Source organism: Xenopus laevis, chromosome 8L (assembly GCF_017654675.1).
Source record: "Xenopus laevis strain J_2021 chromosome 8L, Xenopus_laevis_v10.1, whole genome shotgun sequence".
NCBI lineage: Eukaryota > Metazoa > Chordata > Amphibia > Anura > Pipidae > Xenopus > Xenopus laevis.
Genome location: NC_054385.1, coordinates 109,761,667 through 109,905,845, shown reverse-complemented (window position 1 = coordinate 109,905,845; position 144,179 = coordinate 109,761,667). Strand labels below are relative to the sequence as shown.

Here is a 144,179-nt window from a genome sequence, read left to right as displayed (position 1 = left end):
CTGCCTAATCTTCTCCCAGCAGGTACCGTGCAAGCATTCCAACTGGACCCAGCAGTGCAGACTATATATATAAAAAAAAATACAAAGAATGATTAATTAATTAATTAATTAATTAATTAATTAAGAAAATATAAAAAATATAAAAAATAATTGAAAAAGCTAGATCATGGGCCCCTTTGTCTCAAAGTGTGCCCATGATTCAATTCTAAACGCTTGGGAGTGGGAGTAACCTAGAAGGGAGGCCTGTGGAAAACTGATAACAGGTCCCATACCGGAAGTCGTTTTTGGTTGTCGCTGATAACAGGTCATTAGTTAGCCTTGTTAGGGCAGAGACACACGATCAGATTCGGGGAGATTTAGTCACCTGGAGATAAATTGCCTCTTCTTCGGCGCGACTAATCTCCCCAAAGTGCCTCCCACCGGCTAGAATGTAAATGGCCAGCGGGATGGCACTCAGAGAGCTTAGTTTTCTGAAGTAGCCTGAAGTTTCCTCATGAGGCAACTTTGGCCGAGCGAAAACAAAGCGAAAAGATTGCCATCCCGCTGGAAGCTTTATCGAAAGCAATGCTAGAGTGGACTGAGCTGGGGGGGTTAGCCTAGGAGGAGGGTGTAGCTTGTTTGTTATATGCCTGGAAGGTAGAGCTGCCTGGAAGGTGACTTTCATTTACTTTTCCTCAATATACGTGCATGGAGCATTCCAGAGGGAGGGCCACAATCAGGGGGTCACAGGGGGGACAGCTGTAGCGGGCCCGCAGAATTTTGTGTCTAGATTAGCAGGGACCCCTGCTTTCAGCGTGACAATTAAGCATCTACTCCCATTTTCATTTGAAGCAACGTAGGGGGTTCTTCACAGTCAGGACAGTGAGGTTGTGGAATGCACTGCCGGGTGATGTTGTGATGGCTGATTCAGTTAATGCTTTTAAAAGTCTCTTGGACAAGCATAATAGAGGGGTGTGTGTATGGATGCTGGATTTCATTTGGAGGGGTTGAACTAGATGGACCTTTTTCCAACCCAATCTAACGATGTAAAAGTGTAAAAATATGACCTGGCAATACACAATATAAAAGGAGGGTTAATGGAAAGATTATTGTGGAAATAATTGGAATATTGTATATGTCAGGATAACTGTTGATATTACAGTGAACACAGACAGTGAAAATGAAACCCTTGTAGGTGCTGGGAGTATGATTTGTGCTGTGTGAAGCTGCCAGTATGCTGATAAACACTTAAGGAATAGATACAGTGGCATATCACTTGCAGGGTATAGAGTCATATCTTGCCTTCATACAGTGTGCTCTGACATAAATATGTATGAATCATCTACAAATAGGTTTACACAGGCGGCTGAGGATATAAACCAGGCAGAAAATAAATGCACCCAGCCAGCACAGGCCAATTTCTTTATCTGTGTCCAGTCTAAAATATATAGCCAATTCTCAGAAAGCTGATAGAGTATGTATTGGGTAATTTAGTACCTTGTGTTGTACAAAATAGAGAGAGAGAGCAATACCCTAAAATAATGCAAAACAAAAGGGTTCATTAACCAAGTGCAAAAAATTGGTGCAAACCACCATGTTTTTTGCACACTTGCAGTCTGCCCTGCACTTTGTTGAATGACCACGCTAAATGGATTCAAAATGGAGTATTGCCTGAGATGGGCAACACTGTATTCATGTGGAGTGAGCAAGAGGAGTCCTGCAGGCCAAGGATTTGCACCTCTTAGTCCTCCCGTACTTGTAGCGAGGGCATCTTATGGATAAACACAAGAAGCCCAAAAAGTGCTGAGTATCCAGAATGCTTTGACCTGGGGTAATGTCGAGCATTGAGGCTAACTTAAAGACAATTTTGTCCTGTCTGTTCTGGTAAGGGATGTAAATTGTTAAATTCAAAAGCCAGTGGCGTAACTACCGGGGGCCCGATTGGGCCAGGACCCGCACCCCCTCAGGGCCCCCCGGCAGCTTGCGCACCACTGACTTCTTTAGTGTTTTTGGGTGTAAGGAGGGGGCGGGGAGCCCGACTGCACGTCCCGAGCCCCCTTCTAGTTACGTTAGTGTTAAAAGCATTGGTAGCACTTATAGAAAATAAATGAAATTCAATGACTCAGAACTAAAAACATATTTAACAAATAAATAAGAACATTATTCGGACAACATGAGTATATACTAGCCTGGTTATCATCAAGTACAAGGTAGTATGTTATTACTACAAGAACATGCCAAATTAGTCAACAATAAAAAAACTGTTTATTTAAATATGATACAATTGAAGTGGCATTATTCTTGAACCTTCTTGAAGCGGTACCTCTATTTTTTTTTACCCGTTAGCCACATTTAAATATGAAAATGCTGGAGAGCAAAAAGTTCCTAAGGGTACACAATATGGGGTGTGATTGTCTATTTGGTAGTCCCTAAGGGCACTGGCATCCTACAGAAGGCTCTATTTGGCAGTACATGTTTTTTATGCAATCAAAACTTGCTTCCAAGCCAGGAATTCAAAAATAAGCACCTGCTTTGAGGCCACTGGGAGCAACATGTGGCTCACAAGCCACTGGTTGGTGATCATTGATCTACAGCAATGTAAGAAAGTCATTGCTAGGATCAGCTATGAGATCACTTTGCTGAACAGTGTCGGACTGGGGGGTCCACTAGGTCTGCAGCCTCAGCGGCCCCCCACACCAGCCCCCAAGCCAAACTCCTCTATGCCTTCGATACCTCCCGCCCTTCCCTGTGCGCATACAAGCACGTACGTTTTTCCAGTGCTGCAGGGCAACCAGAAAGAAGAGGGAGTGCAGAAGTGGGTCAACCCTGTTTCTGAACATAAATGCATTTACTCAAATACTACCAAGGGGTGACATGATAACTATGTATAAATATATAAGGGGATCATATAATAATCTCTCTAATGCTTTATTTACCAGTAGGTCTTTCCAGCTGACCGGAGGTCACCCCTTCCGATTAGAAGAAAGGGATTTTACAGTGAGAGCTGTGAAGATGTGGAATTCTCTCCCTGAATCAGTTGTACAGGCTGATACATTAGATAGCTTTAAGAAGGGGTTGGATGGCTTTTTAGCAAGTGAGGGAATACCGGGTTATGGGAAATAGCTCATAGTACAAGTTGATCCAGGGACTAGTCAAATTGGACAGGCTTCAGATGGGGGTTTTTGCCTTCCTCTGGATCAACTGGCAGTTAGGCAGGTTAAAATTGACTTCAAAGGTTGAACTTGATGAACGTGTGTCTTTTTTCAGCCTAACTTACTATGTTACTATGTTACCATAAACACAAAGCCGGTGAATGCTATTAAATTCCTGTAGCTACAGATCTCAAATTCTCAAGATGGGCCTACAACACCAAGGCCATAACCCAAATCTATCCATGGTTTCATTTCCTCAGAAGACTTAAAGGAATAGTTCAGTGTGAAAAGAAAAACTGTGTAAATAGATAGGCTGTGCAAAATAAAAAATGTATCTAATATAGTTAGTTAGCCAAAAATGTAATGTATAAAGGCTGGAGTGAACAGATGTCTAATAAAACAGCCAGAATCCAACTTCCTGCTTTTCAGCTCTATAACTCTGAGTTAGTCAGCGACTTGAAGGGGGGCCACATGGGACATTTCTGTTCAGTGAGTTTGTAATTGATCCTCAGCATTCAGCTCAGATTCAAAAGCAACAGATATGACCCATGTAGCCCCCCCTCAAGTCTCTGATTGGTTACTGCCTGGTAGCCAGGGTAACCAGTCAGTGTAAACCAAGAGAGCTGAAAAGAAGGAAGTAGTGTTCTGACTGACTTGTTATACATCAAATCACTTCAGCCTTTATACATTACATTTTTGCCTAACTAACTATATTAGAAACATTTTTTATTTTGCACAGCCTATCTATTTACCCAGTTTTTATTTTTACACTGAACAATTCCTTTAAAGGTTGTAGAGTCCATAAGATGGAATTAACAACCTTTTCCAGGAACACATCTGAAAGCATTTTATCCAGCAACATACTAGTAAGGCATGGCAGTATTACACAACTAGAAAAACATACGCTTTCAAGAATCTGGAATCCAGTTATCCAGATAGCTATGAATTATGGAAAGACCATCTCCCGTAGACTTAATTTTATCCAAATATTCAAAACTTTAAAAATGATTTCAGTTTTCTCTGTAATAATAAAGCAGTACCTTGTACTTCATCATAACCAAGATATACTGTAATTAATCCTTATTGGAAGCAATTATTGAATTTATTTAATGTTTAAATGATTTTCTAGTAGACTTCAGGTCGGAAGTTCCAAATTACAGAAAGATCATGTCCCTTGCATTCTGAATACTAGTCCCATACTTGTACTTGTTACCAATAAACTTCAATCAGTGCCTGATCTGAACACTACCAGATGCAAGGAAAGAATTAAAATCATAACAAGCCACCCAAGTCACCCAAGCCATGAACTATCCATCTCACACAAGCCCAATGATTCTCTCAGGTGCAGAAGTCCTGGAAGCATAAAAGCAAGAGACTATTTACTAGCTTCTTCCCAAGAACAGTTAGACAAATTGTCAATGAGAACAGTTGGAGTCAAAATGAAAAAATGTAGGATCTCTCTTACAGTACATGGTGAACTTCTATGCTGCACAAAGAATGCCTATGTATTTTAGAACAAATTGCAATTCACAATTACTTGACAACTTGACTTGATTCCTTTCACATAGTGCCCTGGCTGGTATTATCTTAGGACCAGTGACCATTATTCCATCATATTGCCTATTACACCTCCATGCTGAGAGAGTACTTTCATTTATGGTACTTCTTATTATCCCTACTGTCCTAATCCCAATTTTCTCCAATCCCACCATTTAATTCCCCCTCTTTCTCTCTCTCTCTCTCTCTGTAATTTTTTATTTCAGCAACTGTTGTCCATATGTGTCCTCCACATCTGAGCCTGTTTTTGCTTCAATGAAGGTTAAACTAATTTCTATAACTTATTTGGGCCAAAATATAGTAGCTGTTTTGCACAACCCAATCAAGATGGTAAACACCATATAGGGGAACGTTAAATGTGCTGCCCAGTGGGATTTACTGTTATATGCCAATAGCCTTGAATCAATTTACGCAACTGTTATTTCAAACCCTACTGACCCTAGCTGTTGCTGAATAATTTTCAAGACCTTTAACAAACAAGGGAAAGTTGTGCTCACCACTAATTTCTAAAACCATTAGGTGGGGGTGCAATGAGGCTGTGACCACAAAATACATATAGACAAATACAAGACACACACAGCTCCATGTTGTAGCTCCCACCCTTCCCAGCTATAGTCAGGTGATCCCACTGGTGTCTAATAAAAGGGCAGCCAAGTTTGGGAGTTTTACTTTGAAAGCAGCAAGTAAGTTGTAGGTAAAACTTAGTCCCTTAGACCATTGAACTCACAACCTCTGCATTTTTTTTTTGAATTTGGCCCCAAACTGTGGAGCAATGATGGCTCTCCCTGGCGTCACATCTCAGGTGGGAACCATGGGCACCACCATCTTGGATGTGATGAAGAGAATGGGAGGGCCGCTGGAGCCTCCTAACAGTAATAGAGAAGCACAGAGGGAGAGAAGAGATATATTCTACTTAGAAATATGTTGACTATGTTTTTTTTAATCTTTTTGTACATTGTGATATACTTAGACAACTTTGAATGATATAGTTTTAGTACTGATTACTGGTGCGTGATACAAATCAGAGGGGGTATTTATACCCCTAATTCAAGCATGTATTTGAGTATATCATTAAGCATCTTGACTGAAGCATTGTACTTGTGCCTGACAGCTTCAGAACAGTATTTAGACAATAAAGAGGTTTTTTTCCTCTCTCTTTAGTCTTCATTTTGCCTCTAGCACAGATTACAGTTTTAGGAAAAGAAGAAAGAAAAAAAAATCAAGAGATGCATAATCCCACAAAAGGAAATGCTATTTATTTAGACAAATGAGAGCTACCATTTTTTGGACATTTATGCCTACTTTATGGCTGTCTTCCAAATCTCAGGATTTCTTCAATGGTTTTAAAACACTTAGGCTATGGTACATTGTCTCTATCACAAGTGCCCCTTCATGTAGCAGTGGATTTTCCCATCTGCAGAAAAATGACACAGCCACTGCAGATCAGATACATGTGAAGTTATTGGGCTGGTAGGTAAATGAGTATGCAGGTAGGTGTGCAGGTTTAGAAGTAAGCTATTTTGTGGGTTGCAAGCTATTTTTATATGAGTGCATTGGATACAATGGCACTGCTTTGTGGGAAAAACCATAACCAATTGAATCTGAAATTGCATTCTTCAATTGTCCTCATAAATTACTATTTTTATGTGGTCTCTTGCGGATTTATAAAGAAAATCATTTTATTAAAAATACTGAGGTTTTAGTAACATGCAGTAAAATTTAAAAAAAAAAAAAGCACACTGTGCAGAGCTGTGAACTTTCCCCCATGTTTGTTCGGGCGACATGCTGAAAAATTTTCCAGGTTGTGACATCAGCGGATGTGACGTGATGTGTATATGCAGAATCTCTCCTGAAGCAGTAATCATCAAAAATTGAGAGAATGCTTCAGAGTGACGGGAGACTGGGGTACAGAGCTAAAAATCTGGTAACTCCTGGGAAAATCGGTGGAGTTGACAGCTCTGCCCTGTAACATTGAAACATCAGAAATTAAAAGACTGTCCATAATTTTTGCTTAAAAATTCACATATGGAGCCTTAATGTTTGGCATGTTTGGCAATTTCTTTATATGTGTGAATTAAAATGTAGGGGATTGATAAATAGCTTTCCCATTTAGTGTGCAATCCCCTAAAGTTTGGACACTGAAGGGCCCCTTAGCTATACAGGAGCTAGGCTCTACAGTTTGGCCACAAGGTGGCAGCATGCTATAGTATAGCATGTGCTCAGGGGTCCATTTTACCAGTCCCCTTATCTGAGCATGCAGGAAGGGTTTTCAGTAGAACCTAAACTGGTCAAGTCTGGAAAGGATAGGCATCTCACTTACTATAGATCACTATAGGAGTGATAGATAGTCAGGGCTATTTAGCTGAGCAGCACAGGCTCCACCAAGGAATGGAATTCGGTTTCCAGGTAATCATTGCCCAGAAATAGGGACACAGATTTATTTATTAAAGGTCGAATTTTAGACTTTTTTTATAACTCTAATGAACTCATAACTTAAATGGTATCTTATTAAAAAAAAAACTCTAATGGAGAAAACTTGATCCTGCGAGTTTGAGTTGCAAAATCCAAAAGCTCGAATTAATCGAGTTTTTATGTGGGAAAAAATTCGAATTGCTTAAATATCTGCGTTTTCAGACAAAACCCTCTGAAAAAAACTCAAACATCATGGAAGGCTATTAATATCTTCAAATGGTTCAAGGAACCTCTGCCATTGACTCCTACATGGCCTTTGAGGAAAACACAACTCAAACTTTTATAAATAACCCCCTAAGTGTCTTATCTGGCAGATATTTGGTAAAGCTCATAGCTCTGGAGAAATGTGCCACTCCGATTTACTATAGCCTTACACAAATATTCTGCATATTACCCCAATTCATAGGTTTCAACATCCGTCCTCAGCCCCAACGACTGTGCAATATCTAGGTGTTTCTTGACAACACAAATGGGAAAATCACTGTAGTCATGCTTTAGCATTCTGTGTCAATTTATAGAGGGACACATTACATCTCAAATATAATCAAGATGCATAGCAATCACTGACTACTGAGTTTCCCTTCTTTCTGGTAAGAGTGACAGGGTATAGTCTGGAAATAAACCTGCTTGTGTGTTGACGGGGGTCTCTAAAGGGCTGAGTAAGGAGAGTGAAACATTAACAGAAATGCTAGCGAGCAGATCTTCCAGGTTCAGAAGGACAGGTCACATTTCTGGCTAAATCCTTTCCGCAAGCTCGGCATTGCCTACATGCTGACTGCTCTTCCATGTCAGTAAAATACAGACAAGGGAAATATAAGCAACGGTGACCAGATTTTGTCTACCTGGCTCTTCAAAATAGAAAGTGATCTGAAGCCACAGATGCATGATAGAATACGCCAACTCCGCGGAGACGCATCAACGTGCACTAAACAAAAAGTCTATTAATTAGAAGCTTTACAAAGCAGAATGCATAGTTATAGTTTAGTGATGTACGGTTCCGTCTCTAACAAAGAGAGTTTTTCTCATCCAAAGCACTTTATACTTTTGTTTACATCTCAGGAGAACAGTCAGTGTTTAGTGGTTTTCAAGCCTGACCTATTTAAACAGCATTTTTGTGCATTTTACTCAAAACAAATATTTCCAATATTTTGACATCTTCTTACTTTGTAAAGGCTTTTATGCACAAAAAAAAATAGAAAACGCTAAATGCGCAGCAAACATTGGTGTCTTTTCTTACTCCTTCCCCTCAAAACAGATGAAACAGAATCAGCGTATACAGCTGATCCACATAGAAGCACATTCTTTCTTATGGAAACTAATGCCATATTCATAAATCTATGCCAGTCAGCACATGGCAAGTCCAACAGTGACGACTCACAATGGGAATCGATCAAGAGCTGTCTAATAGAAATAACCAAACCTTGAGATAGTTAAACACCTTTATTCATATTAAGGAGACAGACCAAGGCAGCAAGCTGGATATGGAATAATAACTGCCAGGAACAGAATGGACCGTAACCTACAGATCCAGGATTATTATTATTATTTAGGATTGTGGTTTGGTTTTAAAATTTACAGAAGTATAAAGGGCAATGCTTTTCCATATAACTCAGTGTCAGTGTTAGGATCAGCTGGGGTTTGAGCGTCTGTAGGCCAAGCCTTATTTAAATCTTTCCTTGACCTCACTTCCTTGCCTGAGCATTGGCTGATGATAGTGTGAACACTTGTCCCTTTTTGTTGTTCCAGTCCTGATCCTGCTCCAGTCCATGTCACCTAATATTGTGCCTTCACCTTCTCCATCCAGGTTTTCTCCAATTCTGTCTCTTTGCCTGCTCCATCCTGCTCATACCTCTCCTTGTCACAATAGCTAGACCTTGCCTTAAGGATTCACCACTCATGAAATCCCTTACAATCCACGTTCCTCTACCCTGCCCTAATGAAAACACTCAACTGCAAAATGAGATTATTATACCATGAACCCTTAAGCCATGTGTAGTGGGGGTATTGGAAAAAAAACCACATTATTTCTATCTATCCATCACTCCTTTACCTATCATGCATCTTGAAGATTGTCAACATGCAAAGCTTCAGCAGTCACTGGACCACAACTCCCAACAATGCCCCAAAAGTTAAAGGCCATTATACTTATTATATTGATAATAGGTTGAGTGCAGAGGACCTCTTGTACTTGTATGAATTTTGTGGTCACAGCCTCATTGGAACCCCACTTCATGGTTTAAAAATTAGTGGTGAGCACAATTTTCCTTTTTATTGTACTGTTGTCATCTCATCGTACTTCATCTGTTATCCCAAAAGATCCTCGGCCGGCACTGGTTGAGGAGCATCACCAAGACTAATTGTTTCTGCCTGCAGTTTGGACTGTGCTGGGTCTTATTAAGTTTGAATCCTCTAAAGGCAGTTCTGTGTCAAATGCAGTCTAGTCTTCTATATAAAATGAATTTATTATACCAGGTCAATACACTGTTGGAGAAGGTGTAAACAGAATTTTTTAGAAAATGTACATAATGTTAAAAAGAGATAATGTTTGACTTGATGGAAGGTGGTTAGAAAAGAAGAAAGGCAAGGAGAGGAAAAAGAAGAAAGTAAGAAAGGAGCATTGAAGGGAATCCTCAAAATAAGGACATCCAATTTGTTGTCAGAAGGCAGATTTCTAAAAACGCAGAGATGCCAAGCAACTTGTAAGGATAAGTAAACCCTAGTAGGGGGTTTCGTGTATAATGATTACTACTTCTCAAACTCTGATTTCAGGACACAGAGCTCATGCTGGTATCTGCTGCTGTGAACGCCTGCATAACAAATTTGGATCTGCCATTTTATATCATTATTTTGATGAAATGCCCGTGTTCTTTCTGCAGCCTTTATGGAAATCAAATGTATAGTCATCACATTGCGGTTTGCCTTCCGGGGTGTAATGAGAAAGGGATTGTTGCAGAGTGTACAGCAAACTAAAATGTTGTTGAAGATCAAGCAACTCCAGAATAAAATGGTGCCTGTAAAAAAGATGCAGGTTAAGTAACTCCTACTGTATGTGTGGGGCAATGAGCTCTGCAAAACACGTTGGGATTGTCTGAAATGTTGGTACAGTAAAACATGAAATGGCTCCAACAAACTATACTGGGGTAAAATGTGTACTTTGCTGTAAATTGCACAAACAATGTAAATTTCTAAAAATTTGGGCATAACATGAGGGTGCCTTTTGCATTGTTTTACACCCCAATTATGTCGTAATACGTTGCTGCAAAATGGTAATGGAGCCCTGACCTAACCATTCTCAAAGTACCGGTATGTGATCTTGTTTGTTCTATATTATACCGCTTATAACGCTTCTTAACTCATAATCACTTTCACAATAGTGATGGGTGAATTTATTCGCCAGGCTTGGATTCGCAGTGAATGTTTTTGGGAAACCGTGGCGATAATTTGGCACGACAAAAAAAAATTCACGTCAATGTTATTTGGAAGCACATTAAATGACAAAAGAGTCGCCTGTATAAAAATTTACGCTAGTGGCAAAATTGTTACGCGTCCAAATTATTTTGACGCCTATTGATTTCATTGCGTTTCGCCAATTCTTCAGAGTTTCTTCAGAGTTTCGCAACTTTTTATGGAGTTTCGCAAATTTTTCGGCGAAATGAAACGGGCCAGATTCACTCGTCACTAGTTCACAATATAGAGAAAAAAGAGCAGGCACTTCTTAAGACCAATCTTCCAGGCAGACTTGTCAAATAATGAGTAGTTTACTATGGTACACAAGTATACAGCCTTATGCATTTCGTATCATTCAGACACTTAGGGGCAGATTTATCAAGGGTCGAAGTGAATTCGAGGGAGTTTTCGAAGTAAAAAAATTTGAAATTCTAAGCAATTTTTTGGATACTTCGACCATCGAATAGGATTCTACGACTTCGAATTTACTTTCGACTTCGATTCGAAGTAAAAATCGTTCGACTATTCGACCATTCGATAATCGAAGCACTGTCTCTTTAAAAAAACTTCGACTTCAATATTTCGCCAACTTAAACCTGCCAAAGTGCTATGTTAGCCTATGGGGACCTGCCAGAGCATATTTCTAAGTTTTTGGGTTTTGGGGGAAAATCGTACGATTCGAAGTATGATCGGAGTACGATCGTACGATCATAATACTATCGTACGATAAATAAAATCCTCCGACTTCGAATGTCGGAGGATTCTATTCGATGGTCGAATTTCAAAGTATTTTCCACTTCGAAATTCGACCCTTGATATATCTGCCCCTTAATCATAGGCTATGATTAAGTGTCTGAATGATACGAAACGCGCAAGGCTGCCTGCTCCTTCTTCTCTACACGGTTATCTGCTCCCTCAGCTGAAGGTTCAGGGCGGTGCACCTGGACCTCTTCTCACAGTTGGTGAGTTTAACCTTTTTGAGACCTGAGAACTTTCAATGTACTGTAACTGCTATCAACCAGTCTTCATTTAACTATTTCAGAATAGTCTTATGCTAATGGAAATGAGGTCCATACTTGGCACGAATTAGCATAATGCAAATATTTTTTCAATACGGAATTGTTACACTTGCAGATCAAGGCCAATAAACTCAGATTCCTTTGTGAGATGCAATTGCTGCATTGCACTTTTCTGCAAATTACCCATAAATTCAAGGATAAACTGCCATGTTACCAGTCAAATGTACCTAAACTATCAGTAGTGCTTTTAACAGGTCTATCCTCTAGTTCTTCCAATATACCCTGAGGTGTCAAATAAATACAGTCAAAGGCATATGTTTTCCCCTTAAGCCAAAGTGTACTTGTCAGTGTTGTTCTACACAAGTCACAGCATGGCGTCAGAAGCTGATGTGAAGTTCTTGACTGATGCAAAATATTGGGCTCATTACGATATCGTAGGTAGCAGAGCCACATTGCAAATTCAGTTTTGCAGGCTTCAAAAAAAATGCCAGGGGATACGACGAGTTCCATGCTGAACCACGGCGCCAGCTGTTCGTAGACTGCAAGCAAATGAACCATACCTCATTAATGCATCTGATTTATCTGGGACCACCATTCACTTCAATATGAAAATCCCATGTAACTCTCTGGCAGCTGCTTCAGTATTTCTTGTTTCATCATTCCACGCTGTCCGGTGCCGCCAAGAACATGCAAATCGTTTATGGGAACCCTAGGTTATAATCATTTACATTCAATAATGTAAAATAAACACAATATTTTATAGCAATATCTCCACTCAACCCACTTCACAAGCTTAGAGCAAGTATAATGGTGTCTAAATCAACAGCTATTTAATACTCTGCTACAAGGCTGCCATTAGAAATCACGGGGCCCCATACAACAAAATTATTAGGACCCCGCCCCCCAAGCCCCACCCCAGATCCCGCCCACTCCACACTACAGTTAAAAGACCACACAGACATCAGCGCTAAAAAAAGTAACCACACCCCACATACACAAGTTATAAAAGGCTGGGTACCTGGTACTTACTAGGACAGTACCTCCACCTAGTGGTGGTTCCACTATAATAATACACACACAGTATTTGGTAAACTAAATAAATGTTTATCTAAAAATAAAAGGGCAGTTAATACAAACAGCACTCCAACAGGTGGCAATAGGAACTCACTAATTAACTCACTGACGTGATTTGTCTGACTAAATACCAGGATAAAGCTGGCCACAGACGCAAAGATCCGATCGTAGGAATCAATGTACGATCGGACTTTCCCATCTCCCGACCTGCCACTAACCATTCAGATCAAAGTCTTACCATTCTGACCAAATAAAGTAGTTAAAGAACAGATCAGCTGATGTTCTGCCCCTGACAGCAACCGTACGAAAGTTATGTCTGACCAAAGCTAGTGAGTCTCCCACTGAAAATCGTACGATCAGCAATACACGCAGAGATATTATCGGCAGCCGACAGAAATTTTCTAACCTGTCCGATCGACCAAACGACCGATCTCCGCCGGACGAAAAATGTCGAGACTCTCGACACACGTTCCGAAAATCGTATGAATCCTCGATTCGTATGATGAGATCTTTGCATCTATGGCCAGCTTAAGTCTTTTAAAGTAATGGATGGCTACTCACAGTCCAAGTTATGCATATCTGTAGAAGAGCACTCCTGTCACTTTAAATATCAGTACTCACTCCAAATCCTCTTTGGATGCTTTACAGTTTCTCTTCAGTGCGTCTACCAGCCCCTTTGGATCCTCAGATGGAAATCTCCTGCTGGTTGTTCCTCCAGTCTGGATTCCTCCCAAACTCTCTGTCCCCCCATACCTCCCAACTCTCCCATTTTTAGAGGGACAGTCCCTCTTTTGACAGCTCAACCCGCAGTCCCTCATTTTTACTGGAAAGTCCCGTTTTTCTCTGCCAGAAAAAGAAACAAAGTTTCTAATTTGTAGCTTTGGGCAGAGAGCCCAGAACAGCCACAGCAGAAGATAAGATACTTTTGTAACAATTTCTAGATAAGCAAATAAGTAATTGTAACAATATAAGATAACAGGTCGCTTGGGAAAAGTTAGACTCACAGCTCAAAAGACCAGTAACATAAAATTTTTCTTTTTAAAAATTTGTTTTCACTTAACGAAAAAAGACCACCAAGGCAGTTTTAACTTTGTTTTTACTTAACGAAAAAAGACCACCAAGGCAGTTTTAACTTTAAATGCGCAAAGTCTTTATTAAGAAATTACTTACCGATCCTCTGCTTCAGAAATGGTGGCAGGGCAACGATCCATCGTGCGGCGCTTGATTTCTCCTCCCTGCCTTCTATAGATGATAGCCAGGGAGGAGAAATCGAGTGCACATGATGGATTGTCACCGTGTCACCGTTTCTGAAGAGGTGCGCAAGCGGAGAATCGGTAAGTAATTTCTTAATAAAGACTTTAAAGTTAAAACTGCCTCGTGGTTTTTTTTCAAGTTACTGGTCGTTTAAAGGGCAATTCACCTTCATTAGCAAAACTGTAATAACTGGAAAAAAACACAGAAATGTGTTCAAACTTTCATAACCTGCGAAATTTGGTTTTGGGGTGTGGCCACAAAAACGGGTGTGGTCAAAAAAATTCAACACGCTAAGTGCGGCAACTATTTTGTCCCTCTTTTTATTTCCAAAATGTTGGGAGGTATGTCCAAATGTCGCTTTTGGTGTAGCCTCTTAGCTCTCTGGGCCCACCGACAGCTCTCTGGTTTCTCTCTCTGTCCACCTCGAGGTTCTCTCTGCCAGACTACTCTCTGCCAGGTTCTGCTACTTCCTTTTCCTGCTGGCCCCTTCCCGGCTGTGTAACTTCCTGTACAGATCACTGTACAGCCAGTTGCTAGGTAACAGCTTACAGTACAAAGGCTTTGTGGCAGTGCCCTTACAGGGAAATACTGCAGAGGGATTTTCACTACTTCACTACACACCCTGCCAATATACATTAAGCAGAGATGTTTAATAGCTTTAGAGTTTTTTGTAAATGCTATTGAAAGAGCTGTTTACGATCCTCTCCACTCCTGGTCCTAACTACCCAATTCATATAGTTAGTCATCTCCATCCAAGGCTCCTATTCTTCTTACATTGCCCTGTATGTTCTCTGTTTTCAATAGCCATTACAGTACACTAAAAGTTGAAAGAGAGGAGAGCACTCAGACGCAGATTAACCGCTTGTGATTATTTATTATTCATGCTGCTTTACACGACATGTTTCGGGCAGGTGTTGCCCTTTCTCAAGACACTTGAGAAAGGGCAACACCTGCCCGAAACATGTCGTGTAAAGCAGCATGAATAATAAATAATCACAAGCGGTTAATCTGCGTCTGAGTGCTCTCCTCTCTTTCAACTTTTAGTGGATATCCTGGGATGATTGGTACATCTCTGTGAGAGGATTGATGCATACAACTAAGAAAGAAGTAAGGCAGAGCGCAAATTTATACAGTTTCTACTCTGAAAGCCATTACAGTACCTTTGTAAAAAATGTGTAAAATTAAAATTTGTAAATTATATGTATTGGCAAGCTGCTACAAACTACATTTCTGGTGGGCACCAACACAGAGACGTATGAAACTTATATAACTGCCATCTTTAATTAGTATACTAGTATTCATGCGTCTGTATTCTAAGGGATAAGTTGCCACGAGGGACCCATTATAAGATGAAAATGTTAATATTAGTTTAGCTGGGATGTGATTATTCATCTGCTCCTTGACATTCACATCGCTCCTGGTATTTAACTGGTCAATGAAAATATTATAGAGGAATGGAATCATTAGTCTAATAGTGCCTGACTGCAGCATCAGAATGAAACCAATAACAATACGTTTGTTGACATTATATTTTATTGATAAAAGTGTTTGTGAGTAGCAAAATGGAAGCTGAGAGTCAGACTTGGACTGACAATCCTTGGATTGTGGCAAATGCCAGAGAGGCTTCTGTAAGATGTTATAGACAGTCACTATTTAGTGGGCGGGTGGGGGGTTGTTTGGGCCTCTGTGTACTTGAATTCCAGCCCAGGTCCACTGAAAGTAATATTGCTATTAATATTGCTATTCAAGTGGCTCATTGGTAATCAAGCTCTACTGTCTTCTCCAAGACCTGCTGTGTGGTCTACAATCAAGAGGTACATTTGTGAAAAATTATGGGCTTCTTTTATACCAACTTCCACTTACAACTCTTAGACTGTGGCCATAGGTGAATGGCCCTTGTGTGCACATCGTTAATGAAAGCTCTGCTTGGCTTCTATTTTATACAATAATTTAGTACTTGTTAAAGGGGTGGTTCACCTTTAAGTTAATTTTTAGTGTGTTATGGAATGGGCAATTCTAAGCAACTTTTCAGTTGGACATTATTTATTTTCGATAATATTTTTAAATGATTTACCTTTTTCTTCTGACTCTTTACAGCTTTCAAATAGGGCTCACTGACCCCATATAAAAAAAAAAAAAAATGCTTTTTATTACTCATCTTTCTATTCAGGCCTCTCCTATTCATAGTCCAGTGTCTTATTCAAATCAATGCATGGTTGCTAGGGTAATTTGGACCCTAGCAATCATATTTTGCTGAAATTGCAAACTGGTGAGCTGCTGAATAAAAATCAAAATGACTCAATGACTAATGACAAATAAAAAATGAAAACAAATTTCAAATTGTCTCAGCCAAACAACAAAACTGTTGTATTTAATGCACTAGCATCTGGCCTAGTAACTACCTGCTGCAAACTGGTTCCTTTGGACTAGTGGTGGGTATAGAGCAAAGGCCAAATCTTCACAGCTTTATGGCCAGTAAAGGACTATGTATTGGCCATCCTGAACCATCACCTCTTCTATATAATAAGCTGTGATACTGTACTATGAGTTGGCCTGTGCTCTTTCTTTCTTTCTTTCTTTCTTTCTTTTCTCTTTCTCTATCTATCTATCTATCTATCTATCTATCTATCTATCTATCTATCTATCTTGTATCTATCTATCATCTATCATCATATATTATCTATCTATCTATCATCTATCTATCTATCTAACATCTCTCTCTTTCTATCTATCTATCTATCTATCATCTATCTATCTATCATCTATCTATCTATCTATCTATCTATCATCTATCATCATATATTATCTATCTATCATCTAGCTATCTCTCTATCTATCTATCTATCTATCTATCTTGTATCTATCTATCATTTATCATCATATATTATCTATCTATTATCTCTCTCTATCTATCTATCTATCTATCTATCTAACATCTCTCTCTTTCTATCTATCTATCATCTATCATCATATATTATCTATCTATCATCTATCTATCTATCTATCTATCTATCTATCATCATCATCATATATTATCTATCTATCTATCTATCTATCTATCTATCTATCTATCTATCATCTATCTATCTTCTATCTATCTTCTATCTATCTATCTATCTATCTATCATCTATCTATCATCTATCTATCTATCATCATCATATATTATCTATCTATCTATCTATCTATCTATCTATCTATCTATCTATCTATCTATCTATCTATCTATCTATCTATCTATCTATCTATCATCATATATTATCTATCATCTATCTATCTATCTATCTATCTATCTATCTATCTATCTATCTATCTATTTAGCTATATATCTATCATCTCTTTCTCTATCTATATCTATCTATCTATCTATCTATCTGTCTGTCTGTCTGTCTGTCTAACTATCTATCTATCTCTCATCTATCTATTTCTCTACCTCTCTCTCTCTCTCTCTCTCTCTCTCTCTCTCTCTCTCTCTCTCTCTCTCTCTCTATTTATCTATCTATTGTCTGTCTCTCTTTATCTATTCTTTCTTTCTTTCTTTCTTTCTATCTATCTATCTATCCATCTATCTCTCTATCTATCTATCTATCTATCTATCTATTTTGTATCTATCTATCATCTATCTATCTATCTATCTATCTATCTATCTATCTATCTATCTATCTATCTTGTATCTATCTATCATCATATATTATCTATCTATCTATCTATTTATCTATCTATCTAATCTATCTATTATCTCTCTCTCTATCTATCTAACATCTATCTCTTTCTCTATCTATCTCTTTCTCTATCTATCTATCTATCTATCTATCTATCTATCTATCTATCTATCTATCTATCTATCTATCTATCATCTATCTATCTATCATCATATATTATCTATCTATCTATCTATCTATCTATCTATCTATCTGTTTATCTATTTATCTATCATCTCGTTCTCTATCTATCTATCTATCTATCTATCTATCTATCTGTCTGTCTGTCTGTCTGTCTGTCTGTCTGTCTGTCTGTCTGTCTAACTATCTATCTATCATCTATCTCTTTCTTATCTATCTATTGCCTGTCTCTCTTTATCTATCTACAAGATGTCTTTCCATCTGTCTGGAGTGGAATTTATTATTTTACCACACACATATAGTATATAAAAAATTTTAATTATTTTATTTTCAATCACTATGCATTCCTAACAGGAACAACAGCGACTAAAAAATAAAATTGTTTGCACAAGAGAAGGTGCCCAAACCCTTGAATGAATATTACATTATATATCTGTAGATTGGTAGATAAACAACAGAGGAACGACAGGAGCTTCACATTAAAAGATTCACATCTTTATCCTGCAAAATGAAATGCAAATTAACATTTGCAAGGAACATTCTGTGATCGTGTATTGCTGCTAATTACGAGAGCCAGCCTGACGGTGCAAGCAGAATGAGCACATTTTAGCAACCTAATGTGAAGTCTTCCACTTCCCCTCAGCATCGCTTGCCAAAGTGCCATAGGGAATATTCTTAGAATGTCGTTGATTGAGTTGGAAAACAAGACATAGCAGGTGTGTGTGCAGCATGAGGAAGTCACTTAGACAAGTTGAATGGATCAGAAAGGTAATTTAGAAGCCAGGCACATTGGCTTCATTTAAGGCTCCTTTCTGAGGTTACAGTATTGTTCTGTGACTTAAAGCTGGAGATTAAAACCTTCAGAATACAATAAATAAACCACAGACAGACAGGGCAGAAGGAGCTTTCAACATGTTTTGCTTTATTAAGTTTCATCAAGAGCAAGATGGGGTAGAACTTTAATGAAAGCTAAAAGTTGCTTTCCCATTGTATTGGTTATACTTACACATTATTTCTATTTCTTTTGTTTAGTCACACCACTTTTTTTTGTAGTTCTCCTCCATTTATACAGATATGGCTGCCTGACTAACAACTTATTCTTATTCTGTAGGTCAGATCCAATAGCCCATAGCCAATAATCAACAGTTAGCTTAGTTGCAGGTAAGATAGTCTGAAAGCCTGGTTGTCTGACCTAATACATAAAATTTTTCATTTATGCAGCAAAGAGGTGCTGCAGCAGTCTATGTAACCCCTGGCAAGAGCTTCTGGACTGCTTTGCACCCAATTCACAAGATTATACAAGGTGGTTGAAGCACACACAATTTCTACTACTCAGGTATGATACTAAAAGCAAATATCTCATTTCTTAAAGGAAAACTATACCCCCAAACAATGTACGGTAGGTCTTTATAAAACTATATTGCATAAATCAGATGATCCTGCTACAAGTTTAATAGCAAGTTATACAAAACAGAAATTAGAAAATGTGTAAAGAAGCCTTCCAGTGTCAAGTGTACATCTAGCAATGATAAGTATGATCTACATTGTGATGCAAATGGGGTTGAAATATAATTAGCATCTATGCAGGCCTATCAGGAAAGGAGCACAATGAGCGGAAGAGGCCTGAAGTGTCTGCATGTTTAAGTTACAGATACCTTTAAAGCAGAGAGGCAGGCTGGGTAGAAGGCAGGAACAGGAAGTAAGAGAAATGAGCATGAGGGAGAAAGCAGCGGAAGGAATGAGAACTGTACAATGAATACATTTGGATCTCCACTGCAGGGTGGATGTCTAATCTTTGCATTAAGCACCCACTGAATGATGCAGACATTAAAACTGGCGACGAGGATGGGATACCGTCTCGCTGAACATGGTTCCTGAGGCCCACCATCTATTTTCATAGCAGAGTAGTCACTTTGCAGGGTTATATTTCCTTTTCTTCGTCGTCGTTCTGCCCCCACAGCATCTCAATGTACATCAGGCACACACAAGCCAGCTCAGATCAAATACATACAACCAAATTCAGAAGAGAATCCACCACCAATCCAGAAAAAGAAAGTTTGGCTGTTGTCTGGGGATGTGAGCACTTCCATCTGTTTCTTTATAAAACACTATGCGGATCAAAGACGCCATGCTCAACATAACAAAACCTCATCAACATACAACCCCACTCCGTAACAGGTCACTGCACGAAAAGGAAACATGGTCACAGCCATACATGATGGACACAGTATAACTCGTAATGCTTCACACTTTAAGGTGGTTCCCTTACCATTGGGCATATCGCAGACAAACAATGGAACATCAGAGTGTACTCCGCTACCCCAAGAAACTGAGCAATTGCCTAGAGGAAAAGGCACACCTCCAGGGAGATGGTGGGAATGAGAACTGTACAATGAATAAAATTGGATCTCCCCTGCAGGCTGGATGTGTAATCTTTGCATTAAGCAAACACTGAATGATGCAGACACAACACTGCCCAGTGGATATCTTGGTGATTTTCAGCCATATTTCTATCAAGGAGGTTGGCGCACATTTGGTTAAATTAGCTGCCGTCTCGAGGGGCCAAATAATCATCTTAAATATGGACCTGTATGACCAGCTTTAAAGCAACAATACATGGTCACATGAAGGTAAAATGGGGGAACATTGCATATAAAAACTTTTATTACTCAAACCAGCCACTGAATTAATTTAACTTTACTGTTCAGACTTTGCCTCAAGGCGTGCTCTCTGCATAGTAATGATGCTTGAACTGTCACATCTAGCATCTCCTATAACATCTTACTGTTCCAGCAGGCAAAAATAAGAGCAAAGAGTATCCTTTATACTCCAAGAAACCTGTCAGCTGATTTCTCATTGGCTCCAAGTTGTCACCTAATTAGAATTGTTTCTAACTTGGTTTCCTTATGCACTAGAAAATGCTAAAAAGTTTATTGAAGATATTGATGTCAGGATCCTCTCTTTCAGTTCTGCTGCTGTCTTCACTGTAAATAATCCTTTCCACTATGGGAATGAGGAATTGAGATATTAAAGGAGAACTAACCCCCACCCTAAAGAGAAAACACCCATCAACTACCCTCTACATTATTGCAAAAGGTGTACCTGAATGTCACTCTGATTTATCCATTCAGAGTACTGCAGCAGAGCTCATGGGTACCATCTTACACATTTTTTAGCAAAGGGACCACCGACACTGAGCAATTTAATGCATGTGCAGTTGGAGCCAGTCTAGTATTTGCGCCAACTGCTCATGAGCTGCAAAGCTCCATAAATTGCTGAAGGGAAACCAAAGAAAACCGCACGTGTAAAAAATGCACGTGTAAAAAATGCTGCGCACATAAAAATTGCCAAGCAATTGAAATCATTTTGACGCCTATTGACTTATATGCGTTTCGCAAATTTTGTGACATTTCGCAAACTGATGTTTCATCGAAGTGGAATGGAAGAGATTCGCCCATCACTAGTCTCCAGTTCTGTTGCATTGGCCCTATGTATGAGATGGAGTTGCAGCATTTCAGAACTTCTGACTGATTCAAAAATGCATCCATAATGGATCACATGGAATAAAAGGATAAGGATAAACGTCACTTCTGCCAGTAGGATAAGATTTTTGCATGTTAGCATTCTATAAAAAGTCAAGTAGCATTTGTAGTGAGTTAGAAATGAAGGAGAAAGCCCAAGGCAAATGTGAACGAGGCCAAGGTCATATTGTAGGGCAGTGTTGTTATAATTGTAAACCAGGCAGTTCCAAAACATTTCTGATGACGTTTTTGATGGCTGTGCTTGCAATAAATGGTCTGATGAATAAGCAATTTATTAACTGGCTGTCACAGGTGAAAGTCTTTCTAGGATGATTTCAGGATGATGGATTGATTTAAAAATCATTGACTGTGCAAGGAAAACATGTACAATACATATATGTTGAACCTGTTTGTTTTTTTGACCTAATATGTCACGTCGGTTTTATCTGCCTCGTCTCTCGATGCCTGAGGCTATACTATCACATGAGACTTTTAAAGGCACACAGTTGCCTTGTTACCAGCCCAGAAGGAGAGAATAGATGACAATGTGCTGTGTCTGTGTCTCTTATTGCCCTTGCTAGAAAACACTAAATGTTCACTGAAGAAGAAGACAGACCTTCAGTAAAAGGCTTTGATGTGCCTTATGAGGGATTCTGCCATGTCCCATTGCCTTCCGCAGATCACCCTCTAAATGTCCTTCCGATATATTTATAACTGTATAAATATACATCTGATCAGCAGAATAACTGGTGGAACATACACTGCCGTTTTCAGTTATATTTACTGACATAATTACCCAAATGTTTGATTAAAATGATAAGGCATACTCAGCCAGCCCTGTGTGCTCATGCAGCAATACAATCCTGTACTCAGGCCGGCAATAGTGTCTTTATATGCAATATCTGGTTAAAAGGTTCTTATATCTCTTTGCAGTCCTTTACATTTCCTTTAGGAATATATGTCATGATAATATTGATATACTCCAAAAAGCTGCTGCACACTGATAAAGTGAATCAACACAACTTTAGTTGTGCAATTTTATTGGCTCATGCAAAGTAGACAAGGCAACGTTTTGGACCTTGCAGGGCCCTTTATAATATTGCCTAAAAGCCTTGAGTCAACATTATATCACTTTAATAGGTATAAGGCACAGGGATACTGTGCTGCCTAGCAGGGCTGCCATCGGGGGGCACAGGGGGTAAAGCTGTACCAGGCCCGGGCCTAAAGTTCTTGCACCATCAAAGACATGAAGCAGCGCCCGAAGCTGCAATGAAGACCTGAAGACGCTCTGAAAAGACACAAAGCCAGGCCGAAGACCAGAAGCCTTTGCTGATGACCCGTAGCCGCATCGAAGACCCGAAGCCACTCCAAAAAGACCCAAAGCCACACTGAAAAGACTCAAAGCCACGAAAAGACCAAAACCACAAAAAGACCCGAAGTTGAAGTCCTGAAGCCACAGAAAAAACCCCAAAGCTGCAAAAGGAGCAGAAGGAAAGTGAAGATGCTGAAGAAGAAGTGAACTCATCCTTTTTTTCATTCTGCAAAACTGAGTTCACAAAAGGCTCAGAATATAGAAAATTTGGGTAAGAAGAAAGGTAGAACATATTGTGGAAAGAGAATGAAAGATAGGATGGACAGAAGAGAAGATTCAGGGGAAAGAAAGAGAATTGAAGTAGTAGATCAGACAAAAATAGAAAATGGATAATTAGAAGAAAATTGTTTATAGATATGATTAAATTTTTCTGCTCATAATTTATGTAGGCAGGAAACCGTAGATCAGTGGTCCCCAACCAGTGACTCATGTTACTTACTAACCCTCTTGGATGTTGCTCCCAATGGCCTCAAAGCAAGTGATTATTTTTAATTCCAGGCTTGGAGGCAAGTTTTAGTTACATAAAAACCAGATGTACTGCCAAACAGAGTCTCCTGTAGGCTGCCAGTCCACACAGGGGCTACCAAATATCCAATCACAGCCCTTATTTGGCACCCCATGGTATTTTTGCATGCTTGTGTTGCTCCCTAACTTTTTTTTACCTTTGAATGTTGCTCACAGATAAAAAAAAATTGGGGACCCGTACCTTAGCTGAAGCAGGGAAACAGACATTGTGAATTAGGGCTTCAAAAATGAGCAGGTTGCTCCAATTGTGATGTGCCATGAGAAATGTTCCCTCTTAGCTTTGCGCTTGTGCAGGTGCACAAAGATTATTTTGTGAGAACACATAATTTTACATTCATTCTAACCTGAGCACACAACTTTAAAATGTGGACACAAAAGTAATTTTTTTGGAACACATAGCCAAGAAAGAATTAGAGGGAACATTGACTATGAGTTGTGAGATTGCGAGAGCAACTTTGTGTTCCACTGAGGAGAATGTAGTGCGGGGTAGTTCCAAAGATGACACATGCCAGGACTAAAGAGGGAAGGAGCCTGTGATAGTGGTACGAGGTGGGCAGACACTTGTAGTGTGAGTAATACTTATGTTGGACTATGGTGATGATTCTGCCACGAACATTCTGTGTAACCACTGGAGCCCAGGTTCTACTCATATAATTATCTGCAAGCCCCCAGCTCAGGAGAAGAGTCGAATGCAGCAATGTAAAGTAGGGATGCACTGAATACAGGATTCGGTTTGGGATTCGGCCTTTTTCAGCAGGATTCGGATTTGATCGAATCCTTCTGCCCGGCTGAACCAAATCCAAAGCCTAATTTGCATATGCAAATTAGGCGGGTAAGGAAATAACGTGACTTTTTGTCAGAAAACAAGGAAGTACAAAATGTTTTCCCCTTCCCACCCCCACTTTACATTTGTAAATTAGGATTCAGTTTGGTATTCGGCCGAATCTTTCAAGAAGGATTTGGAGGTTCGTCCAAATCCAAAATCGTGGATTCGGTGCATCCCTAGTGTAAAGCAGTGGCCCTGTGTCTATAGCACTACATAAATAAACTATACTACTTAATAGCATTTCAGCCATTCCACTACTTTGCAAAATGTGCAATTGCATATTCTGTAAAAGGAAAAGCTGGATAATCTCTTCCCAGTGTTTTGTTATTATATTTCTTACTAATAAATGACATAGTACATTATTATAGCAAAGCTCTGCATAGTGAATCTCACAATGAGCCGAACATCTGTGCCCATTTCGGTGCCTGTCTGTGTATTTGCAAAAAAAAGTCATAAGAATCCCTTTAGTTTGTTTTTCTGTTTTGCTTAATATTAGGGGAGACCAGGCTTTTTGGCCTGACCTGAATCCCACTCATTATCTGCAAGAAGCCATCTAGTTTCATATTTACTGTAGTACTAAAATGATTATTGGAGCAGATACATTCATTTTCATTTGCTGGGGATGAGTTCAGCTGAAAGCTTGTTCTTTTTATCTCGCAGATCTTACCGTGATTGATTTGTTTGCTTTCACCCGGTATATAAAGCTAAATTGAATGAAGAAATCCCCATTTTATGGCTTCTCTAGCAAATGCACTTATTTTTAACCACTCACTTTTTACATTAGCTTATGATCATGCAATATGGTTCATTCCCCAAGAAAAATGCTTAGTACTTAATGCAGGAATAAAAAGAAATGGTCATGCTGCATTTGTCATTTGCTGTTAAAAATGCTCTTGTTCCAATGGTTTTTAAGCTTATTTGTGCCTATTCTGAAAGCTCCACATAAAAGCCTTTTCATAAAGTCTGGTGACCCGCGGGTATAAAGAGGCACTATTTACAAGTGTATTTAAAAGAGGTCAGAGCATTATGCTCTGTCCAGCTGAAGGCAAGATTATTATACTTATTAAAAGCAAACAGATTGTTTTATATTTAATTTTGAAATCTGGCATGGAGCTAGACATATTGTTAGTTTCCCAGGTGCCCCCAGTAATGTGACTTGTGCTCTGATAAATTGCAGTCACTCTTTACTGCTGTACTGCAAGTTGGAGTGATATCATCCCCCCCAGCGTCCCAACAACAGAACAATGGGAAGGTAACCAGATAGCAGCTCCCTAACACAAGATAACAGATGCCTGGTAGATCTAAGAACAGCACTTAATAGTAAAATCCAGGTCCCACTGAGAAACATTCAGTTACATTGAGTAGGAGAAACAACAGCCTGCCAGAAAGCAGTTCCATCCTAAAGTGCTGGCTCTTTCTGAAAGCACATGACCAGGCAAAATGACCTGAGATGACACCTACACACCAATATTACAACTAAAGAAAATACACTTGCTGGTTCATGAATAACATTTTATATTGTAGAGTGAATTATTTGCAGTCAAACTGTAATTTAGAAATAATAACGACAGTATCCTTTTAAGGAGGTAAAAGGTAAGCAGCACACAGAGGCCCTTAAAATTTCTCAAGGAGGGCACTTTAAGTTACAGCCCTGGTGGGCCCGGAGTGCCCCAGCCTGATCCTGCAATGGTGTGGAGAGTGGAATTTTTAACTTGTAAATTCTCTGAACATTTATGCATTGAATTGGTTGTTCAGGAGATGCTGGTGTGAGGTAACAGGGTAATATGATCCATTAGATCTATGGCAGAGACCAAATAAGCAGCGGTAGAAACAAACCTCCTAAATTTGCTCCTAACTTGTAAAGAATCTAATGATGTTGAACAGACTTGTTCATCTGTGACCCACAATCCACCTGCTCCCTGATCCAACAGCTTTATATGTGACCTGACCCACTACCTTAGAAGCGATGGCATCATAAAACGAAACATACCATCATCTGAGGGCAGGGTTGAGGTAGATGGAGAAGCCTATTTTGTAAACTGTGCTCTACTGACCCACATCACTACCTGCATCTTCATTAGCCCACCCGCAATCTGCCCAATGGCAGCATTGTGAGAGGCCACAAACTGTGTTACGTGTATTAATCAAAACCAAGAACAATAAAAAAGGTACACGGCTTTCTTTATTACAGACATGCAATGATAACATTTTGGTAAAATTCATCATGCTTAATACCCACAATGCAACATTCCTTTCCAGAATTTCAGTGGGAAATGATCATCATTTAGGAAACTGAGACTAAATGGATGCACTTTTATAGGAAGGGGAGGCAGGCTGAACATGGAGCTACACTTACATCAGCATTTGAATCAACCTAAAAGGGAGCCCAGAATTTAACACAAGCGTTGGGAAGATCCTGCATGCGTCTCTGTTAGTTCTTATGCACATATAATCTAGATGACAAATAAACCAGCTAGTTGACCGGTTATCTTAATTTATCCACAGAGACTAGCATTACCTGACAGATGCCTGATACATGGCATTTTTAGAGGCACTGTTCTGCACCCATAGCCTTGTTCCTAAATACTCTACAGTCTACCAGTGTAACGTTATGGAAAGGGTTGCAAATACCTACAGTGATTTAATAGGCCCCTAATATTTTCATGTACATAAGGATGGCAATTTACTAATATATTATTACAGGTTTGGCATCCGTTATCCATAAACCCATTATTCAGAAAGCTCTGAATTACAGAAAGGCGGTCTCCCATAGACTCCATTATAATCAAATAATCCAAAAATTATTTCCTTTTTCTCTGTAATGATAAAACAGTACTTTGTACTTGATCCCAACTAAGATGTATAATTAATCCTTATTGGAAGCAGAACCAGCCTATTGGGTTTATTTGAAGTTGACATGGTTTTCTAGTAGACGTAAGGTATGAAGATCCAAATTACAAAAACTCCAGATCCCGAGAATTCTGGATAGCAGGTCCTATACCTGTACCTTCTTTTTAACCTACTCGGTGTGCTTCAGGTGTTGTTACAATATAAAATGTTCACTTGAATAGGCTCAATAGTCTTGAATGTGACATTGCAATTGATCCATCATGGGGGAAACCCTATACTAAAACCCTATGACAGCACTGCCATGCACCCAAGATTTCTACAAGGTGCACCAAATTCTTTACCCGATGCAGAGAGAGCCAAATTCCATGGACAATGCTTTTTGCATGATTCATAAGGTTTAAAATTGGGGCTTGAGTACTTGCAACCCAACAAACTTCCATTCAATATAATGGTTTGTCCCAACTCCAGCAAGCAAACCGTCTTAGCCATTAAAAACTTGCAAAAAAAATGTAAAAAAAAAATATAGGGGCCCTACAGTACAGTGTGATTAATCAGTGATACAGCAACTGCCGCCAAAGCAAAGTCTTGGAGAAACAAGAGGTCATCTTCCCTTCTCTAGAACAAAGTGAATCATAACTCAATGCTGCAAAGGTGGGAGCTCATCTCTATCAAGGGGAGAGTCGAATGAGTTCTTGAACAGTTTCTATTCCAGCTATAAAGCATTATATTTCCTGCTCTCTTTTTATTTCATTCAAAACTCTTCCTAATCATCAGAAGTTCTCCCCGCTTACACATGATATATTGGCACTTTCGAAACCATTGACACAACATTAACGTATCCTAGCAATTATAAAACGGCGATTTGCGAATGTACAATATTACAATATTTATGCACTTGAAAATGTTTTATTAACCTTTTTTATGAGAAGTTCACACAGCACTGAAATCGACATAAATGCTCTCGTTTTCCCTGAAACTGTGAAATAGAGCGTTTTCGGCCTAAATGAACGTGCCTGTTATGTTAATTAACAGAGGAAGCCGATATTAGCATAAACATTAAGATAATTGATTATAATCCATCCGGTTATACGTTAATTATTTTAGTTTGTGAAGAGAAACATAAATGAATTATTGTAGAACAAGAGATGGCAGGTGTTTTGCGGAAGACAAACAACTGATTTCATTTGGCCAATTAACTGCATGATATAGGGAGAGGCCAAGCGCAGTCCAGATGTTTGGTAACAATTGGAGCGGCAAAAACAAAGCAAAGTCTCTCGTGCCACCATTTCTGGAGAAGTTCCTAAGCCTTTAGATTTCTTATTTAGTAATAAAATTGGCATCAATCACCATTTTTATTGCCCAGGTGGCAAACTTAGTCTTTGGTAAGATGGATCACTTTTTATTCTACAGGCTACAAGGTAAGTGTAAGGTAAGTGTAAGGTAAGTGTAAGGTAAGTGTAAAGATTCTTACAGTACCGGATGTTTTTGTCAGATGCATGTCATTGTGAGTAGGTGCATCACTTGATATGCGTGCATGCACCAGCACCAATAACATTGTGCTCAATATTGTGATGTTGCCTTCTGACACCTGTGAAACCTTTTGTGGAACCCATTTATTGCTGACTTCCATTTCCCCATTTCTCTAAACACTTTTGCCTGCCTTGACCCAGACCTGTTGACCTTAATCTTATTTGAGCCCTTGGCACTTTGTTATTGGCTTCCCAGCTACTCTCCACTGCTGTGTTTTCTGTTTCCTTCCTCAGGTAAGCTTCCAGAAAGTGCGGCAATCGAGGGTCTTCATTCTTCACATCTGCTGACTCGGCTTCACAGTAAGATGATTGACAGAACTTATAAAATAGTAGGGTCCTCAGATCTCATCATACTTAGGACGACCATAGACGTGCAGATTACCTGCAATATCAGACGAATGAACGGACGTTCCCATCTTCCGATCTGCCACTAACCTTAAATTAAATTAAATTAAATTAAAGGAACAGTAACGTCAAAAAATAAAAGTGTTTTAAAGTATTGGAAATATAATGCAGTGTTGCCCTGCACTGGTAAAACTGATGTGTTCACTTCAGAAACACTACTATTGTTTATATAAATAAGCTGCTGTGTAGCCATGGGGGCAGCTATTCAAAGGAGAAAAGGCTCAGGTTACACAGCAGACAACAAATAATCTCTGTCTGTCTAATGGTGTTATCTGTTATCCATTAGCTAACCTGTGCCATATAGCCGTTTTTCAATTTCCACCATTGCTCCACAGCAGCATGTTTATATGAACTATAGTAGTGTTTCTGAAGCAAACTGATCAGCTTCCCCAGTGCAGGGCAACACTACATGATACTTTCATTACTTTAAAGCACTCTCATTTTTTTGGTGTTACTGTTCCTTTAAGTAATAAAAGAACAGATCAGACGATGTTCTGCCCTGACAGCAAGTTTATGTCCGACAGTCTCCCACTGAAAATCGCCATATCTGCAATACACGCAGAGATATTATCGGCAGCCGACCTGTCCCATCAACTGAACGACTGATTGTCATGGCACGAAAAATGTCGGGACACTTCACACACGGTCCAAGTCTATGGCCAGCTTTAGTCCCATGCAATGTTTGATAGAAACCCTAATTGAGTGCCTAGCTTAATCCCCAACCAGTGGCTCTCGAGCAATATGTTTTTCACCAACTCCTTGGATGTTGATCCCTGTGACCTCAAAGCAGGTTCTTATTTTCCAATTCCTCGCTTGGAGACAAGTTTTAGTTGCATTAAAACAAGGTGTATTGCCAAGCAGAACCTACTGTAGTCTGTCAATACACATAGGGGCTACCAAATAGCCAATTGCAGCCATTTTTCTGCCACCCCCTTAGACATATGTCTATGGAGATTCTCATTCATCCAGGTCATAATATACAGTATCTAGTAGAGTTAAGCCTAAAGAGACTGAATTTTCTTGAAAATGTTTCACCACTCATCCGAATGGCTTCTTCAGTTCTTCAAGTTTCCAGATTACACATCCCGTACCTATATCTAGCTTCACCATACCCAGAAAGAAACTTTATAACAACTCTAATCAGCATATCCAATTTAAGAACATTTTAAGAAAAAGAATTTTAAAACCTCCCGGTATTACATAGAAATACTGTATTTTCTATTATTGAATAGTGACAATGGGTTGCCTTTCCCACAGTGCACAATTACTGCTAACCAGAACATCTGAATGGTAAGCTGGCAATTGAACATTTTTAACCAGCTTGCTGTAGAGTTGGATCTTTGCCTGATTATATCTAAAAGTGATTGGCCAAATTAGGAAACTGGATTGTCCGGCCATTAAGAGGCAGAGTCCATGCACAGATATATGTGGTCATTGGAAGCTGGGATTTGCACAAGGAAGATACAATATCATAAAGAACCCCAATCAGATATCAGTCGGTGAGCTGATAGATTTAAGCCTATTCATGGGCAAACAGAACAGAATAAACAATGGCAATACTACACAGCCCCTAAGAGCTTATCATTCTAAATGTTCTACATTCCCAGCTGATAACATTTATGCAAACCTTTACAAAAGCCCAATGTACATTGAATGAATGATTTGTGTTTTTGATTTACATCTTAGCCATAAAAAAGCTGTTGTGTAGTTTGGCTACGCAGGTATGGGAGGTATTTTCCACAATACCCAGGACCTATAACCATAGTTTGGACATTCATATCTTAAATCTACTTAAAAATCATTTGAACTTTAAATAATTTTGTTATTTAATTGTTTTGCCTACAATTTGGATTAATTATATTTTAGTTTGGATTCAGCACAATGTACTGTTTTATTATTACAGAGAAAAAGGAAACTGTTAGTTACTGTTTGCTTATAATACAGTCTATGGGGCAAATTCACTAAGATTCGTAGTTGCACCAGGTGTAACTTCGCCGCACTTGGCCATACTTCGCCAGGCGTAGTTTCGCCAGCGCTCCGCAAATTCACTAAAATCCGAAGTTGCGCACAGGGGTAGCGTAAGGTTGCAAAGTTGCGCTAGCGTTGATTCGCTAAGCGAAGCGAAGTTACACTAGCGATGGTTAATTTGCATACGGCGCCAAATTCAAATTTGAATGGAGGAATATGTAGCAGCACTACAAATGCCTGGGAAACCTTCAAAACATCAAATAAAATGTTTATTTTGCCCTACACATGTGCCCACTGTATAGTTAAGTTGCCATGAGTCAGGAAATGTAGGGGGGAAGGAGGGGAGCCCCAAAAAAATGTTTTGATCTTTTTCAGCCTATCACCGATAATATAGAAAAAACATCAGCGTTTTTTGGGACTTAGAAAAAATTTGAACTTTTTTTGAAGCAATCCCTATCTACTCTATTGCACTTCGCCTGGTCTGAGGTGGCGAAGGAAGTCTGGCGTAAAAGGTAGCGTTCAGTACAATGCGCGCGTTAGTGAATTTGCGTAGTTACGTCCGTAGCGAAAATTCGCCAGGCGTAAGGGTGTGAAGTAACACTAGCGAATTTACGCCAGCGTTCGTTAGTGAATTTGAGAAGTAACGAAAATGCCCAACGCTAGCGAATTGACGCTAGCGTTAGGCGCTTCGGCGCTTAGTGAATTTGCCCCTATGGGAGATGGCCTTCCTGTAATTCATATAGTCAAATACAAGAGTCCTCTGCACTCAACCCATTATCAATATATTTAAGACAGCGACATTTTGTGCATACTGCTACTGAAAAATGCCTTACCCTTTAAACAAAACAGGGATTGTTTGTCCATATATTGCAATATATTTAAGCTGGCCAACTACGTCAAAGTCATCCCATATCTGGCCAGTCCTATGCTCAATTTTATCTGATTCATTAAGAATTCTATTGCTTCATTATACATTTTACAAAGGGACTTGGTTTTACCTGCAACTTAACTTGCTGCTTTCAAAGTAAACCTCCCAAACTTGGCTGCCCTTTTATTAGACACCAGTGGGATCACCTGACTATAGCTGGGAAGGGTGGGAACTACAACATGGAGCTGGTCACTGCTCCTATATAACTATAACAAACAAGGGAAAGTTGTGCTCACCACTAAGTCCCTTTGTAAAATGTATAATGAAGCAATAGAATTCTTAATGAATCAGATAAAATTGAGCGTAGGACTGGCCAGATATGGGATGACTTTGACGTAGTTGGCCAGCTTAAATATATTGCAATATATGGACAGACAATCCCTGTGTTGTTTAAAGGGTAAGGCATTTTTTAGTAGCAGTATGCACAAAATGTCGCTGTCTTAAATATATTGATAATGGGTTGAGTGCAGAGGACTCTTGTATTTGTCTATATGTATTTTGTGGTCACACCCTCGTTGCACCCCCGCCTAATGGTTTTAAAAAAATAGTGGTGAGCACAACTTTCCCTTGTTTCTTCCTGTAATTCATAGCTTACTGGATAACAGGTTTTCAGATAACGGATCCAATACCTGTACATGTAATGTAGTTTATCCCAAAAAAGTAAAAATGAAATTAAAGTAATTTGAAATATAAATTAGTTTAATTAGGTTTAATTCCCATATCTGCTTCAGAGAGCCTTGTTTCTGTTTTTTACACCCCAGGGGGAAGGAGGTTTCCCCAGGGATCTTTTGATTTTGGTTTTGTCATGGGAAAAACCATAAGGTTGTTTATTTTTAGACCTGTTTCAGGGAGTGGAGAGAGCCTGGAGCAGGAGGCCCCAGAATAAAGTCTATGCCCTATGGAAATCAACCCCTTAAAAAAGGCGAATGGACGTAACTACGCAAATTCACTAAGATAAGTACAATGAACGTTACCTCTTGCTCCAGACTTGCCTTCGCCACCTCAGACCAGGCAAAGTGCAATAGAGTAGATAGGACTTTCTCAAAAAAAAATTGACATTTTTTCTAAGTCCCAAAAAACGCTGGCGACTTTTCAGTTTTTCAGGGTGATAGGCTGCAAAGGATCCTAAATTTTTTTTAGGGTATCCGGCTTCCCCCCTACATTTCCTAACATATGGCACATAAACTATACAGCGGGCTCATGTGTAGGGCAATATAACAACTTTATTCTATTTTATTATGGTTCCCTGGGCTTGTGTAGTGTAATGTATTTGCTGCAACATATACCGCCATTGAAATGTAACTTCCCGCCGTATGCAAATTAGCCATCGCTAGCGCAACTTCGTTTTGCTTGCTGAATTAATGCTAGCGAAACGTAACCATCGTTCGGCGCCCTGGACGCAACTTTGCATTTTAGTGAATTAGCGTTGTCCCGGTGAATTTTCGCCTGGCGAAGTGTGGCGATGTGAGCGAAGCCGTCACTGGCGAATTTCTGGAGGTTAGTGAATTGTTTCAATGATTGCAAACAAAAAAAAAATAGATACATTTCCCTCAATAAATAAAATGCTGCAAATTTCAACATGGGTTGAAAAATATCCCCCTTTTTGTGCAGCATAATATTAATACTATAGGAATCATGGGTAGGAGCTCAGTTCTTTATCCCTTGTAGTCAATTAATTGAGAACAGAGCATAATGACAGAAAATGTCTCAGCATGCCTTTCCATCAATCTTTGTCATAAAAAGCAGGGAAACATAATTAATCCTATTAGCTGGAGAAATTACTGCTGGATACAAAATACATATTTTCTCTTATGACAAGTGCTCAGAAGGACTCGCATTCAGCTGAAGTATTTGGAACAGGGCTTGAAAGCAAAGGTCAGCAAACAATGATTTGCTTTAGAACAGCACAACTCCACTCTTAATATTGCTTGATCTGCAAAATTATTAACAGTACTTGAAATGTACAGGAGGTACTGGAACAGTGAATAGTTTGTTGGAGACAAGGCACAGGATGAAAGAGCAGAGATATGAAAGGGCAAAGGCAACAGGATCAGGACAAATAAGGTCAATTCATTTAGAGGTATGGAACCGGATACCCAGAATGTTTGGGACCTGGGGTTTTCCAGATAATGGAAAAATTCGAGGTTTTTTTTCCACTAAAAATTTGGATTCTATAGCTAAAAAAACTACAATTTTTTACTTTTTGGCATTTGGACTTTAATAAATAACCACCTTAAAGTATGTAGATCCAAATTAAAGTCCGAATGCCAAAATGTCGAACAATTCTAGTTTTTTAACTATAGAATCCAAATTTTTAGTGGAAGAAAACTCAAATTTTTCGACATTTATTAAACCCCGAGGATGGAAAAAGTTCAAATCTGAAAATCTGGCATCTCCGACCTACCGAGGTTGTATATAATGGGAGAGGTCCCTATCCTATTTGGAAGTTTCTGTGGTCTGCGCTGGAATTAGCTCGAAAATCAAACTATTTCGGGCTTTTCGGGCAAAAATCTGAAAAATTCAGAATTCAAATTCTGGGGGTGGCATTGCGAATGCCGCCTCAGGCGGCGTTGATGCCATAAACGCGCCTGCAGATAAATTAGGACTTTGATAAATAAGGCTTTAGGAAAAAAATGTAAACAAAAAAGAAATCCAATATGCTGGTTTTGCGTCCAATAAAATGAATTAATTATATCTTAGTTTGGATCACGTACAGGTATGGGATCCGTCATCCGAAAACCCATTATCCAGAAAGCTCCGTATTACAGGAAGGCCGTCTCCCATAAACTCTATTTTATCCATATAATCCACATTTTTTAAAAATGATTTCCTTTTTCTCTGTAATAATAAAACAGAACCTTGTACTTGATCCTAAATAAGATATAATTAATCCTTATTGAAGGTGAAAACAGCCAATTGGGGTTATTTAATGTTTACATCATTTTTTTCTAGTAGTCTTAAGGCATGAAGATCCAAGTTACAGAAATATTCCTTATCTGGAAAAACCCCAGATCCAGAGCATTCTGGATATCAAGTCCTATACCTGTACATGGTACTGCTTTATTTTTATAGAGAAAAAGGATAAAATGGAATCTATTAGAGACGACCTTCCTGTAATTTGGAGCTTTTGGATAATGAATCCTGCCTACATCAGATGGGAAAGAAGTGCTCACCACTAAACACAATAGGGGTCATTTATGATGATCCAGGAGTCTTGTGCTAGAGCAATAAGAAATACTAATCGCACCCCTTAGTGTCTTACACAGAGCACTTGTATCCAGGGTCTTGCAAAAGTGCTTCTACAGGTATGGGATCCATTATCCAGAAAGCCGTTATGCAGAAAGCTCCAAACCACGGAATGGCCATTTCCCAAAGACCAGCCTTTTGGGTTTATTTAATGTTTATATGATTTTCTAGTAGACTTAGCGGCAGATTTATCAAGGGTCGAGTTTCGAAGTGTAAAATACTTCGAAATTCGACCATCGAATTAAAATACTTCGAATTTGAATGTCAAAGTTGAAGTATTTTTTACCGAATTTGGCCATCGAACAATCAAAGTAAAATCATTCAATCGAACGATTTTACTTCGATGCGTAAAGACTTAGAAAATGCTCTAGAAGGTCCCCATAGGCTAACATAGAACGTTGGCAGGTATTGAAGTCGAAGTTTTTTTTATAGAGACAGTACTTCAATTATCGAATGGTCGAATAGATTTTTACTTCGAATCAAAGTCGAAGTAAATTCGAAGTCGTAGTATCCTATTCGATGGTCGAAGTATCCAAAAAATTACTTCGAAAATTCCCTCGAATTCACTTCGACCCTTGATAAATCTGCCCCTTAAAGGGATCCTGTTATCGGAAAACATGTTTTTTTCAAAACGCATCAGTTAATAGTGCTACTCCAGCAGAATTCTGCACTGAAATCCATTTCTCAAAAGAGCAAACAGATTTTTTTATATTCAATTTTGAAATCTGACATGGGGCTAGACATTTTGTCAATTTCCCAGCTGCCCCAGGTCATGTGACTTGTGCCTGCACTTTAGGAGAGAAATGCTTTCTGGCAGGCTGCTGTTTTTCCTTCTCAATGTAACTGAATGTGTCTCAGTGAGACATGGGATTTTACTATTGAGTGTTATTCTTAGATTTACCAGGCAGCTGTTATCTTGTGTTAGGGAGCTGCTATCTGGTTACCTTCCCATTGTTCTTTTGTTTGGCTGCTGGGGGAGAAAAGGGAGGGGGGGGTGATATCACTCCAACTTGCAGTACAGCAGTAAAGAGTGACTGAAGTTTATCAGAGCACAAGTCACATGACTTGGGGCAGCTGGGAAATTGACAATATGTCTAGCCCCATGTCAGATTTCAAAATTGAATATAAAAAAATCTGTTTCCTCTTTTGAGAAATGGATTTCAGTGCAGAATTCTGCTGGAGCAGCAGTATTAACTGATTCATTTTGAAAAAAAAATTTTTCCCTTGACAGTATCCCTTTAAGGTATGGAGATCTAAATTATGGAAAGATCCCTTATCTGGAAAACCCCAGCATTTTGGATAGCAGGTCCCATACTGTAATAGCAATTTTACATTTCAACACAAAAACCTAGGCAGATGGAAACCCTAAAATATTGCTGCACCAGTGATATGTACTGTTCTATTCTATTTATATTTGACAGAGATACCTGTGTGTGTCAGTGAGTTGGTGCATACAGGGAACTATTGCTACCAGAAGGCATTTCACTTTCAAAGAGAGCAAGTTTTCTATATATATCAGTTGCACAAATGTACAAAGAGAATAAGATACTGTATATTGTTTCATATTAAAATTCCTGCTGACGACGGGATCTGTTGCACTGCAAGCTTGATAGAAGGACTGAAGCTTGTCTGGGGAAAGAATTATCTCTAACCGGTGCATGGTGTTGCATGGAAACATAACGAATGATTGCCCAACTTCACTAAAAGACTCACTTACTATCCTATAGCAAATCCAATCTGATGTACCTTCTGTACATTTGGCAGCACAAGGGCGCTGGCATTAAAGATATGGTTCTGGAGATGCCTTGAATTGACAGTTAAGTGAATGTGAGTGGCAGCTGCAAATCTTTCTAGAGGTATGGGACCTGCTATCCAGAATTCTCCAGACCTGGGATACAGGTATAAGATCCATGGGTATAGAACCCGTTATTCAGAAATCTCTGGATTATGGAATGACCGTCTCCCATAGACTCTATTTTTTATCCAAATTGTTAAAAATGATTTCCTATTTCTCTGTAATAATAAAACACTAGCTTGTACTTGATCCCAACTAAGATATAATTAATCCTTACTGGAAGCAAAATCAGCCTATTGGGTTTAATTCATGTTTAAAAGATTTTCTAGTGGGGAAATTTAATGCCGAGTTGAGGCCAATAAGATCTTTGAACACGGCATTGCCAAAATTCACAATAATATCCCTCTCTACCTAGAGGTATGGGCACCTTGGGAGCTACTAATCTTAGAAGATTCAACCTTGATAGTCCTTCCTATATAAGCAGTAGACCTAGATTGTCTTTTACTTTTCTTCTCCACCATAACTCCAATCTTGAATGGACACCATTAAGGTCAAACACATAATGATGATTCTACTGTATGTTGTTTTTCTTTATTTTTTATTCTTTTGTTTTTTTTCTATATACATAAAGCAACTGTAATGAACCAATGCTTGGTTTTATCTGCTGCCTGTAATACACATTGTAAGACTAATACAAATTTAAGTTACAAAAAAAAAAGATTTTCTAATAATTCCAAATTTTTTAAAAATGATTTCCTTTTTCTCTGTAATAATAAAACAGTAGCTTGTACTTGATCCAAACTAAGATATAATTAATACTTATTGGAAGCAAAACCAGCCTATTGGGTTTATTTAACAATTGCATGATTTTCTAGTAGACTTAAAGGGGAAGGAAACCTCGTCGGCGCTAACCCCCCTCCCCCCTCCCGTGTATTGCCCCCCTCCCTCCTCCCCCCTGGCCTACCCCTCCCGCTGGGCAAATGCCCCTAACTTGTTACTTACCCTTCTGCGCAGGTCCAGTCCAGGGAGTTCACAGCCGACATCTTCTTCCACGCGATCTTCTTCCTCCTTTGACCGGCGCATGCGCAGTAGGAGCATTTCGCCGGTACGATCTACTGCGCATGTGCGTGACTTTTGGCGCATGCGCAGTAGATCCGTACCGGCGAGATGCTCCTACTGCGCATGCGCCAAAACGCCGGTCAAAGGAGGAAGAAGATCGCGTGGAAGAAGATGTCGTCTGTGAACTCCCTGGACTGGACCTGCGCAGAAGGGTAAGTAACAAGTTAGGGGCATTTGCCCAGCGGGAGGGGTAGGCCAGGGGGGAGGAGGGAGGGGGGGCAAGACACGGGAGGGGGGTTAGCGCCGACGAGGTTTCCTTCCCCTTTAAAGGGGTTGTTCACTTTCAAACAACTAGTTGTTTTCAGATAGATCACCAGAAATAACAACTTTTTACAATTGCTTTCTACTTTCTATGTGTCACCGTTTTTCTAATATTGAAGTGTAAATTGGCATTTTTCACCTTCTAAAGCAACAGGAAGGGAGGGGTCGCCAACCCTGTAAACTGTTTTAAATTGATACATTTAGTTGATACATTTCTTATCGTTGTTCCTGTTGAACAGAATCCCTGAGTTTCATTCCAGGCAGCTGTTAGAATTGATACAATAGTTGCTAATACTCCAGAGAAGCTCCTAAAAAATTTATTAACTAGGGGGGTTATTTATCAAAGTCCGAATTTATCTCAATATTTTCTGAAAAAAAAAACGCTGCACAGGGTTTTTGGACTTATTTATTAATACAATTTCGCAAAAAATTTTGTTTGCTGGAAAAAAACGGAAAAACGTTGGGTTATTGCCAAAAACCCAGCGCACATCAAAAAATCATTGCGACTTTTCCTATTGACTTATATGAAACCTCGACAGGACTGAGATGCAGGATTTTCAGATTAGGACTTTTCCATCCTCAGGGTTTAATATATTCAGAAAAATTCATGATTTTTTTTAAAAGTCTGATTTTATAAAAACAAGATCACAAATTTTTCGTGATTTTTGCATTCGGAGTTTAGTAAATAACCCCCTAAATTTTGCAAAACAGTAACAGCTCAGAGTCTGCACCTGAATCACTGAGCTGCCAGACTCAAACACAAGAGACAGGAATATTCACCTTTAAACTTAGTTTTTGGAAAAACTGTAAAAAATAAATAATGGAAAGTAATTGAAAAAAGTCTTTAATAATCTAAAAACAACTGAACTGAAAAAAGTGTTTGGAAGGTGAACAACCCCTTTAAGGGATGAAGATCCAAATCACAGGAAGATCTGTTATTCAGAAACCCCCAGGTCCCCAGCATTCTGAAAAAAAGGTCCCATACCTGTATTAGATCTTTTCGTATTTTGGATCTTCATACCAAGTCTACTAAAACGTCTTGTAAACATTAAATATACCCAATAGGCTGGTTTTGCTTCCAATAAGGATTAATAATCTCTTAGTATAGATTAAGTACAAGCTACTGTTTTATTATCACAGAGAAAATGCAATTTATTTTAAAAATGTTAATTATTTAATGAAGTCTATGGGAGACAGCCTTCCTGTAATTCGGAGCTTTCTGGATAATGGATCCCATACTTGTACCCCTATACCATAGGCACAAAGATGCACAACTGACAGCAGGGAGCACAAATGTGCCCTGTGGGTAAAGCATGTTCTTTGCACTTTGCACCTAAAAAATGGGATTCCTTGTAAATGTGAATTATAGTAGCAGGGATCACAGATGCATTGTGGCTGATTAGATTGTAAATTACCCTTATTTTCTAAGCAACTTTTTCATTCGTTTCCATTATTTATTTTGTGTGATTCTTTATTATTCTATTAGACGGCTTTCTTCTGGCTCTTTGCAGAAGGCAGGATTCCGCAGAGGACAGGGGCGTTCTGATCAAATATTCAACATAACATCATTAAACAGCAAAGCAATTAAGTTACGAGGGACTTAAAACACTTTTCTATTTATTAAAAATTCGTCAAAAAAATAATAGGTACAATGACTAGCGATGGGCGAATTTATTCATCAGGCGTGAATTTGGCGAATAAATTCGTCAAAAACGGACGTCGGCGAATTTGTCACAGTTTCACAAATTTCACTGGAAATTCGCACATTTTTCGGGCAAGGCGAAATGCCCCGAATTGGCCCATCACTAACAATGACAAATTGACTTTAATTAATCTTAAAATTACCTTGAATATCTAAAATGTCATTTTTGAATCTGAATATTATACATTCCATATATAACCATTATATATAAACCATTGGCTGTTTGAAATTTATTTAGAATATTTTGCATTAAAAACTTTTTGAATTGGAGCTTATAGGGGTTCTTTAGCTTTGAATTCACCTTAAGTATGATGTAGAGAGTGAATTGGTTTTCATTTTTTATTATTTGTGGAGTTATTTAGCTTTTTATTCGGCAGCTCTCCAGTTTGCAGTTTCAGCAACCCTGGTTGTTAGGTTCTACATTACCTTAGCAACCATGTATTGATTTGAACAAGAGACTGGTATATGAATAGGAGAGGGCCTGAATAGAATGATGAAAAATAGCAATAATAACAAATAAAATGTGTTGCCTTACAAAGTATTTATTTTTAGATGGGATCAGAAATCCCCATTTGAAAGCTGGAACGAGTCAGAAGAAGGCAAATAATTGAAAAAATATATTTAAAAAAAATGAAGGCCATTCTATAACATACTAAAAATTAAATTAAAGGCAAACCACTCCTTTAATGCAGTCAATAGCCAATAACAGCAGTCTCTGACATGTAATATAAATAAGGGAATTTAAATAAAGGTTAGGGTCCCATATGAAGTAACTGAATTCTTACTGCCTCCAGTAATTATATTCGGAATTATCATATATCCTACTGGACATATAGGGGAGTAAAAAGACAACTGGTATATGTAGGTATAGTACTGGGGGAATACCTCTTCTCTCTTCACTTCTCCACTAGTAATAATGTGGGGCAATGGTACATAGAGTAGGACTTTATATCATGTACCTGTGATTCACTGTAATCTCAATTATACTTAGCTCTGTGATTGCCAAACCTCTTTACTTAATTTTTCAGGATTCAGTGCCGAGACACTGGTGAATTGTGGTGCCGCTATTCAAAAAGGGATCTCATTCTCAGCCTCAAAACTATAGGCCAGTAAGTCTGATGTCAGTGGTAGGAAAGCTTTTCAAATGGTTAATAAATGATACGATACTGGACTTTATAGCAAATAACAATACTATGAGTTTGTGCCATCATAGTTTTATGCGTAATGGATCTTGCCAGACTAACTTAATTTCTTTTTATGAGAGGGTGAGCAGGGACTTTGATTCTGGGATGGCAGTGGATGTGATTTACTTAGACTTGGCTAAAGCATTTGATACAGTTCCACGCAGAAGGTTACTGGTTAAATTAAGGAATGTTGGCCTGGAACATAGTATTTGTACCTGGATAGAGAACTGGCTAAAAGATAGACTACAAAGAGTGGTGGTAAATGGAACATTTTCTAATTGGACCAGTGTTGTTAGTGGAGTACCGCAGGGTTCTGTACTAGGTCCCTTGCTTTTCAACTTGTTTATTAATGACCTGGAGGTGGGCATTGAAAGTACTGTTTCTATTTTTGCTGAGGATACTAAATTGTGCAGAATGATAAGTTCTATGAAGGATGCTGCCACTTGCAGAGTGATTTGTGAAGTTGGAAAACTGGGCAGCAAATTGGAAAATGAGGTTCAATGTTGATAAATGCAAGGTTATGCACTTTGGCAAAAATAATATAAATGCAAGTTATACACTAAATGGCAGTGTGTTGGGAGTTTCCTTAAATGAGAAGGATCTTGGGGGCAAATTCACCAACCGGAGAAGTGGCTAACACTAGTGAAAATTCGCCAGCGTTTCTTCATTTTGCCACTTCGTCAATTTACTAAAAGTGTCCCTGGCGAAAATTTAATTAAAAGTAGGGAGGGGTGTGTGTATGGATGCTGGGTTTTCATTTGGAGGGGTTGAACTTGATGGACTTTGTCTTTTTTCAACCCAATTTAACTATGTAACTATCCTAATTATATATTGTGGGTTTCTTTACCCCAGCTGTCATCATCATCATCATCACTCTCCAAACAACAAACAAATGCTCTGCTTGTTACTGTTATGTCTGATGGATGTTTAGTGGGTTTCTAGCATGTACCTCACCTGACCTGATCAGAATCTGTCTAATGTTGAGAAACATTAGTCACCTGGAGTCCTTATCTTAACTATTATCTTTAGTGCCTCTAATTCCCTATGCTATTTAGCACTTTATCCTTATCAGGCAGCATCTTGCAACCAGTAACCTGCAGCAGAACATTTCAATTAGATTGCTGCTAGGCAGCTCATTTACCCGCACAGGATAACCGGAAAAGAAAGATCTCATTATCATCGTTATATCAAGATGAACAAACAGTGGAGAGTGTCAGCAGGCAACCTGTATTTTGTTATTTTCATTTGTTTAGCAATGACCTTCAAGAGGCTTTGCTCCAATGAGAAGCAGAACTTAGGTCCATCACACAGCAACATATTCTCAGCCCCTGGAGAACATCCCACATTGACCTTAAAGTGCACAAAATCACACTCTGCTGACTCTCATTAACTTGAATGGAAACCATCAGTGGAGTGGAAACAAGTGAAGGGTTCCATTAGCTGTAGGGCTATGCCACTCAAGGTATCAAGAAAGGTTATATATAATGCAGGACTGGCTGCAAGACTGGCGTGTTTATTAGCAAAACATATTTCTGCCAAAATTGGTGTGTGAGGGTGAACACCATTACAGTTGAGAGGTTGTATGACCTGATAACCGGATGATCCCTCTACCTCCGCTCTGGCCACGGACATGCTTGATAGTGGGGATGACCATTAGACCTGGGCAAATATCATCCATCCTACCACATAATAATGCTTTAATACAAGAAAGTATATATTATACGATATATATATAATCATATGTAATATATACATATACAGTATATTTAATTTACAGGTATGGGACCTGTTATCCAGAATGCTCGGGACCTGAGGTTTCTGGATAACAGATCTTTCCGTAATTTGGAACTTCATACCTTAAGTCTACTAGAAAATCATGTAAAAATTTAATAAATCAAATAGGCTGGTTTTGCTTCCAATAAGGATTACTTATATCTTAGTTGGGATCAAGTACAAGGTACTGTTTTATTATTACAGAGAGAAAAAAAAATTTAAAAAATTTTTTGATTAATTGGATAAAATGAAGTCTATGGCAGATGGCCTTTCCGTAATTCGGAGCTTTCTGGATAACAGTTTTCAGGATAACAGATCCCATACCTCTATATATGGCATCCCATATTATATTAACATTTATATAGAGACCTACAATACAAAGTGGTCAGGTTTTGGGCAGTGCCTGATACAGGCTGTCTGTGGGGACCCTGTTTGGGTTCCTGGCTAAAGTGTGAATTGGTTCCCTCCATCCCACCCCTGATGATAACGCTATTTTTTCCTTACTTGGTTGATCTGCATCTGGAGGGATGTTACTTCCAGTTTCATGTAGGGATGCACTGAATCCAGGATTCGGTTCGGGATTCGGCCAGGATTCAGCCTTTTTCAGCAGGATTCGGATTCGGGTGAATCCTTCTGCCCAGCCAAACCCTAATCCTAATTTGCATATGCAAATTAGGGGCAGGAGGTAAATCTTGTGACATTTTGTCACAAAACAAGGAAGTAAAAAATATTTTCCTCTTCCCACCCCTAATTTGCATATGCAAATTAGGATTGGGATTTGGTTCAGTATTGGGTCAAATCTTTTGCGAAGGATTCGGGGTTCGGCCGAATCCAAAATAGTGGATTCAGTGCATCCCTAGTTTCATGGGTCTTTGGGTTGAAGGTAAGTTAACTCATTGCATGTTGGGTCAGGTAGCAGGTCTGGTTGGGGGACATAGGGGGGTTCGGTCCTAACCGGACCCTCGCAGGTCTCTGTTATGCAGTGCTTTACAGATATTGTGTCAGGCTGGGCTACAGGTGGATGGCTGGATTGTAGGGGCCTAGGTGCTTGGTAACATGATGTCTCCATAAATTTTGTTACAACAGCGCCACCTGCTGGTCAGTTTCCAACCAGTCTGACCACCAAGTAGTCAAGGAAGTTGTCAGGAGAAAGAAAGAGGCTGCTCTGATTTTCTCATGCTTAGGAATAGAAAAATTGAAACCTTTCTCAAATCTTTCCTAAGCAGAAGAACATCAGAGCAGCCTCTTTCTTTCTCCTGACAACTTCCTTGACTACTTGGTGGTCAGACTGGTTGGAAACTGACCAGCAGGTGGTGCCGTTGTAACGAAATTCATTCATATTAACATTACATATTTCCCTTAATATCTTGGGGAAAAAAAAGAAAATAAATATTGAATGTAAATAGCAAAAGTTCTTAGAATAGCACTCTCATCAATTTTACATTTACTTATTTTAAAGGTTTACTTATCCTTTAAGGAACTAAAACAGATGACAAAGAATGAAAGAATATAACCTGAGTATAAGTCCATATAACAAGCCAGACGTAAGGAGGGAGTCTGTATAACAAGCCAGAGGTCGAAGGCAGGCTGCAAGATGAGGCAAGTCCGAGTTAACAGGCAAGAGGTCTTTTGCAGGCAGCAGACCTGTGGAACAGACCAGGGGTCAAAACCAGGAGATCAGAACAAGGGCTGGGTCGCAGAAATAAGGGAATAACAGGACCTTGGGACAGGCAGGAACAAGAAGGCAAATCTGTAGCAGGAAACAAGAAAATCAGGAACTTGGACACAAAGGGGGATAGAACACAGACAAGAGTTAATGATCCAGCAATAGCTGGGATGCAGGCACTGTCTTATATAGGGTCTTGGTGATGAGTTTGTAAGCACCTGGATTTAATAAGATTATAGGTGGAGACTGAGGAAACAACAGAGAGAGGGTATGGCCATAGACATAACAATTATGACCTTTCTTGGAAAAGATCTTTCCAAGAAAGATTGTTTGTTTCAATACACACGTGTAGAGCTAAATCATCAGATATACAGATAGAAACAATAGAATTCTACCTGTATCTGAGGATTCACCACTAACAATGGCCGATGTTTGGGTGCCTTCAAAGGTGCCCGATTGATATCCAAGTCTTCTGCCGATATTGGTCGGCTCTTTTCCCCACCATACATGCACCGAATATCATACGAAAATGAGTTTTGTACGATATTATCTGTGCGTCTATGGCCACGTTAAAAAGCCTGTGGTGGCTCAACAGGAAACTGCACGGTGTGATTACCCAGCAGTAACCCAAGAGTCCTGACATATTGTCCATAACTCCCTACCCCACAATCAAATTTCCTTATCACATTCACACAACACACTTGGGTCAATTTCAGTTGATCTACGTATGAATGATAGGGTCTATGGAGAAGAAGTGCAAAAAGAGGGCAATCATGAATAAATGCTGCCTGTATTATAATGGCTGTAAAATCCGTGATGTGCACAAATCATGAAAGCTTCATATTTTCCATTAAGCTGCCAGCTGCTTTGTTGTAAATATGCCTGTTGTTGCAGAGTTTCTTGTGAACGCTCTTCACGTCCTGAGGGACCTTCTCAGCCTGTCTCTGTTTGCTCCTGAGTCTCTGACGGCTCCATTCCACTCCTTCACCAGTTACAGTACCTCTCTGTTAGCTGCTTAGGGCATATTGCCTGGAGAGCTGTAAGGGTGGCCCCTGGAGAGCTGTAAGGGTGGCCCACCCCAGCGGTTGAGTTGCAAGCACCCAGTAACTGATAATTATAAACTAATGTAATGTATAAAGGGCATTGTTGATTTTTTTTAGTCTTGTCTTCACAATAGAATTGAATTTTGTAACATCTTTGTTTCTTGCCGAGTCATTTAGCATAGCTAGACTTTCGCTGTGAACTGATAATGATCTGACGGTTATGAATGACACACGGTTAATGATCAAAATCTGACTGCAACTTGAAAAATTGCTCATTGAGATCACTTTTCTCATTTAGAGACTTGCAAAGCAGTGATTAAATACCCCCCTCACCATTCCTGCTCTTCACAGAGACACAATTGATTTCCCCTTGACACGATCGCCTTTCAGTAAGTTAAACTCATTCCACATACTTGCAATTTCCTAAGAGGAAATATAATAAAGTGCATATTATATCGGCGCAGCCTTACTACTTACAGTTTTGAAGATCCCCATTTTTTCAGGCAATTCTGTAATGTCAGTTGAACTGACACATGATTTACCGTATATACTCGGCTTATACTCGAGTCAGCTGGCAGTAGCTGAGATTGCAGTCACTTTTAATCATTCCTATACCAACACTTGGGGAGAGACTGCAATATCACACAGTGCCCTCTGTTGGTTATATGAAAGAATAACAGTGCGCCCTCTGTTGGTTAAATGAAAGAATAACAGTGACTGCAATATCACACAGCACCCTCTGTTGGTTATATGAAAGAATAACAGTGCGCCCTCTGTTGGTTATATGAAAGAATAACAGTGACTGCAATATCACACAGCACCCTCTGTTGGTTATACGAAAGATTAACAGTGATGGCAATATCACACAGCACCCTCTGCACATGGTAGTGGGACAGTGGGACAATGCACACAGTAATCCGTTTGGCAATTCTCTGTCACCGTCAACTTTGCAAAGAAGTCCGGTTGATCGCTTGGGGGGTCGCTTTGGCGGAATGTGCGCTGCTGGGAGACAGGGCTGTAGTTGTGTCTAGGCTTATACTCGAGTCAATAAATTTTCCCAGTTTTCGTAGGTAAAATTAGGTACCTCGGCTTATACTCGAGTATATACGGTAGTTGTTTTTGTGTTGAGTTGATCTTTTTTTTTGTAGCAAATGTATGTAATTCCAATGAATGGCATTATTATTTCTTTAATCTTCTATTATACAGATATGGGACGTGTTATCCAGAATGCTGGGGACCAGGGGTTTTCCAGATAATGGATCTTTCTGTAATTTGGATCTTCATATCTTAAATCTACTAGAAAATAGTTTAAACATTAAAACCATATGACCATTAGACCTGGGCAAATATCATCCATCCTGCCACATAATAATGCTTTACTACAAGAAATTATATATTATATGATATATATATAATCATATGTAATATATACATATACAGTATATTTAATATACAGGTATGGGGCCTGTTATCCAAAATGCTCGGGACCTGAGGTTTCTGGATAACAGATCTTTCTGTAATTTGGATCTTCATACCTTAAGTCTACTAGAAAATAGTTTAAACAGTAAATAAACCTATAAGGCTGGGTTTTGCTTACAATAAGGATTAATTATCTCTTAGTTTGGATCACATACAAGCTACTGTTTTATTATTACAGAGAAAAAGGAAATATGTTTTTAAAATGTGGATTATTTGGATAAAATGAGGTCTATGGGAGACAGTCTTTCTGTAATTCCGAGCTTTTAACAGGTTTCCGGATAATGGATCCCATACCTGTAATATAAATCAGGGGAGGTCTGTGACCTGTCTGACTGGTAATGCCTCTATATCACTGATTCCCAAACTGTGGTACCCCAGTGGCAGGGGGAAGGGCTCAGTCTGAGGGCCAGTTAGGGTGAGATCTGTTGAAAATGCTTATTTTCTCTCCTAGATGAAGTCAAGCTTGGAGGTCAATTAAGGTAAGATTTGGGGTGAGAAAATTATGTCCTGTCCTATATACTGTATTCTTGGAACTATGGTGGAATCCCATTATCCAGAAAGCTCCAAATTACAGGAAGGCCATCTCACATAGACTTTATTTTATCCAAATAATTCAATTTTTTAAAAATGATTTCCTTTTTCTCAGTAATAATAAAACAGTACCTTATACTTGATCCAACTAAAATATAATAAATCCTTATTGGAGGACAAACAGACCTACTGGATGTATTTCATGTTCAAATGAATTTTTAGTAGACTTAGGGGCATATTTATCAAGGGTCAAAGTGAATTCGAGGGAATTTTCGAAGTAAGAAAATTCGAAATTCAAAGTAGTTTTTTGGGTACTTCGAGCATCGAATAGGATACTAAGACTTCAATTCGAAGTAAAATACTTCGAATATTCGGCCATTCGATAATCGAAGTACTGTCTCTTTAAAAAAACTTTGCCAAATTAAACCTGCCAAAGTGCTATGTTAGCCTATGGGGACCTTCTAGGGCAGTTTCTAAGTTTTTTGAAGTTGAAAAAAAAATCATTCGATCGATGGATGAAATCATTAGAATCGTTAGAATCAGGTCATGAGTATTCTGGATAACAGGTCCCATACCTGTACTGAATAGTGATAGTGTGTTGTTATGAGCTAAAGCAAGGATCCCCAACCTTTTTTCCCTGGGAGCCACTTTCAAATGTAAACCAACTCAAAGCCTGGAGTTCAAAAATAAGCTCCTGTTTTGAGGTCACTGAGAGGAACATCCAAAGGTGTTGGTGAGCAAACATGCTGCTCATGAGCCACTGGTGGGGATCACTGAGCTAAGGGGAGAACTAAATAAAGTTCTGACCTCCAAGGGGGACTTGAGCTGAAATGGGCCAAAAAACACTGCTCTATATTAAAGGAGGACGCAGACAATTCATAGGCTTCTATCAAAACACTGGTAAAATGTATATTTTTCAAATCAGTACCCTTAAAGGTAGGATATTGTGATCAACTTTGGTCTATGTTTCAAGTGGGTCATAAATCAAAGGACCACTATACTTTATATCCTCAGTACTCTACTATGCACTGAAATGTACGGCACTGTAACCAACTTCAGCCTACAGTATGTTTCAAATGGGTCATAGATCAAAGAAGCACTGTACATTATAGCCTTGATACTCTACTTTTCCTATCATCAAGGGATGTGGAGGCACAAACTATATAACTTTGCAACATACACAATTAACATTGTTGGCATTGCACCTTTGTGTTCCATTAACCACTATTCTTAAATTTAGCCAAAGGCATGAAAACAATAAACAAATATTATTGTAAAATTACAGACTGATTAAAAAATTCACACTGAAAAAAACTCTGGCAAGTTGGGCTTAAAACAAAATGCCTTTTGTACCTAATTACACAGTGTCCATCAATTGGCTTGTGGATTAAAAGTGGCGACAATGACAAAGAACTCTTTTCTCTGGCCAAACCTGCAAGATCCAAATTTTAAGGATTATAAAAAAAAAAAAGCTTCTTCATAATAATTAGTTTCTCTTATCTGCTATAATACATTTCAGCAGTGCTTTCATCATTTAGATTTTAATCCATGTCCCTGTCTGCAAAGAGTAAAATATAAACCTTTATCTTTGTTTTAATTATGTGCCTTAATTGCACTGATAAAAGAGTGAATCTGGTGAAGATTCGGTGGCAAAAGAAAGAGAACAGTCTTTGTTACAGTCATTATTTCTATAGCAAATTAGTACGTAGGAGAAAATAAGACTATAGGAGAGTATATCTTGCTTGTGGCTGTAGGTTCACTTGTGGAAGAAATGGTAACTCAGCATCAAAAAAACTCACCCAGTTGAATTTCTAACAATAGGACCCTGGTAGCTCACAATAGATTTGATTGCCATTGTGTTTGGCATTAATACCACTAGCATCATAGTGGACACCGAAAGAAAGATGCAACTCAATCAGAGCTTTCTTTGGAGTCCAAAAACTCCAACAGGTATGGACTGATCCTCAATAAATTGTCAAGATTCAATATTTTCAAAAATGGGTCCTGGCACCTTGGTGCCAGGCCTCATTGCTTCCAGTATGCAGCCCTAAGCTTTTGTCACCAAAATATACTAAAATTAATTTAATTTACTGGTGCCTGTAGCCCACAATGTCTGGTTAGATCTGGTTAGATCTGGTTTGACCCCTTGCCCATCTACTGGCTTTTGATCTTTGGCTTTTTGATCTTTGTCAGCTACCCTGAGCTTTAGTATATAGTGGCCTTTGGTCACAATTTATCTGTGATCTACTGTCTCGCTAGTCTGGTCTTCTAAAAATGGGTGGATTCCCTACAAGTGTCATTTCAGATAGTACGGCACTGGTGAACACCATCACCTGTGCATGCTCTCCCACCTCACTGAGGCGAGTTTTGAATGATGGTTGGTAAGTTTATCCAGCAAAATCAAATTAATATGCAGCAAAGAGGTTCTCCAGATCTCAGTTGTAATTAGTCCAATGATATCAGTAGATAAAAAAGGAGGAATATTATCCCTACCCTAGTAACACAGTAAGTCAGATAGAAAAAAGGCATACGCCAATCAAGTTCAACCCTTAAGTTTATGCCTAACTGCTAGTTGATCCAGAGGAAGGCAAAAAAAAAAAAAACACATGATGACTCTCCAATTTTCCTCAGAGGGGGAAAGAATTCCTTCCTGACTCCAAGATGGCAATCGGACTAGTCCCTGGATCAACTTGTACTATGAGCTATCTCCTATAACCCTGTATTTCCTCACTTGCTAAACACCATCCAACCCCTTCTTAAATCTATCTAATGTATCAGCCTGTACCACTGATTCAGGGAGAGGATTCCAGATCTTCACAGCTCTCACTGTAAAAAACCCCTTCCCAATATTTAGGTGGAACCTCTTTTCTTCTAATCGGAATGGGTGACCTTGTGTCAGCTGGAAAGACCTACTAGTAAATAAAGCATTAGAGAGATTATTATATGATCCCCTTATATATTTATACATAGTTATCATATCAACCCTTAAGTAAACAATGCCAAGTTGCCCAATCTTTCTTCATAAATGTTTCCTTACTAATTTTAAAACCAGAGATGGTACAGTCATCATCAGGGGGAGTAAATGCAGCAGTTTTTTTCCCCATAATCTCCTTTTGAAGCCCCATCACTAGCTGCCTTGTCCCTTAACTAGTAAATGTACTTTCCCTGGGGGCTGGAAGCATGCCTTTGAGAAAAGAAGAGTAAACCCTTAAGCAACAGTGATTAATATCAGTATATGTTCCGTAACATAATTTGTATAAACAGGAAATTAAATTTGCAAACTGGGACAAACTATAGAGGCTTTTGTAAAAGGAACTATCTGCCTACCTGCACGCTGGACCCACTGCAGTCTGTATGCATTCAGGTAAGGCAAATTAAATGGAGAGGTAATACAAAACCACTTAAAGTCCTTCGACAACATATTACTGTTTAATGATTGCAAGATGGGATAATTGCTTATTTGAGAATTCAGTAGCACTTCCAGCTGCACTAAAATGTGCAATAACTGAAAAACACGTGTATAGATTGAAATGAGTTTCTATAATGTGCGGCGTATAGGTATTATAGGTATGAGCTGGACAAATGTAATGACTGCTGAAAAGAACGTTCATACAGAAGAACAAATGAATACAAGAACAAATAAACGGATGATAGACATTAAGCAGAATTAGTATATTTTAATTCAGTGACACACCATGGCTACATAATAAAATGAAGGACATATAAGCCCACCAGTCGGAGAAATGCCTATGACTGATTTTTACTGTAGATATGACAATGAGGGTTTAAACAAAGAACTGGCTATGTATTGCAATTGTATCAGCAAAGATACCATATGCTATTTTTTAAGGAAGAATAGTTAGGTTCAAAGGAAAGCAAACTAATGTTTCCCCCTTTTCAACACAAGTATGCAGTGAGCAGAGGCAGTTAAAGGACAAGGAAAGTTAAACTAAAGAAGTAGCTAGAAATGGTGTACGTTATATTTTAGGCTTCTGTACCAGCCAGTGTCGGACTGGTCCACCGGGATACCAGGAAAACTCCGGGTGGGCCCAGGTGTCAGTGGCCTCTTGCTTCTAACCATTTGGCCTATTTCATGCTCGTTCTCTATTTCTTTATGAGAACAAGAAGGCTTAATAATGGAAGAATAGAGTATAATATGTAAAGAAAAGAGACTAGGAGAATAAAGAGGTTGAGTGAGGAGAGGAGGTATAATAGTTTGGAAAGTGGGCCCTCAGCCTAAGGTTTTCTGGTGGGCCCCTGGCATCCCAGTCTGTGCCTCCAAAGATGCCCCAGTAGCTCCCCATGTTCTTTTCTGCTGATTCACTGCACATGCTCTGTGCTGCTGTCACTTACTGAGCTTAGGGACCCACTCACAATATACAGTACACATAGAACAGAAATGTCACAATATAAGGCTGATTAGTAATTAATACAGATAATTACTACATGGCAGCACAGAAACCAGTGCAACTAGCATCAGAATTTAATAATCAGCCCTGTGGCATCAGTTTATATTACAATCCAACCTCATTTTCAGTTTGATAATTTGCAATGACCCCTAAGCTTAGCTTCTCAACAGCTGCTCAGAGCCAACTGAGCATGTGCGTGTCACAGACACTTTCCAAGATGGTGACCCCCTGTGACAAGTCTGAAGTCCTGGATCATTGCTGCTATTGACAAGCTGAAACTTTAGGCTGGTGCAATAAGTTCACTATATAAAATATGTCATTTTTAGCCATATTAATTTTTAGGGTTTAGGTACCCTTTAAGGGAAGATATGATCATAATGTACAGTATAAACCTACAAAGAACTTACAGAAAATCCTCTATGACCCCCTATTCACCAGTAGATAATTCTTCTACCAAAAAGTACAGGGAATAAAAATCCACTTCCCGTGTGCGCTCAAATCCTACAGCCTTTTATTGTTATTAATAATATTATGTAGGCTCAATTCCTGCTGCGCTCACCCTTTTACTAGGTGGGTCCGGGTGAAAATGCCCCGAACCTATCGCATAATACAAGACAGTCAATAGTATACAGGTCACTTACCGCTCCTGGTCTCTGGCTCGGGTGCACTGCCCCGAACCCGCAGCTTTGGAAAGGCTTTCTCAACCGATACATTATCCTTATGCAGGGTGTGGGGGCCCAGGGGAAGCAGCTTTAGTGGGTCTTGCACATCCCAGTCCAACATTGGAAGAGTTCGAAAATGAATTGCAAGTGCAACCACAGTTGTTTGATTTCCTGTACAGGATCTGTTATCTGAAAACCTATCATCCAGAAAGTTCCAAATGATCCCATTCTATGCCATCTTCCATAGACTCAATTTTAATCAAATCATTTGAAATTTTAAACAATATGAGGCTTCAAACTTTTTATCTGTAATAATAAAACAGTACCTTGCGTTTGATCCCAACTATCTATACTGATGAGAAACCAATCCTGTTGGGTTTATTTAATGTTTAAATTATTCGTTTTTAGTAGACCTAAGGTATGGAGATCCAGATTACAGAAAACTGTCCTGAGCATTCTAGATAACTGATCCCTTTACTTTGCTTCGGGTTTTGGCGACCTTACATATGAACATATATAATGTAATAGGTCCACAACTGAAAAGTATTATTTTCTGATATTTATACAAATACAGAAACCTGCAAAATGTTACATTTATTCTACAGCAAAGACTCCAGTTTCTGAATTTAACTTTTCTAATAAGAAAACACCCTCATATAAGTCTGTAGTGTGCATTAAAATAAAAATGTAGCTCATTTTGGCATTTTCTGTGCCTTCCAACTGTGTTCTCAACAGGCAGAATCAGATGAGAAATCTTTGCTTGATTCTGCACAACTAAACTGCTACATCACAGAAGAATGTTGTGTGTCCCCAGATAGGTCCTAGATGGATGTCTTCTTTGATGTGCACTTTGTATACTGCCGATGGAAATACCCGCCTTACTTTTATTTCACTGATACCAGTATTTGTCCTACAAAGGTCAAGAAGATGTACACTTTAAAATACATTTCTGTTGGCTAAACCTATAGACCCAACTGCTGGTCATTTAAATGAGCCCCCTTATCTCAAAGTCTTCATCGTTTCAAGAAATGGTGACACATACCTCCCAACCGTCCCGTTTTCTGCGGGACAGTCCCGATTTTGACAGCTCAGCCCACAGTCCCGGGTTTCTTACTGCAATGTCCCGACTTTCTCTTTGATCTCCTGCACTGATGCCAGAAAAAGATACAAAGTTTCTGAAACTTAATTAAAATAAGAAGTTTTTTGGCAGACAGCCCAGAACACTCAGCAGCTGCACTTGGATAGTTATGTAACAATTTAAGATCCAATTGTAACTATTTAAGATAAGCAGGTACCTTGGGAGAACTGAGACTAGCACCTTAAAGGGCAATTCACTTTCATTAGAAAAACTGTTATGACACATAAAACATTGCACTAAAACTCCCAGAAATGTGTTAAAAACCTTCATAACCTGCCAAAATTTGTAAAATGGACTTGGTAATTAGGGGGTGGTCAAATAAATTTCACCATGCTGCACAGCTTTTTGTCCCTCTTTCCATTTTTTTGGAATGTTGGGAGGTATGGTGACATATAGGATAAATGAAAAAAAATTGTAGACAATAATGAGTAATGGTGCTAGTTTTACATTGGGATACAAATTTATATTATCTTAAAAATGGTCCCTTTATTGGACCTCCCTATAGATCTGCCACAGTCTCGTTCTGTGTTTCAAATGAGGGTAGATGTGTCCTAATGGTGTCTCCCAGAAGCACAGTAGGATGGGAATAGCCAATCACAGCCCTGCAGTCACACAAGCAAAGACGGGCTTCAGTTCCATATCAGGTCAGCCTAGCTGCTGATTGGTTCCTATCTTACACTGCAGTGTGCTGAGTGGGGCTCATCTGCACAGCCTGGGAAAGGAGGAAGAAGGAAATGGAAACAGATGGGTGGGACTAGAAGGGATTTTGCAGAAATTTTCAATAAATCAACCCGAAACACTACTTTTTCCAGCTATTTCCTTCTCCATTTAAAGGGGAAGTAAAGTCTAAAATAGATAAGGCTAGAAATGCTGTATTTTGAATACAAAACATAAACATGAACTTACTGCACCAGAAGACTAATCAAACAAATGATTTATGCTTTCAAAGTTGGCCCAGGGGGGTCACCATCTTGTAACTTTGTTAAACATCTTTGCAAGACCAAGACTGTGCACATACTCAGTGTGGTCTGTGCATGTGCACAGGATCGTCATAAATTATCAAAACAGCACAAGTCAAATAATATCTGGCAGAAGCCGATACAGCAAGACTGATTAATAAGCAGAATAGACAGACTGCACTGGGTCCTGTGTTGTCATGTAATCTAATGTGGATTTTATAGTTTTTCTATTGTTTAATACAAATTTTCTCCAACTCTGCAGAACCAGTGGCTGCAGCAAAATAATCCTCCAAATAGAATCCCAGTTTATCTGTTTAAATCCAGCTCCATGATCTTTGTCCCTGCAGCTGGAGTTGGAAACAGTAAAGGGGATGTAAAGGCAAAAATAAAATCCAATACAAATCTCTACACAGTCGCTGACTGCTCTACAGGGAAACAAACAAAGCTGCTTGAGTTCTGCATGGCTGGGAAGTAAGGTGGGGGCTCCCCCTGCTGTTCATAAGTATGATTGTTTCCCTGCTCAGCAGTTAGGGACCATCTGACAATTCCTATCCACAGCAGTAAATGAAGGGAGAATTTCACTGCATACAGTCAGGTTTCTTATAAAAACGGTACACATTTTTTAATTAAAGTATATTGGAGATAGGTTTCTTTTTCATTAAAGAAAGTAAAAATGGGATTTTATTTTTTTGCCTTTACATGCCTTTAATGCATTGCCACTTTCTTGTTTTTCACACAACAGGTCTCCTTTAACATTTCAATAAGCTAGTTGTTTTAAGGGGCTTTCAAAATGTACATTTCACATCCAATTTCAGCATATAATTTTTTACTTGGAAGAGAATAAGTGTCTATGCAAAATTTCACTATACATATCCCCACAATTACTGCATGGAATCAGTTGGTGGTTTGAAAAGTAACCCTAACCATCACCCCATTACTGTTTGACAGTAAGGCTCATTTACAAGCACATGGGCAGGGTGCAAAGTACAATTTTGATTGCAGAATGGCATTTATTTTCCACCAGAATGCAATGTTAATTGTGTTCATCAGGGGGAGTTCACTTGGTTAACGTCTTCTCTCAATTATTTAGCCAGAAGTATGTTGCACCTATTGATGCAGCCCCTTGTGGGAATCCTGGAGCAACCACCACCATCCAAATTTCCCAAGTGACAACCTATGCAATTTACGCAATTGGTGAAAAAAATGGTGCACACTGGTAAAACAAAGAAGTGCAAGGAGCACCTTAGGACACAAGTACGTTTAATGAATGGTGTTGATTTGCACAACATCCATAGCCAACTGTGCATGAAACAAACTGCAGTTGTTCCTACCGGTTTGGTCAGTTCACCAAAATACGTCTTACCGTAACTTTTTGCCCGGAAAACTGAAAGGAGATATCATCTATTTATACCACTTCAACAACAATAAATAGGTCCAGGAGCTGATGATCCAAAATAACAATGGATAGAGAAGTTAAATAACAAAAATACATAACATATATAAGAGAATATATTACATATTTTGTATGGGACCTGTTATATCAGAATGCTCAGTAACTGGGGTTTTCTTGAATCTCCATACCTTAAGGCTACTAAAAAAATATTTAAAGATTAATTAAACCCACTAGGATTGTTCTGACACCCAAAAGGATTAATGATATCTTAGTTGGGATCAAGTACAAGTTACTGTTTTATTATCACAGAGAAAAAGGAAATACTTTTTAAAAATTAGAATTATTTGATTAAAATGGAATCTATGGGAAATGGCCTTCCCATAATTCTGAGCTTTCTGGATAATTGATCCTAAACCTGTACAGACTTAGCAGGACAGAATAAAAAAAAATAAAGACTTCAGAGTCCAGACAAGTATCCTCAGAAAGACTAACAAGAATAATAAAGGATTCTAAATATTCTCCAATGAATGAAAGCAATTCAAGTCAAGCACATATTTATTGGCAGCACATTTGCCTATTTGATGTTCGTTTTGCATTATTAAATTTTAGTGCAAATCTAAATGACTCTTATGTCTGTAACGCCGGGGCTCACTACAAGGATAAATAAGAGACTTGAAAGGGATAAATGAGGGGAAGCAACTAGTTATGGGAGATAATTAGTGCACGGTTTTTGCATTCCATAGAAGTACGGCTCATCTGTTAGTGTGACCTCAGAAGGTGATTTCATTATAATTCTTGGTAAAAATGTCACTGGCATAAATAAATGAGAGTAAAAACAAATGCAACATGGTTTAATGGTGGAGTCAATGTCATACATTGATTACCATCAATCTGAGTTTATTTATGTATAATACACAAGAGCCATGAATATCCTGTAAATTATAAACAGCTTACCGAGGACCTGGAAGATGGATGCTTGCAGAATCTGAGTCGAGGGGTAAGTATAAAATATGGCGCATTTCCCGGGGGGGGGGCAGTTAGCCTGGGGGGAGTCAGGAGGGAGGTCTACCTGGGGTGGGTTTTTTTTATAAATGGGTTGAATTCTCCTTTAATGATGTCATCGGTTATAATCAAAGCTTAGTGATGTCATTTCTGTCACATGACTCACTGAAAATTGTGTATTATAAAAAATAAAGTACCCCCTGTTGCAAAACACAAGGATATTAGAAGTCAACTTGACCTTCTGCCTCGTGTTTTTATATGGTCATGGAACTCCTCGGTAACTTATAATATCCTTATATTTTACAAGAGGGGGTACTTTATTCACTATAAATGGCCTTCTAGATGGTCTCTGCAGGCTGATGCCACAAAATGGCATGTGGTAGTAGACTAAAGGTGGCAGCTCCTTCAGTGTGATTCTGCAGCTCATCTGCCTATGTATGGGGCACCCCAATGGGCCTACCAGACCGGTATCTGTGCAAAAATCAGATATTGATTGGACAGATTTAAAAATCTTGTTGGACTGAGGATGCTTGATGAGGTGGGGTGATTTCCCCATGGTGGGAGTATTGGAGAAAGATCTTCTTGTTTGGCAAAGTGGATCTTACTTAAATGTATGGCCAGCTTTAGGGTAATGGCCAACAGGGACATATCATCCATAATATAGAGTAAATGCATGACTGCGGACAACAAAAAGAGATGTCACCCACAATCGTGCATTTTTATCATGGGCCATTACCCTTGGAGGAGACACAAAATTATCATCTGGACAAGTTCAAGCACACAATTCATACACATGGTGATCTGACGTTAATAAGCTGTTTACAAAAACTAGAAAGGCTTTCAGAACAACAAAACGACAAATACAGTAGGACATCAAGCATGTCGTGGTTAATTATAGGGTTGTCCTTTTTTTTATAAATGTTAAGTACTTGTCTACTATTGTTTAAGGTGTATGATTGATATGTAACTACTGCACTTTTATCAGAACCCTATTATTATATCAGTCAAGAGTCGGCAATTTCAAGTTTTACATTCAGCCCCCGGTTGAAGGATGGAGCAGTGGAAGACTTTCAAGTTTGACACCATCATTTCCAGAAAATCGATTTTCATTGTTTGAGAGATTGCTTTATAACCCTTGTTTAGTTTTCCTGCCAAACTCTTTTTTTCTATATATGATAAGTACGTATAGGGAGGCCATTCCGGAGTTGGAACAGAATGAACACAAACTCTTATATGACGAGTGTTCACAGTAGGGGGAAAATAAGTGCTGTCTATACTTGCTATAGTAATAATTTATATTTTGCTTTAGGTATATTCAGTTCTTTAGAGGATGGAATTATAAACATAGCCAAAATGAAATGCATAGATATACAGTATACTGAGATATCTTTTTATTTTAACGATAGACCTGTATTTTCATGATGGGTGAATCGCCTAGAAACAAGCCTAGCTGGCTTGCGGTTTTAGAAGTAAATCAGGGAAACTATCAGGTAAAAAGCGGGTCCAACATTTTTGGAAAGGGCAGTTGAACATAAACTGTCTCTCTAAAACTATGTCTTAAATCCAGTTTAGTGATGAGCAAATAAATTCGCCAGGCATGGATTTACGGCGAATGTCTTCGCAAAACTGCATCGAAAATTCGCCGGCGAAAAATCCGCTGTGACTATAAAATTGCCACGTGTCAAAATTGCTGCGTTAATAAAAATTGTCACTTGTCAAAATTATTAGGACACCCATTGACTTTAATGCATTTGGACAAAATAGTCGCCTGTATAAAAATTTTAGCTCGTGTCAAAAATTTTGCAGGTCAAACTCATTTTGACGCCCATTGACTTCAATGCGCTATGCAAATTCGGCAAAGCGAAATGGGACAAATTCGCCCATCACTAATCCTGTTGTCTTCTCAGTGATTCTAGAATCTATGGAACAAATAATGGGCTACAGCGTTCCTTTAATGCCTAGGAGGTAGAAAGCAAAATACAAAATGCAGAAGCAACCTGCCATATTTTTTTTAGCATAGCCAAACCCAAGGCTGTTTCAATAGTCAAAATCCTTTGTTTTTTGGGAATATCATCTGTAGCAGGAGTCCCTATCCTTTTTATCCGTGAGCCACATTCAATTGTAGAGTTGGTGAGCAACACAAGCATGAAAAATGTTACTGTGGGTGCCAAATAAGGGCTGTGATTGGCAGTTTGGTAGCCCTTGTGTTGACTGGCAGCCTACAGGAGGCTCTGTGTCAGGTTGAGCTACAGGTGAGTGTAAAACAGGTAGGAGTCTATGTGCTGTGTAACACAGATAATACAACACCTGATGGTAGACAAAAGTCATGTTGAACGATGAAGATCAGGTGGGAACATGGGCAGGAACAGGGAATCAGGTAGGGACTCAGGAACAACGCAGGAATCAGAAGAACACAGGAACAGAATATCGCTAGATCTAGCTATGAGACTTCAATGATCAAGCAACTAGTGGTTGAAGGAAGTAGGCTTATAAAGTCCCGTAATTGCCGATTGAAGCCACAAGGACTTAATGAGGAAGGAGGAGGTGAGTGTGAACATTGGATGCCAAATAAAAATACCTATTAACATTGTGAAGCTGAATCCCAGAAGTCCCAAGTGGCTTGGTAATGGTAATCCAGTGCTGAGTTATCACACATTCCAGAGTTCAATTACTGGCAGATCTTGACACTCTGGTAGTACGCTTGCTTTTAGGCAACCAAAACTTGCCTCCAAGCCAAGAATTAAAAAATAATCACCTGCATTGAGGCCACTGGAAGCAACAGCCAAGGGGTTGTGAGGAACATGTTGCTCTTGAGCCACTGCTTGGAGATCACTGCTTTACATGAACACCTTCTTCTGGATGCATTACTGCACAATCCAGAGACTTATTCTTAAAAGCTGCCTTATTATGATAGCATGGATGTTCAGGTCGGACACACATTAGCAACATTTATTTACCCTTTCATGCTAACATAGTGGCACCATTAGCAGCCTGTGATAAACTTAACCCTGCAGTACACGTAGGCGGGGTGCTTATTAAGGTAATATAAATACTGATAGGAACTGGATTCCTTCTGTTTTTAGTGCATTATAACACTAAACAAATAAAAACTTAGCGAAAAGTAGCTTATTACTAATTATATGAATATATTAATGTATTTAACCCACTACAAGTCATAAAGAACAGAATAGTCTATCTTATTTTCAAGCCTAAGGATTTATAACAACTAAACACAACTTTAGATTTATTGCACGCATTTTTAACCTGGGAATGATCAATATGACCTTGAAAAACTTCTCTAGTCTGATCTATTATGCGGATGTGCTTTGAATCTTAAACAGCAAATGCAAGGTCTCCAATCATGTTATGTGTGATAACCTGTACGAGCGAATATTAAAAAGAGGTAGAGATCAGCATGTGAGATTTAGAGATGTTGGTGATTTTTTAAATCATTTTTTTTTATATAACACAGACATATGACACATAGTTTTACAGTTTATAATTGACAGTCCCTGCTCCAGTTTAGCTTAAAGTGTAATGGGGTAATGTAATAAAAAAGTTTGCCCAAACAGCAAACCATTAAAAAGTTACCTGCTATGGGTTCCTAGTAGTGATGTGCGGGTTGACCCGAAACCCACAGTGATCCATGGGTTGATCACCAGTTGGGCGAATTCGGGTTAAAATTTGGCCAACCATTGCAGGTTAGGGTTAGGTGCAGGTCAGACATGGGAAGTGCACTCCTCCATTGCTTCTGAAGACTTCATGTCTTGGAAGCAGAGGCTTGCACAGAAGTAGAGCACAGATCGAGATGAACTCTGAGGCTCCTGTACTAGGTACAGTAGGTCAGTCTTTACCTCAGCAGTAGAATGCATGTTTAATGAGATTTGCCTCAAATCTAGGACCACTGCTAATCTAGTTATTAAAGTATTGTAGGTTTAGTGAACAAATTTGCCTGGATAATGTCCTGCAGTTGAGTAAATGTGCATAGCTAGCCCTGATGTAAAGACACTATGGAGTTGGAATGATCAGACATATAACAACTGCTTGTTAGATGGCAGAATTGCTAGTGCCTAATCAGTATTATGGATATGGTGACTATTTTAAACACTTTCCTTCCACAAATGGCAAGATACTAAGAAGCACGGATATTGTAGACTGGTCTCCTCGAGTTGAATATTTTGGTATCTTACAGGCCCAAGTTTGGGGCCAAAATGATTGCCACCCTCATATATACCTGGAAAAATCAGTTTTCTCCTGATGGGTCAGAATCTTGCACTTATGTCATCTGACTGCTTGACCCTTGGAACAATTTAGAAAAAAAATGTGGTTTTCCAATCTCACCAAACAAATTGACCGCTGTCCTGAAAGTGCTAGTGAAGTAAAAAATTGGAATAAACAGCTTGAGAAAGGGATTTGACCTGAAACATGGAAGGGCAGATTTATCAAGGGTCAAGTGTATTTGAGGGAATTTTCGAAGTAAAAATTTTTCTAAATTCAAAGTAATTTTTTGGATACTTCAACCATCGATACTAAGACTTCAAATTTACTTCGACTTCGATTCGAAGTAAAAATCATTCGACTATTCGACCATTCGATAATCGAAGTACTGTCTCTTTCAAAAAACTTCAACTTCAATACTTCGCCAACTTAAACCTGCCGAATTGCTGTTTAGCCTATGGGGGACCTCCTGTGTGTTTTGCTAAGGATTTTTTGGGAAAATCGTACTATAGTACGATAAAACCGTTCGATTCGAAGTACGATCGTACTACGATCGGAATATGATCGTACGATGAATGAAATCCTCCAACTTCAAATTCGAATGTCGGAGGATTCTATTCAATGGTCGAATTTCGAAGTTTTTTCTACTTCGAAATTCGACCCTTGATAAATCTGCCCCGTAGTGTTTACACTGCTAAATAAAGCAGGCACTTGCAGTTTGAAATCACAGCAATACTTGTAACCTTATAAAGGAATTGTTCAGTATAAAAATAAAAACTGGCTGTCCACTGATTGGCTACCAGGCAGTAACCAATCAGTGACTTCAGGGGGGGGGTCACATGTGTCATAACTGTTGCTTATGAATCCGAGTTGCATGCTGAGGATCAATTGCAAACTCACTGAATAGTTATGACCCATGTGGCCCCCCTTAGTAACTGACTAACTCAGAGTTAGAGAGCTGAAAAACAGGAAGTAGTATTCTGTTAGACAACCAATTACTACAGCCATTATAGATTACATTTTTGCCTAACTAACTCTATTAGAAACATTTTTTTTTTATTTTGGACAGCCTATCTCTTTACCCAGTTTTTATTTGTACGCTGAACTATTCCTTTAAAATGGACTTCACTTTAGCTTTAATATATTTTCATTTTACCTTTTATTCTGCATAATTGATTGTAGCTGCAGACTGATATTATCTCTCTTGAACGCCATGAAAAAATTGAAAGATGCGCTTCATAAATGTCTGTAAATCTGTTAAATGATTTCAGTTGAGCTTATTAGGTACAATATAGAACTGCAACTTAACCTTCTTTTACAAAAGTGATTAGTAGATTAAAAAAAAACAAAAAACTAAATCAGACCATAATCCAGTTTTTAGCGTATGATTTATAAACAGACTTTGCAACTTTAATAGGAGAAAGTCTGGGAATATGTGTTCTCTTGTACGGGACTGCAAATTCAGTTCCAAATGTTGCTTAACCTGAATAAATGATAGTCCTAGAAAATTATTTGTAGTGAAGATATTAATTATAGAAAACAACATCACTTATTTCCTAATATCACAGGAGAACTTACTACATATGTGGCACAAAGTCTACGGACCATATCGATGTGCAGACAGGCCCAAAACCCGCGGGTTGGAGCCAACTTCCACACAATGTTCATGGGCTGCAGAGGGATTCGGCTGAAATTTACCCTGCGCCCACCACTGACAAACCGTTCGCAGTTTTAACGTTTCATATGTTGTCTCTATATTTCTATTACGGGGGAATGTAATAAAAGTCGCAAAGAGAAAAACAATTCGCACCAATAAGAATAAAAATCCACATCTCGCAATGTACTATTGTTCCTTAAACTGTTATTACATTGCAAAATGTAATTGTGCATTGCGAAAATTAATTGCGCTCTCTTAAAGGGGAAGGAAAGCTAGTCGGCACAAACCCCCCACCCCCCCTCACGTTTGTTGCCCACCCTCCCTCCTCCCCCCTGGCTTACCCGTCCCGCTGGGCAAATGCCCCTAACTTGTTACTTACCCTTCTGCGCAAGTCCAGTCCAGGGAGTTCACAGACGACATCTTCTTCCACGCGATCTTCTTCCTGCTGTGAACGGCGTTTTGGCGCATGCGCAGTAGGATTATTTCGCCGGTACGATCTACTGCGCATGGGCGTGACTTTTGGCACATGCGCAGTAGATCCGTACCGGTGAAATGATCCTACTGTGCATGCGCCAAAACGCCGTTCACAGCAGGAAGAAGATCGCGTGGAAGAAGATGTCGTCTGTGAACTCCCTGGACTGGACCTGCGCAGAAGGGTAAGTAACTAGTTAGGGGGCCTTTGCCCAGCGGGACGGGTAGGCCAGGGGGGAGGAGGGAGGGTGGGCAACAAACGGGAAGGGGGGTGGGGGGTTTGCGCCGACTAGGTTTCCTTCCCCTTTAAGAAGTGCTTGAAGGTGTCGTAATCTTTTGGAGCAAACATAACGACTTTTTCAGCAAGAAGTTTTATTACATTTACTGTGCTTTGGCGCAAACTATAAAATTTGCAACTGGTCTTCCACTGTCAGAAGTGGTCACTAAACAGTTTCTGGGTTCGCAAAAGCTATATTAAATTCGCTCAAAAATTGTTAGTGCAAAGGCATAACTTTTCGCATTGCAAATATTTTTTCCGTTACCGACTTTTATTACATTCCCCCTGATAGGGTTTAAAAGATTTGCAAATCATCCCATTCTCGTTTTATTTACATTTTACACAAACTTTTCTGGAATTGGGTTTGTATGTATTACATCTTTATACCAAGTGCAACATTCAACGCTGGATTGTGAGTTGCCGGACAAATGCTAAATCCCAAATTTAGAAACAAAGTCAGGGGATAACGTGTGTTTAATAAAACACTCACACAATGTGTCAACAAATACACTAAGCTTAAAGGACATGTCAACCCCCCAGCCAAAAATATTATCTGTAAAAAGCCCCACTGTGATCTTTAAATACCTGCCTTTGCGGTCACTGAGAAGTTAACGGAGCGGCAGATCTGTCTGCATATTGGCAGCTGGCTCGCTTCCTCTACCCCTCCCTTTGGGATTCTCCTTGGCGTTTGGCGTGGGGAGCATGCACCCTTTCTCTGCGTCAGTACAGCTGAAGCTTGCGTCAAGTTTTTGTTGGTTAAAGCTACCGCAGAGAAAGCCCAGGCAGAAGGGACTATATGCACATACGCATTTAGAACAGGAAACCAGAAGCGATGACGCCAGGCAGAGAAAATGGCTGCCGGGTGAAACGTTTAATGCAGTTAGGCACAATGCGACGGTGCAGGACATAGCATACGAACATGATGTGGTTGGGGTCAGGGTAAGGTGCTCTATGCACACAGACTGGCACCACAAAAATACTTTACATATCCTTTAAGAAAAGCAACAACATGACTTCAGAACATAGATCTGCGTGATCATTTTTCAGAAGAAAAAAACAGGACAAAGAAAGGTTGTCCTTTAACATTCCAGACCACAACTATTTTCAATTTATACCATCAGGAAAGAAATACAAAAGCAGTAAGGACAAACCTACGTGGCTTAACATATAAGTAAGGAAGTTGTGAAGAAGGAAACATTTGAAAACGGCAAGAAACATCTTTTAGATTTAGAACCTATAAATATTACAGCTCAAAATCTTGTTTTACATCTATTCATTTATGATTTGAAGGAGGTACTGATAGCAATGTATACACACCACACTGGTAACCTGAATGACTAAGGGGCAGATGCATCAAGGGTCGAATATCGAGGGTTAATTAACCCTCGATATTCGACTGGGAATGAAAATCCTTCGACTTCGAAGTCGAAGGATTTTGCGCAAAAACTGCGATCGAACGATCGAAGGAATAATCCTTCAATCGAACGATTAAATCCTTCGAATCGACGATTCGAAGGATTTTAATCCAACGATCGAAGGATTATCCTTCGACCATAGGCTAACATTGGGTTCGGTTACTTTTAGGTGGGAACTAGGGGGTTGAAGTTTTTTCTTAAAGAGACCGACTATTCGACCATTCGATAGTCGAAGTACTAACGATTTTAAGTTTGAATCCTTCGATTCGAAGTCGAAGGTCGAAGTAGCCCATTCGATGGTCGAAGTAGCCCAAAAAACACTTAGAAATTCTACGTTTTTTTACTTGAAACCCTTCACTCGAAGTTAATGAATTGGCCCCTAAGTGTCTGATCAGTTTCTGGGCTTTATATTTTAAACCATGAATTTATCTGGTTGAGCTTTTTGGGGCAAAAAGTAGAATTTTTGGTGAAAAACATAGAATTTTGGAGATTTATTATCCCCCAATGCTGCAAAAAGCCTGAATCTGAAAATCATCCATCTCAGACCCGTCGAGGTCATGTATAAGTCAATGGCAGAGCTCCTATCCCAAATAGAAGATATCGTGGTCTGCTTTGGGTTTAGCCCAATAAGCCGATGATTTTGATGTTTCCGACCAAAAACTTGAAAATGGTGGGCTTTTTGGGAGAAAAGCCCAAAATAAACATTTGATTCGGGGTTTTGCTCGATTTTATTGTGTTTTTTACCTATCCGATTAATTAGAGTATTTCTAATTAATAAATAAGGTCAAATAGGGCATTGGAGTTTGCTTGATTTTTTTAATAAGATAAATTTGTGGTTTAGTAAATAACCCCGAGTGTCAATAACTGTCAGGTTATGCAAGTTGGATATTAAAAATCATGCAGGCTATTTATAACCCTTATGTGTCAAATTATTGATAGCTAAAGTATGTCGGAGTACTTATGGACCTGAAACAAGCAATGCCAGTGAGCAGCAGCACTAGCTATTGACCTGTATAGATGCAAATGATTTTGAATCCCCCCTTGTCACCTTTACAAATCCCCTTAGCCCAAGTGGAATTGTTTACATTGGAGAATATCCATTTAAGGGGAACATTATCACAATTTATACATTTTTTAAAGGCCTTATGCAACAAACTCTGTGCTGCTTTATTCAGCAGTAGATCTTTCCAGAGGACACAAGGGCATCTCTTGAAATTAGAAGAAAGGACATATTATCTTTAAGGAGACCTGTCACTTGAAAAAATTATTCCAAAACCCATTTTATCATGTTAGTCAAGCAAAATAAACTTTAATTAGACTATATCAATTATTTGAATCTTGTTTCCATCAGTCTGGGAATTCATAATTATAACAAGCAGGCAGGAGCCATTTTGTGGATACTGTTATTAAGACAAGCCTTGCATCATCTCAGAGCTTGTTTGTGCACCAGAATCGGGGGCCCGATGTCCAACCCCTATGCCCTGGTTACACAATTAAATGGTAAAGAGAAAGGGGGAATGTGGGAAGTGCAGTGACATCTAGGAAGTGCTGAATGGAAAGTGATAGTACTTGCCTGCCCCGCCTCTATGTCTAAGGCATAGAGGAGGAGCAGACTAGTGATGTGCGGGCCGGGCCGATACCTGCGGTTGGTTGGGTTCAGGCCAACCTCGCACTCCTCTTCGCGGCCACTTTCAAATGCCGGCTTCCAACTTCTGCCTGTTCGCCCTGCCTCTTTTGTGATGTCATCGGCAGGGCGGGTCTATGAAAGGAACCTGGAAGTTGGATGCGGAAGAGAGTCTGGAAAACCCCGCACATCACTAGAGCAGACAATATCTGATTGACAGATGAGATTTTTAAATGATATTTATGAATTATAACAGCTATGAATGCTTTAATAAAAAGAAGAATTTGGATTTCGTGTTTAATTTGAAAAGGACTTTTATCATACAGCTTTTTATGTCTGGGTGACAGGTCCAACTTAAGACGCAAAAAGGTTTTTCTACGGAGTTAGCAAGTCATTGTAAGCTTTTGAGAAATCGGGGGCAGCTTCCTTTGGATTGTTTAGAAACTGTAGCAAGCAATCAAATAGCTTCATGCAGTTGCTTGTTGCAGTCAACACTGAAAAACACGAATTGTTTTGCCATTACCATGAAGTTATATTAGCCTGGCCAACATCAAGTACAAGGTAATGACTTCCCATTACAAAAAAAAAAAGGAAAATGCAGCAAGGTTTTGTAAATACCACTTCTACATGGTAATTTCATGGTGAGATTTACTAAAATAAAGCAGCCTTCATTGTGTGGGAGCCCTCTACTTAGTACCTGGTCAGGTGCAGGTGTAAAATACAGGACTCCTCTGTGCCTTTCCACACTCAACTTTGAGCCACATAGTACAATGGGTGCACTGGTGCTAGGCACAATAAAACACAGGTACAAGTGAGCTGCACATGCTTTTAATAAAAATAATTGGCAGATTCATCAGTATAATAGCTGATGTGATGTCGGTGTGCCATTTCTACTAAAAAACAGTATATTTCACTGAGTGGAATAACGGTTGGTGGTTTTGCCTTCCTAACACATACTAATTATATAAATATATATATTAAAGCTGGCCATAGACGCAACGATCCGATCGTAAGAATTGTGGATTTGTACGATTTTCAGAACGTGTGTGGAGAATCCCGACATTTTTCGTCCGGCGGGGATCGGTCGTTTGGTCGATCGGACAGGTTAGAAAATTTCTGTCGGCTGCGGGTAATATCTCTGCGTGTATTGCCGATCTTACGATTTTCAGAGGGAGACTGTCACTAGCTTTTGTCGGACATAACTATCGTACGATTGCTGTCAGGGGCAGAACATCGGCTGATCTGTTCTTTAACTACTTTATTTGGTCGGAATGATAAGACTTTGATCTGAACGGTTAGTGACAGGTCGGGAGATGGGGAAGTCCAATCGTACAATGATTCGTACGATCGGATCTTTGCGTCTATGGCCAGCTTTACTGTAAAGTTTTGGCCAATCAGCCTTTAGCAGGAGGAATACAAATTATCCCTTCAAATTCTTCAGAAATTTCTTCCAACTTGCATCTGCATTCATCTTGCAGCTTTTGTAATTCAGCCTCCATTTTTGTGCAAACTTTTTGCAGTTCTTTAACCAGCTCCGTCGCATGGAAAGCTCTCATGTAAAGGTTCTTGCTCTGAGTCCCACTGGCTTCTCTAAAGACCAATCTGTATGGGCCATGGAGATCTTTGGCTTGTGCTCGCTGGGATTTCAGATCTTCTGTGTTCTTTTGTACTTCTTGCTTTATTTTCTTAAACATCAAACGCAATTCCTTTTCAGTGACATTCTTTTCTATCTCTTTGATCTGTGAGAGACAAAAAAAACAAAAAAACAATTAACTGAAGTACTCTTTTTTAATAATTAAAAGCTTTTTGGACAGATATGCTTGTAGCGCAGGGCCATTATGTAGTATTATATTGAAATGCTGCAAACTTGCAACATGGCCTGAAAAGCTGCATCTGCCTTTAAAGGAGTAATAAGCTTAAAAAAAAAACAAAAAAAAAAGATTATGGCTAGAAAAGCTGTATTTTTACCTATTGAACTTACTGAACCAACCCAGAAGATCAGCAGCCCTATAGCCTAATGATCTTTGCCTTCAAAGATATTCATAACAGCTCATACTATTTGATCTTGTTAGGCCAATATTTGCATGCCATTGGCATTGTACATACGCAGAATAATCTGAGCTGCTGTTCAAAGCTCAGCTTGGGGGGCTGTAAAGAGAATAATTTATCAGATTTATACTGTAAATATTATACACTGTATATTGTGAGTCAGGCCTGAATGTCAAATAACAGACATCTCAGAGCATGTGTTTTGCGAAACAGAAGGGAAAAGAAAATACTAACCTATTGACGGCTTAGCTTACCCTTGCATATCTGTAGTGCCTTCTATACATGCATAGCTTGGCAAGCCACCACCAGCTGCTGCCCTGTTCAAGCAGGGTCATAGACAGAAGGAAAACAGCTAGCTAGGTTATATATTCAGAAAAGAGGAGTCATAACTTAATTTTAGCAGCAGTTGTTGTAGCTATACTGTACATCAGAAACCAACTGAAGCCCTGTGCAGTGACAAGCCATAATTTGGGGGCTTTTAATGTACACATATATTTCTTAATAATTCTTGTATCTATAGCTGAAGGCTTTCAATGGGTTGATATATCTGTAATCTTGTTATGAGCTAATAGAGACCCTGACCAAATGTAGGACCTTAAAGGGGGACTCCAAGTATAAAACCCAGTATTCTATTCGGAGAGAAACTGTAATATAAAATTGCTTGTACATCAATAGACATTATAATGTTTAAACCTTTTTTTTTAAAAAAAATTATTTAGTTGGTTTTATCACAAATAATAATCATAACAAAAGAGAAAGCAAAGAGAAATAAAAGGTAAAACAAATACAAAGAAGAAATGTGGAAATGTGGCAAAGCGGAGGTCAGATTGAGAGGGGGGGGGCAAAGAATGCTAGGAGGATAAATCCTTCTGTAATGGCAGTTTTTTTAAGAAACTTAAAGTGAAGAATATCATTCCTCTAAACTACAGAAGATGGTCAGCAATTACTTGTTCCATGACATTTTACAAGTCCCATTGTTCATCATAATTGATCTAACTGATGTAAAACATATTTATAAAAGTCACAAATACATACTGCTTTACTGGTCAGATGACTTTATTCACGCTATAAAGGGAAAGATGTTACTGAAAATAGCCCATAATTTTGCCCTCTCATTACACAAAAAAGGAGTAATTTTTACAACCCCAAAGAGAATCCAAAATGGTCCGCCATTGTACTTAAAGGAGAAGCAAACCCTAAAGTTAAAAAAACCCTACCCCCCACCCTGCATAGACCCTCCCCCCAGCCTAGCTGCTACCGCAGGGAAATGCCCCTAAGTCTTTACTTACCCCTCGGTGCAGATTCTGTCCTGCAGCGTTCATGGGCGCCATCTTCTTCTCTTCGGTAATCTTCGGGAAGTAAGTGCGTATCGGCATATGTGCAGTTTCTATTTATAGGTGCACACCAAAGATTGGTGGTCGGGTGTGGGACTTTAAATAGAAGTGCTGGACAGGTTAGGGTCGGATGCGGTTGTTGTCGACCCACACATCACTAATGGCCACTTAGCACAGATGTCTCAGGGGGCTACTGACCCTCTAACTTTCAGACATGATCATACACAAGCAGATAAAAGATGCTGGTACTTTGTACTTTGAAGACAATTTAATGGTTTTACAGGATGGCTATCCATCCTAAGATGCAATAGTCTGGAAGGAATTCTAAACTTGGCAATATCCATCAAATGTCTGCATACATAGCTGTTTTTATTCTACATTAATTATATGTGGGGCATTTGATATAATTACATTATAATTTGACTCACTGGAGGGTGTCCGACATATTGGTTTTCCACTGTGGTTTAACCTGTACTTCTCCTTTAATATTTATCAAATTAAGAGTTGAATAGAGACATATCACATGCTTTGCAGTGCCCAATAAAATGACTATTTAACAGGCATAGGGCAATGACACACTGTTGCTATTTGTGGCCCTCTTTATGTAACGGCTACAAAACTCCATAGACAATACAGGAAATGCTCCCTGCTAAAATAATCAAATTGCATAATTGCTCAAAAATGCATATGAAGGCAGCATTGTCTATGGCAGGGTATTTTCTGGCATTTTGTACATCACTACAACAACAGGGGAGACAAATAGCAAAGTGTATTAGCCTAAAACAATGCATCATGTAGAAGTCAATGGCAGAGGTCCCTTCAACCATTTGAAGATGTTTGTAGCCTTCATGATGATCTGCATTTTTTCGGTGGGTTTCACTCGAAAACTCTGAGCGATTCAAGATTTCTTTTTTTTTTTTGCTGAAAACTTTAGTTTTTTCATAAATTAGAAAACATTTGAGTTATGAGTTCATTGAGGTATAAAATAACCTCACAAACCTCTAAAACTTGACTTTTGATAAATAAGCCCCATAAAGTTTGTTTCATGTTAATGCTAGTGACTTTCATTATCTGTGAAATTTGTCAAACCTTAATTAGCATTAGAAGTTGCAGAAGGTCTCTAATGAACTTATGTATAATTACAGCCATTAGCTGTGAGCAAAGCTGAACCCAAATCTGTAGAGTCCGCAGTTAAAGTTTTTGCTGAACTCCGAAAGCACATTTGCTATTTAAGGACAAATTTATTGATGGAATCAGATTAAACCCAGGAATAGGAGGGGGGTGTATAAACACAAGGCGCAAACGGCTAATGAAAATGTGGAAATTTACAGGTTCATTTACTAAGGCGTAACAATTCTTGTTCTAATCACATTTATGAATACAGCCAAAAATCTCCCCAAATTAGATTTAAACATTATTCATGCCAATTAAAATTGTTCTGTTGACAGCGTCATCACAGTTAATTATGTATTTAATAAGTGTAAGTTCTCCAGAGCCTTATAATCCTTTATTATATAGTTCTCAATTTCGACTTTTTAATACAAAGATACTATATATTCTGGATTAATGTCTGGTTTGCTTGCTATTCTGCTGTAAACTGATTTTTAATGGTAAAAATGAGATTAAAGATAAAGGCATATTGCACGAGTTAAGGGAAAGTCCTAAGAGTGTGGAGACAGGGAAGTTATAAAAGGGGAGGCCCCTTGGAAAGAACAGAGATGGGTCATGGAAAGAAGGACAAGCAGGAAAGGACTGACACAGTAGAGTCATCTCCAGGGAGAGGTACTGAATTGAGCTTGTGCGAGGCCTAGCCTGTGTAATAGCACACTATAGGAGTGTGAGATGAGAAAGGGTAATTAGCATGGGCAGCTATAGCCCCAACCAGGAGTGAGTGGGCATAGCGAACCAGCGGGTACCCTGCTAATCAGGACAGAAGAAGATAGTTAGAGCCAGAAGGGAGAACCGGTGATAAGTGTGAGACTTTCACTGGAACCACCTAGTGAGGGCGGTGTCAGAGCAAAACCTGGGACCAGGGGAGACGTGACGACTGGACCTCCTGGTGGGACACTGCAGGCTGAGGTGCAAGTGAGAAGGGACACTGGAGAACTGAGAAGTGCACCTGAGGGGCACATGAGGTGTATATCCCCCCAGAAATTACCAAAGTACCGTGAGGAGAAGTAACGGAAGATTTGAGCCCTGTGAAAGTGTTCCTGCTTGTGACTGGACTTAGTATGACCAAGTCAATAAAACAAGTTTGGGTCAACCGCAACTCCCCGCATCTCGCCTAGTGTTCTAGTGTAAGCTCTCTCCTCGATGAAAAGCTTACAGGCCAACACAGTGCCTGTGAGTGCAGACACAATAGCAAGAGGAGGAGAATGGCTTGGCTGTTTCTCTCTCTGCAATTATTGGCAGGCTGAACAATAACTGGCTTTGAAAATTCTGAAAAGGATTTAAAGTTACTCTTTGCATAATGGGAAGCAATTTCAAGGAGTTCTCAGATGAGTGGAGGAGAATTGTAGCAGTAGAGTTAATACAGACAGAGGTGGAAGTTATGGAGACCAGTTAGTTGAAAATTGCAGTGGTCATAGTGGGTTTAGCTTAAACAAAAATGAAAAACCATAGATTTTTCATGAGCAAAACAATATGCAAATAGTATGATTAATACAAGCCCTATGCATTGCACTCTTGTGGAATAAGGGGGTATATTGCCTCTTATCAGTGAGTTTGAACCTTGCTCAATGACATGACTTCCGGACCATACCTGCCCATTCCAAGATGACCGTCGTCGTTCTAAAAGTTCTTGAAGATACCTGGCTTTTTGGTCCAAGTCACTGTTTAGTTTGTCTATATCATGATTAAGATTGTTGCTCCACAGAGAAGTTGTATTTCTTTTGTAATCTTGCATAGAGAGACCTTGATCATTTTCAGGAGTGGACTCCAAGACACTCACCTTAAAGAAAGCAGAAAGACATATTAGGAAACCACAATATATATCATTGCTGACAGGGCAACATATAACAGTGCATCAGTTTGAGTTCACAGACTGGCGAAATAAAGAAAAAGAGTGCCTCAGATTAAGCTATTGTATTAATACCCTCTGTAGATGACATAAAGAGTGGATCTGATGTCATAGTTGGGGTTATTATTGGCTAATCAGAGACCATCAGAGATAATTAGTCGTGGTAATGATAAAATGTATCTAAAATTATTTATTATTAAATTAATTATTAACTTATTTAATTAAATGTAATTTTTTTTACATATGGAATTTTGCAACACACAAAAGAAATTCTAACCGACTTTTTAATACATACCTCAATTACATATTGTTGCTGGTTTGAAAGGTTTGAAACGGTATTTGCTACTGAAATCAGTTACCTGCCATTTGTTATTCCCTGAATGCTGACCCTAACAACATGTTCTGCTCAAATAATGTAGCAGAAATCATCTAAGACTCCAGTTTCACAAAGCATCACTTGTAGAATTCTCCTTTCCATGGATCTGCTAATTACAGAGGGGTGCTCGTTTATTATTGGAATTGGAATCTTGGCTGGAGGAAAGCCGATTAACTGTACAAATTTTGGTTGTAATAGTACACAGAGCCAGCAGCAACAGTGAACGGAGTAGCAATGGTGAAACCAATACCAGTAGAAATAGGACAAATCTATAAAATAAACGTATAAAGGAAAATGGCTCATTTATTATGAAAACAATTTTATTTGGATTTACTGCCCTTTAAAAGTGTTTCCAAAATGTTATGATGTCATAAACTATCATGGTTAACAATGTTCAAGATATTCTCTAGTATTTCGGAAGACTGCTTCATTATTCAAGTGTGGTAGTTAAACGGTTTCATGTACTTGAAGTTAGTTTAAGAGATTTCCCAGATTAACATTTTTCTGGAATTTACACCAAGAATTAAATGGGGGTTCTAGATTATTGTGTCAAATGGCAGAGCAGAATGGCATTCTGTAACAGTTACATAGTTACATAGTTACATAGTTAAATTGGGTTGAAAAAAGACAAAGTCCATCAAGTTCAACCCCTCCAAATGAAAACCCAGCATCCATACACACACCCCTCCCTACTTTTAATTAAAATTCTATATACCCATACCTATATTAACTATAGAGTTTAGTATCACAATAGCCTTTAATATTATGTCTGTCCAAAAAATCATCCAAGCCATTCTTAAAGGCATTAACTGAATCAGCCATCACAACATCACCCGGCAGTGCATTCCACAACCTCACTGTCCTGACTGTGAAGAACCCTCTACGTTGCTTCAAATGAAAGTTCTTTTCTTCTAGTCTAAAGGGGTGGCCTCTGGTACGGTGATCCACTTTATGGGTAAAAAGGTCTCCTGCTATTTATCTATAATGTCCTCTAATGTACTTGTAAAGTGTAATCATGTCCCCTCGCAAGCGCCTTTTTTCCAGAGAAAACAACCCCAACCTTGACAGTCTACCCTCATAATTTAAGTCTTCCGTCCCTCTAACCAATTTAGTTGCACGTCTCTGCACTCTCTCCAGCTCATTTATATCCCTCTTAAGGACTGGAGTCCAAAACTGAACTGCATACTCCAGATGAGGCCTTACCAGGGACCTATAAAGAGGCATAATTATGTTTTCATCCCTTGAGTTAATGCCCTTTTTTATGCAAGACAGAACTTTATTTGCTTTAGTAGCCACAGAATGACACTGCCCAGAATTAGACAACGTGTTATCTACAAAGACCCCTAGATCCTTTTCATTTAAGGAAACTCCCAACACATTGCCATTTAGTGTATAACTTGCATTTATATTATTTTTGCCAAAGTGCATAACCTTGCATTTATCAACATTGAACCTCATTTTCCAGTTTGCTGCCCAGTTTTCCAGTTTAGACAGATCACTTTGCAAAGTGGCAGCATCCTGCATGGAACCTATAGTTCTGCACAATTTAGTATCATCTGCAAAAATAGAAACAGTACTTTCAATGCCCACCTCCAGGTCATTAATAAACAAGTTGAAAAGCAAGGGACCTAGTACAGAGCCCTGCGGTACTCCACTAACAACACTGGTCCAATTAGAAAATGTTCCATTTACCACCACTCTTTGTAGTCTATCTTTTAGCCAGTTCGCTATCCAGGTACAAATACTATGTTCCAGGCCAACATTCCTTAATTTAACCAGTAACCTTTTGTGTGGCACTGTATCAAATGCTTTAGCAAAGTCTAAGTAAATCACATCCACTGCCATCCCAGAATCGAGGTCTCTACTTACATTCTCGTAAAAAGAAATTAAGTTAGTCTGGCAAGATCTATTACGCATAAAACCATGCTGGCACAAACTCATAGTATTATGATTTGCTATGAAGTCCAGTATCTTATCCTTTATTAACCCTTCGAAAAGCTTTCCTAATACTGACGTCAGACTAACTGGCCTATAGTTTTGAGGCTGAGAACGGGATCCTTTTTTGAATAGAGGCACCACATTAGCAATTCGCCAGTCTCTTGGCACAATACCAGATCTCAATGAATCCTGAAAAATTAAGTAAAGAGGTTTGGCAATCACAGAGCTAAGCTCGCTAATTACCCTGGGATGAATACCATCTGGCCCTGGACCTTTGTTAATCTTAACCTGTTCAAGTCTCTTTTGAATTTCTTCTTGTGTGAACCATGCATCATTAGTTGTATTACTAGAATTGGGAGTGCTAAGAAGGAAACCTTCACTTACTGGTTCTTCATTTGTGTAAACAGATGAAAAATACGAGTTCAGAATCTGCGCTTTTATTTTGTTTTCATCAACCAGCTGATCCCCCTCTGATAGTAAGGGTCCCACCCCTTCCTGCTTCATTTTTTTACTATTGACATATTTAAAAAATAATTTGGGATTTTTTTTACTGCTTGCTGCAATATCCTTTTCTATAGCAATTTTAGCTTGCCTTATAGCTTCTTTGCATGATTTATTGGCCTCCTTGTACCTTATAAATGTTTCGGCTGTACCAGCTAACTTGAAAGCCTTAAAAGCACGTCTTTTCTTACCCACCTCAACACCAACGCTTCTATTGAACCATAAAGGTTTTGCTTTGCAACGACGTTCCTTGCTTACAAGTGGAATATACTGACAAGTATATTTATTAAGCAGCATTTTAAAGACTTCCCATTTTTGTTCTGTGTTTAACCCTGTGAAAAGCATTTCCCACTTAATATGTTGCAGAGATGCCCTTATACTGTCAAAGTTTGCACGTCTGAAATTTAGTGTTTTAGTTACTCCCTTATAGAATTGCTTCTGCAACAGAATCTCAAAGGAGACCATGTTATGATCACTATTCCCTAAATGCTCACCCACACAAATGTTAGAGATGAGTTCAGTATTGTTAGTTATTACAAGGTCCAAAAGAGAGTTATTCCTAGTAGGTTCTTGAACGAGCTGGAATAAAAAGTTGTCATTCAGCATATTTACAAACCTACTAGCTTTTTCTGTCTTAGCAACCCCATTACCCCAGTCAATGTCTGGATAATTGAAGTCACCCATAGCAACAACTTGACCCAGCTGTGAAGCCGCTTGTATCTGCAAGAGTAGCTGGGCTTCATACTCGACACTTATACGAGGTGGTTTATAGCATACACCAATGATAATTCTTTTTGATACCTTTTGCCCAGTCGAAATCTCTACCCAGAGTGATTCTACACCCTCACCAGTGCCAGCTATTTTTATTTCTTTAGCGCATGGCTTTAATTCAGGCTTTACATACAAACCCACTCCTCCACCCTTTTTAATCCCTCTGCCCCTCCTAAAAAGGGTGTAACCATTTAAATTCACAATCCAGTCACATGTTTCATCCCACCAGGTCTCAGTGATACCAATTATATCATAATTTTTAGAGCATGCAATTAATTCTAGGTCTCCCATTTTACCTGACAAACTCCGTGCAGTTCTATGGACAGACTGGCTAGCGCGGAGCAGTTATTCAGAATGCTCGGGACCTGGGGTTTTGCCCATAAAGGGTCTTTCCATAATTTGGTTCTCCATACCATAAGTCTGCTAAAATAAAAAATCATTTAAACATAAATTAAAACCAACAGGATTGTTTAGCTTTCAATAAGGATTAATTAAACACAGGTATGGGATCCGTTATCCAAAAACCCATTATCCAGAAAGTTACGAATTATGAAAAGGCTGTCTCCTATAGACTCCATTTTATCCAAATAATCCAAATTTTTAAAAATTATTTCCTTTTTCTCTGTAGTAGTAAAACAGTAGCTTGTACTTGATCCCAACTAAGAGATAATTAATCCTTATTGGAAGCAAACCCAGCCTATTGGCTTTATTTTATGTTTACATAATTTTCTAGTAGACAAGGTATGAAGATCCAAATTATGGAAAGATCCATCTGGAAACCCCCAGGTCCTATGCATTCTGGATAACAGGTCCCATACCTGTATTAATAAATGTTCAATAGCGGCACTCCAAGAATCAGGACTTTTCTATAACCAAACAAGCTTTCTGGTGTCAGAGACCCTCAAAGCGTAGTGTCCACCCACTGGGCCCCTTATGGATTTACAATGTCAAAAGAGACTAGGTGCTTCTGAAAATCAGAATAATGGACCCTCCAGAGCCTGTCTGCATGGTTTTTGGATCACAGTCAGGAATGGCCACCTTTCAACTGAATTTCCTCAGAAACCCGATGATTTCTCAAAAGGGTCTTCGTCTTTCTTGCATTTCCTTCATACCCTCCTCTTCAGTCCTTGAGAACTGGTGCCCATGAAATGCGTCGGACAAGAACTCTGCTGATCGTGGATTTGCAAATCATCTCCTCTGTGACGGTGTGAGTGTAACGCATGAAGTCTGAATCTTAGGTACTAACTGCAGTGGTGAAAAGAATATGGAACTAATTGATGCGGTGATCACACTGAGAAGGTTCTGAGGAGGTGCGGTGGTTGGGGTTCACAGGCAGATAAGATTCCTAATGTTGTCTTATTTTAACATTGTAAGTGCATATGATTAGGGGAGTATTGGGTAAAATAAAAGTGGAAAAATGACTACCTTAGAAGGATTCCCCAGTTGTTGCTTTTTTTATTTATAGAATAAAGGGATACTGTCATGGGAAAACATGTTTTTTTTTTTTCAAAATGCATCAGTTAAAAGTGCTACTCCAGCAGACTTCAGCACTGAGATCCATTTTTCAAAAGAGCAAACAGATTTTTTTATATTTAATTTTGAAATCTGACATGGGGCTAGACATATTGTCAGTTTCTCAGCTGCCCCCAGGCATGTGACTTCTGCTCTGATAAACTTAAATCACTCTTTACTGCAAGTTGGAGTGATATCACCCCCTCCCCCAGCAGCCTAACAAAAGAACAATGGGAAAGTAACCAGATAGCAGCTCTCTAACACAAGATAACAGCTGCCTGGTAGATCTTAGAACAACATTCAATTGTAAAAGCCAAGTCCCATTGAGACTGATTCAGTTACATTAAATAGGAGAGATAACAGCCTGCCAGAAACTATTTCCATCCTAAAGTGCAGGCACAAGTCACATGACTGGGGGCAGCTGGGAAACTGACAATATGTCAAGCCCCATGTAAGATTTCAAAATTGAATATAAAAAAATCTGTTTGCTCTTTTGTAAATTGGATTTCAGTGCAGAATTCTGCTGGAGTAGCACTATTAACTAATGTGTTTTGAAAAAAACATGTTTTCCCATAACAGTATCCCTTTAATTATATCATAATTGGTGTCAAGAGATATCAATCACCCTATAATGATTGGTCATTGAAAATGGATTCTTCAGATGAGCTTCTAAAGTGATTTCTTGAGCAATGGCCACACAGGGCAGAATTGATACAAGTTTTAGCATTACAATAATGTCTGCAGCTCCAGCAAAATCAATGCAGTTGTACAACAGGAGGCAAGACATGCGCCTGCAGTTAAGCCGATCACCCCAGTAATCGCATTGCTTAGCTTCATGCAGATGGCGTATATAACTTTTCTCCAGCAACATTCTGGCATCCTTGAAAAATGAAGGAGTTAATAGAAAAATGATTTGCGCTGCTATTATGACTTGTAGTATTTACTTCAGTCTGTCGAGAAAAGAGTCGCCTAGTCATGCTTTATGACAGCGCCTCCAGATGTGTTTTATGACAGAGCACACAGATGAGCGGTAATCTGAGCAAAATCATTGGCTGTCTGTCTGCTTGACCCAGACATTCTATTGTTTACAGCGCTATAAAAAATAAACTCTAATTACTATTAACTAGTACAGTGAAAGAAAGGGGAAAAAAAGGTTAGCCAAAGCAACGTGTGTATGACGGAGATACCTCAAAAAATATAAATGTAAATGAATTCAAGGCATTAGATGAAACATAACAGAGTTTCTAATGTCGAAAGACATCAATAAATTGCCCATTGCACGCTTTAACAGAATTATGGGTTATTGTTCTTATTTGGTATGTCCCACTTTAGGGTGTCCAGCTCCAACTGAACCTTAAAGGAAAACTATACCCTCGAAAATGAATACTTGAGAAACATATAGTTTATACCAAATTAAGTGGCATATTAAAGAATCTTGTCATACTGATATATATATTTAAGTAAATATTGACCATTTACATCTCTTGCCTTGAACCATCTTTTCGTGATGGTCTGTGTGCTGCCTCAGAGATCACCTGACCAGAAATACTGCAACTGTAACAGGAAGAAGTGTGGAAGCAAAAGACAGAACTCTGTCTGTTAATTGGCTCATATGACCCAACATGTATAGTTTGTTTGTGTGCACCGTGAATCCTAGGATCCCAGGGGGCCGCCCTTATTTTTTAAATGGCAATTTTCTATTTATGATTACCCAATGGCACATACTACTAAAAAAAGTATATTATTATGAAAACTATTTATTTACATGAAGCAGGGTTTTACAAATGAGCTGTTTTAAGCAATATATCTTTATAGAGACCTACATTGTTTGAGGGGTATAGTTTTCCTATATATATATTTTTTTTTATATATATATATATATATATATATATATATATATATATATATATATATATATTAGGTATGCACCAAATCTACTATTTTGGACTCGGCCGAACCCCTGAATCCTTCGCGAAAGATTCGGCCGAATACCGAACCGAATCCGAACCCTAATTTGCATATGCTAATTAGGGGTGGGAATGGGAAAAAAAATTTCTTCCTTGTTTTGTGACAAAAAGTCACGTGATTTCCCTCCCCGCCCCTAATTTGCATATGCAAATTAGGATTCGGTTCGGCTGGGCAGAAGGATTCGGCTGAATCTGAATCCTGCTGAAAAAGGCCGAATCCTGGATATATATATATACTATTTAAATTACCAGCACACATTTACTGGTTAACTGTTGCCTGGGTGCTCGCTACATTAAAATTTCATAAACCATATAGAAGAAGTGGCACTCACAGGCGGCAAAAAAATAGGGGCGGCATGCCGCCCAGCCGCATTATGGGGACGTGTGTGTCCCCATTCAATTACACTAGGGCCGTCTGTGCTTTTTCGCAGGCGCACCTGGAATTAGAAGTGTAGGCGGGCGCTAGGACCGTGCGGCCGCCTCATCAGACCGCGCGGCCTAGGGGCAGCAGCTGAAGAAATCCGGCACTGAATAAACTAGTACCTCGTACTTGATCCCAACTAATACAGGAATGGGATCTCTTATCCGGACATCCAGAAAGCTCCAAATTATCTATGGTCTCCTATAGACTCCATTTTGTTCAAATAATCCAAATTTTTAATTTTCTTTTTTGCTTTAATAATAAAACAGTACCTTGTACTAGATCCCAGCTGAGATATAATTAATCCTTATTGGAAGCAAAACCGGCCTATTTAATTTAATTTAATATTTACGTGAATTTCTAGTAGACTTAAGGTATGAAGATCCAAATTACAGAAAGGCAATGACAACCAACCAAACAACTGTATTTCTCGTTATCAGACACCATGGTTGTACAAAAAGACCCACAAAAACGGCTTTCTTTTTTTTCTCCTGAATGTAACAGATATAAAATGTGCTTTCTGTGGCAGCGTGCAGCTGTTTTTACTGAGCTGAAGATAAAATGTCAACTCCGGAATAAGCATAGTAATTTGCAGAAATCTTATTCCAAGAGTTAAATGCCACATCAAAAATCACAGTGCTATTCTCGTTTCCTACTTTATTAATATGTGCAATTTCGCTTGATCCTAAATTGACTCTGGCGTGCCTTCCTTAAATGCAAGGAACGTGCATCAGCATAAAATAAAGCCTAATGAACCTCAGCCATATTATTTTATGCACTTACTCTATTTTAAAATGTATAATTGAGACGTGATCTTTTTTTTCAGTGCCATGATGCTGCCCCTAAAAGCCCTTTCCTGGTTTAAACCACAGCAGGGGGGACGCTTATGTTATGACTCACATTGGAGAATATCAAGGTAGCAGCAGCTAAGAGCCATCCCTTGCTGTGGCTGAAAGGGTGAGCTTCTAGCAGGAGTCTCAGTATGCTGCCTGCTAAAAAGAATTTTCTTTTTTGGAACAAAACTATAAGTTTAAAGAGAATTAAAATAACATGGTTTATGTTCATGGGCCTCTGTTTAATGCGGACATTCCCTTATGCTTGAAAAAATCAGAACTGCATGTGGTAGAAGAAAAATGCTATATAAGGCAACAATTAGGGGGTTATTTACTAAACTCCAAATGCAACAATCACGAAAAATTCATGTTTTTGTTTTTTTTTTTATAAAATCTGACTTTTAAAAAAAAAAATCACAAATTTTTCGGAATTTATTAAACCCGAGGCTTGGAAAAGTCTGAATCTTAAAATCCGGCATCTCAGACGTGTCGAGGTTGCATATAAATCAATGGGAGAAGTCCCAAAGATTTTTTGTGCGCTGGGTCTTTGGCAATACCCTGAAGTTTTCGGACAAAATTCAGTTTTTGGGTGGAAAATCCGGAAAAAATCGTAAAAATTGCATGACAAATTCGAAAAAAAATTGAAAATATGATTTTTTTATAATTTTTCTGGGTTTTTTCCCCACAAACATAATTTTCGGGAAAGTGTATTAATAAATAAAACCAAAAAACCTGTGCAGATTTGGTCTGAGTTTTTTCAGAAAATATTGAGATAAATTCGGACTTTGATAAATAACCCCCTTAATATATAGAACATTATATTTTATCTGGAGGACAGTTCGGTGCTTTTTTCATTATTCAATTCCACAAAACGAATATTAAATAGAGGTTTTATGAAAAATGTTGAAGTCGAATAAACACATGGGAAATTTACATTAGAACGAAAGTGCAGGTGAAGAAACAGCTAAAAAATCGCCTTTTCTTCGGGGCGACTAATCTCCCTGAACAGCTTTCCCCTGCCGGCTAGAATCGAAATCGTCGGCGGGATGGCACCAAGTTTACTCATGAGGCAACTTCAAAAAAAAGAAGCTCTCCGAGTGCCATCCCGCTGGCGATTTCGATTCTAGCAAGTGGGAAGGCAGTTCGGGGAATTAATCACTCATAGAAGAGGCGATTTGTCCTGTGTGTCTCTGCCCTTAAGGCGTTTATTTATCTTAAATTAATCGAGTTTTCGAGCTATACCCACCAAAAAAAACTCAATCATGAAGGCTACAAACATCTTCACAAATGGTTCAGGGGACCTCTGCCATTGACTTCTACATGACCACGACAGGTTTTAGATGATGTATTATTAGATTCCAGCTATTGCCAGGGTCAGGATATAATAAATATTTTTTTTAACCCGAAAATTAGTATTTTGACTGAAAAATACCCTAGAAAACTCGAATTTTGTTTTTGAAAAAACAAAACAAAAAACAAACAACTATACCGCTGATAAATAACCCCCTTAATCTAAGCAAGATTTCATTGTATGGTAATTACACATTTTTAGTGATTTCAAATAGTGATGAGTGACTTTTCATTGCTAATGAAAGCATCTGTCCACCCTTTTAATGTTCCACTGCTGGTTCTGGCTACAGTATATCATTAAATATATATATATCATTAAAGCAATTTTGTAGACACTCCATGTCCTACAACACTTCAGTGCAGGGTATAGCAAAGGAAATATACATATTATACTATAGCCATTACATTTTGAAGTTAACTTGTCAACTTTTTGCTAAATGTTCAGTTCCCCCCCCCCCTCGCAAAAAAAAACAACCTTGCTTATCAATCCTGTAATGAGAGCAATGCAGTGTATAAAAAACAAACCTCAAGTCGAATTTGGTTTAAATTTGGGAGTAAATGATTATTTGCTGTGTTGGATATTCCTGGGACAGAAACAAAGTGACAGTAGGCAAAAAGGGAAGCATAACCCAAAGTAATGTTTTCTGATAAAGAAGGAAAACTAAGATGAGAATGAACTTCATTCATTGTAAGCTTTGAATTGTTCTGGCACAACCGCACGTATAAAATTAGTTCCCCTCATCTGATAAAAGCACTTTACTTACATCTCACTCTTGGTTTAACAAATTTACTCCCATGTAATGAAAGACACTTACGGGGTTATATATCAAAGTCCAAATTTATCTCAATATTTTCTGCTACAAGCTCCGATCAAATCCGCTCAGGTTTTTTTACACTTATTTATTATTGCATTTTCCCGAAGATTTGCTTTGCAGGAAAAAATCTGATTTTCACTATTTTTTTTTTAATGAATTTCACGTTTTTTTCAGAATTTTCACCCGAAAACTCAGAAAACTTTGGGGTATTGCATGAAAGCCAGGGCACATCAAAAAATCATTGGGACTTCTCCCATTGACTTATATGCAACCTCGACAGGTCTGAGATGCCGGATTTTCAGATTCTGACTTTTCCATCCTCAGGGTTTAATAAATTCCCGAAAAATTTTTGATTTTTTTAAAAGTCTGATTTTATAAAAAACAAAATCACAAATTTTTCGTGATTTTTGCATTCGGAGTTTGGTAAATTACCCCATTATGGGACGATTTACTAAAACTCAAATTAATCTAAATTTTTTAAGAAAACAAAGTCAACCAAACTCCCTTCCACGAATGAAACTAATAAATCAATAATTATTCTCAAAAAAATTGGATTAACAAAATATCGCAACAATATTGAGCGTCGATTTGTATTGTACGATTGATGCTCTGAAAACTCGATTTTATCTAGTTTTGGCTGCGAAAACACGACTTTGTTGGATTATCTAGCTCACAATGTCAAGAAACAACTTCAGGGACATCTGCCATGGACTTCTACATGACCGCAACAGGTTTGGGATGGAGTATTTTCAGATAAGGATTTTAGCAGCTTTAAATATTTTTTGCACCTGAAAAATTTTCGTTTTTCGTTTAAAAACCTCGACCAGATACATTTGAGGTTTAATAAATGGGCCCCTTAGTCTGTCCAGGTGTAGTATACCAGAGAGCAATAAGATGCTGGCTTTTAAACAGATGAATAGTAAATGCTACTTGCTGATTGGCTGCTATATATAGTTATATTATATATAGTTAAACTTGTAGCAAACGTTGCACCTTTTATTACATAACCCCCCTATATATATACTGATTAACAGACTAATACCCTAGAAACTTACCATCCACTGCCAGTACACTGGTTCAAGGCGCTTCCATTCCATATATGCTTCTAGGTTTGTATTTTCTGATTGAAGCAACTGCAATAACTGTTGGGGGAAGAATAAAAATAAGGATTTTGATTATTTATTAAAACTGAAAACGGACAAATATCAAAACAAATGATTTCTTATGGAAGAAAAAGGTAGTCTGCCGAAAAATGAATATGGCTAAAAATGCCATATTTTATATACTGAACTTATTGCACGAGGCTAAAGTTTCAGCTTGTCAATAGCAGCAATGATCCAGGACTTCAGACTTGTCACAGGGGATCACCATCTTGGATACTGTCTGAGACACTCACATACTCAGTGGGCTCTGAGCAGCTGTTGAGAAGCTAAGCTTAGGGGTCGTCGCAAATTATCAAGCAGATAAACTTAGGTTTTCATTTTTTTTTTTATTTGTGCTTTTTGAGTTATTTAGTTTTATATTTAGCAGCTCTCCAGCTTTCAGTTTCAGCAATCTGGTTGCTAGGGTCCAAATTACCCTAGCAACCATGCATTGATTTGAATAAGATTCTGGAATATGAATAGGAGAGGGCCTGAATAGAAAGAGGAGTAATGAAGAGTAGCAATAACAATACATTCGTTGCCTTATAGAGTATTTGTTTTTTTATCATTGGGGATATTGTCCTCCTTATACTGAGCAGCGGAATCCAGCTAGTTGAAGAGGCCAGGTGTGTAGGTGTACTACCCTTACTGCCCATTCTGCCCCCTTATCTAAAGAGAGCTCTCAGTGCAGGTGATCATGTTGGAGCATGTGCAGGCTTGGGGTGAGGTGAAAAATAATCTTTGTCTCATCAGTGTCAGACTCACTGGAGCCCAGACAAAGACCCAATAAGCTAAAGAATAAATTTGTATTCAATCTGTTGATGTAGTCCTCCCCCAACAATTGACATCCCAGCTGCAGGAGCCATAGAAGCAGTAACTAGGGGTCAGGGAGGGGAGGGAAGGATTTTGTTAAGAATGGAATTCGGGAGGTTTTTAAAGTAACAGTCAATAGTATCTTTTTAATAGAAACAGAGGGAAAAACACACATGAAACCCTTACTTACACCTCAAGACAGAACATATAAGAGCATATATTTGTTTCCTCAAATTATTCATAATAATAAAGGGGACATACGCGTTTGAGCACTTTTACAATTTACAGTTTAACGTACTGATGGCAGGAAACAGTTTCTGATGGTTCTCTCCTCAGTTAGCAAAGCTTTTATCTGCAGAAGGTAGAATAATGAAGGCAAGTCTCTGGTTCCTATGGGTTACTGACTGTGCTGGGTCAGTTTACCAGGTGTTGGTAAACTAATCTAGTAATCTCAGAGTAATTTCTCCTGAATTTATATTACTATTAATATTTACTTTTAAAAGTCACTATGTAGGAAGAAGATTTTCACTTTAAAGACCCTTGTTTCTGTGAGAAAGTCGGATCTTTCTAACCTTGGACAAGTCACAAAATCTATTGGTATCCCAGCATATTAGTGTGTCTATGGATGACAAATGTTACTGCTGTAACTACACTTTGAGCCCCTTGGGAGAAACAGGTTATATAAATCTCCCATTGCTATTTTCTATTGTTTTAAAGCTTTTGCTCACTTCTTGATAGAAAACTAGAACATTTATTGCAGATGACCTAACCACCAGAATACTGTGCTGCTCCACATTAATAACATTGCTTCAGGAATGTCAGCCATTAAAGGCACAATAACGCAATTATTTTTTTTATTTTGCTTTAACATATGGAGATCAATATATGATATTATACTTCTACAGAAATATTCAATTGTCTGTATACATATTTCTCTTTCTGCTCTCTTTTTGTGTGGTTTCTGTGTATGGTAACCTCAAACAGCAGAAATTATTCATAACCAAAGATAACCCTGTGCCTTTAAGTATGTAGCCTACATTTCAAACTTTAAAAATTTTTTCTTATTTTAAGACTTTTTGAGTTTTTAACATGTTTTTTTTTTTTTAACATTTTAACCGTTTTTTCGACAAAAAAAATACCTTGCCAGACAGATATGGATAGAGGCAAGGAAGGGTGCCTTTCAAATTATTTTAACGGGAATCAGAGAGTCACAAGAGACTGGATTCAAATATAGTCCGTTTTGTTTGCTGGACTGTCAATTTCAGTTTACTAGAAAATCATGTAAACATTAAATAAACCCAATAAGCTGGTTTTGCTTCCAATAAGGATTAATTATATCTTAGTTGGGATAAAGTACAAGCTACTGTTTTATTATTACAGAGAGAATGGAAATCATTTAAAAAAATTTGGATTATTTGGATAAAATGGAGTCTATGGGAGATGGCCTCTCCATTTCGGAGCTTTCTGGATAGCGGATTTCCGGATAACGGATCCTATACCTGTAATATAATTGCAGGCTTATTTCAGAGCAGGGGCTGAGCAGAAAGCCTGAAGGAACAGTCCAGTCTGAATCTGCACAGTAAGGCAAAAATGTAATTATAAAGCATGATCCCAAAAGATTAACTGAAGATTTACATCTCTTCTATCCACCAAATGACAAATGCTAAGACATCAAAATATTTTCGAGACGCCAGTGACCATAGCTCTGCTCCAGGCTCGTCAAAGTGTCACCGAACCATATAAATAGCCACAAACTGTATTGGAATTCCATAATCATGTCTGACATTACAAAAAAACTAAAACTAATGTGAAGAAAATGCACAATCACAAATTATTTTCTACTTAGAGAAGAAAAGTCATCCTGCACTTGGGTGTGCCAAATGTTAGGCACCCCAAGTGATTGTATTTACTTACCTGAAACCCAAGTGCAGGATGACTTTCCTTCTCCTTTAACGCTAGTCAAAAACAGTAAGAGCAATCATTTGGCTTTATTAAGCACTGGCGAATCACAGTCTGGGCCTATTGGTAACATTTTCTGACATCACCCCACCTGAAAGTCACAACTTTGGCTAGGGTCCCCCATAGAAGTCCAAGTTTAGCTCATGAAATGAGTACAGATATAATACAATATTAGTATACAGGTATGGGATCTGTTGTCCAGATCTGTTGTCCAGAAAGATCCGAATTACGGAATGGCTCCCATAGACTCCATTTTATCCAAATAATCCAAATTCTAAAAAAAATATTTTCCTTTTCTCTGTAATAATAAAACAGTACCTTGTACTTGATCCAAACTAAGATATAATTAACAATCTCAAAAATGGTGAGCTTACCTCCAAAAAAATAAATCAAATACAAAACAGCTACCTGTATAATATAGTCTTATAAATGGAGGATAGTGATGGGTAATGTACCCCTGTCGTAGAATATGGGGATATGGTTCTTGCCTTAAACGGATACTGGCACCTTCCTATAAAAATCATAGTCAATGTAATTGACTGCCACACCTCTATGCCTAAGGCATAGAGGCGGGGAAAATAATATTTGATTGACAGCTCAGATATTTAAACACCTTTATAACAGGTATGGATGTTTTAATGAAAAAAAGAATTTGTGTTCCATGTTTCATTTGCAAAGGACTTTTATTGTGCAGCTTTTTATATCTAGATGGCAGGTCCACTTTAATATGCCAAGTGATTTTTTCTTTGTTCTAATATCAAAGGCTGTTATTTAATAAGGCACCATTATGGTTCCTATATGCATTTACACAGTGATCATACCCCCATGACAGCCATGTATCTCGATCAGTGCGGTCTGAGCAAATGCGGTTATATCCTATTGCTTGGCCAGTGTATACACTGGCCAAACGATTTTCTAGTAGACTTAAGGTATGAAGATCCAAATTACGGAAAGATCCATTATCCTGAAAGCCCCAGGTCCCAAGCATGCTGGATAACAGGTCCCATACCTGTACATTTATAGGACATTACAGTGGAGGTCTCCACATATAATGTCCTAATAAATGTACTTGTAATTTTACTACTTTTTATATATATTATACAACTCACAGGATAAGGCTTTTATGTAATACAAGCATCAACATATGCCTCAACATCTGAGGGCAAAACAAGGAGTCGTTTTAAACTGGGATCGTGGGCTGAAATTTGGCGTGCTAAGCATCATGAAAATAATCCAGCTCTAATTGTAGCAAAATATTTTCCCTTCTTTGTGCAGAAAAAATAAATAAAAAACCTCATAATTCACATTTATGCTTTTGTTGAAAGAAAAACGGCATGAAATTGGCTGACTGAACATAATTACGTTGCATAATGCCCAGTAAAATCACCTTGGGAAAAGCCAATTATTCGCGCCGCATATTTTACGGTGGACATAACAGCATGGAATTCTAATTTCATTAGCCACATGTAATGATTATAAATAAAGATGCACTAATAAAATCCCACTTGAATAAATAAACCCAGTACCCTAAGAACCATTAGGACATGCCAGCTCTCAATGCCCCCATCGTTTCACATAGCAAAAACCAGCGCAATGCTGTGCTTTCTAAGAAACGTTCCCTCTCAGCTATGTGCTCCTGTCCAAATATTCATTTTGAGATTATACTGTTAACACACAGCAAGTCCTGGTGCACAGATAATTTAGCATGGAGGCACAAAATGTACGGTAGTCCTTTTTGGGACCCAACAGCCTTTCTGTTCAATTGCAGTTAAAATATTATTTGGGCACACAATTTTGAAAAAAGCTGCACATTTAGCGTTTTCCTTCTATAAACTTTAAGCAGGGATGTGAAGGGGGTACAGAAATTAAAGTGGTTAGCTATAGACTTCTTTTATCAACCAAAATCTCATATGATAAAAGACAATAAAACCAGCTGGCTTCACAAAATCATGGCCGATTAAGAAGCAGCGCTGAAAGAGGTTTCTCTATGGGCCTGTTTAGAAGCAAGCGTCAATATGTTATTGAGTTTTTCTACATTAAAGTGACACTAGACCATTTAGCATCCAACCTTCACAGCCCCTAGATGAATTAAACGCTTTATATTGCAGACCTTTGAAATCTTCATACATTGCTGCATGCACTTTTGTTTCCCTCGCTTCTTTAAAGCTAAGAAGATTGCGTGTTTATTTCTTCTGCACATATAATAGGATGCTTTATTGAGTAGCCTCTGGCAGACATTTTCCTGTTTGTTAACAAAATATCATCTTCCCGGGGGGGGGGGGGGCATTAAGCCAACAAACCCAATCTTCAGGGCAGTATCATAAAAAACTATATATATAACTATATATAAAACTGGATTTTTCTGCCTCTTGCTTTTTCCTGGGCGCCTCTGGATTTTCCCTTGGGCGCCTCTGAATTTTCCCTTGGGCGCCTCTGAATTTTCCCTTGGGCGCCTCTGGATTTTCCCTTGGGCGCTTCTGGATTTTCCCTTCGGCGCCTCTGGATTTTCCCTTGGGCGCCTCTGGATTTTCCCTTGGGCGCTTCTGGATTTTCCCTTGGGCGCTTCTGGATTTTCCCTTGGGCGCCTCTCTCATGCGTCTGAACCAATGTTAGATATTCGTTAGCTATTTTGCAGCCCTACAGTATACATTCGACCTATGCAATATCCAATCTTCATTGATGAACACACACAGGGTGCAAAGGTACAACAAAAGATCAGCTTCAGCAGACACTAACCCAATGTGTTTCTGTCCAGGTTTTTTTTATGAAAGGACCCATTTAGTAAACTTTCCTTTCTTTCTGACACCATTCATATGTTGGCTCTGTATAACAGATGAGCATTGGTATGTAGAATGATGAATAAATGTAAAATGATAATGGATGTAAGACGACGAACATGAAAACTGTAACCATGATTCCGGATTTTTAGACTTTGAGGTGTTCAGCTTTTTTTTTTTTCTTTTGTGCTTTTTATATTTGGATTTTTTAATAACTTTTTTTGGCATTCCTGGTTTGGAAGAGAGGTTAATCGTGGTTTCAAAAGTATCTAATATCACTGAAATTCAACCTTTAATAAATGGGCCTCCGCATCTTACAATATTGTATACATCCCAATAACACATTACTCTCAATGCAGCTGAATTTTATTTTATTACCTTAGTGTAGTTTTCAGGATGCCGCACAAGATCTGTTTCCAAGACAGACAAATGACTGACACTTTGATCAACATGACAGCCTTGTGTGTATGAATGAATCTGAAAAGAATTTAAAAATAAAAAATTAGATTCCAGCATCTTTACCGTTCACTAAAACATCAACATTTAATTATAGTTTAATGTCAAGAGGATCTGGAATCATCACTATACAATTTTCATATAGCACCCACATCAAACTAGTTCCTATGCTGAATGATCTACGTGGGTATATGCTGTATATCAGGGGTGTCCAAAAGTTAGATCGGGATCTACCAGTAGACCTTTAGCTAGTGATCAGTAGATCTCAAGACATTGTCAACAAACAGCTTGTCTGAATCGCCCTCCTGTTTTATGCTTTTCATTCACATATTTATTATGTTAAGGTTGCATCAGAAATTGTTGTTTGTTAAATGTAGCAATATACATTTTCTCATAAATCAATATTTATGTAATATTTTTCATGGAACTGAATACTAACAATGCTTTTATGGATGTAGAACATAATGGGACAACTTCACTACAAGTAGACCTCACATTAGTAAAGTATGGGCCCTCCTGCTGTATAGTCACATAAACTAAATTCTACAGGTATGGAATTTGTTATCCAGAATGCTTGGGACCTGGGGTTTTCAGTAATTTGGATCTACAGACTTTATGAGGCAGATTTATCAAGGGTCAAAATTCACACATTCTAATTTTAATCCCCCTATTCGAATGTTTCGACCATGGAAAAAGTCCTAATTCGAATATCTGCCACCAAGGTCCGTTGGGCTATTTGGAGATGTTAATAGCCTTCCTGACATTCAAGTTTTATGGGGGGAGAAAAACTCAATTCGTATGAATCAAATACAGATCAAATATAATTTACATTTTCGAGTCTGAACTTTTAAATTGAATATTAGACATTCAAAATTTTTCTAAAATAACCTCCGATTGAATTGTGAGTATATTCAAATTAAAAAAAAAAATTCACATGAATTCGAAAATCGACCTTTGGTAAATGGGCATCTAAGTCTACTAAAAAATCATTTAACCATGAATTAAACCCAACAGGATTGTTTTGCCTCGAGTGAGGATTAATTATAGCTTAGTTGAGATCAAGAAAAGAATTGCTAAGAAAAAGGGAATATTTTTTTAAATATTAGAATTATTTAATTATAATGGGAGATGGCCTTCCCATAATTCAGAGCTTTCTGGATAACGGGTTTCTGAATTATGGATCCTTTACCTGTAATTGGAAATACATAAATCTGAGAACACTGTGCTAACCGGAATGACTTCCACTGAATGTAATGGAAGCCATTCGAAAAACAGTGTGCATCATATTTATGGTAGCGACAGTATCCATTTGATTACCCAGCTAGTATCTTACATGTACGGCAACATTCTACTGAACAAATGTAAACACAGGAAAGGAGCTGTGGCTCTTCTTTTACTCTTCTGAAAGTGCACTATATGCTCGAAAGCAGATTACATTTTGAAACATGTCCGATTTTCTGTAATCCAACAGGATCGCAGGATAATCTGTCAAAATCCCTCCTCAACTTGGCCTACATGTCCAGAGAGAGTTGGGTATGGACATGGACTGGACCAGCTTTATACTAAACATTAGCCATATACAAAAGGGAAAATGAGTGTTGATTAAAATAAATGCATCTTGAGCAAATACACGAAAAGTACCGTATACTCGAGTATAAGACGAGTTTTTCAGCATCCAAAATGTGCTGAAAAAGTCTACCTCGGCTTATACTCGGGTCAGCGGGCAGTAGCTGAAATTGCAGTCACTTTTAATCATTCCTATACCAACAGTTTGCTTGGGGAGAGACTGCAATATCCCACAATGCTCTCTGCTGGTTATATGAAAGAATAACAGTGCGCCCTCTGTTGGTTATATGAAAGAATAACAGTGACTTCAATATCACACAGTGCCCTCTGTTGGTTATATGAAAGAATAACAGTGTGCCCTCTGTTGGTTATATGAAAGATTAACAGTGACTGCAATATCACACGGCGCCCTCTGTTGGTTATATGAAAGAATAACAGTGCGCCCTCTGTTGGTTATATGAAAGAATAACAGTGATTTCAATATCACACAGCGCCATCTGTTGGTTATATGAAAGAATAACAGTGACTGCAATATCACACAGCACCCTCTGTTGGTTATATGAAAGAATAACAGTGCCCCCTCTGTTGGTTATATGAAAGAATAACAGTGACTTCAATATCACACAGTGCCCTCTGTTGGTTATATGAAGGATTAACAGTGATGCCAATATCACACAGCACCCTCTGCACATGGTAGTGGGACAGTGGGACAATGCACACAGTAATCCGTTTGGCAATTCTCTGTCACCATCAACTTTGCAAAGAAGTCCGGTTGATCACTGGGGGGGTCGCTTTGGCAGAATGTGCGCTGCTGGGAGACAGGGCTGTAGTTGTGTCTAGGCTTATACTAGAGTCAATAAGTTTTCCCAGTTTTCGTAGGTAAAATTAGGTACCTCGGCTTATACTCGGGTCGGCTTATACTCGAGTATATACGGTAACAGAAATTCCATTAGAAAGGTTGATTTATAACATAAAACCTGCATATGGAGACCAAGGCTAAAAAATTAAAATATATCCGCAGAGATCTATTATTTAAAGGAATGTTTTCACACAATTCGGAACATTCTCTGTGTGTACGTATGTGGTTGACTGACTCAGCTTTGAATACACCATTAAAATTAAATAAAAGCCCAGAGAGATCATCCTGGGAAAAAAAAGTCAATTATTTCCAGTATATATTGTGCTGCGTACTTAACAGCATGGGACTCTAATTTCATTACCCACATTCAATGAATTTGAACAAATAAGCGCCAATAAAAATTCGGTTTGTATAAATAAGCCTCTTGTGAAAATCATTTCTGCAAATGAAAGTGTATGTCATTGCTGTCAAGATTTGGATAAAACATATGGAAAGCTACCAGTATTATTGCATTTTATTAAACATTACATAAATTAGAGTAGAAAGTAGTATCATACGTATATTGAGATAAACATGCTAAGTGAAAAACTGCAATGTTTCAAATATTATCGTTTCCTTAAGTCTAAAAAACAAAGTTTTCATAACATTTTAATATAGATCCTAATTCAATATTTTGTGCTTTATTTAATATGTCATAAAGAGACGTTATGACACATGGTAGGTGGTTGAGAAGGGAAAATAAGCCGTTTTCTTCATAATTGCAAAGAACATTCTAAATTAATTTATCTACAAGTAGTAAATTCTGTCTTATAAATTCAATTACAAAATATCGAGTCAAAAGGCTAATTCATTAAGGTTATGTGGTAATGGAAAAAGCTAGCAAATAATCTTATTGAAATAGCTTATTAATTAGGAATAGCTCTAATATCACATTTGAATAACATTGAAAATATCCATGTCGTCGAGAATGGAAAGAATAGTGCTTATACACCACTGGATTGGAACTTGAAGAGGAACATGCATAGGATATGGAAGAACTTTATGTAGAACTGAAGGAGTACAGAAAAAACACAACAGATGCACCATACGAGCATATGAAAAGAACAGGTTCCCATAGGAGTGCATGAGAAAACACAGATGCACCATAGGAGTACATGAGAAAAGGGTTGATGCACCATACTAGCACACGAGAAAAGACGGATGCACCATAGGAGCACGCGAGAAAAGACAGATGCACCACAGGAGCACATGAGAAAAGGGTCGAAGCAGCACAGGAGCACATGAGAAAAGACAGGTGCACCATGGGAGTGCATGAGAAAGGACAGATGCACCATAGGAGATAGGAGTACATGAGAAAGGGTAGGTGCACCATAGGAGCATATGAGAAAAGGCAGATGCACCACAGGAGCAAATGAGAAAAGGGTCAATGCACCAAAGGAGCACATGAGAAAGCACAGATGCACCACAGGAGCACATGAGAAAGCACAGATACACCATAGGAGCACATGAGAAAGCACAGATGCACCACAGGAGCACATGAGAAAGCACAGATACACCATAGGAGCACATGAGAAAGCACAGATGCACCACAGGAGCACATGAGAAAGCACAGATGCACCATAGGAGCACATGAGAAAGCACAGATGCACCACAGGAGCACATGAGAAAGCACAGATGCACCATAGGAGCACATGAGAAAGGACAAACACCAAGCTAGCACTAGATATACAGCTGGGGTGTTGTATATTAGAAAAGAGGCAGATCATAATGCCAAAGGGAGGTGCAACGGTGTGGAAAGCGAAGTACTAGAGAGCAAAGAATGTATTGGGTGTTGGGATTAAATATTTTGTGTGGAGGAGAGTGGCTTGGGAGAATAAAGCTGTTGAAATGTGGGTCTGCAGCCTTTTTCTGACTTAAATAATGATGTACAAATGGTTTACTAGTCACAGTGTCTAGAGCTGTTGCTGGTAAAGCATTCTGCAGAATAAATATAGCATTCTAGCTTGCACTATTGTGGCTAATCTGTTGGCAATAAACTGTCTTGGAGCTTTCCTTCAACTTTAAAGTCGCTGACTAAAGGTGGCCATACACGGGCCGATAAAAGCTGCCGACAGACCAAGTCGGCAGCTTATTGGCCCGTGTATGGGGGCCCCCGACGGGCTTCCCCGATCGAGATCTGGCCGAAAGTCGGCCAGATCTCGATCGGATGGGGTTAAAAATCCCGTCGGATCGCGGCCGCATCTGTTCGTTGATGCGGTCCCGCGATCCGACCGCCCGTTTGGCGAACGCTAGGATCCGATCGTTGGGCCCTAGGGCCCACGATCGGATCAGCCCGATATTGCCCACCTCAAGGTGGGCATATCGGAGGGAGATCCGCTCGTTTGGCGACATCGCCAAACGAGCGGATCTATCCGTGTATGGCCACCTTAACTCAGAGTTAGAGAGCTGAAAAGCAGGAAGTAGCGTTATGTTAGACATCCAGTCACTACAGCCTTCATACATTACATTTTTGGCTAATTAACTATCTATTTACCCAGTTTTTATTTTTACACTGAACTGTTCCTTTAAGAGGGGCTTGGATGATTTCTTGGACAGACATAATATCAAAGGCTATTGTGATACTAAACTCTATAGTTAGTAAAGATATGGGTATATATACTTTATGTGAAGGTATGGAGGGGTGTGTGTATGGATGCTGGGTTTTTATTTGGAGGGGTTGACTTTGATGGACTTTTCACCGTGTGCTAACGCAACGATCATCATGGCACCTTTTTCCATTATTAGCACTGTATTGATATAGCACCATTGTCCCCTACAGCACTTTACAGAGTAAGAAATACAAATGCAAGACATAATCATTTACATATACAGACATACATGGCACCACAATAGAAGAACAAAAGGGCACAGTTTTTGACAGCATACCAATCTGCTTGGGAACTAGTGATGTGGGGGTCGGCCCAAAACCCGCGGGTTTACCCCCGGTCAGGCGGGTTCAGGCAGGCTACCACAAAAAAATGTTTGGGTTCAGGTTGAGCGCTCCCTTCCGCTCTCCCCGCCTGCGACCTCACACTGCCAGCTTCTGGCAGACTCGCTCCTGCCACGCCCCTTTCATGACATCATCTCTGGGCGGGTCTATAAATAGAGAGGACGGAGCAGGCCGTTAGGGTTGGAAATGTGGGGTCTAGAAAAATTCTACCACCACATCACCGATGGGAACTAGGAAACTAGGAACTAGGAAAAGCTATGCTGGATTCGAGGGAAGGGGAACTCTCATACCTTTTAGCTCAGATACAAAATGCCAGAGGTCAGAGTGGCACGCACAACAGCTTATGGTGAGACTGGCACATCTTCATTCATTTAACTGTCAGTTTCAAAATGTTCTAAAAGAATGTTCAAGACCACAAGGTATGGGCGCTGTTTCCACCGGTCACCCTCGTGAAGCTTATGAACGTCACACTGATTTGATGGCTTCTATAGAGACAATAAGACATCTAGCAAACCATAGCAAGGCAAGGACAGTTTCTACAGGTAGAGGAAGTGATAAAGGAAAACTATACCCCCCAAATGAATACTTGAGCAACAGATAGTTTATATCAAATTAAGTGGCATATTAAAGAATCTTACCAAACTGGAATATATATTTAAGTAAATATTGCCCTTTTACATCTCTTGCCTTGAACCACCCTTTGTGATGGTCTGTGTGCTGCCTCAGAGATCACCTGACCAGAAATACTGCAGCTCTAACTGTAACAGGAAGAAGTGTGGAAGTAAAAGACACAAATCTGTCTGTTAATTGACTCATGTGACTTAACAAGTATAGTTTGTTGGTATGTTTGTGTGCACAGTGAATCATACGATCCCAGGGGGTGGCCCTTATTTCTTAAAATGGCAATTATCTATTTCTGATTACCCAATGGCAAATACTACTAGAAAAGCATATTATTATGAAAATGGTTTATTTATATGAAGCAGGGTTTTACATATGAGCTGTTTTATGCAATATCCTTTTATAGAGACCTACATTGTCTGAGGGGTATAGTTTTCCTTTAAACACTGGTGGCAAAATTCAGTTGCATGTAGGGTCGCAACCTGTCTGGTTCTGATCTAGACAGCCCAGTTTCAGGAGGGTTGTTTGGGTCAAAACTGCCTGCCCGGGCAGGATTCTTTAGAACTGACGCGGCGGTCGGCCAAGTCATAGCTCCGCCCACCGTCACCGCTCATATGACATCATTGGCCCACCCCATGCCTGGAGTTCCTAGCGTGGTGGCAACCCTAGTGAATTAACACCAGAATTTCTCTGCAGATTTCAATGGTGTTTTTTATCAGATAAAATAGAAACAAAGCTATACTGCAAATGAATCTATTTCATGCCATTACAGGCTATAAGAACTCAATATTTTATATGTTAAAATAGGACATTGGGTATGTCTGATATATGATCCCATCTTTATTCTCTGACCCTTGTATCTTGCTGGTGCTACATAAATGAATGATAATGATGATGCCAGGGAAACCTGTAAGTGCAGAATAGCGTGGGATGCTTTACTGGGCACAGGAGACAAATAATTAGTAACTAGCATACATGTAAATAATGAAGCTGCAGTTTAATGAAAAAGATTTAATAAAATCTTATCTCTCACCTCCCTAACTTTGGTGTTAAAATATTAAACAAGATGCTAACGGAATAAGATAAAGCTGCAAACCTAAACATCAAACAGGTTCAAAAGGAATCTGTATCCCTGCGCACATTAGCAATATGAATCAATACAGAAATTAATAGGAAATATGCGGAAAATAAACTGTGTTTGCCGTTAGATTACATTTAAAATAAAGGGGGGTGGGTGGGATTTTGGGGTTCTTCTTTTGGTACCTTTGGACACACAGAACCAGACTTTTTGACTGCCATTGTGATCACTGTGAGAGCTGTGTTAGTCAGTATGGCTTTCCCCAGCTGTAGTCACTGCACATTCAAATGAATAGAAAAAAAGGGCTGCCTATGGAAGAGAGTATCCCATTTTTATAAATGTGAAGAGGTGGCAGGCAGGGCTGAGAAACCCGGCAGGCACAGATCTCTAAAAAGGACTTGTTAAAGGGTAAAAAATAAAGAATTTAATTTTATAATGTAAATAGATAAGCTATGCTGTAGATCAGCCAGCAGGTGGCGCTAGGTCCACCGGAGAGTAGCGATGTGCGGGCTGCCCTGACACCCGAGGGTTGGGCTGATCTCAGCACTTCCTTTATGGGTCTGACAGATTCCAGCTTCTGTTTTTATAGGCGTGTTCACCCCGCCCCTTTTGTGACATCATCGGTGCGGCGGGTGCAGCAAAACCTGACCTACACATTTCTACAGGAGACCCTTTTGGCCTGTGACATCTAAAAGCAGCCTCAGACAGAAGTGGTCAGACCCTTGGCAAGGTTAGTACCATTAGGGCTAGCTAGTGGATAGTAGTGGCAAGCAAGTTCACTTCAGGAGTGAAAGGTAGAGAGGGCTAGTGAGCATGAACAGCCTGTTGCCCCCACAAGGAGTAACAGTTTGGACTGTTCCCCTGCTAGAGGCTGCTGTAACAATAAAAGTGTTTGAGTTCATGGCATTTATAGTGGAAGTGGATTATTCTTGCAGCAAAGGCCTTAAATATAAACATCTAGTGACAGGCTCTCACTACAGCCTGACAAAGGGGTACGCCCCCGAAACGTTGTAACCTGTTTGGCTTGACATTAAACACGGGTAATAACCCTTGAGCAGATTACGTGTGCTGGATTTACTCTATTACGTGTTACAGGCTCTCACTAGTCACAAGTGGCCTTGTTAAAGACTGGGGTAGAACACCCAGAGTGCCAGATATTGTAAAATCCATATAACAGGGACAGTCACACAGCTATTTGCACACAGTCATTTCATATGTGAATATGCCTTGATACTCATGGTAAAAAGCTGGGATTTTAAAGGGGTAGTTAAAAGAGAAGGAAAGGCTAAAATTAAGTAAGCTTTATCAGAAAGGTCTATATAAATACACCAGTAAACCCTCAAAGTAATGCTGATCTGAGTCCTCTGTCAAAAGAAACACAGCATTCTGTATCAGACTTCCTGTTCTCCTCATAAACCTCCAGGGCTTGGGCTTGAGCATGCTCAGTTTGCTCCGCTCTCCCTGCCTCCTCCCAGGAAGTGAGGTCACAGCAAGCTAATTTGGCAGCTGTTATCCTAAAAAGAGACAGTGGGGGATATTTATAAAAAATGGGCAAATTTGCTCCTGGGTTGTAACCCATTGCAATCAATCAGATGATTGCGTTCAGAGCTCAACCTGCAGCTGGTTGAAAAAAGCTAACCACTGATTGGTTGCTATGGGTTACTGCCCTGGTGCAAATTTGCCCACTGTTTGTAATGAGCCCCAGTGTCTAGAGCTGTTAACTCTGGTATGGAAAAGCATTCTAAAGAATAAAAATTGCATTGTAGCTTGCATTGCTGTTTCTTAATTCATCTCTTAATTCATTAGCACAGCATTAAGCATATGGGTTGGTAATACAATCATATACTACGCAGATAAAGGATGACACAGAGCTAGAAGCTCCCACTGCCTTTGGCTTTTATGACATGAAAAGCTGCTGATCGCTCCATGAAGTTGGTTGAGTAGGAGGTTGTAAACTTCCCCCAGTGGGACACACAAGTCCCTTAGATCAGCTCTTTTTAAATATAAAACTTGTAGGGATTATTTTATCTGCACAAGACTGTACAGGTCTCAGGTATCAAGGTGTTCTCTGATATGTTCACACACACGTGATCAGCGTCTGTCTTGTGGGGTCTGGGCCCCTCTCCGCCATTCCAAAACTTCCCCCATCCCAGCCAAAACCACCCTCCACCCCCCCTTCCTACCCCTGGGTCTGGGTGGTTAGGACCCAAGAGGGCCAGGGCCCACTGTTTTTTTTCCGGTGTCCAGGCCCAGTCTGACCCTGCAAGTGATCTCACAATTATAAAATAGTATATATAGTGAATAAAATACCCCCTATTGCAAAATATATAGTGAATAAAGTACCCCCTTTTGTAAAATATAGGGATATTATAAGTTACCGAGGAGTTTCATGACCATATAAAAACACGAGGCTGAAGGCCGAGTGTTTTTATACAGGTCATGGAACTCCGAGGTAACTTCTAATATCCTCATATTTTGCAACTGGGGGTACTTTATTTATTATAATACACAAGTTTCAGTGAGTCATGTGACAGAAATGACATCAGAACTCACCGTTTATAACTGATGACATCAGAACTCACCGTTTATAAGGATATAATTTACAGGATATTCATGGCTTTTGTGTATTATAAGGATATTATAAGTTACCGAGGAGTTCCATGACCATATAATAGTCACTGAACTCCTCTGTGACTACTAATAGCCTGATATTTTGCAACAGGGGGTACTTTATTTATTATGATACACAAATTTCAGTCCAATGACAGAAATGACATCACTAAGCTTCGATTATAACCGATGACATCACTAAGCACCATTTATATAGTGAATAAAGTACCCCCTCTTGTAAAATATAAGGATATTAAAAGTTACCGAGGAGTTTCATGACCATATAAAAACACGAGGCCGAAGGCCGAGTGTTTTTATACAGGTCATGGAACTCCGAGGTAACTTCTAATATCCTCATATTTTACAACTGGGGGTACTTTATTTATTATAATACACAAATTTCAGTGAGTCATGTGACAGAAATGACATCACTACTCACTGTTTATAACTGATGACATCACTAGTCACCGTTTATAAGGATATAATTTACAAGATATTCATGGCTTTTGTGTATTATATAGTGAATAAAGTACCCCCTATTGTAAAATATAAGGATATTATTGGTCACAGAGGAGTTCCATGACCATATAAAAGCATGAGGTTTCTATACAGGTCATGGAACTCCGAGGTTACTTCTAACATTCTCATATTTTCCAGCAGGGGGTACTTTATTTATTATTATACACGTTTCAGTGAGTCATGTGACAAAAATGACATCACCACTCACCGTTTATAATCGATGACAGCACTAGTCACCGTTTATAAGGATATATTTTACAAGATATTCATGGCTCTTGTGTATTATACTGTTATATTTCACTGGTACTATCCCTGTAATATTGACAAAGTTATTATTAATCATTCCAGCTCAATTAACCCCAATAAATGTGAAAGGGTTTATACCTTATGTTGAAGAGTGCATTTCTCCTGGTGAGCAGCATGAAGGCTTCTCCAGCAAAAACTGAGTTTTCCATTCAGCCATTGCAAATATCGCACGTCCACTTCTCTACCGTCTAGAGATTCGGAATCTTTGTTCTCTTTTAGGTCTTCTTTGCCTGGGCACTAAAATAATAAAGAAGAGACCAAATCAGTGCTTTCACCACCTTATATTTGTCGCAAATTCATGGATGGGCCCCCTCAATATTTAAAAAACAAACACACACACATGCATGCTGCATTCCATCTACCATTATTAACTGCTATCACAGTTGCCTGATGAGGTTTAAAGAAAAAAATAAAACCAAAACGTAGAATATTGCATAATGAACACAATTATTTTTTTAAATCTAAGCAATTTACTAATACAAGTATGAGACCTGTTATCCAGAATGATCAGGACTTGGGGTTTTCCAGATAATGGATCTTTCCATAATTTGGATCTTCATACCCCAAGTCTACTAGACTAAAAATAAAACCCCCTTGGCTGGTTTTGCTTCCAATAAGGTTTAATTACATTGTAGTTTGGATCAAGTAGAAGGAACTGCTTCATTACTACACAGGAAAAGGAAATTATTTTTATAAATTTGAATTATTTGATTATAATGGAGTCTATGGGAGACGGCCTTTCCATAATTTGGAGCTTTCTGGATAACGGGTTTCCGTATAATAGATCCTATACCTGTACACGTTACGGGTTATTTAAACGGCTTGTTCACCTTCAAACGACTAATTGTTTTCAGATAGATCACCAGAAACAAAAACTTTTTCCAATGACTTTCTATTTTCTATGTGTGACCGTTTTTCTAATATTGAAGTGTAAAGTGTAATTTTTCACCTTCTGGAGCAGCTCTGGGAAGGGGGGGGGTCGCAGACCCTGTAAACTGTTCTAAACAGATACATTTAGTTGATACATTTATTTGTCCCTGCTAAGCAGAATCACTGGGTTTCATTACAGGCAGCTGTAAGATTTGATTGATACAATAGTTGCTAATACTCCAGAGATGCTGCTGAGAAATGTATCAACTAAATGTTGCAAAATTGTAACAGTTCAGAGTCTGCGCCTGAATTACTGAGCTGCCAGACTCAAACCCCAGAGATAGGAACATTCAACTTAAAACTTAGATTTTGGAAAAACAGTAAAAAATAAATAATGGAAAGTAATTGGAAAAAAATCTTTATTTCTGGGGAACAATCTAAAAACAAAGTGTTTGGAAGGTGAACCACCCATTTAATAGTATGGATTGCAACTTTATTTGTATATGTAAATGATATGCCCCGCACTGCTCATTCTAACTACAGTAATCCAGTCTCCTGCAGAGATCATGTTTCCCATTACACACAATGCCATGTAATTCTCCTCCTTTACAATAATGGCAAAAACCTGCAGTACATTGTAGGAATTGGGAGTTTTAGGCTTGGGATCTGTTATCCAGAATGCTCAGGACTTGGGGTTTTCCAGATAAGGGATCTTTTTGTAATTTGGATCTTCATACCTCAAGTCTACTAGATAATCATGTAAACATTAAATAAACCCAATAGGCTGGTTTTGCTTTCAATAAGGATTAATTATATCTTAGTTGGGATCAAGTACAAGGTACAGGTATGGGACCCATTATCCAGAATGTGTGTGTAATGTTTCCCATTGTACACAATGCCATGTAATTCTCCTCCTTTACAATAATGGCAAATACCTGCAGTACATTGTAGGAATTGGGAGTTTTAGTCTTGGGATCTGTTATCCAGAATGCTCAGGACTTGGGGTTTTCTGGACAACAGATCTTCCTCTGTAATTTGGATCTTCATCCCTTAAGTCTACTAGAAAATCATGTAAACAATAAATAAACCCAATAGGCTGGTTTTGCTTTTAATAAGGATTCGTTATATCTTAGTTTGGATCAAGCACGAGCTACAATTTTATTATCATAGAGGAAAAGGAAATCATTTTTAAATATGTGGATTATTTGGATACAATGGAGTCTATGGGAGACAGCCTCTGTTTAATTTGGAGCTTTCTGGATAACAGGTCCCATACCTGTACCGTTGGGGTTTTTTTTACAGAGAAAAATGAAAATTTGGATTATTTGGATAAAACAGAGCCTATGTGAGACGGCCATCCTGTAATTTGAAGCTTTCCAGATAACCGGTTTCTGGATAATGGATCCCATAATTGTTCGAGGAGTGGCAAGGGGCAGACAGCAAATTAACATTCGTTTATGTGAAATCTTATATTTGGTTTACTACCCTTATGATTAACTATAGCCTTATTCCAAATATTAATGATAAAGATGAACATTTAAGCCGTACGTTGTGTTCTGTGCCTGTCACGAATGGAGTACAAAGTAAAGACGGGCTTCATACAAATGATGTTGTGCTTCTGTTGCCATCTGCTGCAAGCTGACAAAAGCAAGTCTCACTTCTCATCAGTGCTCTGTTAAATAGGTTTTAGCAAAGTACTGCAGTTCTGATAAATAAATGGTAGGTAGGAATGGAAGCCAAATAAAGGTCAAATGCAGAATTTACATGTCATTCTAAGCGACTCCAATATAGATTAGCTACAATGACATATGTAATAATGTGTATTGGAAAGTAGCTCAGAATCAGGCAAAAATTTATTTTACGGTGCATAGCCCCTTTAAGAGTAAAATTCCTTCACCATACACTAAGGGGCAGATTTATTAAGGATTGAGTTGTGTTTTCCATGAAAATTTGAGTTTTCAATGTTTTTTTTTTTTTGGTCAAAAACCTGTTTTTTGGGTTTAAAGGGGTGGTTCACCTTCAAACAACTAGTTGGTTTCAGATAGATCACAAAAAATAACGACTTTTTCCAATGACTTTCTATTTTCTATGTGTGACTGTTTTTCTAGTATAAAGTGTCATTTTTCAGCTTCTGAAGCAGCTCTGGGAGGGGGGGTCGCCGACCCTGTAAACTGTTCTAAATTGATAAATTGTGATTGCTATTTTTATTACATGTCTTTCAACTGAGGCCCTCTCCTACTCATATTCCAGTCTCTTATTTAAATAATGCATGGTTGCTAGGACCCCAGCAACCAAATTGCTGAAATTGCAAACTGGAGAGCTGCTCAATAAAAAGCTGAATAGCTCAAAAACCACAAATAATAAAAAAAATTAAGACCAACTAAAAATTATCTCAGGATATCACTTTCTAAATCATACAAAAAAACTAAAACTCAAAGGTGAACAACCTCTCTTTTTTGGGCAAATAATGAACATATTATGCTTTCCAAATTTTTTTTAATAATGATTTAAAATTGATGTCTCATTTATAGTGAATCAAACCCTAGGCTTGAGTAAAGTAAGATCAGCTAAGAGTCCAAGGCCCCTGATACACATAAATAGCTGGGCAAACATCCTATAATAAACAAGGGTAAGGTTACTCAGCAAACATTCTTAGATTCCCAAAATTTAGCAGAAGAGTCAGACAAAACACTCAAAGGTGATGGGGCTCCCTGATTGTGTAAGTGACAATATTTAATTTTACTATTACGGTATTTGTGGAATTTATTGCTCACAAGCAAAACATCAGAAGGCTTAAAGGGATAGTTCACCTTTTAGAGTAGTAGTTCATTCTGAGACAATTTGCAATTGGCCTTCACTTTTAATGGTTTTTCAAGTTATTCAGCTTTTTGGTCAACAGCTCTCCAGTTTGGTATTTCAGCAGCTATCTGGTTGCTAGGGTCTGATTTTCCTAGCAACTAGGCAGTGGTTTGATTGTGATAATATCTTAATAGGAGAGAAACAGGACAAAAATATTAGTAGTAAAAAGTAACAATAACAATGAAACTGTAGCCTCACAGAGCAACTGTTTTTCATCTACTGGGATCAGTGACCCCCATTTAAAAGTTGGAAAACAGTAGAAGAGGAAGTCAAACGACTCAAAAACTACAAAGAATACATTAAGAAAACCTATTGCAAAGTTGCTAAGAATAGGGCATTCTATAACACACCACCCCTTTAATCGCGGACTATGCATTTTTCACATATAAAGGTTTGCCCCTTTAATTGTAACACCCCTGTTTTTACATAGAGAGGAATGAAAAACAAAATCTTTTGAATCTTAAAAAAAAAGCAAGCAAGAAATGGTATATTTTTAGTTTTTAGCAGGGAGGGCCCAAAATAATTGCAGCCAGGGGAGAAAAAGAAGCTAAACTCGAAAACTCAATTTTGGCTTTATAATAATGGAAAATCATTTAAGAACATGCGGAACAGTTTGTAATCCTGTCGACGTACAAATGAAATTGCAGGTGCCCACTCTTTTTGCACAGCTTGACCAAACACAAAGGCCTGGAGAGTGATTCATACGAAAATATAAGAACTAGAAGCATTACAGTGGGCAAAGCCAATTCCAAATACTTCAGCTTCTATAAATGGAAAATGCTAACATGCCTCGGCATCAATAGCAACTGGAATTCAAACATTTTCCCCTTACCATGCCCTAGTTTCCTTTTCCAACAGTATAGCATGGTTAAGGGCAGAGACACATGCTGCTATTTCGGGAGATTAGTCGCCCAGTGACAAATCGATTCTTCTTCAGGCGACTAATCTCCCTGAACTGCCTTCCCGCCCGCGGATCACTTTGGCTTTCCGAAGTCACCCGAAACAAAGCATTCCGAGTGCCATCTTGTCGACGATTTACATTCTAACTGGTGGAACGGCAGTTCGGGAGATTAGTCACCCGAAGAAGAACCGATTTGTCGCTGGGCAACTAATCTCTCAATTTAGCAGCACGGGAATTTGGGGAGATTAGTCGCCCGGCGACAAATCTCCTCTTCTTCGGGATGACTAATCTCCCCAAACTGCCTTCCCGCCAGCTAGAATGAAAATTGCCGGCGGGATGGCACTCGGAGCAAGAAGAAGAGGAGATTTGTCGCCGGGCTAGAATGCTGCAGCAAATCAGCTGTACCCTGCAGGGTGTGGGTAGAAGTTCCGGGTGCGGCTATAGACATGGGTCGGCGGTTCTGCGTGTCATGCCGCGCTTCTTCTCAATATCGATTTTTACTCCTTTTTGCTGATCATGGCTACTTCCGATGAGATCACTTCCGGGTTAAAATGACAGCACTTCCTGTTTTACTCCTTTTTTTCTGATAATGCATACTTCCGATGATGTCACTTCCGGTTTATGACAGCACTTCCTGTGCTGCCGGTCGCGGGTTATGGTTGCGGATAATGTACTTGCGGGTCGGGTAGCAGGTCCAAGTGTGTAAGAATGTGGGTTGCGTGTTGCTGGTACGGGTCGGGTAAGGGTTCCAAAAAATGGCCCCGTGCAGGACTCTATACCGGGCGACTAATCTTCCCGAAACTGCCTGTGTGTCTCTGCCCTAAAAGCGAAGTGCTGTTCTGTTTGTTTAGCTGCTAGGACATAATGGGTTAATTGTTTAAAGCAATACACTGCTGTTTTAAACAGTTACATTACCTCTAAATATAGGGCAAGAGATAAAGAAGTAAAAAAGGCAAGTCTAGTAGGGAGTGAGAGGTCAGAGCACTGTTATCAGTCACCAGCAAGGAAAGCTGTGACAAGTACACCTAGGTGTTCCAGAGATGCTGCCCTAGATATTAATATTCCCTCTCGCATTCCCTGCCTTTTGAAGAGCACTAGAAATGCCAATCACGCTGTTCATCATCATCATCATCATTTATTTATATAGCTCCAAAAAGTTACGTAGCTCAGTGATTGTACTGATTGCTTTAACTGGCATGAGACTTGATATTACTGTACAGGTATGGGATCCGTTATCTGGAAACCTGTTATTGAGAAAGCTACGAAATTACGAGATGGCCGTCTCCCACAAACTCCATTTTATCCAATTTATCAGAATTTTTCAAAAGGATTTCCTTTTTCTCTGTAATAATAAAACAGTAGCTTGTACTTGATCCCAACTAAGATATAATTAATCCTTATTGGAAGCAAAATCAGCCTATTGGGTTTATTTAATGTTTACATGATTTTCTAGTAGCCTTAAGGTAAGAAGAACCAAATTACAGAAAGATCTGTTATCCAGAAAACCTCAGGTCCCGAGCATTGTGGATAACAGGTCCCATATCTGTATTTATTTGCTGATTTATAATACTGCCCTCTCTGGTGAAAGTACTAAGCAGGGTGCTTTCTTAAAGGGGTGGTTCAAATTTAAGTAAAATTTTAGTATGGTCTAGAATGGCCAATTCTAAGCAACTTTTCAATTGGTCTTTATTTTTACAGTTTTTTTTAATTATTTGCCCTCTTCTTCACACTCTTTCAAGCTTCCAAATGGGGGTCACTGACCGCATATAAAAATAAAGCTCTGTAAGTCTACAAATATATTCTTATTGCTACTTGTTATGACTCATGTTTCTATTCAGGCCTCTCCTATTCATATTCCAGTCTCTTATTCAAATCAATGCATGGTTGCTAGGGTAATTTGGGCCCTAGCAACTCGATTCCCGAACTTGCAAACTGTAGAGCTGATGAATAAAAAGCGAAATAACAAATAATAAAAAATGAAAACCAGTTGCAAATAGTCTCAGAATAGCACTCTCTACATCATACTAAACGTTAACTGAAAGATGAACCACCCGTTTCACAGGCAAAGGAAAGGACACCTTTCACACTGCAATGGCTGCTGAGAATTTATTTTATTTTGGAACCACTGAATTGCAAAAGGACGTCTCTGAGGCAGGTGATGGTATGAGATAGCAATGAATACTCCCCTTGTGGCATATATGCAAATTTCAGTAGTAATTGTGGTACCGGTAGTAACGCATCGCACAGAGACATCAGTTGTGTAACTCTGCAAAAAGTGTTATTCTGTTACCCCAAGCTAGCGTTCCTCTTCTTAAAGGGGTTGTTCACCTTTAAAATAACTTTTAGTAGGATTTACAGAGTGATATTCGAGACAATTTGCAATTGGTTTTCCGTTTTTTATTTGAGGTTTTTGAGTTATTTAGCTTTTTATTCAGCGGCTCTCCAGTTTGCAATTTCAGCAACTTGGTCGCTAGGGTCCCTCTTGCCCTAGCAACCATGCATTGACTTCAATAAGAGACTGGAATATGAATAGGAGAGGCCTGAAAAGAAAGATGAGTAATAAAAAGTAGCAATAACAATAGATTGTAGCCTTACAGAGCATTTTTTTTAGATGGGGTCAGTGACCCCGTATTAGAATCCACTATTTTGGATTCGGCCAAACCCCTGAATCCTTCACGAAAGATTCGGCCAAATACTGAGCCGAATCCTAATTTGCATATGCAAATTAGGGGTGGGAAGGGAAAAACATTTTTACTTCCTTGTTTTGTGACAAAAAGTCACGTGGTTTCCCTCTAAGCCACTAATTTGCATATGCAAATTCAGATTCGGTTCGGCAGGACAGAAGGATTCGGCCGAATCCGAATCATGCTGAAAAAGGCAGAATCCCAAACCGAATCCTTGATTCGGTGCATCCCTAACAGGTATGGGACCTGTTATCCAGAATGCTCAGGACCTGGGGCTTTCTGGATAACGGATCTTTCCGTAATTTGGATCTTCATACCATAAGTCTACAGAAAATCATGTAAACATTAAATAAACCCAATAGGCTGTTTTTGCTTCCAATAAGGATTAATTATATTTTAGTTGGGATCAAGTACAAGGTACTGTTTTATTATTACAGAGAAAAAGGAAATCATTTGAAAATGTTGGATTATTTGGATAAAATGAAGTCTATGGGAGACAGCCTGTACGTAATTTAGAGCATTTTGGATAATGGGTTTCCAGATAACGGATCCCATGCCTGTACTATGCATGTGTTCACCCAGGGGATTTGTGGGTCATCGGAATAAGATGTCACTCTTCAAAGGGTAAAAGGTAACCAACTAAAATAACTGTGGAGTTGCCTAACCAACTAATTATATCTTCCTGTCTACTTTAAGGCAAACTGTTTTTGTTTTACCAGTGTATTTTTACAGAACAGAAGAATCCCAAAATGTTAACCTTTCTAAATGAATATGCATTTTATCTACAACATACTAAACATCAAAATAAAACTGAATATCCCCTAAATGATTATTCTTTCAAACAAATATTCTACTGAAGTACTGTACGGTTGCTGCAAATTAAACTAGAAGCGAGATGAATGAAAGTCAGTGGGGAGTAGGAAGGGAGATTGCAGAGCCTAGTACTACAGTGCATTGAAATTAACTTTAAATTACTAAAAGAAAAATACTAGCACAGCACAATCACTTGCATTGGTTCTGTCAACGCTTACCAGGTCACCGAAAGTGGGTGCAAGATTCATTTAAGTCCCCAATTAAGTTTAAGATTTGGTCAGGGCCCATTTAGCTTGAAAAAGTGTTACAGATAATTGAAAACATTAATATTTTAGCAATTTAGTTATGAATTCAGGGATATCCAGGACAGCAACTAAAAAAAAAAAAAAACCTCAAAAAATCTCATTTTTTTGTTACTATAAAATCTGAATTTAGTGGGGAAAAAAACTTTTTCCATTTCAAATTTGAAGATATCATTGTCTGTTCCGAGTTCTGGGCAAAAATCCCCAAAATAATCGGGGGTTTCAAACAATTTCAATAAAAATTTGAGCGTTTCAGGCATAAAACCCGAAAAAAAAACCCACCTTTTTCAAGTTTTTCCCAAACCGATTTTATCGAGTTTTTCAATGACAATGGTCAAATCTTGGATTCTATTTTGGTCTGACTTTTTTTTATTTAAAATATCAGAAAAAAACGGATTTTGATAAATAACCCCCCTAAGTGTTCACCCTTTCTGGCTTGGTCCCAATCGCTACTGATCCATGCCCTCTAAGGTGACCAACCCGGCATTTTGGGAACCATTGTCACACAGGCTACACATATCTGTAGATGCAGTGAACAAAGACATGTCAAATTTACAACTTACAATAGATTTCATTTTTATTATACAGGTATGTGATAGCTTATCATATTTTTTTTTAATGATCCTTTCTGTAAGAATAAAACAGTTGTATTTGACCAGATATAATTAATTCTTATTGGATGCGAAATAATCCTATTGGGTTTATTTAATATGTAAATGATTTTTTTAGTAGACATGAAGTATGGGCAGCCAGATTGCGGAAAGATCCCTTATCTGGAAAACACCAGATCCTGAGAATTCTGGATAATATAGGTTTATCAAAATACATGATGATATTATATGATCATATAAAGACACAAAGCTGCCAGCTGATTCATTTTAATTAGTGTTGGTTGGGGTATGTGCGCCACCAGAAATCTGAGCCCAAGGCCCCACCTCTGAGGCCCTTTATTGCGCACCCCCTCCCAACAGGCCAGTAAAACCCTGTTCAAAGTGCATTCTTTTCTTATAGTGCCCAAGTTTTCTATGGAGTCATGTGACACAAGTGATATTGCCAAGCACTGCATGTATATACACATTTACCTAATGAAACATTGTAGCGTTCCTTAAATGCAATACTAACCATACAAAAAGATATTTCATCCCCTACTGAGACTCTGTTCATCTGAAGGATTCGCTCTAGAGGCCTCATTCGGAGCAAGAGCCAGGAAAATGCAAGCAGTAACTCCCTGCTGCCCTGAGACCCATCAAAAGGTAAGTGGTAAAAGGCAGATCTTCCATAGCCTTGATGCCACAGTACAGTTTTTACGTAGGAAGTTCGGTTTTCTAAAATGAAGATATAAAAAATATTTGAAGTAGTCAAAATGGTCAAAAAGTGTATCATTAAAATGCACAAAGGATACAAAAAAAAATAGTTACCTGGTACCTAGTTACCCTACAGCCCTTAAATGGGCATCCGTGTGATTAATCTAAACTATATTCAAACACACAATTTTGTCATGTAGGGTAACTGTACTTTATATTTAAATGCATATGAAGTCCTTCAATTTGTGTTGTTATCTGCCCCTAACGCTACAGGAACAGTTCAGTGTAAAAATAAAAACAGGGTAAATAGATTGTATGAGCAAAATAAAAAATGTTTCTAATATAGTTAGTTAGCCAAAAATGTAATGTATAAAGGCTGGAGTGACTGGATGTCTAACATAATAGCCAGAACACTACTTCCTGCTTTTCAGCTCTCTAACTCTGAGTTAGTCAGTGACTTTAAGGGGGACCACATGGGACATAACTGTTCAGTAAGTTTGTAATTGATCCACAGCATTCAGCTCAGATTCAAAAGCAACAGTTATGACCCATGTGCCCCTCCTCAAGTCACTGACTGGTTACTGCCTGGTAACCAATCAATGGAAACCAAGAGAGCTGCAAAGTAGGAAGTAGTGTTCTGACTATTATGTTACACATCCAGTCACTCCAGCCAGCCAACCAGCAAAGGATGAGAATCATTTCTGAAAATACTCATCAATTTAGACATCTTCTTCTCAAAAACCATCTCAAAGGTCTCTAATCTCATACCTAAAACAGAACCTGCCCCACTAATCAATTTATTAAGTCTATTTACATCAGCTACCTTCCCAGCAAACCACACCAAAAAACATACATTACATTTTTGGCTATATTATATTTTTTTATTTTGCACAGCCTATCTATTTATCCAGTTATATTTTTATACTGAACAATTCCTTTAAGGATGTTTTATAAATTTGCATTCTAAATCTCAAAGCACAATCCACTCTGATGCAGGTTTGCTGATTATGCTGTTTTTTCATGCAACCAGGCACAGAATATATGAGCTAATTACTAGTTCACTAGTTTAGTTTTAAATGGACACCAACAAAAAAAAAAAATACATGCTGTATGGCTAATTAAACAACAATGTGTAATACAGCTAAACTGAATGCTAGAGGGTGAACCTGAGCCAACCAAGTGAAAATATTTTGTAATATGCTAGCAAGAACAACTCTTTACCTATACGCACATAAAGGGGGTTGTGCACCTTTAATATGTAGAGAATATTATGAGGCAATTTGCAACTGGTCGGCATTTTTTAATTATTTTTTGTTATTTAGCTTTTTTTTTTATACAGCAACTCTCCAGTTTCAGCAAGAGAGACTGGAATATGAATAGGACCAATCCTGAATAGAAAGATGAGTAATAAAAAGCAGCAATAACAATAAGGGGCAGGTTTATAAAGGGTCAAATAGTAAATTGTGAATTTTAATACCAATTTTTCCCCCCCAAAATTTTACATTCGAATTTTAATCCCCCAATTCTAATGTATGTTTGAATGTGAGATTTATCACCCTTCGACCATGGAAACAGTCCTAATTCTAATATTCACGATTAGGGATGGGTGATTTTTTTCGCCTTGTTTCGACGCAAAAATGATGCCCATAGGCTTGAATGGCATTGCGCGTCAAAAAAAGGAGAAGGAAAGTTATCCTGCACTTGGGGGTGCCAAATGTTAGGCACCCCCAAGTGATTGTATTTACTTACCGGAAAACCCAGGTCGGTGCTCCTATCAGCAGAAAACTGTACCGGGCCGGGGTTATAATCACTTAGGGGTGCCACATGTTAAGTGCAGGATGACTTTCCTTCTCCTTTAATTCAAAGGTGAACAACCCATTTGATTAATCCCTGGGTTATTAAAACTGTAGCAAAGAAATTCAGTGTTTAATGTGGAAACTGCTGGTTAAACAATAAGCATTGACATAAATGGCTCAGGAGAGTATTTGGAGTACATTAACTCTGCCAGCAGCTTACACACAAGCAGCACATTTTAGTGTAGAATAACCTCACCTCATCTGCGAGAACAACAGTAGGAATCTAGAGAAAGACATTTTTCTTCTTCAGGGTTTTCTGTTTTTCCATTGTCAATGTAATTTTTTATTACAAGGTGAGGAATGATAAAAGTCATAGCGAAGCACAAAAGAGCAAAACGTACCCAAGTTTTCAGGTTCATTTATTGAGACCGGTGAACCGTATCTCACTTGGTAGATCTTCGTTAGCAAGCAGTACAGCAAATTCCAAAACTCTGGTGCCTAAAAAGTTAAAAAAAGTGGAATGGCTGAATTAATTTTAAATAACTATCGGAGCAGAACAAAGTATAGCTAATGGTACTGACCCACATTCAATGTGGAATTGAAATGGTGGTAATTCCAATTCACTTTAAAGGGATACTGTCATGGGAAAAAAATATTTTTTCAAAATGAATCAGTTAATAGTGCTGTTCCAGCAGAATTCTGCGCTGAAATCCATTTCTCAAAAGAGCAAACAGATTTTTTTATATTTAATTTTAAAATCTGACATGGGGCTAGACATTTTGTCAATTTCCCAGCTGCCCCAAGTCATGTGACGTGTGCCTGCACTTCAGGAGAGAAATGCTTTCTGGCAGGCTGCTGTTTTTCTTTCTCAATGTAACTGAATGTGTCTCAGTGGGACATGGGTTTTTACTATTGAGTGCTGTTCTTAGATCTACCAGGCAGCTGTTATCTTCTGTTAGGGAGCTGCTATCTGGTTACCTTCCCATTGTTCTTTTGTTTGGCTGCTGGGGGGAAAAAGGGAGGGGGGTGATATCACTCTAACTTGCAGTACAGCTGTAAAGAGTGATTGAAGTTTATCAGAGCACAAGTCACATGACTTGGGGCAGCTGGGAAATTTACAATATGTCTAGCCCCATGTCAGATTTCAAAATTGAATATAAAAAAATCTGCTTGCTCTTTTGAGAAATGGATTTCAGTGCAGAATTCTGCTGGAGCAGCACTATTAACTGATTCATTTTGAAAAAAAAATTTTTTCCCATGACAGTATCCCTTTAAAGTAAAGGGGGGAATTTTGTAATTGCCCCTCCCCCACATATATGCTTAGAAGCCATTAATACCTTCGCAGATCTGAAAAAATATAGAAAAAAACGAATTATACATAGATATGATACTATACCCAGCTTTCATATTGTTGTTGCCCAATTCAAATTTACTAATATGTTTTTTTTACGCTTTCTCAAAATGCACATTAGGGTTTGGATTTGGTATTCACCAGAAACTTAGGGAGGGGAAGCAAAAGTAGTTTTCCAAGAAAATCTCTGGCACACACACCAGGAGGGAGCTCTGGTTGAGGGAGGCTACCATGTAGGGCAGACATATGCGCATAATGAGCGAGCGACCCTCGTTATGTGCAGCCACGTGACATAGGATCAGGGGAGGCGCTGACCAATCTACGCCACATGCTCCTTCTTGGAACTGGGGACAGACCACTTGGTAGGCGGGTTTTCTTATTACGGTTTCCCACATCCATAATGCAAGCTCCATTAGTCAGCACCACCAATCCAAACAATTTTTAGATAACAGTGACGTTAATACCACCAATGTGATTGCAGCATCAAGACTACAGCATCGCGTAGCAGCCAGAACTGCAAAGGTGTTTGTACATATGGCTAAAAGGAGATGAAGATGGTGCACATGCAGGGCCCTGCTGCTCATGCAGCACCTGAGCCTGGGTGACACAAGTTACCCCTTTATAATACACAAGAGCACTGATAATCCTGTAAATTATATCCTTATAAACAGAGTTTAGTGATGTAATCGGTTATAATCGGAGCTTAAAGGAGAATACAACCCTAAACTTAAAAACCTTACCCCCCTACCCTACATAGACTCCCCTCCCTCCTTCCCCCAGCCTAAAGGTGGCCATAGACGCAAAGATCCTATCGTACGAATCCTCGTGTTTTTTTTTCTATGGCCACCTATATTGTTACCCCGGGCAAATGCCCCTAACTTTTTACTTAGCCCTCGGTGCAGATTCAGGGCATCAGAGTTCACGGGTGCTATCTTCTTCTCACGAAACTCACGAAAATTGCAGACATGCCGGTTTCATTACAAAGACTACAGAAGCGGCTGAAGATGGTGCCTGTGAACTCCGATGCCTGAATCTGCACTAAGGTGTAAGTAAAACATTAGGGGCATTTGCCCAGGGTAACACTTAGGCTAGGGGGAGGCGAGGGGGGGTTTTGTAGGGTAGGGGTTTATTAATTTTTCCAATAGAGAAGCGGCTATGGCGGAGCTCACTGCGGCATGCAGCGTTCTCTTCCTGGTCGCAGCTATCGCGAGACTTCGGGTGCTAGCCCCGTACGCTCCAATTTCACACTTCCTCTGCGTTGTGCCGATCATGTAGGCACGAAACGCGTAGGTTTTGTAACAGCGCACCCACTGTGAATATGACTCTGCACTGTGTGACACAATAAAGCCGGATTGATATTAATATCAGCGTTCCCTTCATTGAATGGCCAGCGCTGCAAGCGAGGAATATTCTGTAGGGGTTTTTTAAATTTAGTGTTGAATTCTCCTTTAATGATGTAATTTCTGTCACATGACTCACTGAAACGTGTGTATTATAATGCAAAATATGAGGATATAAGAAGTCACCTCGGAGTTCCATTACCTGTATAACACGAGGCCGACGAACTCATGTTTTTATATGGTCATGGAACTCCTCGGTTACTTATAATATCCTTATATTTCACGAAGGGGTACTTTATTTACTATATAATACACAAAAGCCATGACTATCTTGTAAATGATATCCTTATAAACGGTGAGTTCTGATGTCATCAGTTATAAACGGTGAATAGTGATGTCATTTCTGTCACAAGACTCCCTGAAACTTGTGCATTATAATAAAGTACCACTTGTTGCAAAATATGAGGATATTAGACGTTCCATGACCTGTATAAAAACACTTGCCTTGTGTTTTTATATGTCATGAAACTCCTCAGTAACTTATAATATCCTTATAATTTACAAGAGGGGGTACTGCACCTCTGTGTAAGATCCCTATTGGTTAGATCCCTAATTCTAGGGAGCACATGTCAGACACCTTCTGTTTGTCACTTGGGGCCCAGGCATACAACAGAAGTTAGCATGACTGCACTAAAATGAACGTTATACTGCTAGATTATTAGGATCAACCAATCACAGCAAAACTTCATAGGTCTAACAACAGATGCAAATTTTGATACAGTGTTAGTCAACTACAACAGCCAATCAAAAGGGAGCATCAATTGGTCAGCTGTTTGAAAGCAATCCTCTGATTGGTTGCTAATATGTCTGACGCCATTGGTAGTTTGGAGTCAGTATGTGAATAGGGGCCCGCGTTGCTCGAAGTAGTTTTTCAGTCTGGCTTGTCTTGCACACAGACACGCCTCATTCAGGGTACTAACCGTTTCGGGACGGTCAAACTTAGCCCTCCTAAACGTCTCTGGGTTGAGCCCCACGCCGCAGCCAGATACGAGCCGGCACAGAGCGCACAAGACCTCTCTCAACTGCGAACTCCCTCCCCGCTTCATTACGGCCTCTGCTGTTCGAATTACCGCCGAGGCCGTCAGTTGCTAGGAAACCAAATGACGCAACAGGAAAAAGGGCGAAGTTGCTAGAAATTGCAATGGAAGCAAGAGGCTCGGCGCCATATTTGTCTCTGGCAATTTAGTTAGCGCTGAGAGAGAATCTTTGCCTTGCATAATCCCTTCCACAGTGCAAAGATCACTTTTCAATTTGCTTAGTTGCTTAGAGAACTATTGCAGAACAATTTTGGCCCCTCACTCCCTTTTATGACTGTACCCCCTTGTCCCACACCTCAGACCGATTGAATTAATGGGCATGGAGGCCTTTAATTCTGCAACTTGTCCCAATAGTTGATTTTATTCAGTTACTGTCCATTCAAACTAAATTAAGCTCAAACTTCACTATTAAATATATTCAATGCTGTAGCGGCTGCTTAATAAACACACAAATAAACCTTTTATATACAAGCAAAATATATTCTGAACTGAGATTCAGGAGCCCCATAAAAGCAATGATCTATGCCTTCAACATTTCCCAGAGCGACTCTCTATCTTCTGATCTTGTGAGACCATCTTGTGAGTGTCAGTGACTCTGCACATGCTCAGTGTGCTGTGGGCTCCTTCTGAGAAGCATGGGGTAGTCTAACATTAAACTCGTGACAAGGCCTCTGTTAACCTGATACCACATATTTTCAATATAGCATATCATCAAAGGAGGTTGAGGCAGGGGAGGAAGATCCCTTGATTATGAATAATATAATACACACAATGGAATACATAAAGCCAGTGGTTCATTCAAAGCCTGCAAAGTAATCGATTGAAAATCCTCTGCAACAAAAGACATTGGGCCAGATTCAATAACGGTGAATTTTCGTCAGCGGCAGCTTCGCACCCATCGCACCATTTTCCCAGGCGCAAATACACTATGAATACGCTAATTCACTAGAAGTTTTGTCCCGGGGGGTCGAATGCTGGTGAAAAGGTTGGAAATACACAGATCTGTGAAAAGATCATTACTGAAAGCATTGCACTGCACACATAATATATAAAACATTGCTAAATTCCATTAACAGGGAACTTTTAAAGCAGTGTGGCAGTGAAGGGTCCATCCCTACTTCACATAGGTTAGAGGCATACTGTCATGTGGCTTGTGCTCTGTGCTCTAGCAGATTTTTGAACTAAAATCTGTTTTTCAAAAGAACATTTTTTATATTTCATTTCAAATCTGACATGGAGCTAGACATATTGTCAGTTTCCCAGGTGTCTCCAGTCATGTGACTTGTGCTCTGATAAACTTCAGCCACTCTTTACTGCTTTGCTGCAAGTTGAAGTGATATCATCCCCCTTTCTCCCCCTCCCCCCCAGCAGCCAATCAGCAGAACAATGGGAAGGTAACCAGATAACAGCTCCCTGACATAAAATAACAGCTCCCTGGTAGATATGAGAATAGCACTAAATAGTAAAAATCCAAGTCCCACTGCGACTCCTCCAGTTACACTGAGTTGGAGAAGCAATAGCTTAACTGAAAGCAGTTCCATCATGAAGTGCTGGCTCACATGACCAGGAAACATGACCTGAAATGGCTGCCTAGTCACAAAAAAAATACACTTGGTTCAGGAATAACATTTTATATGGTAGAGTGAATTATTTGACGTGTAAACAGTGTCATTTAGAGATAAAAACGAAACCAGAAAAGTGACAGAATCCCTTTGCTTATAATTTTAAATACGTATTTAATATAGTAGATACTATATAATAATAATTATATTCAGGCACTCTCAGTTTTTATGGTGTACAAATGCTTATAATATACAGGTGAGTTAAGGCTGATGGGAAGGCTTATCTACCTTACACATCTGAGAATGAAAAAATGCAGATGTAGGACTTTTTGGCTCAGCAGGTTTAAAATACTTGTCAGGTAGCGTCTAAGTCCTCCGGTAAATGTTTTTTTCATGTTGCTGTATCCCATGTGACTCTTCTCTATTTTTGTCTCTGCTTGCTATTAAAAAGCCTTGGGTTGTAAAGTGATACCTCCACCAGATCTAATGAACATTTTGTGTGCCTGACGTTTTTCCCATGGACAGAACGACAATAAAAGGGAGAAAGAAGCCGAGTGACATTTAGATCAGGAATCGTGGATTTACCTTGGTTGGAGAATGTCGAAGAAAACCGTCCCTTTCTCCTCATTTATATCAACTGTTAAAAGGTCTGACCTGTAGGGTATGCTAAACATACTTGCAGATGTAATTTCTGTAGAGTGGTAGCTCTTAAATTATGTGTGTGAACTAATTGCATTTAACTGTTGCAGCGACTATAGGTCTGACATTTCTAGCATTGTAACATTTCTGAAAAGTCTAGAGTGCTGTATTTGTGGATCGTTTTCAATCACATACACATATATACAGGTATGGGACCTTTTTTCCGGACCTGGGTTTTTTCAGGATAACATATCTTTCCTTAATTTGGATCTTCATACCTTTAGTCTACTAAAAAAACATTTAAATATTAAATAAACCCTGTAGTATTGTTTTTGTCTCCAATAAGGATTAATTACTGTATATCAGATCTGCACTCACATATAACATTAAATCAAATATGCGCTCCAAGTGAAATAAGAAAATGCTCCCAATTCAAGAGGTTTCTGTGTGTATCTATCAGTGTAATAGCTTATATATCGAAATCATACATTTAGAAATATATAAAAGTGTCCCCAATAAAACCAAGATAGTCCAACACCTACTTAATTGCTATTTCTGATACAGTTTTAAATAACAAATGAGTTGCCATGCACCATACAACAATCACACTTAGAAATGCTCATGGGTAAAGTCCCTTTAAGTGAAGTGATTGCTTCAGAAAATACAGTGATCAAAAAAAAATGACTTCCTTTTATAAATTTGTAAGGATTATCTTTAACCATCTCCAGTTTAATAGAGTATGAGCCATAGTCACGTCAGTGATAATTAATGTGATTTACTGCTCCAGCGTCCTTCTGTTGTCCTTGCCTAAGATTAAAGTATTAATAAATAAAAAGACATTGCTCCAGATTGTGGAGATAATTTCTTTATACTTTACTTATACAAAAATTTAATTTCCCCATAAATCACCATGTTTTTTGATCCAGAATGCCTTTAAGCCACCTTAACCCAGCATAGGTGGCTCACAAAACCATAACATGTGTTTACATAACATTGTTGTCTATCACATGTATTCTGTTTTTGCTTCATATTTAGTAATGGAATAGGGGTAATAAAAGCCTTATAGAATTTTCTTAACTTGCTAGAAAATGTCTTGTTAGAAAAATGATATATTTTCATGCACTAAAATATGCTCATTAAGGGGGTTATTCATTAATGTCCGAATGCCAAAAACTCGAAAAATTCAAAGTGTTTTTACTATAAAATCCAGATTTTTAGTGGGAAAAAGATTCAAATTTTTCAAGATTTTTTATACCCCTAGGATGGAAAAAGTCTAAATCCGAAAACTCAGCATCTCAGACCTGCTGAGGTAGTATATAAGTCAATGGGAAAGGTCACTATCCTATTTGAAAGTTTCTGTGGTCTGCGCTGAAATTAGACTGAAAATCTGACTATTTCAGGCTTTTTGGGCAAAAATCTGAAAAAAATCTGAAAAAAATCTGAAAATCGTGAGATACGGTTAAAAACTCAGAAAAAAGATTCAAAATTTCACTCGTTTTTATCGAGTATGTCTCTGATCTGATTAAATCGTGCTCTTTTTATTAATAAATAAGGTCACATTGTGGATTCTAGTTTGTTCAGACTTTTTTTATATAAAGGGGAACTCAGGCTTCCAAACCAAAATTTGATAAAGAGCCCGACATAACACAGAAACCCCAAACATTCCCATCACAGTTACCCGTTTCTTCAAAAAGTATGAATAAATGCCATTTTCTATGCTGAAATCCAGTTGTTTAACAGTTTTTCTCTTTCTGCATCATTTGAAATCCTGGTAGGGAAGGAGGGACTAAAATACTAATGTTACAAATTGTAACAACTTCTCCACAGCTTACAGACAGCATGCAGGAACTACATAGCCCACAATGCATTGCACTGTGATGTTCTGTTCCTTATTGAAACCATGTGTTCAGGGAATTGTGGGGGTTTGGAAGATGCAGGCTAAGGACAGATGACTGTTGATACAAAGTAACAGTAGTCAGCCAGCTCAGCAAAGTAGTCAGACAGATCAGCAGGGTGCTAGGCTTAGGGAACTGTTCCAAACAATGAAAAATCATGAAAAGTCTGCATGTTTTTGATAAAAATTTTGATAAATAAGGCCCTAAATGTACAGCTTGAATAATTATAGCCTTATACACACATCAAAGATCACAAACAGTAACTGAAGCATTGCACCAGATGATGAGCACATGTGCTAAAACTCTTGTCTATGTCATAAGCAAAGCATGAAATTATCCCAATAAGTGCTCACAGCATTAAATGAGCCCTGTACATAGACACAGAATTGAAGGAAATTATCCATACGAGTGGACCCAGCTTTCAAAGATCAAGCTCTCTTGAGGGTTAATCATCGATATCCCTTATAATAGGCAATGCACTCATACATCTCTGTTAAAATACTCGCAAGGTCTGATCAAACTGCAGTTTTATGGAGATTATTTTGTTGTGCTAAGCAATTATAGTCTTTGAGAATAAAAGAGTAGATTTTGAGTGGGTTCCCCCATAAGCCAAATGGCACATGCTCAGCATTTACTAGCATTATTCTATTCCTTCTAATAGCCTTTTGATGTTAGTCGTTTGCCAAGAAATTCTAATATCACACACGCAACCTCTTCCTCCCACCAATAAATCCAACAGTGATAATGCAGTCTTACTGTAAGAGCCTGGAGCAGATGTATGTCTCATTGCCAAGACCCTACAAATCACACTGGCCTTTGACTCTTCAAAAGGTGAAGTAGGGTTTATAAGAGAATTGTATGGGCATTTAATTTCACGTGTCTATAGGGAGCACAGGTGTAATGTGGTGATAGTCTCCACCTTCAGTATCACTCAAGTGTGTTATGATCATATTAAATAAAAGTTTATGTTAGGATATAAATGAAAGCATGCAAGTGCTATCTTTCATGTTGTGTCGAAGGCTCTTGGATTGTTGTACAGCAGCAAGAAAATAAAATTAGGAGGCTTTAATTGCTTCATTTTTTGTTAGGCTGGAACAGAGAGTGGAAGATCTCCAGGTTCAGTTTGACTTTCTACAGACAGCAGCAGATAAGCTGGATCGACGTCTGGCTCTGCAGGGAGATTCTGTAGTGAAAAAAGAAGGACAGAACGAGACATGGAAATCTCTGATGGAAACCAGGTGAACTAAATAATAGGTGCTATAAAAATAAGGAACTAGCACTTATTCTTTATGACATTCTAAGATTAGAATTCCAATAAGGAATAACAAATCTCAAGGTTGAAGGTAGGGCACAAATACACATAGCCTGCATACCAATCCTTGTAAATATCTTCACACCTTGGAAGATATTTCAAGGTGAAATATGGAAAACTACAGTTAAATGGGTAGTTAATTTTTAAATGGGCTTTTACTATAGCTGCCTTTGAAAGCAAGCATCTAACTTAACTGGCAACTATGGGTTGCCAGACCCGGTGCACATATTACAATATTTATTACACAAGTGCTGAAATGGAGTGTATGAGTGGACATGATAATGCCATGTGTGTGCATTGCATTCTGCTCTGTGGGCTGTGCTTAAGTCATTCTCTGGGCAAACAACTTTCAGCTATCTGCCAATTGGAAAATAAGCAGCCCAAAATCACAAAAGTGGTAAGGTGCTACGTGTGATGTAAGTTTCAGAGCTGCAAGGTAGTAATTGGTTGGGTGCTATTTCAACTTAGAATCCCCTCCACTTAAAGGTGAAGTAAAGTCTAAAATAGAATAAGTCTAGAAATGCTGTATTTTGTATAATAAATATAAACATGAACTTACTGCACCACAAGCCTAATCAATCAATGAATGAATGATTTAACTTTGTTATACGTCTTTGCAAGACCAAGACTGTGCACATGCTCAGTGTGGTCTGGGCTGCTTAGGGATCGTAATAAATTATCAAAACAGCACAACTCAAATAATATCTGCCAGAAGCCGATACAGCAAGACTGATTAATAATCAGAATATACAGATTGCACTGGGTCCTGTGTTGTCATGTAATCTAATTTTAGAGTTTTTGTATTGTTTAATATAAACTTTCTCCAACTCTGCAGAACCAGTGGCTGCAGCAAATCTGGCTCCATGATCTTTGTCCCTGCAGCTGGAGTTGGAAACATTAAAAGGGATGTAAAGGCAAAAATAAAATCCAATACAAATCTCGACACAGTCGCCGACTGCTCTACAGGGAAAGAAACAAAGCTGCTCTGATTATGCATGGGTGGGAATTAAAATGAGGGCTCCCCTTGCTGTTCATAAGTATGATTGTTTCCCTGCAGAGCAGTTAGGGACCGTCTGACAATTCCTATCCACAGCAGTAAATGAAGGAAGAATTTCCCTTCAATCAGGTTTTAAAAACAGTACAGATTGTTTTAATTAAAGTATATTGGATATAGGTTTCTTTTTCATTAAAGAAAGTAAAAATGGGATTTTATTTTGTTTTCCTTTACATGCCCTTTAAGCTCTATGCATATGGAGAATGGTCCTTTGTTTGGCTAAGATATTTTGACCCTTGAGCCTGTAGAAAGCAGGGGTCCAGATATTGCCATTTACCCCTGTAAACAGTATGGACCAGATTTAATTTTTGACTTTGAGAAACAATTTTGTAAGGCTTTGGAAAACATACTACAAAGAATGAGCTACCCAGAAGTGTTTGGAAGAGAGCAGTCTACAAGGAAACATAGGGAGAGTACTTTAAATCAAATTCAAGATGTCAACCCAAGAAGAGTAACGGCATTTGTTGTGATGTTGGTGTGTTATACATACAAGAACACAGTGTACCCAATTGCTTTGGGAATGCACCAAATTCATAATTTTTTGAATCAACCAATCAATATTCAACCAAAGCTAAAACCAGATTTGGGTATTCATATTTGAGCATCTAGTTTTACCTGAAAAAAAATTATGTGCTAAATATTGCATTCTGTGTACCTCTAGTGGTTATGGACAAATAAAAAGAGGAAAGTGTTATTTAGTTAGTTTTTCTGTGTGTATGACAATTGTACTCCACTTTACATGAATATCAAACATGCAAAATGAACCCTTTTCATTGCTGCTCCCACAGCTTTCCACCACTGGAACGGGACCTCTTGTACAGCTATACGGTGGATGCCCTGGGTCTGGTGCACAGTCTAGTGAGAGAGCAGTTGCCAGAGTTGGAGAAAGACCTGCCAACATTTGCTTCCATACTGAAACTAAAAAGCCTGAATGAGAAAATAAAGCAGGCTTACAACACTGCTCTAAATAATCTGGGCCTCTGTGAGGACGATGTGAAGTCTCTGAGCGTTTTTCTCATCACTTGTTACTATGGTGCAAATTATCTACAACAGGAGGAACGTAAAGCCTGGGTAGGGAAGATGAACCACAAGATTGACGTTGTTGTTAGCAATCAAGAGCTGCAGAGAAGCTTCAAGAATGCATTGCTGGCAACAGAAAAGGCCCAACGCCTCATAGATACAAATAAAGAAGGCTAAGTGTAATGTAGCTTAATCATAGGAACATGTATTGTATTGTATGCTTTGCTTCAGAAGAATATCTACAGACTAGCCATAATCTCATTGCCTCTGCAGAGCTGTCATCCAACCCTGCAGTATGTCATGGAAGAGATAACAGGACAAGAACTAGGAGTAGTCAAAAAAGGCACCTGTCTAGGGTGCAACAATAGGGGTGTTAAAGGGTCTTCTGCCTACTCCTAGTCCATGTTTGCTCTCCCCCTCTGTTGCTCTGCTCTCCCCTCCTCACCCATGCTTAACCACGGCCCCCTGTGTGACATCATGGTGCATGTGTGCACACACAAGGGTGGGGGGGATAACTGGCTGGCCGGGTTGCCTAGAGGGCCCGGCTGGCTTGGCCCGGCCCTGGGAGTAAATTAATTTATTAAGCCAAAATTCCTCTTTACACTAAATGGTAACATGAAATAAAGTATTAAAAAGACTCAAAGTGGGCTATTGTCTCCTTCTTGACATGTGGCTGGTTGATGTCATTGCCTTGGTACAGGCTAGAAGCAAACATTATTATACAATTATACAATATATATTGTTTGTATCTATATATGAGTGAACTTCAAGCAGATCTACAGCAATAGACCAGTATAAGAGTAGATCCATTTGTCTAACATTATTTAAAGGGAAACTACAGGAAATGCTGTATTTTGTAAACTAAACAGAAACATGAACTTACTGCACCAGAAGCCTAATTAAACAAATGATATATGTTTTCAAAGTTGGCCACAGGGGATCACCATCTTATAACTGTTAAACCATATTTGCAAGACCAAGACCATGCATATGCTCAGAGTGGTCTGGGCTGCTTAGGGAGCGTCATAAATTATCAAAACAGCACAAGTCAAATAATATCTGCCATAGAAGCTGATACAGCAAGACTGATTAATAATCAGAATATACAGACTGCACTGGATCCTGTGTTGTCATGTAATCTAATGTGGATTTTATAGTTTTTGCATTGTTAAATATAAACTTTCTCCAACTCTCCAGAACCAGTGGTTGTAGCATAATAATCCTTCAATGAGAATCCCAGTTTATCTGTTTAAATCTGGCTCCATGATCTTTGTCCCTGCAGCTGGATTTGGAAACATTAAAGAGGATGTAAAGGCAAAAATAAAATCCCATTTTTACTTTAACTGAAAGAGAAACCTATCCCCAATATACTTCAATTAAAAATCTGTACAGTTCTAAGAAACCTGACTGTATGCAGTGAAATCCCCCCCTTCATTTACTTACTCTGACTGCTGTGGATATGAATCTCTACACAATCGCTGGCTGTTCTACAGGGAAACAAACAAAGCTGCTCAAGTTCTGTGAAGTCCCTCTCCCCTGCCGTTTGATGGTATGATCCTTTCCCTGCAGAGCAGATAGGGACCATCTGAAGTTTCCTATCAGCAGCAGTCAGAGCAAGTAAATGAAGGGAGAATTTAAAAACACTAGACATTTTTTAATTAAAGTATATTGGAAATAGGTTTCTTTTTCATTAAAGAAAGTAAAAATGGGATTTTATTTTTTTGCCTTTACATCCCCTTTAAGATGCACACTCTGTAGCTCCAGAGACAGGATGATTAGAGTATGTACGAGCTGTAGGGTCAAAACGGGCACTGATGCCTCACATTGCCACAAGGGCAACTGAATGCTGCCTCTGCAATAGAGTGGCATATGTAAGATATAATTAGAATGTGTTATTTTACTCTGTGTACATAAAGAAAAAAAATAACTGCCAAAAACTAATTTGCAAATGACTAAATACAAAGTAAGGGCATATAGCACTTCATATGCAGGACCCAGCTTCCTTAGTTTGCTGCCCTACCTATTCTGTACTGATATAGACTTAACTACTATGTTAACTATCGTTTTCATATATTGGAAAGCCTATGGGAAAAACACATTACAATATATACAAGTTAGCTGTAATGTGCTATATAAATAAATGATGATGATGATGATGATGATCTATTCAACCCTTAAAGTAGATAATTTACTCTCATCTGCCATTTCACTCTATTTCTGTGATTTTAGCATAGAGGCACAAGGTGGCAGCATCGTCTCATAAAGCATCATCTACAAAGCAATCTATAAATATGATAAATGTGCCGGGATTATAAAGCTGTCAACACTGACAAACAGGAGGCCTGATCTGAGAGTGATCTGTGCTATGAGACGGAACTAGGGATTGCTATAGCACGGTGAGAGCAAGCGGTGGTAAATAATATCATCTCCATTAATAAACACTACACCAGTGTACATTCATTGCAGCTTCATGGCTGCAATGTCTTACTATTGTGCCATAATATAGACGGATTTTGCCAGACTTCATAGCTATATATCTACAGTATATTCCACCCATTTCTGTTGCACTAGATCTTTCCTAATTTACAGATCTAGCCAACACTTGGCATCTCCCCAGTCCCTTTCTAAATAAGTCAAGAATAATATAGGTGCAGAAGTGGTATGGAAAAAAATATATTAACTGCAAGGGGATCTTCATACTTCAACGATCCTCTGTGCTGTGAATTAGGTATGGATTTTTTTACCAGAATGGATAATGTTTCATGGGAGAATTTTCATTCAAGACCGGCACACACTTCCCTAGGTTCCTAATTAAATCTTAGAGGCAGCAATGTTCACTTCTGCTGTCCGTCATTAATCAGTATTTTGTTACTGAGTGTAAAGAAATGCTGAACAACCACATACAGATTGGGTTGGAGATAGAATTTCAGATTTTCTCAGATTCGCTTTCATCTGGTATGGTACCTATGGATTGGAGAAAAGCTGATGTCATGCCAATATTTAAAAAGGGATTTTGATCTCAGCCTGGCAATTATAGGCCAGTAAGTTTGACATTGGTGGTGGGCAAATTATTTGAAGATTTGTTAAGGGATCACATTCAAAATGTTGTCCTGGTGAATGGCATTATGAGCAACAATCAGCATGGGTTTATAAAGCATAGGTCATGTCAGACTAATTTGATTGCTTTTTATGATGAGGTAAGTAAGATGCTGGACAGTTGGAGGGCAGTAGATGTGATCTATTTGGATTTTGCCAAAGCGTTTGATACCGTGCCCCACAAACGACTGCTTTCTAAACTAAGGTCTGTTGGGCTTAATGAAGTCGTTTGCACATGGATAGGAAACTGGCTACAGGATCGGGTACAGAGGGTGGTTGATAATGGTACATTCTCTACTTGGAGTAAGGTTCTTAGGGGCAAATTCACTAAGGCGCGAAGTGCCGAACGCTAGCGTTAATTCGCTAGCGTTTGGCATTTTCGCTACTGCGCAAATTCACTAACGAACGCTGGCGTAGTTTCGCTAGTGTTACTTCGCAACCTTACGCCAGGCGAATCTTCGCTAGCGACAAAACTACGCAAATTCACTAACTTGCGCAGTGTAGCGAACGCTACCTTTTACGCTAGACTTCCTTCGCCACCTCAGACCTGGCGAAGCGCAATAGAGTAGATAGGGATTGTTTCAAAAAAAGTCAAATTTTTTTCTAAGTCCCAAAAAACGCTGGCGTGTTTTCTACATGATGGCTGATAGGCTGAAAAAGATCGAAATGTATTTTGGGGCTCCCCTTCCTCCCCCCTACTTTTCCTGACTCATGGCAACTTACCTAGACAGTGGGCACATGTGTAGGGCAAAATAAAATTTTTATTTGCAGATTTGAAGGTTTTCTAGGCATTTGTAGTGCAGATACGTATTCCTCCATTGAAATTTGAATTTTGCGCCGTATGAAAATTAGCCTTCGCTAGCGCAACTTTGCTTTTTATAGCGAAACAACGCTAGCGCAACTCCGCAACCTTACGCTACCCCTGTGTGCAACTTCGGATTTTAGTGAATTTGCAAAGCGCTGGCGAAACTACGCCTGGCGAAGTGCGGCGAAGTGCGGCGAAGTTGCGCCTGGCGCAACTTCGCATCATAGTGAATTTGCCCCTTAGTGTGGTACCTCAGGGCTAGGTATTGGGTCCACTTTTATTTAACTTGTTTATTAATGACTTAGCGGAGGGTATTGTAAGTAATGTATCAGTGTTTGCAGATGACACAAAATTATCCTATCCGGCCCAATTAATTCCATCCAGGATGTGGCACCCTTCCAACACGATCTTGACAAACTGGCAATCTGGGCAGCTAAGTGGCAAATGAGATTCAATGTTGATAAATGTTAAGTCATGCACCTGGGATGTAAAAATATCCAAGCCACTTATACCCTTAATGGGACTGCACTAGGCATATCCATTATGGAAAAGGACCTTGGAGTCCATGTAGATGATAAACTTGGCTGTAGCAAGCAATGCCAGTCAGCAGCATCAAGGGCAAATAAGGTCTTGAGCTGTATTAAAAGGGGCATAGAGTCATGGGAGGAGGGGGCCATTCTTACACTTTATAGAGCACTTGTAAGGCCCCATCTAGAATATGCCGTACAGTTTTGTTCTCCATCTCTCAAACAGGACATTATTGTATTAGAGTGGGTACAGCGAATGGAAACTAAGCTGGTAAAAGGTATGGAAAATCTTAGCTATGAGGAAAGACTGGCCAAATTGGGGGTGTTCATGCTGAAGAAGAGGCGCTTAAAGGAAGATATGATAACTATATATAAGGGGATCATATAATAATCTCTCTAATGCTTTATTTACTAGTAGGTATTTCCAGCTGACACAAGGTCACCCATTCCGATTAGAAGAAAAGAGGTTCCACCAAAAATTTAGAAGGGGTTTGTTACAGTGAGAGCTGTGAAGATGTGGAATTCTCTCCCTGAATCAGTGGTACAGGCTGATACATTAGATAGATTTAAGAAGGGGTTGGATGGTGTTTAGCAAGTGAGGGAATACAGGGTTATGGGAGATAGCTCATAGTACAAGTTGATCCAGGGACTAGTTCGATTGCTATTTTGGAGTCAGGAAGGAATTTTTTCCCCCTCTGAGGCAAATTGGATTGGAGAGGCTTCAGATGGGTTTTTTTGCCTTTCTCTGGAGACGTGTGTCTTTTTTCAACCTAACTAACTATGCAGAAGCTCCCAGGAGAAGCAGGTGCCCAGTGTGTGGGAGACATGGGGTGCTCACAAGAGCAAATGATGTCTAGGGCTGAGATGTTTAAATGAGCAGGGGAAAACTTTTCCTTGTTCCAAGAAAAAAGTTTGTATGTAGGGTTGAGGATATAGCATAAATGTCAGGGGTTGTTCACTTATTCGATTATTGCAAGGGGAAGAAACCAATCATTAGAAAAAAAAAACCAATTTCTTCAGCCCCTATCTTATTGATTTTCTAATGGCGACCCCTCCAAATTAAAACTTAACTTTTACTTCACAATTTAAAGGAGAACTAATCCCCCTTGACCTTACCTATTACCCTAGATAGTCCCCCCTCCCTGCTTCGCCCCACATCGTTTATTACCCCTGAAAGTGCTCCTAACACAGTACTCACATATCAGTGTAGAGTAAGCTCAGCAGAGCTCATGGGCGCCATCTTCCAGCTCTTCGGCTCTTAAGTGAGAAAATGTGCAGTTGGCGTAGTCTTCTGGTTCGTAGCAACTGAGTGTGCACCAAAAGTGCTGGAAATTGCTGAAGGGTTTTTCTTATTGGGGGGGGGTTTACTTTTTCTTTAAAACTGTGCTATAAAAACAAACACATGTAAGGCAGGGAGGCTTTTATCAAAATTCGAATTTGTGAATTTTAGAGGTTTTTTTCCCAATTCAAATAATCTAGAAATCATTACCAAATGCAGATGTTTGCTTATTTATTAAAAAATGTAAAAGATTTTAAAAACTCAAATTGAGTCAAGTCGATTAAAACTGTATAAAAAAAAAGTCCAATAAATATATAATGAAAGTTGGTGCTTTTTTATCTTTTACATTTTCAGGGTGTCTACTAATTTTGAAAAATTCAAAAAACTTGAAAATCTTGAAATATAAACACTTAAATGTACCCATTTACTTCTACATGAACTCAGCAGCTTTTAGATGCCAAATTAAATTTTAGGTTTTTTAGGTAAAATTTTTAGGTTTTGGTGCTTTAAACGGGTGGTTCACCTTTAAGTTAACTTTTAGTATGTTAGAATGGCCAGTTCTGAGCAACTTGGTCTTCGTTATTTATTTTTTATAGTTTTTGAATTATTTTCTTTCTTCTTCTGACTCTTTCCAGCTTTCAAATGGGGGTCACTGATCCCGTCTAAAAAACAAATGCTTTGTAAACTTAAAAATGTATTGTTAACGACTGGAAATCTTCATTTGTGGAGATCTGAGTCTGGTCTGTAAAGAGTTAGATTTACAGGTATGGGACCTGTTATACAGAAGGCTCAGGACCTGGGGTTTTCCGGATAATGGATCTTTCCATAATTTGGATCTTCATACCATAAACATTAAATAAACCCAATAGGCTGTTTTTATTTCCAATAAGGATTAATTGTTATATCTTAGTTTGGCTCATGTACATGTTTTATTATTACAGAGATAAAGGAAATAATTTTTGAAAAATTTGGATTATTTGGATAAAATGGAGTCTATGAGAGATGTTCTTTCTGTAATTCTGAGCTTTTTGGATAACAGGTTTCCGGATAACGGGTCCCATACCTGTACTGCTTTTATTGGAGAAATATATCAGTAAAACTTGCAACTGACTCCCAGGCACTTAGCCAAATTATTAACAGCTATTTCTACACTGCAAGTCAGTCAATTAAACAGTATCTTATATTATGCTATACTCAATATTGCTCAGTGCTTGCTATGTGGTTCAGTAGTTCAGAGAGGGGCACTAATAGGATCTTTGTCTGAGACCCCAGTTCAATAAATTGGTTGTGTGTTTAGCCACGCATGAAGCTAGTGAGAACTTGGAGGTGAACTGTGGAAAATAATACACTCGTGTGCCAGTTCTTTCCTCACTACCTACCTTGGTTTCATGCCATACAAGCAGTTAATACACCCCTATATCCAGTATGATGCCAGATATATTTGACTTCCTTGTAGTGAATATGAATTCCCATTGGGTGGATAAGCCAATAAAATTTTCATTTAAAGGAGAACTAAAACCCCTTTAGGCAAAAGTCCCCACTGGTCCCCCTCCCTGCCTTCCCTCTGCACAGTGCTACAGCAGATTTTGTGTCCCCTCTAGGAATACTGACCCGCACCTGCAATAGAGTGTAGTGGAGCTCATGGATGCCATCTTCCGGCGCTTCGGTAATCTTCGGGTCTTCTTCCTTACCTTCCTTGCTCCAACTGCGCATGCGGCCCTCACTTCACGAAGAATACCGAATCGATGAAGAGGGCGCCCTTGAGCTTCGCTGCGCTCTTCTGCAGGTGTGGGTCAGTGAGGGGACACCTAATCTGCTGTAGCACTGTGCAGGGGAGAGGCAGGGAGGGGGCCAGTGGGGACATTTGCCTAAAGGATGGTTTAGTTCTCCTTTAAGACCCCAGAGATAGAGCTTCGTCAGTTTTCACTATTTACATATATAAATGTTCTCTTTAAGAAGGAATAGAAAACATATTTAGAAATTGGGTGAATTTCCTCCCTTAACTAAAATGTCTTCAAGATCAAAGCATCCAAATGTTTTTTGATTCGCAGTGCAATTTCATGTAATGCACATGCCTGCGGATTGAAAGCACACAGCACAAAACCCCCAAAGAGTGCAAATTACACAAAGCAATCGAGAATTTGTTTGCATTGCGGTCTAGCTTGGATGATCAGGGCAAGTTATGTGTCTGCCAGAGTAATATTAGCGCAGCTCAGAACAGCAAATTGGTAACAGCTGCATAGTACTTTGTTTATAACCGCACTTAGACAGACTATAAAGCACATGGATGCTTATGTCACAACCGAGTAAGAGTTTTGATAAAGGGAAGCCAAGGGGAAAAAATAAATCCAAGCAATGAAAAAAAAATCTTTTGATTATGATGAATATCTAGCTTAAGGTTCCATCAAGTTCTTATGGAACATCCAAATACGACAAAACCTGGAGTGGACACAGTTTACAATATACAGGGATATAGGCTGGAATAGGTGGGACAAACAAAGAGAAAGACCTCGGGGGAGAGCATTGGTCAAGAGATCTCCAAGCTTTAACTGGATTGACTGGAATAGACTGGACACTAAGGAAGGCATCATGTCTGAAATGGTTGTGGAACATTCTGAATACTGAAGAGTGCTGGGTGTGCTGAATGGTGCTGAGGGTGTCAGGAACTGGTAGGTAGACAGGCATGGACAAGCTGGAGAAAAAGCAAAGCTGACAAGATTTGAAACAAATTGGATTCAATGCAGGCTGGCATGGGACTTTGCAAAGAACTGGCTGGAAGGGCAAACTAGGCATCCTAGTGTCAGGAACATCAGATATAAGCAACGTACTCAAATGCCCAAACCCAGAGTCATACTAGAATTACATACTGCTTATAATAATCAGATGTTTGGCTTTCACTAATATGCTGATAATCAAGCAATGTTAAAACCACTGATGGATGCCTAAGCACCGACTGAGCAAAATTGCTATACCTTTTGTTTCTCTTGGGAAAAAAAACCTGGCCTGGGGTATGTTGCTGGTGAACACTGAGAAACCATTTTTGTTCTGTTCCCAGGTCTTTTTTGTGCAAACTTAGGCTGGGTCAGAGTGTTCTGCACATTTTAAATCACTGGGTTAATAAGAGAATTGGCTCCACTGCTCTCCCCAGAAAAGTACCTCTGATAAGTAGCAACTGCAGTACCAGCAAATGGCCTGTTGCATGTGTTCAGAATTTTTAGGCCCAGCAAAACCCCCCAATAGGAATTGAGCTGCCTTCTATTGTCTGCACTGCTAATGCTTGGAAAGCTCCAATGGAATAGGATATTCTGATTAAGAGTCAAAGGGATAAATGTCCAGTAAACTGGGCTTCTTCCAACTTGAGACAGGACAGATATTTCAAGTACAGACTAACATTTTATATTAAAGGAATATATTGCCCATGAACAGATACTTAACTAACAGATGGTTCATACCATATTAAGTAACCTATTAAAGAATTTTACCAAACTGGAATATAGATATCAGTAAATACCTGACATCTTTTCCCTTGAGCCGCCATTTTGTGATGATCTGTGTGCTACCTCAGAGATATCCTGACCAGAAATACTGCAGCTCTAACTGTAACAGGAAGAAGTGTGGGAGTAAAAAAAAACTCTGACCATTAATTGGCTTGTGCAGCCTATCATGTATGTTTGCCCTTGGTTTGTTTGTGTGTGCCGTGAATCGTATGATCCCAGGGGGCGGCCCTTAGTACTTCAAATGTCAGTTCTATTTTGGATTACCCAATGGCACATACTACTAAATATGTATATTTTTACGAAAATGGTTTTACATATGAGCTGTTTTATGTGATATATTTTTATAGAGACCTACATTGTTCAGGTGTATAGTTTTCTTTTAAAGGTACAGTAACACCAAAAAATGAAAGTGTTTTAAAGTAATGAAAATATAATGTACTTTTGTGCTGCTCTGGCATAACTGGTGTGTTTGATTATTAGACATTATTAGTCATTCATTTTTTGGTGTTACTGTAAGGCATTTCCTGGGGAAAAACAGTAATATGAAAGATTACATTTTCATGTACAAACATTATATGCGTCCTTCCATTTCCCCTCCAATTTGTGCCAATTTGTGTTAGTCACCCACCAACTGTAAGCTCTACGGGGCAGGGACATCCTTCCTACTGTGGCTCTTACCACATAGCACTTAAGCTCAATGTCCTAATATGAGCTCTGTGTACTGTATATATTTATCGCATTTATTGTCTGACTTGTCCTCCCTGTATGTACTTTTATATATTGTACATTTATTTATGTTGTACTAATTGTACAGAGCTGCAACTCCTTAATATATACATACACGTGTCATTTCATTGTCATGCTATACAACTCTTGTGGTATCTGGGGCCACCATGAAGCACCAGTAATATTCACTTCACAATACACTTTGTTTTTCATATTGTTTTAATATATCACTGTTACAGAATCCAAGCTGCACAGCCTGCCTCAGAAACGAGAGCTTAGCAGACAGAATTAGTCATGCTGTCCCGTGGAAAATGGCCTGGGCTGTTTGTTTAGTTTTACGATCTTAATCTGTTCCCCCTCGTGCTCTTTTTGCTGAATGAAAACGACAGAGTCCCACTGTGTTTACTGATGAGTATCGAATGTAATTGTCTGATAAGAAATATGTTTTACTCTAAAATGGAAAAAGCCAAATAGAATTTGATTTTCATGGCATGCCGGAAAATGGGGAAGAGATTTATATAGACTGTGTCAAAGCTTGCCTTTATTATGCAGCACCACAGTAAATGATATGTTAGCCAGGACAAACCTATTGTTTTATATAGATATATACTTCTATATTTTGTTATTAATCATAGCTGTATTGAATGTCTCAATGTTTATTTTTTCTCAGGTCTTCAAGGTCTGTTGATTAAAGTTTATTATATATATATATAATGAAATATATCAAGAGGTCTTAGTTTGTGAGTTGGGTAGGATGATAGTACTTTTTCAATGCTTCAGAAACTGTTTCGTTCTTATACTCGTGCTAATAATCAACTTAATATATTGGAAAGATAATTACAATTATGTCATCTGCAAGGAACAGTTTTTGCCAAATTATCACATATTTTATCGCCTGTAGAAATTAGTTTTAACAGCTTCAATATTGTCCCCCTGGCTGATTCCAGAGATTACATTATTTTCACAGTTGGGGTTCATTGCATTGGGTTGATACTGTTTGAAGTGGGATATTTGAACTTTGAAAGCAACATAAACCTTGTGAAAGTTAACATTTGTGTGACCACAAATGTAAGAAGTTATGTGAAGGTAACCTCCAGGCCAATTAACTTTTCCATTTTCCTTTCTCAACTGTAAATGGGCATAACTAAAGGGACTTCTTTGCAAACATATGTTGCAGATATCGTAGTTTTTTGGGATTAGTCCTGATTGTTAGTGTGTATTTATTGCATGGTCCTATATAGGGGTTGGAAAGAACAAAAGCCAGGAGAACAACTCTCTACCAAGAAAGCCAAAAAGAGTCATGTGAGATCATAATTTGTTTCCTGGACCTCCCAGAATTAATGTGGCAGTGCACCCCCTTCTCAAGATGAGTTCAATAAATAATAATTGTGCTGAACATTTGTGCCTATTGTTTTATTTACAAAAAAAAGTATGGTTACTGTTATTTGTTGAGCTTAAACAGGGCAAGCAGGGATATTGAAGCTACTGCACATTTTAGCCTTGCAAGGAAGATAATTACTGTAGGGCTTGTCCCAAAGCAGGTGCTTATTTTTTCAAATTCCAGTCTTGGAAACAAGTTTTTGTTGCATAAAAACAAGGTGTGGTAGTAAAAAAAATGTGTAAAGGATCTACTGGTGTAGAGGACCAGAGAACACTTTTCCCTGTTCTGCCTGCATTCATTTCATGCCAGCCAGTTCCTATGCCTTAGCTGATTCTGCCTGTGACATCTTCCATTCTGGTTACAAGCAGAGGAGCGATTCGATTGGGTGAGAGTTGGGAGAAAGGCCTGAGGCCTGCAGGGAGCCTTGGGGACATCTGAGAAAAAAGGAAGACCCAGAGAGAGCCTGGGTATGGAGCCAATTAAATGGGGTGGGCCAGCAGAGGCTATAAAGGAGCCCCTGCTACAGCTCTCAGGCAGAGTGAGAGAGACTGTCCAGGAATACAGACAGGATTCTACAATAGCCTTCGGTGAGCTCACTGTTGGCAAGGAAGTAGCCAATCAAAACAGTCCATATAATAAAGACAGGTTCTCCCACAGTCATCCCTGGTTGCAGCCTCCTTATCAAGAGGATCAATCTTCATTCATCTGCAAAAATATAAATAGAAAGAGGTGCAAGGCAAATACTTGCCTTGGGGTGTCGCTTCCTCAAATCCGGCCCTGCCTATCATTTAACTTTTAGTGATCTGTGCTCCACTGTGGAATGCAGAAATCTGGTGAGCCCATGCTGTAAACCCCAGTGTGTCAGCCTTGTGAGTCCCCGGTAAGTGATCCACCAAAAGGAGAATATTGGAAAGGTACAAGTGTGTGGCCCCTGTATGAGGACAGGTCTTCTGTGTGAACTTGCTATTCAGGAGCAACTGTCTTTGTCCAAGCAGAGGTACTTTGAGGAAGTTAGTGCTACCTGGGGTACTAAGAGCTCTTGGGGAAAGGACCTATTGCCAGGGACTGAACTGTGCAATTATATATATATCCCATCCAGAGTAAAGTATGGGACTGTGACTCTTAAAGGACTGTGCTGAGTGATTCTGCTGCCTTGTTATTTTTATATAAATACAGTGTATATATATTTTTTGTTGCAAAGCTCTGAGTGTTTTATAGCTCAAACCCTATCCCTTAAACCCTGGGTGCCTACTGCTGATTCTTGAAAGGTGAGATCATTTTATTTAGATATATATGAATATAGTTATATATGAAGATAGTTTAAACACTTTTTAACAATTTAACATTTTTGTTTAACTTTTTTCTCATTTGTTCTCATTTTATTTGTTTATTTAAAAATGTTCTGTGTCTAAATTTATAGCTGTGTATAAATAAAGGCATATGGTGTTATCAATTATCCTTTTAACTGTCAGACAGTGGGTCCGATCCTGCACCTCATGTTGCCTAACAATGTGTTTTTTCCATTTTATTTCATATTTCAGTATCAAGTGACATAACCTATCACTATATATATATATATATATATATATATATATATATATATATATATATATATATATATATATATATATATATATATATACAGAAATGCAAGACCGTTAGGATTGCATTAAATGTTTCTAACATTTTTAACAGATTAAAAGCATAACTTTTATCCAAGCCAAATGAGTCTATGAAAACACATTAGTCTCTTTTTCTCCTAACAAGGTATTCCTCCATCAAGGAGAGACAGTCTAATGAATTCATAATAACGCAACAGGATACTCAATCAGGCTAAAGCACTATATTCTAAATATAACTCAGACAAAAGCTTTGAAACATGGTTATTCTAGATTCATTTCAACATGCCAAATTTTGAGTTTAAAAAGTAATGTTTTTTAATGCTATATGTATCTTAGTATAGACGAGGTCCCTTATGTCTGTTCTTTGCACCTTGCAGCCATTTGGGGAGCAGCCACACTAGGGGGGTTATTTGTCAAAATCCAAATTTATCTCATTACTTTATATACTTTATTATTATTATTATTCGGGCGAAAACTACTTAATCTTTTGGATTATTGCACAAAAACCAGCACAGATCAGGATATCTTCAGGACTTCTCCCATTGACTTATGTACCACCTCGGCAGGCCTGAGATGCCGTATTTTCGGATTCTGACCTTTTCCATCCTCATGATATAATAAATAAGAAAAATTCAAGATTTTTTTTCCTACTAAAAATTCAGATTTTATAGTTAAAAGAAAAGAATTTTTGGAGTTTTTGGCATTCAGACTTTAATAAATAACCCCCTTGAGGTCGTAAATAATGCTTCATGTTTTATGTTTTCATTTTAGGCCTAGAAAAGACCAGAAACAAAAGGGTTAATTTATAAAGTGAAGAAAAAGTGCAAATTGTTCTTTCCTTAATTTGGATCCCCATGCTACTAGTCTACTAAAAATAATCATATAAACAATAAATAAACCCAATAGGGTTTTTTTGCAACCAATATGGATTATTTATCTAAATTAGGATCAAGTACAATGTCGATTTTTATTATTACAGAAAAGAAAATTTAAAAATGTGAATTATTTGATTAAAATGGAGTCTATGGGAGATGGGCATTCAGTAATTCGGAGCTTCATTTCCGGGTTAATGGATCTCATACCTGTATTTGCATTGTTGCATGCTTCTCAAACAAAAGCATCAAAAATGGTAATTCTGGATTCATTTCAACATGCAAAAATTTGAGTAAACCTTTGAAAATATTTTAGAAAGTAATGTTTGCTAAAGCCATATGTATCTTAGTATAGATGAGCTGTTTGGTGTCTGTAACCCTGTTCTGTGCACCTTGCACCTTGCACCTTATTCAGAAATCAGCCAGCATTTGCACATAATGTGCATGTACAAAGAAGCATGGAAAAACAATGCAAATAAATGTACGGATAGTGTATGAATAATTTTACATGCAATTTACAATTTTTCTTCCCTTTATAAATGAGCCCTTTTGTTGCTGGTCTTCTCTAGCCCTGTACTGAAAGCACAAAGCATGAAGCCATATTTGCAAGTGTGGCTGTGCTAAAATAAGCTTATGAAAATATATATTTTAGCAAATTAGATATTGTGCACAAATTCCATCTGACTAAAATATCCTTTTACTTCTAGCTATTAATCACAAGGCCTTGTCTTACAAACAGAGCATTTTAAAGACAAACACAAAGGAACTTCATAACACAAGATGTGGGACAAACTTATTTTAAAGATTAGCAAGCTAATATTACAATCTGAAAGGAATATATCCACGTAACACACTTGATCACCGTTACTTGGCAGTGATCAGATCCCTGGGAATAACATAGAGGTGATAGCCTTAAATGTGCATTGAGGCAATGGTGCAAAGCCGTCTTCACATGACATTTTGTTTCCAAGGCTCAGAGCCAAAACTTGAAAATCCTCTCACTGAAAATCGAAATGCTACATGTAACATAGAGATCCCCAATAAATATCTGGCAGACATTCTAATAAATTTCAAGTTGTGTCATGTTTTTCTGCTTTATGCAGGGAACAATGATTCCTTGACAAAAACATGGGCTTTTATTTGGTTTTACTTTGTACTTTACATCCTGCTTTTTATTATTGTTTCCAAATATATTAAATTCTAGTAATATACAGTATCATGAACACAACGGGGTAAATTGGTAGAAAGCAGTGGCTCAGTGGGAGTCCTAAGAGCTGATATCGTTCCAGGTTTTAAAGCACCACTTAAACCATCAGCCTATACTCTCAGGTACTTTAGGTCTCTCCAATGGAAAGAAAAGAGATAAGAAAAAACAAGATAAATGGTTTTGCAGGCTTGCACTGTACCCATATTTATTTATCCTACAAATAATAATTTTTACAAGAGTAATTCCTTACCAAATTCTTGTCTGAAGCAGTGACATTACAGTGACATCCATGTGAAAAGTGTTTGATAAATACAGTGCAGTTTTAGACTGATTTGCAGGGTCTACTGAGAAACACATGATCCAAGGTCTACTTACCTTTTCTCTCCCCATTTATTATAACTTTCTTTTATCATTACCATTATTTATTGTATTTCTTCTCCAATACCCCATTGTATATTCCATTATAATCTTTCACCCTCACCCTTCTTTTCCCATTTTTTATTTACCCTTTCTTTTCTTCGTTGTGATGTCATTCCTCTTTTTTTCACCCCCATTTTGCCATTGTATCCTGTCCCATTGTTCTACTCCTTTCCCTTTTAGGATCCCATGCCCCTTCCAATCTTTTCTGCTCTCTTCTTTAAAGTGATACTGACATTAAAAAATATTTTCAAAATATTAATCTACATAAAAAGTTACCTATTGGTCATGTTGATAATTTTTCGCTGATAGTTCTTCTTTTTATAATTGTAATTAATTGTCACTTGAAGTTCCTAAGTTTGCCAACCTGACTGTCCCATCTCAGTTCGAGTTTCTAATTCTAACAGACTACTGCTGCACTAATATGGCAGCCCCCTCATGGAGGAACAGGGTAGTAAAAAAGGTAATGTAAAAGCATCAGGCAAATACTTTTATGGTAAAATTATAAAAATTATAAAAAGCATTCAAAGACAATGTTATGATAGATAATAAAAGAGAAAGAATTTCATGAGAACACACAAAATTTGGTCGTTCATCAAAAAGTACTCATGGAGAATGCTGCAGTCTCCATTTGTTATAGATTTGGGGGTTATATAATGTTTTTATTGGCAGCAGAGAGTATGTATTAGAGCCCTGTGGTCCAAATATTCAGATCTGTTAAAGAACACAAAGAGGAGGAAAACTGATGAACTAAATTAAAAGAATTAAATGTCACTCCTGGATAAGAAAGGTCTTTCTGCTGTGCATATATGGGAACCCTACACACTTTTCTTGAAAACAAATTCTACAGCGCCATGCGGTCTGCAAGCCTAAGTTACACAAACTATTCTTTAAACAATATATTGATTTAAATGCCTTATTAATGACTCTGCTGAGTTGTTCAAAAAATGGTCTACTGAACCTCTCAACATTTGTTATATATTAGGTGGTATATGTTAACTTGAACAGCCATTTATTTTTTGTGGCCTCTGGTTATTGCAATCTCAGTTATAATTTATCAGGATTCTTTAGTATATGCCATAATGCTTATTATCAATTTTGGGTGGACTTTACATTATAATGCTTTCATTTCTTTGTACTATTGAGTCTTGCAATTTAATTTAAGCACGTCTGCCTAAAATCTATAAAAAATATCATGTGCAAGTAGAATGGATACATTTTGGGCACGCTAAGATTGTTTTAAAGAGGTATTCATATACAGGTAACATGATAGGTTATGAGGTTTTGAATCTGGCGGTAAATTCATTAATCTTAATATCAAAGAGAGATATCAATGAAACCAGAGGTGCTGTCTTGATATACATGACTCAAACTGAACTCTGGCCAAACTGTTTCTGATGTATGTTTGGTAAAAATCCATGGCAACAGTTTGACAGAAGTGAACCCTTTAGGAAAAGCCATTCCAGCCTTGTATCAGTGTTGAAAGAACAAAAAGAATCACTGACATAATAGTGGTTTCAGTGATGAAGAGCACTCATTGATACTTGATGGTTCAACTAAAGATGCATACCAAAAAAAAATATTAAAAAAATAAGACAGAAACAGAGTGATTAACATTCCTTAATTAACATATAGTCAAACAGATTTGGACATGGAAACCTATCTGCGTTCAGTTCTTTTTGAAAAATGATTATTCATTAATGACAGAGATGTAAGGGCAGGCCCTTAGCCAAGCATCTGGGATCATTCGCCATTAAAGAAGAACAGCTGATTTGAGTCAATGTGTATTTTCATTGAAGTACTGTATTACATTACATTTCATGAACTCTACAGTATGTTTTTTAATGGGGTGTCACTGCAGAATTGTGTTAGGCAAAAATTCCCGTCCTTTTTACCAGTGAGCTACATTCAATTGTAAAAAGAGTTGTGGAGCAACACGAGCATGAAAAAGATCCTCGGGGGGGGGGGGAAACATGGGCTGTTAGTGGCTGTTTAGTAGCCCCTATGTGGACATGCAACCTACAGGTCACTACTTTTGTCAGTACACCTGGTTTTAATGCAATCAAAACATGCCTCCAAGCCTGGAATTCAAAAATAAGCACCTGCAACATCCAATGGGTTTGGTGAGCAACATATTACAATATTCACTGGTTTGGGATCACTTGTGTTAGGTAATAAAAAATACAGTCACCTTGTAAGCAATGAGTTGAGCAATTAGCTGAAGAAGGGCCTAGTAAGTTCTGGAACAAGTGTTTTGAAGTAGATGAGAGTCATAAGAATTAGCGCATAGATTGCCCAATTTGGCCATCACTGCATCATGTACAGATGAAGCCACTTTGGTTTGTGTGTTTGACACAGAATAACTAAACCCAGATATCCCTTTTTATCCCATTTAACACAGAAAATTGCGTCACAGCATTCCATCTAATTAAAGCATTCACCATTGTGAACAGTGGTGCTTTGGTATGCTAATGAAAAGGTTAAATGCATTAAATGAGTTAAGATGACTTTAGCTAACACTGTTTCTTCAATTAATCCAAGAGTCATGACGCATTTAACACACAAATCCAAGCTCTTCTGTATTTGTTATGGAGATGTGTGTTATTAACACTACAAGCAGTAGTTAGTCCTTGACCAGTAGGGAAAGGGTATCAGTAGTGGCAGGACACTTCTTATGTCCGTTAAACCCTTTCTAGAAAGGGTATGTTTTTTTTTTTATCTTGAGGGTTAAGATGTCCATATATTGGTCAATATAAGCTGCCAATTTGGCCCCTCAATACCATGTTGACTGCTTATAGACCAGTATGAGGGCCTCCCAAGTTACAAAGAAGATGTAGAGACAAGTTGTATAAAAAATGTTTCCTCCTATGTTAGTGCATTTGCTTCAAATTATTTAGTTATATCCAGTGATACAATAAAACAGAACATTATGTCTATGTGTTTAGATCAGTGATCCCCAACCAGAAACATATTGCTTGCAGACTCGTTTTATGTTGGTCCCAGTGGCCAAAAAGCAAGTGTTCCTTTTTGACTTCATGGTTTCGCGGCAAGATTTTGAAGCAAAAAGATCATGTTCACTACCAAACAGAGCCAATTGTATTCTACCAATCCACATGGTGCTGCCAAAAAGCCAATCATAACCCTTATTTGGCATGTCCTATGAGTTTTTCTCATGTTTGTGTTGCTCCCCAACTCCTTTTACATTTAAATGTGGCTCACCAGTAAAAAAAAGTTCCACACTCCATAAAACAAAAATGAAGAGAGAACTCTGGCTGGAAAGAGAGAGGGTGGAACATTAGCAATGGGCACCCAAAATAACTTTCATCCCAGAGGGAATTCAAGAGCTGTGCGCTCTCATTAAACCTAAGACTGCTGCTTAGAAAATGCAAAGATTCTTCTGTTATGTGGGATCATCTAACATATTACGTTAGATAACCTGGTTGGAAACAGTTTTCAGATGAACTGTTTTTACCACTTCATCATTTATTGGTCATGATTTGGTCATAATTATCTGCGCACTGTTATGATCAATGGAATAGGGGAATGCCTAAGTCCTGTGCACATGAATATCCTAATTGCCATGCAGTAGTTGCTCTCTAGCTGTGAGTCCCAGTTAGGAATTCTTGTTCATGGGCAGTTTATAGCAGAGAAGGGAAACTCGCTGAAATAATATTGGATCATAGAAATTGTAAATAAAAGACTACGTTATAGCAAGCACTAAAAATTATTGCTGTTCTTTTCTTTCTCCAGTCCAGGCATCGGCTTTGCAGATTTACTAGAGATTTTATTATTATTATTAATAATCATTCTTCTACCAACATTTACAGAAATGTTATAATATTCACATCGGTCCCTGCCCCAGCAGAGCTTACAGTCTAATGTTCCTTTTTATGTTGATACACTTGTCAGCATTATGAGGAATCAGTTAACAAAGCTATGGAAGGACTGTGTAGCAGATTATATCACAAGGGGGCAGTAGGGGTCTATTGAAATTTATCAACTCTTTTAGGAACGCCGCCTGGGGCTAAAATTATTTAGGGCATACATAATTAGAAACCTGCAGAATGCCAAGTTGTTGTCTAACTACAACTGCCAATAGTGGAAAGCTGTTTAGGTATATTGGAAATTGCAGTTTTGCAACACATTGAGGAACACTGGTTATTTTTTAAAAAACATTCATTATGAATAATCCATGATTAATGAAACCTGAAAGGTAAATATATCTTTAGCTCCCTCTTATTCTGATTAAGAGGTTAAACTCAATGCTGGAAAAGAACTAAAACCCTATAAAAAATGTTTCTGCCTTCTGCAGAGTGCCAATAGGCACTCTTGCTCAGTCCTTCCTGTTTTCTATTCAGAATTGAGCATAGTTCCACCTATTGACACAGGGGTAACCTGAAGCTGCTTCCATCTCTTCACAACGCAATAGCTCCAGGGTTCCCACAGAAGCCTGTGTCAGTCGCACTGTTACACCAAAAGAATAGGGTGCACAAAGCAATAGAGCTCTGTACTTGTTGCCTTCTTGTATCAAATTAGTGTATCTTTGCATCTATCCTGAGTGCAGGCAGGAAGCAACTTGAAAAGAATCTTCCTGATTGGTGCCCATTTTTTTCATTTTCCTCTGGGGC

General features: G+C 38.7%; 2 protein-coding genes across 4 annotated transcripts; one reads left to right on the top strand and one right to left on the bottom strand.

Moving 5' to 3' along the window:
* Positions 1-67,996: 67,996 nt before the first annotated feature.
* Positions 67,997-116,719, bottom strand: LOC108699280 (tubulin epsilon and delta complex protein 1). 3 transcript variants are annotated; one of them, XM_018231268.2, is made up of 9 exons: positions 116,524-116,719; positions 113,254-113,350; positions 110,875-111,077; positions 101,402-101,560; positions 90,698-90,796; positions 84,684-84,770; positions 72,887-73,075; positions 69,046-69,108; positions 67,997-68,481 (listed from the first exon to the last, which is right to left on the bottom strand). In XM_018231268.2, the coding sequence occupies exons 1-9, from the start codon at positions 116,647-116,649 to the stop codon at positions 68,137-68,139; spliced, it is 1,368 nt and encodes a 455-aa protein (XP_018086757.1). In that variant the 5' UTR covers positions 116,650-116,719; the 3' UTR covers positions 67,997-68,136. The 3 variants fall into 3 exon arrangements, with proteins under 3 accessions (XP_018086757.1, XP_018086760.1, XP_018086758.1); XM_018231271.2 differs by lacking the exon at positions 116,524-116,719 and adding an exon at positions 113,434-113,482; XM_018231269.2 differs by lacking the exon at positions 69,046-69,108 and having other exon boundaries at positions 116,524-116,717.
* A 1,934-nt stretch (positions 116,720-118,653) lies between these two features.
* On the top strand, positions 118,654-124,760 carry smco1.L (single-pass membrane protein with coiled-coil domains 1 L homeolog). Its single transcript, XM_018230845.2, has 3 exons — positions 118,654-118,849; positions 121,825-121,974; positions 123,891-124,760. The coding sequence occupies exons 1-3, from the start codon at positions 118,800-118,802 to the stop codon at positions 124,297-124,299; spliced, it is 609 nt and encodes a 202-aa protein (XP_018086334.1). The 5' UTR covers positions 118,654-118,799; the 3' UTR covers positions 124,300-124,760.
* The last annotated feature ends 19,419 nt before the right edge of the window (positions 124,761-144,179 follow it).

What these genes read in the sequence shown, in the direction of transcription:
- LOC108699280 (XM_018231268.2), bottom strand. Translation starts at nt 116,649, where the DNA reads ATGAAGCGGGGAGGGAGTTCGCAGTTGAGAGAGGTCTTGTGCGCTCTG. An exon ending in AATGCACTCTTCAACATAAG is followed by an intron (nt 90,797 to 101,401) that starts GTATAAACCCTT and finishes AATTCTTTTCAG; the next exon opens with ATTCATTCATACACACAAGG. An exon ending in ATCCTGAAAACTACACTAAG is followed by an intron (nt 84,771 to 90,697) that starts GTAATAAAATAA and finishes TTCCCCCAACAG; the next exon opens with TTATTGCAGTTGCTTCAATC.
- smco1.L (XM_018230845.2), top strand. Translation starts at nt 118,800, where the DNA reads ATGTCGAAGAAAACCGTCCCTTTCTCCTCATTTATATCAACTGTTAAA. An exon ending in TTTATATCAACTGTTAAAAG is followed by an intron (nt 118,850 to 121,824) that starts GTCTGACCTGTA and finishes ATTTTTTGTTAG; the next exon opens with GCTGGAACAGAGAGTGGAAG. An exon ending in AAATCTCTGATGGAAACCAG is followed by an intron (nt 121,975 to 123,890) that starts GTGAACTAAATA and finishes CTGCTCCCACAG; the next exon opens with CTTTCCACCACTGGAACGGG.